Consider the following 144179-nt stretch of genomic DNA (forward strand, 5'->3'; position numbering starts at 1 on the left):
TGGCGGGGTACCTCAGGCTCGTCCACCAGGCGGTCTGACAGCCTCTGAGGTGAGGGCAGCTCACCTGACCGGGAGAGGAGGCCCCTGGGGCCGGGGCTAGCTCCACGGGCTGCAGTCTCTTACTCCCATGTCCTGCTTGGTAAATTCAGAGTGGGGGCAAACAAGGGAACTCCCCGCTCCATTCACACGCCCTTGAACCAGGGCAGCCTCTTCTCCAGTATTTTCCTTATTGGGAGGACACGTAAGATGTCGTTTGGTCCTAGGGCTCCATGACTTTAAAACAATTCAAATTGGACTACATGAAGCCTTCGAGGACGATTCAAGCCTTCCTCCTCCGTTTTCACTTACTTCTTCCACATGTATTTATGGAGTACTTACCATGTGCTGGGACCCTGTTGTAGGTACATCGTAAAACAGACAAACAGCCAAGACTGAGCACATCCAGCCTTCTCAGGGAGCCACCGGGGCTTTGAAACGAAGGGATAGGAGTCTCCCCTGTTAAAATTCAAAACTCTTATCACATGAAATTTTCCTGATTGCCACCATGTTCCCATACAATAAGAAGTCTAGAGAGAATCTCCAAATGGACATGTAAAAGAAGTGGGCAGAAACATGGAGACTTTTCCTTACGTTCCCACAGTGAATCGGGAGAGAAGGGAGAACTTGAGCCAGCTGTTGGTGCTGTTGGTGTGCGTCAGCGTCCCACAAGGACGACCCCAATTTCCTCTCCACCCTCCTCTCAGCTATATTCGCTCAATACGCACTCAGCCTGACAGCCCACTCCCATCTCGTCTCCAGGTCATCTCTCCTTTCCCTTCATGGTACCAAAAAGCACAAACACCGATTGGAAGCAACCAAGTATACATATGGGTTAACTCAAGATCAGACTCGATTCCAGGACATCATTCCTGAGAGTAGGAGAGTCTCACATGATGTGCCACCCAGAGGAGGGACCTGCACCCCACTTTCTTCCTGGTGATACGGTGAAATGATGCCAACTCCGGTAAGGGGTAGTGCTGAGAATATAGAAAAAGGGGGGCTGATCGAATGTGTTAGTGTTTAAGTTCATTCCTAGGAGGTCCAAAGGACCCAGAGCAGCCTCCCTGTGTTCATTGGTTCCTGTTCTGAAAGTGCATCCCTCACTTCTATAGCACAAGGCTTTGGTCTTTGTTAAAACGAAGTTGCTCCTAACATATAATTTAAACTGTTACCACCAGAGTGAGTTTCAGGGGTCATAGAAGAGCATGGGGCTGAGAGGTGGAGGAAGAAGTGACACACAAACAGCCACAGAATTTCTGTAGACCAAAGACCAAACAGTTTTTCTAGGTTGTGAGGACACAAAGGGGTTCCTACTATGGCTTCATTCAAGTGAGAAGCCCACCTTGGATCTCATACCGATATCCTAGGACCCGTGGGCTGCAGGAAAAAGGACAAATGTGCTGCCTCTGTCTTCCCAGAGGTGGTGGGAGCTCCTCCTCAGAGTCTGAGAGTCCTTTCCCTCTGGGTTCTGACAGACAAGCCTGCCCCATCACAGACAGTTGGGGACCAAAGGAGCAGCCTTATGAGCAGGAAAGCACCCACATCCCACCAAATGCACGGCTTCTGGTACCACAGGCTGAAGAGCCCCGAACACTTCCATTGCAGCCTCACTTCACACACAGCTGGCAGAACAGAAACAGTGATGAGCACATCTCCGCATGCAGAGGGAAAGTGGGGGTTTCACTGTGCTCAGCAAAGGGCAAGAAAGGAGAATGAAACCCTCTGTAACCCCAACACTCTCCAGTCCGGGGAGGAAAGGTAAAACCCTCTTGTAAGGAAACGTTCCCATGCCCCACGTGGAGAATGTGAGGCTATGGCTCCAACCCCCCACCTCCACTTAGAGTAGGCTTCCCAGGAAGGGGACCCAGCAGGGAACGTAAAGGAGAAGATGGCAATGGGACCGACCCACGAAGACCCTGCTCTCTCTTTCTAGTGTCGATCTCTCTAGGATTCATCAGAAATGATCGGCTGGAAGATGCTCCGATTAATTGCTTTCCTGCCCTGAGATGGCACCTCCATCGCCAGTCAAAGTTTTAATTAATCTTGCCAGCAGATGGGCTGTCATGGGCCCCAGCAGCTGAAGTAATGAACTCATTTATTATCCGGCTCAGTCAGTGGGATGCCGTCTTGGCTTCTGGGAAGAGAGGCTCCCGAGGCCAGAGTCCAGGAAACGTGCAGTTTGGGGAAAATCTCTGGAAATGCTTTGGTTTCAGACCATCCACAGTCCTGAAGGAGAGCGGGAAGGTGTGCAGTACGGAAGGTGACGGTGACTCACGCCCGAGGAAGAGGCCTGGATAGCACGGTGCTTTAGATGGCGCTAGAGGTTGGCGTGGCTCTCTGCTACGCCCTGCACACACCTGACTCAGGAAGTCAGGGTGACCCGAGGAAGCCACGTATTCTTAAGCAGGGGCATGACAGGAAGCTTTGACACACCTGTTCTCAGAGGTCCGAGGTCATGCCCTCTGGGTGAGTTGCTGGAGTTTATGCCCTGGGTTGTCTCATTCATTCTCCCCAGTGCCAACACCATGTTATAAGTGACAAGAATTTAATGTTGAATTAATGGAAGAATGAATAAATAAATACCTAAGTTCAGAAGGCCCAGCATAGAAGCCACTGCTAAGGAAAAATAAAAAAGCTTTGACTGGGCTAATTTAGGTCTGAGGTTCTAAGCAGCGTCTGATACAGGAGCTGGATCTCATCATAGATGTAGTGCTCGCTTGGGGGATTACAGTGTATCGTGACAGGACTAAGAGCAGGTCACAAGCATGGCCACTCGAGTGTGAAACCAGGGGAGGCTCACAGCGTCACAGCCAGAAGGGACAGAAGAGGACCTGGTTTGTCCCCTCCTTGGCTGAGGAGGCTGAGGACCGGCAGAGTAGAGAGCTTGCCCAAGGTCACTCGGCTTGTTGGGCTGGAACCCAGGCCTCCTGACTCACCCCCTGTGCGTTCAGTGTCTCCAGTGTACCCGAAACCCCTCCCACAGCCTTACCTGAGTCACTCAAAGCGGCCTGCCCTGTGTCTAGTTGACCTGGGTCCCCTACTGTGTTTATCCCGCCCTTTGGGTTGGCAATTGTGTTCTGTCTACAGAGCAGTCTCCCTCCTTTCTATTACAGTTTGTGTGCTGCAGCCTGACCTCTGAGGGTGTGACTGGGGAGCCGGGCCACCCACCCTACGTGTGTTCACACGTGGGAGCAGGCCTGGGCCCCCTCATCTGTGGAAAGGGTCTGTGTGTCTGCTGTACTCGGGTACACGTCTCCCTTTTTGTTGAGCAGAAAACAGTGAACAGGGACTGCTTGGTTGGGCCTGTTTTCTTGGATCACACCACCATGACTATTTACTGGCGTGGAAAGTGATGAAGTGCCCTTAGTTCTTACTATGAAATCAGAAACTCTCAAAAAGTAGTCTTTCCCCGAGTTGGCAGCCCGTGGTGATGGTACGAAAAGAAAACAGTAGCAGTGTTTCTATGCCTGGTATGTGCCCATCAGATTAAATGGTACAGTGGGGTGACCTGCTATAAGCTTAATTTGTATTTTTGTAAGGATGATAGCAATCCCTTACACTAGTTGTGCCAGCTACTGATGCAAGGCAGAGGGACACCAAGTAACGTTTCCAAGTTCCCGTAAGGAGTGAGGGGTGAGAGCCAGATTTAGATTTAGGAAGTCTGGCTTCCGAATCTGTGCCCGTAGCCACTTTGCCACATGGTCTCCTCAGGGAGGCACGGTTGATGTTTCCCCAACTCCTAGTCAAAGAGAAATGGATCACTGGGGTTTTTGAGGCTGGCCCCCTCAGAAGCACGTTCACACACTGACACTGTGTCATTGGAGAACAGAATGAATGCTTAGTGTGTCCAAGGCTCGTCAGAACTGGAAGAGGTTTAGAGGTTGCAGGCTCTGCAGGAATGGGTACCAGAATCTCCTGTGGCGTAGGGCCTTTGGAGAGGAGAATGACTGTGGGGGTGGGGGTGGGGGCTTTGGAGAGGAGAATGACGGGGGGGACTTTGGAGAGGAGAATGACTGTGTGGGGGCTGAAGGACTGGATCCTGAGAGCTGGGCAGGTGTTGCAAGGGCTGGGTAAGGAAAGAGCAGATAAAGCAGTAACGCTGCCGGCCTTAGGAGACACATATCCCTTCTCGGTGTGTGGCCTGTCTCATAGAGACACGAACACCAAGATAGGGCTCCACAATTAAAAGCAACAGTAAACATGGTGACAAATGAAAACTTTGATTTTCAGTGCCAGGGACCAGTAGGGAGTGGTGAGCACATGGCCCCTCTAAAAGGGACAGGGGCTACTTAGTGGTGGCCACGTGGGAATATGGACAGAGTGTTGTCTTCTTTTTTTTTTTTTTTTTTTTTTTGAGACAAACTGTAGATTTTTATGTGAAATACCCTGATTTTTTTAATGTGGGTTCAAAAGTTTGAAATTTTAAGTTAACTTGTTCCTAAACTGTGACTTGAGGAATCCTCCGTGAGGGTGGGGTCCTGTGGTGTTACCTAAGGTCAACTTCATTGCCACCCAACGGCTCTCGGCTCTCACGGGGAGAGGCGCAGCGCTCCATGTGGCCCTGGATGGCACACAGGGACCCCAAAAGGGTGACTGCTGATTAGCTTATGGGTGGCTTTAATCTAAATCAAAGGATTCAAAGGGATGTGACCATTCTTGGTGTCCTAAGTGAGACAGAGGAAGCAATTCATTTCACTTACAATGGTTAGCCCCCTCAACAGCCCTGAGAGCTGAGACTCAACCGCACGTTAACCGATTCAGATGGGCTGACTAGCTTACAGGGACACAGTCCTTGGGACAATAAACGCGTGCCCAGGTACATGGAGTCAGCCCTGGTACATGGCTCCCCACACAGCCGCCCTGTGGTTTGGAGCAACTTCAAGTTTCTGGGCCTCCCTTTCCACAGTTCTGTAAAACAAGTGTGAATGAAGCAATACCTGTTGGCTGTGTTGTAGGATGGAATTGTGTAACGTGTGTGCGATGCCTCTCTCCTAATGAGAACTCAATAAGTGTTAGTCGTCACTACTGTTTCCAAGTTCAGGTTGTCAGATGTCACAGCCCACGTAGCCCTTATTGGACATGTGCCAACACTGTCAAATGTGTACTAGATTTCAAAGTCTTAGGGTGAAAAGAAGAACACAAAGTATCTCATTAGGGCTTTATATATTGATTACATGAGAACACAGAATATCTCAGTGCTTTATATATTGATTACACATCTAAATGGTAATACCTTGGATATATTGGGTTAACTAAAACATCATTAAAATTCATTTTACCTGCTCCGCACCTTTTTGAATGTGGCTACTAGAAAGTTTTAAATTACCTATGGGGCTCCCATTCAATTTCTACTGGGCAGCACTGGCCTGGAACCTAGAATAATGCCTGACACATAGTGGGCCCTCAGGAAACGTATGTTGAATGAATGAATGATTTTCATAGGTTTCTCAGGCCTTTGTCTTCTCCCTTGAGCCATATGCCCTCTCTCTCTGGCTCCCCCACCCCTACAATGAGTGACCACCAGAGACTCTCAGTGATCATTCACCGTTAGACAACCCTTCTGCTCCCACACCCCAAGTCACAGGGGACAGGCCCCCAGAGATGGAGGACCTCGAGAAGGACATCAGTCAGTAAATGACAAAGCCGAATGTGGAACCAGAATGTCTGTGCCAGAGTGTGGACTCTTAAACACTACCTTGTTTTGCCAGTGAAGCCCTAGATTTTTATAAACATGTCCTCATAGAAGCAGGCGGAAATTCTCAGGGTAAGGCAGATAAGTGGTCACATGGCTACTAGCGCAAAATGAGCTCTCAGGAGACTGTCCTATCCCTCCCTCTGAAATTTTAACCCCCAAATTAAGGTCAAGCCTAGGCCCAACCACCCACCTACCCCTCTATGAAGCATTGATGTTGCGGCTCTTGAAAGCAAATCAACAGTCCTCTCATCTGGGGCATTCTGTTATGTTTTTAAGTAAAAGCACCTTGGGATGTCCTTGTAATACTGATAATAGTATTGAAAAAAGCCAAAAGAGTTGGCAATCGCTTTTTGAAAGTCTCTGAAATCATTAATATTATTGATCCAGAGAGGCTGCCCATTGGCACTTGCTCAGTTGTTTCTCTCAGTTCCACTAATACACACACCACCACGACCATCACCACCACCACCAAAGTACAGAGTCCAGGCCCAGGAAACCACGGGCTCATCAGTAAAAGATTTTGGAACAATTCACTTAGAGTCAATTAAATCCAAATGTGATACAGTTACATAATGTCACAAATACTTACAAGGAGGAGGACCGAGAAAAGCAAGTGGCAGAACCAAGTGAGAAGGACCAGGGTACACGAGAGTGGTGAAAATATAAGGGCAATGTAAGATAGGGTTTTTTGTTTTGTGTTTGTTTGTTTGTTTGTTTGTTTGTTTTGGTGTTGACCAAGAGTGGCCATCTAGAAATGGCCAAGAGTCTCTCTGTCCGATTTCTTCACAGGCTGTCAGAGCACTTTACAGGTCACACTCATTGTATCCAAACCCTGATAAGGCATGTGGGTGAGCTGAAGCTGGCCTTTCCACTGAGAGGACAGGAACAAGTGCTGGCCTGAGAACCCACAGCGTGGCTAGAGCAGAAGTAGAAGCCAGGCCTTGCAAGTCCCAGACACCCAACAGGCCGTTCCCTAGATGCTTGGAGGCCGAAAAGGAGGATCGAGGCTTTATTCTCACTTTTGAGAATCTGAGAGTCTATTGAAGAAGACAGAATAGAAATGTCTAATGTTCAGGGGAACTTGGATGCAAACAAGTCAACAACTAGCCACAACTCGACAGGGCTGTAGACGTAACAGAGACTGCCGGAAACATTGGTACTAGCAGCAAATAGACCTGAATTTTAGAAGCGGAAGAGGATGACCGTGGACTAGAAAGGAAGGATGGAGCCTTCGATTCGGTGGTAGACGCTTGAGACCTGGGCACAGTGAGAGCGGGTGGATAAGCCGATTGTCCATCCTTGCTGGGGACCAAATAGACACTTGGATGAGGAAAGTCCTCGCAGTTGCTTTTTAGACTTAGTCTTCATGCAAGATGATAACAGAGAGCCTGGGGAGAAGGAAGTAGTTTGGACCGGAAATCATCCTTTTGGTCATGGCTGTCATTGGTGGCCTTGCCATCTTGCTTAATCAGCAGTTTTTCAATAACACTGAGTTTACTGTTTGTTCTCAAGGCTCCCACTGTGATGTTTTCCCAGAGCTGGGAGGGCTGAGCTGTGGGAACTAGGTTTGTCCGGCTCCCTCAAAACGCCTGCCTGCTGAGAGCTCCAGGTGTCTCCCTGTCATCGTGATGAAGTGACAGAGAGCACAAAAGTGGGGCAAGTGGAAGAACGAATTGAAATAAAGGAAATGAAGCAACCTGTGAAAAACCAGCAAACAAGACTACATCAGCAGTGAAAGTCAATGAGGCAACCACCATCTGGTCCTGAAAATGAATGGAGCAGGAAAGGACAGCCTTGCCTCCGGGGGATTCATGCTGCCACTGGGCACCGAGTCGCTTCATGCCTGCCCGAGACTCCCCCGGGTTGGGGGCAAGTGTTTCTGGAGAGCAGGATGTTGGGAGAGACTTGTTTTCCCCTTGATAATGTCAGGGCACAGTTTCACCTCATGGGAACTCATCAGCAGGAAGGAGTTATAGTAGCTGCTTCATTTCTACCTCCACACACAGCAGAATTCAGGGGTTTGAAAATAGTGGAGCTGTCCCCGAGAGGCACAGCTGGTCTGCATCTGACTGGTGGCATTCACTCATTCAGTCCTGTATTCATCCATCCTTCCATCCATTCATCCCTCTCTCCCTCTCATTTCTACCACCATTGCTCGGGCCTCCTGTAGGGCCGGCCTGCCTCCCTCTGAGCCTCCTCCACGTGGCCACCAGAGCCTCTTTCTAAGCCTAAATCTGCTCTGATCCCCCTGCTGCTCAGATGCATACCCGCCCCCCATGATGGAACCGCTCCTACCAGGTGACCTCGTCTCTTGCTGCATCATCCCCTCCCCACCCCCCAGCCTACGCTCCATGCGTGCCCGACTATTTGTAGGGTAGATGTGGAGGAAAATTTGCCTTTATTGGTTGATGTGAGCTTTTGTCTATTAGCTTTTGTCTGCTCCTGCATGTGAGGTGATTTCTGTGCTGTGATCAAGGGGTGAGTAAATTCCCCCTTTGGTCTCATCCTCCCGAGCAGGGAAGATATGAGATGATGTTTGTTGTTCCGTGTTGTGAGGTGATGGTTAGCTTAGGGTTAAAGAAACTCTTGATCACGGGTTGAGAGAATTCCCTCTTTGTTCTGTCTGTTTCGCCCACATCAGCAAATGAAGTGAAGAAGTAGCTAAGTTATATCAGGACAACGTGACAGGCATGTTGCCAGGCTTTGGAAGAACTTGGGCTGATGGTCCCAGCAAAAACAGTAGATATTGCTTATCCAGATGAATTGGCCCTTTGGCCAGATGGGCAACATTCATAACCATAACTTCCGGACCCTCCTGGAACTGGCCATTCCCAGAGGGGGAGGCAGGAACACAAAACTTGGTTCTGGGGAGCATCTAAAGAGATACATAAGATAGACCTCAGTTGGCAGTGTAATTATTATTATTATTTCATCATTTGGTCATTTGTGATTGGTGATTTCTCATCATTCTGACATTTTGAAGATGTCCAGCAACATGCAGCTTACAACACCAGGGGATGATGCCCTGACCTCCAGCCGCGAACCTGGTGACGGCTGGCTGGTTCCCTGCCTCTCCAGTGTTGTTCCCCACAGTTAGCCTTCTTGAGAACTTGTCAGCATCTAGAAAACTCGTATGTAGCTTGTAGCTTACAACATCAGAAAACGCCTTGACTTCTAACAACAACAACAATAGCAACAACAACAACAAAGGCAACAACAAAAGTATTCTTGGGAACTAGCAAGCAGCGGTGTGGGAGTCGCCTGAGTTTCTCTCAGCTACAGACCTGGCAAGGTTTTGATTTATGACTTTTCCAGTGCTGTTCGCCACCCTGGTTTGGTGAGCTTGTGGCATCTACTGTAATAGTTACTATCCTATAGAGCTTATTACTGCTTTTGGATACTCCTTACTGATGTTATTTGTGTATTTAGCCAAGTGATTTTTGATCGATAGTAAACATAGGTTGGGATCTCTTAAACTTATATGTATGTGTACTCCTTTGACATGACATTGTGATCAATGTATGTAGTTTAGTCTTAACCACCTTTACTTTCTGACATTAACATATTCTATTAATTGCCTTTGTCTTTTGCTACTGCATATTGCTAAGTAAATTAATTAGATAATAAATTAATTAGCCCCATTCTAGCATGTGTTCCCCTCCATTTTCTCTCCCCTCCTTCCCCCCGCCCCCCGCTTGTCATTACACTATTACAAGCCACTAATAAGCCGCCACATTGTTTCTTACTTTCGTGTCTTTGCTTAAGTAGGTCCCTCATCCTGGACCATCTCCTTTTTGTCTTCTCCCACGTTCCCTCGCCTATGCCTGCTGATATTACTTAAATATAAACACCAAGTGTGGCAGCTTTGAAAATAATGCCGCTTGTATCTCGTGCTGTGGGGAGCATAGCTGACAATGTCCCCAGCTGCTATCCGGCCGGATCTGCCACCATGTTCATGTTGAGGCCGTGATTCCTGTGGGCTGCTTCCAGCCAATGACCGTGCACGCTGGGGCACTAACGCAGCCCCGTCCAACACGATGTGAGATGCCTCCAGGGGAAAACTGTGGTCCAAGGACTCCTCATTGGTCTGGCCAAAGCTGTCCTGGAGCTGCCCTGCAGCTGGGACTCTTCTGCCCCCATCCTCCTTTTCCCACAGGGGTCAGGCCTGCAGTGTGGTGTGAGGGCTCTCGCTGCCTTCTCTGCCCCCATCGCCAATACATTTCTTGCATGTCTACCCCTCTCTGCATCTGCTTTTCCATGGACCTGAACTAACGTGCCAAGTTAGCATGACCTCTTTCTTGAGGACTTTCCTAACCTCCCTTTCACACCCTCAGCTCTACCTTATATGTACTTTTCATGATTACACCAATAACTCTTTACTGTAATGACCTGTTTATATGGCTTCCTCCATCTCCCAGACTGTAGACTCCACGAGGCCAATGAGTTCACTGCCTTTCTTGTCTTGTTCACATCACTGCCTAGTTATATTCAGGGGCATCATAAGTGTTTATGAAATGAAAAAATGATTGATCTATTTATCCATTTCTCAGTCCCCATCATCCTAGACCAAGTGTTAGGTGTGGAGGACAGAGAAAGCAATGAACACGACTCCCTGCCCTGAAGGTCCTGTAAGGCTGGTTGGTGGGACTAGCATGCGGGGGACTATTTTATAAACGAGGGTGGAAAAGCTGCTATCAACGTGGTACAAGCAAAACGAAATAAGGTCTCAGAGGAAGGCATGACTGATTCTCAGTGGGTGGTGGGAGATGGAGGTGGCATCAGGAGAGGCTTCCTAGAGAAAGAAGCGTTTGGATTGGGCCATGTGGGCTCTGTAGGATTTATACACAGACAGTATGAGGGGTGGGGCCTTCCCAGCCGGAGAGTTTGCATAAACAAGGGCACAGAACGAAGGGAGACGTGATGAGGGCTATTTTGTTCATTTCATCATGAACATTTTCCAGTATACACAGGAAAGATAGTGCCTCGTTTGTTTTACCTTTTATTGTTGCTGCTGAAGATGCCTTTGTTTGTTTGTTGACTCTGCCTGATTGCCTAGTGTCTCCATCTGCCTCCGAGCCCAGGAAGCAGCCCTCGCCTTGTTTGTTTGGAGTTTCTCCACAGTGTCAGTCTCCTTGACTGACTTTCCAGAGTCACATCTGGCAGCCTCTGAGGCCAGGGCTGCACCTGGGAGGCATTTGGCTGGACAGGCAGGAGCCTTCAGTGACCGTCTCCCGCTGACAAGTCCCAGGGCAGAGCACTGCCTGGCTCCGATGACCAGAGCCCAGTGGCTCCTGAGCCTGGCGTGGGCATTGAGAGGGGACGTGGCATCATACACCCTGTCTGCCATCATCTGCTGTTGGAAGGCATCGACTGGCAGCTGCTTGAGAACCCTGGCCTAGGGAGGACTTAGAAAGTGGGAGAAGAGGAGGCAGAGAGAGAAGGAGGAAGAACCCACGGCCTGCAGCCTGGAGGGTGCGGGCTCTGCTGCCCAGCTTTGCCCGCAGCTTGGTTTAGGCACATGCAGAGCTGAGCTGGCAGGCAGCATTTTCAAAGGCGCCCGGCTGCACATGCTGTCAGCACCTCAGCCTGGCAGGCTCTTATCTCTAGTGTGTGCTGGCAGCAAACACTCAGGATTTCTGGGAGCTCCAGTGGCTGCCCTAGAGAACCTCTGGTCTGGAGGCCACTGCCAAGTGAAGGTGGGGGGAGGCCACGACCTCCCTACAACTCGAGACCTTGCTGCCTGCCCTTGCCCTCCATTAGGTCAGCAAAAAATCTCTCCATTGTGAATTGGCTTGCTCTCAAACTTTTCTTATCACAGAACCATAGGAACACAGAAACTCAGAGGACCCCAGGCATCCTCTACACCCCTGCAGGACAGCCCCTCCTCCAAATCCAAGTTCTCAGGAAAGGTGAACCAGAAAATCCTCCAAGTACAAGGTACCTATTTTCTAAAAAGAGTATCATTGTTTTCAAAGGTTACTCAATATTCCACTCTATCTACGTATCATATTTTTTTAATTACATAAATATTACATGAATTCATTCTTATTATTAAAATGCAAACAACATAAACAGATGTTTCCACTGCACATTCATTGCCCAACCTCACCCTCTCCCAGAAATAAATAGGTCTAATCAGTGTGGTGGTATCCTCCCATATTCCTGTGGAATATGGCATTTTGAAAATGAAATGTGGGCGGGGTTCTGCTTTGGCTCTTCCGCACGTATGTGATCACTGTGCGTATTGTTCTACAGGTTCTATTATTCAGTTAACAGCACGACTTTGGGACCTTCCCTGTCAGTCCTTCCAGGCCTCTGACATTCTCTCTGATGCACGTGGTATCCCATGGTTTCAGAATCTCACACTTCATCACTCCCAGGTTGACAGACATTTTTAGGCTTTTTTCCAGTTTGTTTCAATATTACAATACTGCTCTGATCCTCACTTTGCATCTCTTTGAAAAGGTAGCATCTGCTACTATCTCTCTAGGAGAATGCCAAAGAAACAGACTCCCTGGGTTGAAGGGTAGATGCATTTTTAATCGAATAGAACACTACAAAAATGGCCCTCAAAAACAGCACACTAATCTCCCTGCCTACCCACTGGGTGGGGCAGGCGCCCTTGGCTGGCTTACCCAGCATCCCTTCTCACCTCCTATTCCCTTGCTGTATTCCACAGCAGGAGAGGAAAAAGATAAATAATCACTTCCCCAGCCCCTCCTGCAGCTAAGAGTGGTGAGGTGACACATTTCTGGCTAAAGAAATGATACACTTGGAAGCACCTAGGAGTAGGAACATGGTTCTGAGAAAGCTTTTGCTTTTCCCAATATAAAGGAAGGATGTGATGGGGCCACCCCCTCTCCTTTCTTTCCTGCTTTAAGCTATAGTAGCCCATTTGAGATGATGAGATTACAGCCCCAGGTCACAAATCATGCTAAGGTGCCAGAGCAGAAAGACAGAAAGAGATGGGTTGCTGGTGGCATCACTGAGCCGCTGGACCGATGCCAGCAGCCACCCACTCTAGGCATCTTATTACAGAAGAAAAATAAACCCTCAGTTGTTTAAGCTCCTGCTACTTGGGGAGCTGTGACTTATAGCTGAATGAAAAACTAAATGAGACAGAGTATTGATGCAAGATACCCATTTTTGCTTTGATTTAACATTGCTTTTCATACACTATGGTAATGGTACAACTTTCCTATTACTCTGTGGAACAATAAAATGATAATAGCAATAATTTATTCACTGAGTACTTTATGTGCGTTATCTAATATCACAAAGATCCTGAGAGGCAAATTCATTGTCTTTCTTTTAAAGATGAAGAAACCAGAGACCAGTGAAGCTAAATTACTTGCCCACGTTCACAAAGGATTCTGACTTAGTTCTAGGTGCTTCCGTAGGTCCCCATTCTGAAAGTCAGGAGCCCGGGGTCGTTTACTTAATCCAACGAGAACAACAGTGGTAGCAATAAGGGTGCTACTTGCTGTGTGGGGGGCCCAGGCCATTTACATGGCAATGCCAAGGATAATGGAAGCTCCTGTGGCTTTGGCCTTGGCCCTTGGGTCAAGGTCTTGCTCTCAGCTTTGCCTCCTATCTTCTGCTCTAAATCCTGGTACGCTGGCTCTGTCTTTTGACCTCCTAACGATCTTGCCTATCCCTAAGCCCTTACATCAAAGTTCTGACTATAAGTCTGTCTGCTTTTCACGTTAGGTCCTTTCACTGTCTCTCCTGATGCAACCTAAGAAATGTTTTAAAAGACACTGGTTAAAAGAACGTCTTTACGCGTACATCTGTGCATATTATCTTTCTATGTAATGGTTTGATAACCTTGAACAGATTCATGAAGGTAATTAAGGAAGAATAATAGTTGCAAATTCTGTCACTATGCAAACTTGGGCCCCTGACTATTAGGAAAGGGAGACAACCCATTCCGATTCCTTTGCGCCCCCGCCAACCAACATGCGATGGGTGTAACTCAAAGCTTTGTTATGGTAAATATGGAAATCTTTGTATTCCTATTTTTTTATTTTTTTATTTATTTTTTTGGTTGCAAGTGACACAAATCCAGTTCAGACCAATGTAAACAAAAATGAAATTTATTGGCAAATGTCCTAGGAAAGCTTGTGGAGGAACTGGCTCAGTCATGGATCCAGGAGAGTCAAGATTGTCTCTACCGCTCTTTGCATGTCTCTGATAGATCTTGTTCTGAAGATAAGTGATTTCCTTATGGTAAAAAGTGGGATGTTCCATTTTCCCAGACCTCCACACTCCTAGCAACTGTTGTGGAGGGAAACAGTGTTTCCCACTGGCTCTGATGGGAAAATCCCTCGGAGGACTTAGATTGGCTTCGGTCACATGCCCATTCCCCGTGCACAGAGAAATAAGATAGTTTGGTCATCAGAGCCTGGGTCACAGTCCCACTACTGTGGCTGGAGTGGGTTTAGGGGTTCAGCCCTACCAAAACCACATGCTGTGGGTTTCCTATGGGAAAGAGAGTTTCCGTGTGCTGGCGAGACAAAAGCACCAGGTGTGCACCAAACTGATGTGAGGAGTTGTGGACGGCATGAGATAAGCCTCCGCCTTGAAGCTTTTGAGGGAGGGGCGAGGGCTTCCAATAATGTCACCAGGATTCACTAGACAGGTGTAGGCTCTCAGCACGCCCAGGGTGGAGGCAGCTCCAGAATTTCTACATCACTTCGTTGACAAGATAAGCAGCCTGTATTGGTGGGTGCACAGGGTCCCGCTGTCAACAAGTCACCCTTGGAAAAGCCACTGGCTGGGACAGAAGAGGCGATATCCCAAATGAGACCTCTAGACAAAGAGGCTGCTCAAACCAGGTGACATGACAGAGCTCAGACCTCTGCTGCCTGTCTCCACAGGCTGCCCGGGGGTGGAGCTGCTCCTGGGAAATCCACAGGGCTCTCAGCCAGCAGGCCTTGAGGCAGTGTCACTTTTTAGGGAATGTGTTTGTCCTTCACTCTCTGAGTTTCTGTGTCTGTGTGGCTGATGCCCATACACAGCTGTGACCCCCTGGCTGAAAGAATGTAACACAACCCTCCACGGCTCCGTGATGATTGAAATGAGTTACTGCTCTTGCTTAAGAATTACCTCCTCTTAGAAATGCTAATTCCCCAGGAGAGAGAATATTGTTATGAGATAATAGAAAACATATTTTGGTCTCTGCCCCTGGTTTTTAGCACAGAGCTCCTAAAACCCTTGTAATTTCCCAAGTGATGGGAGTATCTCTTGTCCTAATATTTGGTCTTTGGTCAGGTGTGGTCCCTGACACAGGGCTCCTAAAACCATTGTAAATTCCTAATGATAAACGCACCAGGAGCATCATTTGTTCTAAGGAGGCAGCTCTGGATGGGCTCCTGGGTGGTTCCTGGATGGGGACCTTTCACCAGAAAGACCAAGTCGTGATTAGAAGCGTGGAATTTTCAGCCCCATCCCTCATGAGTGAAGAGAGGGGCTAGAAACGGTGTTCATAATTGATCATGCCTACGTGAGGAAGCCTCCATAAAATCCCAGTAGTACCCAGTTCAGAGAGCTTCCAGGTTGGCAAATACATCCACAGCAAGAGCGTGACATCCCCCAATTCCACAGGGACAGAAGCCCTTGCACTGGGGACCCTCCCAGGCCTTGCTCTATGTATCTCTTCATCTGAATCTTCATTTGTATCCTTTATCATATTCTTTAATAAAGTGGTAACCATAAGTAAGTGTTTCCCTGCATTCTGTGAACCACGCAAGCAAATTAATTGAAACCAGGAAGGAGTGTCATTGGAACCTCCGACCTATAGCCAGTTGATCAGAAGCACAGGTGTCAATCTTACAGGACTGAGCCCTTAGCCTGTGGGATCTAACGCTATCTCCAGGTCGATAGTGTTAGAATTGAGTTAAATCGTAGGACACCCAACTGGTGTCCCAGAGAATTGCTTGTTGTGAGGAAAAACGTCCACACGTTTGGTGACTAGAAGTGTCAGAAGTGACGTGTTTTGTGTGATCAGTAAAGGAGACACACAGGAAAGAGAGACACTGGGGAAGAACTGGGTTTCAGTTGTTGACTTTCTATCTACAGTTAGTAAGAAAGCGTAAGCTTGTCAGACTCTTTCGTGGGAATAGCTTTTGGTGAGAAATGCTGAGCCCGTTACCAGAGCCTAGTAAGCAGACAGTGGGATCCTTGCAGGCAGTTACATCTGATTTATATTTGAGATGCCCGCATGGTGAGAACCTTCCACATAGCAGTTTCTCACTACAGGTTTTTACATGAATAATCTTCAAGTTACCTCCGAATTTCCAGGAAAGCTATATTCTACAGAACTGTCGGTGGTAATATTTTGGGTGGGAGGGAGAATCATGTCCAACCTTTGGGCTTCACCTAGAGTCCAAATAAAGAACTGCTGTAAGTCAAAGTGGAAACCCTGAGTTCAGGAGAGTCTGCAAATTGGAGTGGGAAGCAACTGGAATACATTTGGGGATCTGAAATATTAAAAATCCTGGTGAGGGCATCCACCTTCCTGTAGGATGAGGGATAGAGAGGTTCGAGCCGCCCTTAGCTGACTTTGGGGAGTGGGTGCCCCAAGCTGGGTTACATCCGTTGGTGTAGGGCTCATTCACTTTCCTCCAGTGCCTCTCGAATCAGGATAAAACTTTCACATGCCTTTCCATGTTTCTGAGCAGCAGTGTGATGTGATGGTGAACAGCCTACTATCTGGTGAGGGTGAACACCAGACGACTATGGTGTAAATTCTAGCGCTGCCACGTGTGGCTACGTGACCTCGGGCAAGGTGCTTACCCTCTCTGTGCCTCTGTTTCCTCACCTGGAAAATGGGAATAATAGTGGTTCCCAACTTTGTGGGGTTCTTTGGGGAAATTAAATGAGTTAATATACATAAAACATGAGATGGGGCTTCACATATGGAAAGTACTATATGCTTAGCTATTTCAATGTCCCTAAAGTGGGGTCAGGACAGTGTTATTGGACACAGTCCCTGAGCAACCACTTTCTTATTTAACAGATGCAGAAGCAGCTTCTCCCCTCGGGCAGAGAGGGCTCCCCAGGACCGTGGACGGCCTAGAGGTGTTCCAGCCGTGCTGCCGATGGCTTGAGTGCTGCGCCTTTCCTTGCTGGCTGGGCCTCAGATGGAGAGCAGTGCCCCAGACTCAGACTCCCAAGGGCACTGAGATTGCTCCGTTTTCAGGACTTTCCCTCCAAAATTAAGAGGGCACGAGCACAGGGTGAGTCGGCTTCTCTTTTCTTCCCCAAAGCCTCCTCCGCCGTGGCTCCTCCTCTTCCCTAAACTCCTACTGAGCGTTGGGGTCAGAAGTGAGTGTGATGCTGAGGTGTTTGGTACATGGTCATGGGCCCCCATTTAAAGAGGAGGGACTCGTCCCAGTGCCAGTGGCCGGGGCCAGGGGACAGTGAGGGCTTCAGTTCTCATCAAGTCAGGGCTTGGGCAAGAAGAAAGCTTTCGCCTGGTGGATTCTTGTTCCCATGATGGGCTGGGTGAGGAGTCGAGAGGCTGCGCTGGAACGAGCAAGAGGCGGCATGTGGAGAGACCTTTGGTGGGACAAGTGGCTGGATAGCCAACCAGCTGGCTACCAGCCAATATAGCCCGGACTCCAGACTTGGATCTGGAGTGAAGCCAGTCCTAGGTCCTCACCACTTAGTGTCCCCCAATGGTCCATGGCACCCCAAGGATGTCCCAGTTTCCACACTCCATTCTGCCAATAATGGTAGATGGACCTATGTGGGGACGAGGCTTGCATCACTGCTGTAGGATGAGCCCCTTAGAGGTGAAAAATCGTCCTTGACCGCTTACTACTAATAAGAAAAAGTCATGAGGAATAGCGCGTACTGCATCTTGTCCTCTCCCCCATCTCACCTCCGTAATATGATGAATTCTGCTTATAAAGCACGTCCTTACTCTTAGGAAACGGTTATTGTTGTAACCAGACCATGCCCGCCCCATCCTCTGTTATATGTTTTGTATCTCACGGACAAAACAAAGAAATAGCAGTGAGTTATCTCATGGACCCTAAACAATTCTCTGATTTTGGTGGTTCTGTGCTGTACGATGGTGACAGATTTGATTGCCCTGATAAATAGGAACAAGGCCTCGGAATTATGGGGTCCTCCTAAATTTTGTGGGCTATGACTAGAACCCCTGACCTGTCACTCTGCACCACTCACTTGGAACCAAGGCCAAAAGTCTAGTCCCGAAAAATAATTTTTTGCTTTTTTTTTTTTTCTAGAAGGAGGAGACTCTGTGAACCCTTATGGAACCTCTCCCTTTGTCCAAAAAATGTGGTTGAATTATGTCGTGTCTGTTAAGAATTCCCCAATGTCCAGATATAGCCAACTTTGTATTATGCAGGCTTTCAGTCAGCCTGTATAATACATTCAGGATATTAACTGGACAACAGCAAAAATCAATTGTTAGGTAAACTCAGGGTATTTTTGTTTTGTTTTGTTTTGTTTTTGGTAGAGGACAAATAGTTTTAATTATAGTTTTAATTATTTAACCCCAAATTTTCCACATTTTTTTCTATGGGCCTCTACCATAATGACTTCCCTGCATTGGCCTGACCCAGATTTTCCTTCAGCTGGTGCCAATTGTCCTGCAGGTGTGGAGTGGAGTGGAATGAAGTGATTCCAAGCAAAGCCCTGCAGCCCAGGCTGGATTCCTAGCTGCTGGCTATGGGCTAGTCACTTAACCTCTGACCTCAGTGTCCACGTGTGTAAAATGAAGGTAATAATGGTAGCTTCATCAGCAGTTGGAATACGAAGTGTGCTGATACATGTAGAGTGTTTAATTTGGTGCCTGGCACATAGCAAGCGCTTTAGGTGTTAGCTAGTATCTTGTCTCATGCATGGGCCATACTTGCAGAGGATGTACAAGTGGGTCTCTGGGCTGCCTGGACATTTGCCTGGTGGCATGAAGCGTGACTTGCACAACTGGAAGTGGAAAATGGTCCCTGGACAAGGTGCCCTTCTACCTCACTCCCCAGAGATGCATGTAAAACATAAACACCCAGTTCATTCATGTTGGGGCCCATAAGCTCCATTCTCCAAGGCACAGGGAATCTGCCATCCTGTTGGGTGGAAACGTCACAAGCTGACTTTCCTTTTCTAGTCTATGGTTGATCTTGAGAGCTGGAGTGTAAGTTGAAAGGAGAGGGGGCATGTCTCCTGTTTGCTGAAGGAAGTCCCATCCTCTTCCAAGAGTGCCTTATTCATTCAAAACTCCTTACTGAGCACCTACAGTATGCCAGGCACTGTTGTATGTCCCAGATGTAGCAATAAATAAGACAGACAAGGTCTTTGCTCTCTTAGAGCCTCCATCATCAAGACCCGACAGACTCCAGCAGTCTGTTAGGTTCTTCACTGATTGCCTCTTCTTCGGTAGCATATTCTGAATGATGACCCTCCATGACCACGTGATTCTGAGGTGCCCTTACATCACCGCAGATGACATGGTGACGAGGGTAGAGGTGGTGATCTGCACATTTTGTTGCATCCTACCACTTTTTTTGGAAAATAGTCCATGTAACACATCTGTATTTTCCATAAATATTTCATTAAACTGAATGGCCTGTCTGACGCCACACAGAAAAATACACACCTTTACAGGAAATATTGATATGATTTTGTTGGGTTTCACATGTCTGTGTGTTTTGCTTGTATGCCTCCTTTGGTCTCTTACCACCTATTATGTCTTTTCTTACCTGCTGGGCCATGGGCTTCCTCAGGGGAGGCGCACCTCCCGCCGATGACACTGGCTGACCGATGGCCGGCCCCTAGGAAGGAGGGCACACCAGTCTGAAGGGAGGAGAGGTCCTGTCTGCTTCCTCAGGATACGTCCAAGCTTTCTCTTGGGACGGTGCCCTGGAGGCTGTTGTCTGATATTCAAAGGAAAACTGTCAGGGGAATGAGGTCCTAACACCCCCCTTTCCTGTGGTTCTCTCAGCTTCTGTGAAATGATCTGTGGGGGTGGAAGCTCTCTAGATTTCCTGCCAGAACTCTGGCCTCTGCTTCTAGGTTTCCTGGGCAGAAACGGGAAAGTTTGCGAGATGTTCTCTTTGACTTAAAGGAATTTATCAGCAAGGGAGCCAAAAAGAGGCCAGGAGTCACAGTGCTTCCCGGCAGGTAAAACACACACACACACACACACACACACACACACACACACAGCAGGTATAAAACACACACACACACACACACACACACGGCAGGTATAAACACACACACACGGCAGGTATAACACACACACACACGGCAGGTATAAACACACACACACACACACACACACACGGCAGGTATAAACACACACACACACACACACACACGCACACACACGCACAGACTTGCCCTGCCCCCTATGAACCCTCAAAGGAGAAATGAAAACACTCTTGGTTCTTTGCAATGGAGGAGATGTAGGGAGAAGAAAGTCAAGGTTGTACCAGAGGGAAAACAGGACAGCGGGAGGAAAACTCACATATGGAAAAGGACACTAGTGGTAGGGAAAGAAATTTTATTTTCAAGCTTTTAAGAGAATAATACAAACAACAGAGAGTTTTAAAAAACCCTAAAAACTAGTTTAAAAAAGTACTTGACAGTGTCCCTTGAATACCCATTGATGACGCAGCCATTGTGCCGTGACAACAAGAAATGTTGCAGGTGACCACCCAGTGGCTTTCCCTGCAGGGTCCTGGGAAGCAGCAGACAGGCTCAAGGGACGGCGCTCCCTGCCAGGGTCCCTGGTGCCACCTCATGGCTTGGGAAGGACCAGAGAGCACGACCACTGAGGGGTTAGCCAGACTGCCCTCGGGAAGGGTCCCCAGCAGCCAGGGACACTTAGACTGGTCTCCACTCTGCTCCCTGGGGTGCATCCCGCCAACACCCCCCCTCACTGCAGCAGCTCTCCCTGGAGACCCTGGGCAGTAGATGCCCTGCAGTGAGGTCCCTGGGCTTCATTATGTACCAAAGCAGGAGCAGGCATGGTCCTGAGCGTGTTCTGGCCAGGGCTGGGGGTGGGTAGTTGGGAAAGTCGCTCCTGGATTGACAGCTTTGAAGGCTGAAGCCACAGCAGCAGGGCTGTGCTTGAGATACCCATGGGAAATCTGTATTCGTGTGTGTGTGTGTGTGTGTGTCCTGTAAACATCTTTGAGCCAAATCACCATAAAATAAAGTAACAAGGGCACAAAAAAGACATCCATCTCCAAACCTACACCCTCTGTGAGCCCACCTAAAATTGGGAGTTGCAATTTGGAAGGTCTGGAAGGGAGGAGACCCCCCTCCCCTCTGACTGCTCACGCCAACATTTCCCTCCCTGCACCATCCACCCCAGCGTTGCGAAAGCCATCTGAGTTAGAAATCCTGCCCACCATGGTGAGCCCAGGGTCGGCAAAATCTGTGTGACCCCTGCCAGCTTACACCTGTCCCTGTCCCTCCCGCCCACACTGCCAGTGGATCACAGCCCAGGGAGAGAACAGAACAAACTCAAGGGTAAAACCAGGCAGGCGACGCCACACGTACTTTTCTCCTTCCTGCGCCCTTTGCATTTTGTCTTCCTCCACAGGTGCACACGTGGCCACCACCAACAGACAGCCAGCTTCGCCCACGGAAACCTCCACTTCTCCCAGGTGTTTTTTGCGCACAGGTACATCTGGGCGGTTTTGTCATTGTGTTTTGTTAGGTTCCGTCTGTATTGCACTTGGTTGTTGAGTTTGTATTGGTTTTCAGTGCTCTTGTTGGAGAATGGTATTGACTGATGGGAAATCACGACCTTGCTCATGGCACCAGCCTCACTCTCTCCAGCCTGTTCTGCCCCCTGACCCCTCAAGGCCCCCACCCTCTGCCTGCCCTCTGCTCTGGCCCCTGGGTGCCACCTTGCCTCCCCAGACCAGAGTCCCATCCCACCCTCCCCTCCTGTGTGTGGTCACGGCCTCCCTTCCGTGTCTCTCCTCTCACACGGTCGTGACCCTCATGACCAGCTCCCGGCTGCCGCCCTGGGGGGTCCGCTGCTCGTGAGGTCTGAAGTGACTCAAGATGTGCAGGATGGTGTAAGCACAGTGGTGATCGGACAGAGGGCCTGAGGGGTGGCTGGCTGCCCGGGCAGGGCCTTCCTCAGGGGCAGGGGTGCCCGCAGCCTCTTCTGAGGAGGAGGGGGCCTGGGCTTGGCTGGGTGAGGCGTTCCGGGGGTTTGTCCTGCCTCCTGACTTTTGGTCCTCCAGGTCTTTTGTCTTGTCATAGTTCAGCACCTTCCACTGCTGGTTGACAGCCTGCCACCGTTTAAAGATGCGGTACACAGAGGGTCCCTCGTGGATGATGAGACCTGAGGCAGCAGGGAGACGAGAAGAACAAAAGCCAAGTGAGGGAAAGCAAGGCACAGTCTCCCTTTATTTATAAACGGATATAGACGTTGGGGTAAGCTGGACTTATGTGCTTTTATTGGTTCTTTCCAAACCTACCTTTCAGCTCTGAGCCAGCTGCTTCCCACCCCGACGTTCCCAGGCTCGACAATCCGTAGACGGGGGGTATGAGGCCGCCATACAAATCCGTGAAATAGCTGAGCTCCTGCATGCGGTGCCTTTGCCTACCTCTGCTCTACCTGCCCACTTCTTCACTTGACAAAATCCAAATTTGCCATCCATTGAGGCATACTATAAGTATCTTTTCTCCCTCTCGCACGTATCCATGGCAGCCAGGACTTACAGATGTTAAGGAATCATGTGCTTTCACAGACACCATAAAAGAAACCCTGTGGTCGTTCCATGCCTGCTGAATGATGCCTGCACTCCCGCTGCTTAGCTCTTTGCACAGGTGGCCCAATGCCCCTGAAACACGCACGCCTCTGGGAGACAGAACTTGGACGCAGTTACGTTGGCCAATGGGAAGGTAGATCAGAAACAAGCCAAGTCCGATGATCAGGCAAGTAAGTATTACTTGTGTGCCTACTATGTGCCAAGCACCAGGGACACTGCAGTGAGCACAGCCGCAGCCCTGCCTTCAGAGCGCTGACATTCTAGTGGAGGGACACACAGCAGACATGTAAACAAGCCAGCAGAACTATTTCAGGTGCTGACAAATGCTGCAAGGAAGATAAAATGGGGTTAAATAGCCACCGGCTGCAGATGTTGAGGGTCCTGTTTTAGCGAGAGGGTGGCGGGGAAGGCCTTTTGGGGGACGTGACGTTTGAGTTGAGATTTAAATGATGAAAAGGAGGGATCCATGCAAAGATCCATGCAAAGATCACATTTTAGAGCATTTTAGTGGTAGGAAGTGCAAGTGCAAAGTCCAGGGGGTGGGAATGAGTGCAAAATGTCAGGAAAAAAGGTCGCCGTGGCCAGGGTGCCCTGGATGAGCGAGAAGTGCAGGGAGATGAGGGGTCGGCGTGGCCAGAGGCCAGAGGGCCTTGGAGGCCAGCCGCGGCAAGGAATTTATATTTTGTCCTGAGCATAATGAGAAGCCATTGAAAGGTCTAAGAGGAGTGTGATGTGATTTATTCACCCTTCAGAAATTCATTCTGGCTCCTGTAAAAGAACGAACGGAAGAGGGACCAGAGTAGGAACAAAACCAAGCAGGAAGTGATGTAATGATTCAAGTGGGACATGATGGTAGACCGGACTGAGGTGATGGCAGTGGTACAGTGAGAAATCACTGGAGTCGAGATACAAGTGAGAAGGAGGGCCGACAGGCTTGCTAACAGGTGAGGTGTGAGTCAAAAGGACAATCTGGACCTCTCAGAAGCTTTGGGCTTCAGCAGTTCGTATGGAGCCAGTTACTGAGATGTGGAAAGCACGGGGGAGGGGGTGTGGGCTTGTGTGGGGGTAGCAGTGACTGTGTGATTTTCCTTTGGGGCTGTCACATGTTGCCACACACTTAGTGTCTTAAAACAACACAAAGGTATTCTCTCAAAGGTCGGGAGACGAGAAGTCTAAAACCAGTCTCACTGGGCTGAAGTGAAAGAGCCTTTTTCAGCTTCTAGAAGTGACCTGCCTTCCTTCCCTCTTCCTTGCACTGGTCCACTTCTCTCTCCCAATGTCACATACCCTACTATTAGTCTGCCTGTCATCAAGCCTCCCTTAGAAGAACACTTGTGATTCCAGCGGGCCCACCTGAATCGCCCGGGGTGATCTTTCCATTTCTTAAATCACTCACGTCTGCAAAGCCCCTTTTGCCATACGAGGCAACTCGAACAGGCTCCAGAGATTAGGATCTGGGTGTCTCTGGGGACCACTCGTCAGCCTACCACAGTGGTAGTTACATTTTGGTCACAGTAGATTTCAGATGTCTGATAGGAAACTCACTAGAAGGGCCAGGTAGGCAGTTAGGACGCACGCATCTGATGCTTAGGGAGAGATCTGGCCTGGAGGTAGATGGCATCAGAGCAGAAGTGGGATTTGCAGCCTTAGTAACGGCTCAGATGTCCTGGGGAGAGACGAAGGTAGACAGATGAGAGCAGCGGGCCAATGACAGAGCCCTGGGGCTCCTGATGTATAGATGTTTGGTGGCAATTTGGTGGAGGTAGAACCAGCAAAGGAGGCTCTTAAGGTGCAAAAATGGTGTAGAAGGGAGATTAGCAAGTGGGGACACCCAGAAGTTTAGAGAAGGACATGTTTCAGGAACGAGGCTGTGATAACTCTGAAATGCTGCCGAGAGCTTAGTTCAAGTAAAGAGGAGTGACCACCGGCTTGGTGGGCACAGGGGGAGGTTGGATGATAGAAGTGACAGTGGGAAAATCAGGTAGTTCTCATCCACGTGCATCTTTTTCTTTCATGAAGTCAACAGCAAAGGTGGACAGGATCGGGCGGAAGTGTCAACAATTTGTGGAGAGAAGAGAAAGTGGGGGAGTGAATTTACAAGGGAGAGGTGATAGAATTATCTGACGGTGTCGGGTGCCCATTTGGAATTTGTGGCCATAAATTTGAAGTGAGTCTAGACATTCGTTGTGTAATTTGTTTTTTCTCTACACCTTCAACTGTTCGCTAGGTTCATCTGTGGAGTAAGCAGAGAGTTGTAGTTAATTCGTGTAGACTGTTTCTCCAGGCAAGCAAGACAGGAGAGAGGGTGAGAATTATGGATGTTTGCAAGAAAGCAGTTACTACACTCGCCCATGGAGTCCAGGCTGGGGAGGAGAGAAGTGAGGTCACAAAGAGATAAGGAATAATGAAAAATGGAAAGCTACAGGGTCAAAGACAAGAAGTCTCCATGAAGTCGGAGAACTGCCTTTTTCAGCTTCTAAAAGTCATCTGCATTCCTTGCCTGTTTCTTGCATTCATCAAGGAATCAGTAAACTACAAAGATGTGGGGTGATGATCAGAGAGTGGGGTGTTTAAATCCAGACTTTGGAAGTGGTGTGGTTCTTGGTGATGATAGGTCTAGGGGTGATCACTTGAGTGGGGCTGAGGGGCTGGAGGAAAAGGCCTTCGGAGTAAAGAGGACCAGGACAGATGACCTGCGCCAGCCATCCTCAGTGCTATCGGACCAAATACGCCCTTTTTATAACAAGCATGTTTTAATATCTCCTTTCTTATCCTGAAATGAAATTCATAAGATAATGAGTCCCTGTGGTTTCTTCTTTAGAAAAATGAGTATAATGCCCTAACAGATAAAGTAAAGAAAAACAAATGGAAGTCATTTATAACAAGACAATATAAATTTCAATATAAATGCTGGGGCACAACTACATTTGAAAACAAATTAAAAACCTCATCCATTTCCAAAATGCCCCCTAGGGGATGGTAGCACCTCTGCTGAGAAACACGGATCTACAGAGATGCTTACGTATGAGCCAAGTACATCAAGGAATGTTAGTAAGTAGTCAGCAGCCAACAGCGTCAAGAAGGGGAAAGGAGCGGTAATATATGATGACATGCGCTTCAACGGGGCTGGAGCTCCTGAAGGATAAAAGAAGCAGTTTGGAAGTGGTAACGGGAAGCTAGGAGGACATGGCCCCACCTGCAGGCCGCACAGAACACAGTGTATGGGAGAAAATGCAGCCACTACTCGAGACAACCATGCAAGAAACAGTGTCCTTAGGAGACAGCTATGTTGCAGTTAAAGGACGATGGAAGTACCACTCAGAGAAGAGGTGGCTAGTGATGGGCCGTGAGGTCCAGACGGCACGGTGGCAGGGTGGGTTCAGAGATGAGCAAAACAGGAAAGTGATTGCCCATATCCTGAGGGTGGTGTTGGAGGCTGGGACCTGTGATGGTGAGTGACCTGACTGGGATGAGGCACAATGGGATCTACAGCAATTGGAAACCTGGGGTGGGGGGGCTGCTCTGGCCCCTGGGGGTGAAGAGCTGACTCACAGGATCCAATAGCAATGAGGCACTCCAGCTGCCTCAAGATGTCAAGCAAAGACACTAGATGGGAACACCTCAAAGCCGCTCCAACCCCCAGCACACTGCGGTTCTGGGAGGCAGGACTGCTACCCCTTGCCACTGTTTTCTCCGGTATTCCACCAGCTCCTGAAATTGCACTTTGCGCGACAAGTCTCCAAGAGTTCACTGAGGCAGAGACCAGCTAGTCTCCCTGCAACCCACTAGCTCCTCACCTGTTGAGTGTGTACTCACTCCTGTGAGGATCTGATGAACGCTGAGGACCACCTCTGGGAAACAACCAGACACACCCATTGTCTTGATAATTTTAGGGAGCTCATACATCCCTTCGGACCATCCATGGGCCCCTTGACCTGGTCTACCCAATTCTGGACAAGACTTCCCGTTTGCCCACTCTCTCTGACCCTCTCCTGATGTGCCAACTCTCATCACTTCCTTCAGCCTTTTGAATATGTGCCTCTGCACCCTTGGCACGGCAGCATTCATTGGTTCATTTATTCCACAAGCCTTATTTGAGCACTGCTATGCTCTTTCCCTGAGATCACAAGCCCCAGGGGCCAGGTATGGCTGAGGCTTGGGCAGCAGACACAGTTCGGTCTGATGAAGCCTTGACGATGATGGAGGAGATGATGGAGGAGAAGGGGCCTCGGGGAGGGAGTAGCAGGATCTCTTGAAGCCCCAAACTGACTCTTTCCAGGAGGAACCACTACACTTGATTCTTGATCAGACACTTTGCCCTGATTGAAGAGGGTGGCTTCCATATTTGGTCTCAATGCTGCCTTCTTACTATCCGACTGTTCATTGTCAGGAAGGAGGTTTAATGCATAGGTGGCTGAAGGGGGGAAGGTGCCCCTGTTTGTGCAGAATGCTTGTTTAGCAAAAGTTGGAAAAGCTCGAACTACCTCATTCACATCCACTCCCTCTGCTTCCTGCTCTACAAATCACTGGTTGATTCCTTGGGTGGCAGTTTTTTTTAATGGGAGAACATGGGTGGGGCTCATCTGATAGGGACAGGTGAAGTGGACAAGCTCAAAGAGATGGAAGAGAAAGAGGATGGGTGGGAAATGGCAGTGGAGAGAGAGAGAGAGAGAGAGAGAGAGAGAGAGAGAGAGAGAGAGAGGTTGAAATTAGAATCGAAGGAAAAGCCTATTGGTGAAGGGAGCAGAGAGGTAGTAAAAAAGAAAATGGAAAATAAGAAGACAAGGAGACCCAGTAAGTTTTGATTGAGGCCTTTTCTAGGGTTTTCTATTTAACTTAACGGCCCTGGGCTGTATTTCTGGGAAATCCAGTCCCAGAAGAATTGCTGCCGGTCTTTCTGATGGCTCTCCACCTGTCAGGGCTGCTCTTCCTACATAGCTGTAGGCTCCACAGGTCGTTTGTGGGTCTCATCTCTCTCCCCCTGGCCTCCAGCTGAAAGAGGATGGGAGGGAAGGCGGAGGTTGCAGTGGGTGGTCCTGCCTGCCGGGCTCCCTAACACCACAGCAGAGGCAGGGAGTTCTTCCCGCAGTGACATCCCCGTCCTCCCCTGCACCTTGGCCATTGGCTCTTGCTGTGTGCACAGCAGTGAAAGACAATTGAATTTCACTTGATATTTCCTGAGGACCTACTATGTGCTTCTGTGAGCTCCTGGTTCCCATCACATATGTAGTTACCAGGCCAACGCTATCTAAGATGTCTGTTGAGAAGCCTCTAGTCCCCTCCCGATGCTAGAATCCCCCTGCCCACGCCCCTCTCCTGCTAGTGTCCTGGGATAAGTGGCGTAACAGTTGCAAACAACTTTACAACAGTGCTTCTCCAACTTGATAGCATCAGACTCGGTGGGTGTAGGGCGAGGCTTAAGCATCTGCATTTCTGAGAAGCTCTCAGGCAATGCTGATGCTGCCTGTGGGGTGGGGGGGAGCACGGCTGAGAACACGGCCCTTATCCTGGCCTACTGCCTCACAGAAGTTTCTAAATGTACTAAAAAAAAAAAAAAAAAGGAACTACAAGTAACTTAAAAAAATATCTTCTACTGCCAGATGTGGCAGACATGAAAATGTAGGACAGCTGGAGAAAAGGAAACGTCCTCTCCTAGACCTGAAGACCTTTGGGCCCCACCCTTTAGAGCGAACTCCTCAATACACATCCTGAAGACTCCAAGCACCTGCCACCTTTGCTGCTTTACGTAAGTTACTTCCTCCTTCGGAGCCTCCGTTTTCTCATCAGTGCGTTGGGGCTGCCACCCCTTTCTGACAGGGTTGCTATGAGATCACATGAGGAAATGAGTCCTGCGCGCCGATGCCTGGGGCCGCTCTGGGCACACTTTTCATACTCCACGTGATACCGAGTTGGGGGCCTGGGGGAGATTGCAGGATAGAAAAAGCCCACTCATCCCTCTTCCTCCTTCTCCCTTGCCAACCTCATGCCCAAACCAGCACCTGTTCTCCCATCGTCCTTCCCAATCCTCAGCCTGAGTCATTGTTTATCGATGAGTAACGTGCTAGAACTGAGAGGAGCTCCAGAGACTCATTCTTCAGACGTGGAGACGAGCCTTCGCCCCCGCGCCTCCTCTCCCACCGCCAAGAGCCCTCAGCAGCGCCAGTGAAGGGATGCTCCCCTCCCCTGCAGAACTACCCACCATCCGAGAGCTGTGGGGCAAGATGTACCCCGAAGCCCCACCATTGCCCACCGTTCCCCTTCCAGACGCTCCCCCTCAAGGAGAGCCCTGTCAGAGCTTGCACCAAAGAACTTAGCAGGCAAGTGTGGGAAAGCTGCACAGAAGCCGCCACCTTGGGTGGGTTCTGCAGGTGCTGCTGGGAGAGGCCAGACTGGCAATGCCAGCTGCCCAACATTCCCCAAGGGTACAGCTTTGTGCTGCTCACAAGTGCAGCCAGGCTGTCCCTCTGGGGGCCACCAAGAAGGTGGCGAGATCTGGACCCAGGGGCCCCGTTTGGACAGGCTCACCTTGAATCTTATGCTGTGAGTCACCCAGCTCTTCCAGCAGCAAAGACTCAGAGGACAGAGGACCCTGGAAGCATTCAGTCAGGGCGCAGGCACAGCCCCCGTCCCTTCTCTGTCCACCTCTCCGTGCCTTGTCAGTGCCCAGGGAGAGGCAGTCCCCTTGGAGGTGACTTCTGAAGGAGTTCCCTTCCTAGCGGGGCCCCTGCTGAGTCAGTTGACCTTGGCCTAGACGTACAGTGTGTTTCTCAGTGTATCCAAGGGAGAATGTTGCAGTCATTCTGCTTCCCCAGGGCATCGCAGAGACCTGTGAGAAGACCTCTGCTGCACAACCACAGAGGAATGAGACTTTGAAATGAAGTGAGCTTAGCTCAGTAGGACTGAGCAGGAAAGAGAAATATCCTGGAGCCCCACATAGCCCTGCAGGGGTGTACCTGAGAGCTCCTTTCCTGGAAGTGCGTGTGGAGTTACACCTTAAGATGCTGTGGAGTTTTCTGTGGGGTTTCTTTATGAAACTTAGAGCGCTCACTGTCTGGACAGATACAGACAGAATTGGATTCTCTGGGCAGGGATGATGAAGGTCATGGTGATGGTGATGGTGATGGTGATGGTGATGGTGATGGTGACGGTGACGGTGATGGTGAGGACAGTGAAAATGTACTGAATGCTTCCTACGTTCTGCCACTCTATAAAGGCCTTGCAAATATAGTCTACTTTTCACAGAAACCCTGTGAGGCAGGTGACGTTATCTCTACTTTACAGCAGAGGAAACAGCTCAGAGATGCTAAGTGCCTTGCCTAAAGACACACAGCTGGTATATGAAGTGGGACATAAACTTAGGTTCATCTGAAACAGAGCAATGCCATGTGTCTGGGCTGCTTCCTCCTCTAAGCTCAAGGTCAGGCGCTTCCCCTAGAGAGAGCACAGCTATGGAGAAAATAAATTTTTTTGGACATTATGTATGTGTATGAGTATACAGGTTTTGTTTGAATACATAATGCTTTACTATACATGTTACATTATTATAACAGAGTGGTTAAGGATATGGGCTTTGGAATGAGTTAAAACTGGCTTCTAGTTGTATGATCTTAGGTGATTTGCCTCTTAGCCTCAGTTTTCACATCAGAAAAATGGGCATTATAATAGTAACTACATCAAAGGGTTGTAGGGAATACATAAGATAACGCACATAAAGCACTTTTCACAGTGCTTGGTTCATAATGAATAATATTAGTTATTTTATTATCATTATTAGTAAATAAATATCATATGACTGCAGTTTAGAGGAGTTATTGTAAAGTTATGAAAGTAGTTTATTTATGCAAACATGCCAAACTTCTAAAATCAAAAAGAGTTTAGGATTTTAAAACTCTTAGGATATTTTCTCTTAGGCTATCCTAGCTCAGAGCATTTCTGGAAATTTTTCAATAAGATAGGCTTTCTCTGATAGAGATGACTAACTGTCCACCAAAATGTCATACTCCCCTTCCTAGTACAGAGCTGCCACTGGGAAGGAGCTACATTGTCAGCCCTTTGCACCCAGGTGGAGCCAGGGGACTGGTAGTGAATGTGGGCATGAGACAGGCCAAGGTTTAAGAATGAGTGTTGAGGGGCGAAGTGTGTGTGTGTGTGTGTGTGTGTGTCCCTTATCCATGTTCTCTTTTATTTTCTATTAGCTGGAAATAAAAGATTGAAGGCCCTCTTGGAACCACAGGGGCTTGGGTCCCTGATTTGCTGTGTGGGAGAAATCCTCCCACTGATCAGGAACTTCTATTACATTAAACCACTGAAATTTGGGGTACATATTTTATTATATCATACCATATTATAGCATATGTGATATGAAATATATATATGTGTGTGTGTATATATATATATTTGGCATGTTTCATGTGGTCCCCAAAATGTATTAGCTGGCTTGAGCGTCCCCCTTATCTACCCGATTGGGCTATTTCTAGCCACAAACCCACCATTAACCGACAGACACGCCCCTCCCGAATCTGTTCCAAAGACAGCTGCAAGCAATGAAGACATTTCTCGGGAGGTGCTCCTAAAATATCCTGAGCCCTGTCAGCACAACTGGATTAAGCGAAGCGCCTCCCAAGGGGTCTCCTTCGAGGGAGACAGTGCTCACTTGGTATGTCTGCTTCTCAATCAGTCGTCTTCCTCCTCCAAGCAGCTCAGCTGTGGAGAGGCAGTCGTGCATGGGGAGGCCTGGGCGGTGAGGAAGGGGTGGGTGGGATATGGGCTAACGGTGACCCAGAAAGCTGGACAAGCCACACGCAGATAACAGGGACTGAGCATCACGTGCTCATGTCCAAAGTTGATGCTTATTGGTTGTTTGGCCTGGCCAGGTGTTACTGAGGGTCACAGCCACAGTTGTCAACCTCTGAGAGCTACGATGTCTTCTCACAACGGAAGTAACTTCAGAATCCTAGAATGTCAGACCTAGAAGGAGGCTCAACCCTCTCGTTTTACAGATGCATGAACTGAGTTGTAGAAAGAGGAAGTAACGCGCACAGTCAGAGAGGTAGTTAGTGGCGACGTCTTCTACTCCCTAGTCTCTTCGGCACCAGGCTGCCTCCTCCATATTTTTAAAGTTTCCTAATCAGGGAATTTAAAGGTGTGACAGGCGGGTCATTGCTAGCCTGAAGGAGGGAAGAAAGGAAGGAATCCTCGTGGCATACATGTGCTTGTAGTGAATGTGAATTAAAATTAAACTGGAAAAATAAGGTCTTTATAGCCTTGCTATCCCCACCCCCCGCCCACTTGCTATAAATCAAGATTCAAATCCCTGTACCTCAGATGGCAGGTACCAAGTATCCCTAAATCATCGCACAGAACCTGAAGGGACAGCACCCAGAGAAAGCTTTAACAACAAAAAAATTTCTATCATTTTGTTCGTTACCATATTCCACAGTTTTAAAGATGTGGAGTAATCTCAGAAAGGTTGCTCTCCTTCCCTTCCTTGACCTCATTCCACTCACAAGTGAAAAACAAACATGCTGAGGGCAAAGTCCTCATTTTTGCAGAGTTGACTTGTTGGTGTGGCCAATCTCTTGGGTCTGTGCAGTGGAAAAAAAAAATGTTTTTGGTGCCAAAGACCTTAATTAATTTGCTCTTGTTAAATTCTAATAACTTGACCCACTGGAGCAGAGAATGTCCCATTTGTTTTCTGTGAGGCTCTGTCAGCCTCTCTGCTGGAGCAGACAGCGTCATTAGAGATGACGGAAGAGGAGGCAGGTGGAATGAGGGCATTCAATATAATCAGCTCTCACTGAGGGGACACGGGTGAAGGAAGCCAAAGCCTTCCCGAAGAAGCCTTGCCCCGTATCACAGCAGGATGTGCAGTTTATGAGGACACGGGGTCAGGTCGTCCAGGCTGTGACTGGACTCGGATTCTAACAGCCGCGGCAGACCTTGATTAAGTACGTACTACGAGCGGAACCTACCCTGATCCGGTGCCTCCTCGCCTGTCACTGATATTCAGGAGAAGCTGTTCCCTTACATACACCATCCTGTTCAATCCTCTCGACAACCCTCTGAAGACGGTGTTATTATCCCATTTCACAGACAAGGAGAGGGAAGCAGAGACTTTGCAGGGAGCCCAGAAACTGCGCCACGCTGGACCCTGCACCCACTGCTGTGGAGCTCATCTCCTTCTTCCTGAGCAGTCACTTGGGGACTGAGAGGCTGGCCCTGGGTGGAGATGTGGCATGTGGCAGGGACTCAGCTGCACCGCTAAGCCACACCTGCCTTGTGGGGCCACGGAGTCTGGCCTACAGTCCGCTAAGTGAATCTCATGCCAAGTGTGCTCCCTGGTGGTTTTGTGAATCTGAATGTCTAGATACCCCTGGTAGACGTTGCAGGCTCCACTCGATTCCCCCTTCCAGGGAGCCTCTTGCCACCACTATGCAGTGCGTATTCCCTCACCTGGGCAGAACATTGCAGAGCAGAAGTGGCCGATACTTGGCCTTCCCCCTTAAAGCCACTGTCATCAGCACTGAGCATCATCACCATCATCAAAATCCCTGTCATCGCAACCACCACAAGAACGTCGGCGCATTCCAGCTACCGCCTGTCACCTCCCTCTCCCTTCTGGAGATCACCTAGTGCTGCTCCCGTTCACATTTTGTCTCCCGGCATTTTCTCCTGTGGACAGCCTCTCCTAGAAAAACACTGAACTGAGAGGCCTGCTCTGCTGCCCGAGTCAGCCAAAGACAAATCCTTCGGCCTCAGAGTTTTACCATCTGAAAAATGGGAAGAATAACCCTTATGCTGGGGACATGCTCTGAAACTGAACTAGCTCCAGTTGTAGTCAACAAAATGAGGAAGCAGTCTAAACTCTTTAAACACGAGAAAGCCTAAACGTAAATACATCTGACCACTTTCAGAGGGCACCCAAAACAATTAGCGTCCCTGTACATTCCTCTCCCGTCCGATGGCTGTCTCTGAGCAGTCACAGGCTTGTCAGAGCAGAATGGGTAAGGCATGGTGTGGTTGTGCATCTGGGAAATTGTTTTCCTAAAACCTTAGAAGTGAGGAAACAAGTGAAAACTCTCGATATGTGGCCCACTCTGCCTCTCCCCGAAATTGAGTGACAGCATGCCACACGTATATAAGAAGAGAAAGAAGTCGAGAGGCAGGAGTGAGCCAAGGGGAGGCAGGCAGATAGAGAGGAGCCAAGAAAGGGACAGAGGAGTAGACGGTGCCACGGAGCCCCCTCTCCCCTGCCCCGCAGGAGACACCGGAGCACCAGGCAGACCAGAGCGGGGTGCTGGGTGGCTCAGAGCCCAGGGAACAGGCCTGCTTGTGAGGGCTCCTCCTGGAAGTGGGCCCAGGTGTACCAAAGTCGCAGGTAGCGTCTGCAGGTATCCCGTCAGTGACACTGTGGGACTTCTGCTGTCCTGATGCAACAGTGCTAGTGGAAAAAGCACTGGACGGCCAGCTGGGAGACCTTGCTTCTAATCCCAGTGGAGCAGCATGGAGCAGTTCTCTCTCAACCAGTAGTACTGGCTGCTTGTACGCTTTCTTCTATGTTCCATTCTCTCAGTCTTCCGCTCTATGGAGCCCTGAATGGTAGATGGTATTTGTGCTCCTGTCTCCCCACCATGCTCCTACCAGGGGAGGAGCAGTATACTTTTCTGCCCCACCACCTCTTTGTTGCAGGGCTTGTTGGGGATTGGCACTGGCGAATGCTTGTGGGCAGAAGGAGCAGTGTGCCATCCTGAGGAGAAGCTTTGAGAAGCACTACGAGTTTCAACCAGCCCTCTTGTGTTTCCACACTCGGCCAGGAGAAGAATTCAGCCCTGTAGTTCCTGCTTCTTTAGCATGGGTCCCAGCATGAAAAGACACTCAGAGCAGGCCCGAACCCAACGCACAGTCAGAAGCTAAGCCCAGCCAAGCCAGCAGAGCCACAGCCATCTCACAGACCCATGAATGGGTAAGAAATGCTTGTTGTTATAAGGCCCTGCCATTTTGGATTTGTTTGTTACTGTAGCCAAAGCTGACTAATATACCATGTGACAGGAAAACATGCCTCATAGAAGCTCATATCAGAGAAACATCAAAAACCTGCCTGAAGGAGAATGAAGGGCAGCTGGAGGGGCCCCTACACCCCTACAGGAAGGCCCTCCCCAGTTTCCCCCTCCGTGCCAGAGCCCTCTACCTCCATATGGAGACACACCTGGCTTCTGGCATCAACAGTCCAGGCCTCAGTGGGAGTGGGAAGAGAGCTTTGTGGCAGGGGAACTAAATTAGACTCAAAGTCAAATTCCTCCCATTTACAGTCCTCTGTCTTCCCCATCCTCCAAACCTGGGCAGTCTGTTTCTTTCACTGCCTACGTGCCGTAATTAAAAGTCTCTTGAACTGGGGGTTGGTGTATTGGTTTATCTAGCATGGAGAGGCAGCAAGATGCTTAGACAAGTGTATAAGTTCCAGCATCCCTTGTCTCTGGCTACTGTGATCAGTATGCAAGTCTCTGATTCTAATATTTAAAGGACCCCAGAGAAACTCACATTAATATCCTCCCAGCCAAATTCTAGCTACTAGACGCTTTTGTTTCCAACGGAGCAATGTAGCATATTTGCTATAATATACAAATTAGTGCCCAGAGAAGACAGCTGTAGTATTCTAACGCTGCAGCACTATGGCCTAGGGGTAATCAGAAAGTGCCAGGTTAGGCTGTGTAACCAGCGCTTCGGCAAGCTTTAGGTCACGCAGAGAAAAGCAGGACCGTCCCCCAGCTCCTCAGTTACTCAGACAAAGACTTCAGAGTTGACAGCCACAATCATTCGTTGGGAAAAACAAAAAGACGCAGCCCTCTACCAACCAACCTAATGTGATGGAAGAGAGGGGAACACAGGTTTGGGAATGGGATAAGCCGGAACTCAAGGGGTGGGTTTCCAGCTGTTTCCTAAAACACCAAAGCCTTTTACATAGAATGTTGCCTGGAATGGAAATATATATAAACACATAAAAGTACAGAAGCTCAGGGTGAAGAGTCAGAGGCTGTGGGGGCATCATTTCCCCCTCCTGAAGGTGTCTCCTGAGACTGAGAGTGGAACCTAGGGCTACATGCAGTGTGAAAAACACGGGACTAGAGAAATCCTGAGCATTGGGACTGGTTTATGGAAAGCTGAAAAAAGGGTAGGGGGCAGGTCTCCTCAATGCTGTTTCTGGGCATTTGGTTGTGAAGAGAATGGGCTTAAATGTACAGGCATCCCTTGTTTGGCTTGGCAGCCATGGGGTACCCAACAGAGAAGAAGCTTTCCCCATCCTGCTGGAGGCAGATAGACTGACCAACCAACCTTTCTCAAATCTCCTTAGTGGCAAGCCTCTTTATCCTTATCTTCCCCCAGGCAAGATAGATTTGCTTGGGAAAAAACTGAGATCTTCCTTCTTTTCCCTGCTTTCCCCTCCTCCCCACTCGCCCCTCAAATCTAAGCCACTGGCGCCTCCTGGGCTCACAGGTCTCGAGGCTGCTTCCTTCTCTGCTTTGACCTTCCAGAGGGTGGTCTCCTGAGGGACTTGTCTAACTCACCGGGATGCGGCTCCCCACTTCCCATAGGGACAAGCCCCCAGACCTACCTATACACACCACGTCCATGAAGCCGTACATCCCGTAGCAGATCTGGAAGAGGAGGTCTTGGCGCTGCCATTTTGCTGAGGGACTAAAGGTCGACCAGATGAGCCAAGAGATGCTGGCGATGAGGAAGAGGGAACCCAAGATGGCAGCCGCGATCTGAACCTTCTCAATGACTGTCAGAGAGATGGCCTGCCACTGCGGAGACGAGAATGGTAGGTTAGCTGTTGCTTCGATGCCCTCACTTCATTTCCATTCCATTTCCATCCCTCTTTCTTCTGTTGCCCCGACCTCTCACCTCTGGCTTAGGAGTTAAACCAGCACTTTCCAACCAGTAAGACAACGGATACTTTTGCAAGTTTCTGAGTTTTATATTGCACTTTTGATGTGGAGGAAATCTATATTACACTAAATGATCAAAAGTCATTGTAGGGAGGGGATTCTGAGCAGGCATGGCTGGGAAGGAAGGAAGGAAGGCCTTTATACCTGATTATGTTACAGACGGAGAAAGTGAAAATACAGAGCTGGTGTGGGTGGTGTTCAGGGCCCAGAATATTCTTTTCAGAGCAACACTGTTTACTTTCACACTAATAGGTGCTGAGAGGGCACGGGCCTTTTTGTTGTTATTGTTGTTGTTTTTTACTTGTTTTCTGCAACACCTGACATGCCATTTAGTATACATACCAGAGATGACCAATTCAGCAGAAAAGGAGAGGACACAGGGCGTGGGGGAGAGATCAGAAAAACAGCATAATTTACTGACTATATATGAACACTGAGATTTCTTTTTTTAACAGAAAAAGTATTATACTAATAGCAGTATTGATGGATGGATTGAAGGCTGAAATGTGAGCGAATTTTATCCCTGAAATTCTACTATTCTATGGCTGCTCTCAGTAGCAGAGGCCTAAATGAGCCTGGAGTTGGGTTATAGTTTGGGATTTATTCATGCTGCCACTCAACAAACATGTACTGAGTATTCTCCGTGTGCCAGCCCCTCTACGAGGTGCTGAAGATACAGTGGTAAGCAAAAACATACAAGATTTCTGCTCTTGTGGAGCTTACACAGACAACCAAATAATTATTTACAGCTGCAGTTCATCAGGAGTAAGAAAGGGAGGTTCATGGCGCTGCGAGAACCTATGCTGGGGGATTTGACCTCCCAGAGTCGGAGGTTACTAGGCAAAGAGAGGAGGACAGAGTGCTCCAGGCAGGGAAAGAGGCTGTGCAAAGGCCCTGGGACAGAAGAAAGCATGAGTATGAAACCCTGGAAGAAGACCAGAGTGGGTAGAGCAGAGAGAGCAAACAGGAGTGTGGGGTGAGACAGGAAACGGAAGAAGGGAAGACCGTGTGGCATCTTGAGGAACAGGAAAGAAGTTTGACTTTGTCCTAAGAGTAAACGTGATGATACTGAACAGTTTTAAGCAGGGAAGGGGAGCAGTTTTGCCAGGACCAGATTTAGGAAGGTGGAGGAAAGGACAGTCTCCTGATCGTAGGAATTTGCATAACACCATGCCGAGAACACCTTCAGAGGGCCATCAGCCAGATCTGGACAAAAGGCTGACTGCCTTCCACCTTCCAGCAGTGAGCCCTCACTATGTGTTAAGTGGCCTGGATGGGGGCACTGATTCTGGCTCCAATTGGACTGACCAATGGCCCCCAAGGAATTGCATCATTGGAAAACATTTCGCGTACTAGTCTAGATGTAGGACATCAGCTTAAACATTTAATTATACCAATAGCGTCCCATTACAGGTAATTGGGCCTTTAAATTTTCCATGGCTTCCCCCAGCCTAGGGTTACACATAACAAGAGAATTTTCCAGAAGATGGCCGGATCCTATAGACTTTGCTCATGTACAGCAAATGCTTTTTCCAGAGGCTGCCCCACTGTCTGTGAAAAGGGTTCCCAATTGAGGTTTTTTTGTTTCTACCATTAAGTCATCAAGAACTCTCACCATTTCCTGCTCCAGACTTCAAAAGTCCCAAATAGAGAGAGGCCCAGAAAGGACCCCTTAATCCATAATGCCCCTTCCTACCAGCCCCAAGCCACCTGTGAACCTAACCTGGGTATCTGACTACAGTATGAAGCATGATGAAGAAGGAGCAGGGTGGGGGTGCTATGAACACGGCTCTCCTGCTGTCTGTCCCATGTGAAGCTCGGTAACCAGTGTCAGGAGCAGAACTGCAAGGAGGAAGCAGAGGACAGGTGACTCTGATGCCTCAAAGGGAGGCTGGGAAGGGGGGAAGGGCTCTGCCACCACCAGACACCCAGAGTTTTGTTCTAAGTGAGCCTCTGATTGCAGTGTCGTGAGGTTTCTCCATGCCCTGGCCTGTCCTGCAGCACCAGTGACCCCAGAGGCAAAGTGGGGAGAGCACAAAGGCTGGCTGCTTCCTTATAACAGCGAGGGGCACTGAGCGTGGGGCCAGGTGACCTGGTTCTAGCCGAGGGCTGCTCCAACTGTCAGAGTGAGATCTAGGAGAAGCCAATAAATCATAAGGACTCTCGAGTTTCCCTTTTGCAAAAATGGAAGTACACTTCCTCGAGTGTTGTGGGGGTTAAACGAAATGACTCTTTAATCAGTGCTTTGAAGGGTATGGGTTGCCATCATCTCTATTCTTCATTATGTTGCAGCAGAAATCCAGTTAAGCCTGACAAGGTGGGGTCTTCCTAAACGTCCTCCACAAACTCCGTGCTGTGCACTATGGGCAGAGGTTAAGGGCCAGACTCAGGGATTAGACCCCTTGGAAGCAACCCTGCTCCACCAGGGTGACCTTGGGCTGACCCCTCTGTCCCTCCATCGTCTCATCTGTCAATTGGGAATAAAAACAGTACCCACTGTGTTGGGTTGTTTTCAGTATTAAATGAGATACTATATGTGAATACTTAGACTAATGACTGGCCCCCAGGAAGCACCAGCTAAACATTCATTAATATCACTGCAGTTCAGTGAGGGTAAGAGGCCACCACGGAGCCTTGAGACCACAGGGCCGCCCTGAAACTCCTTTCTCAGAGGCTCTTCTGCTAGAACCAGGGTTTGTAGAGGGTCGCTGAGTTCATGTGCTGCCGTGACTGCTGTTTCTCATAACTTTGTGTGGGGCGTGAACCAAGAGGTGAGAGACCCCGGCAGTGACCTCCCCACAGTGAACAGAGGGAGCCCCAGCACCCCGTCCTGTACCGAGGATGGGCTGGCGGGGCTCTGGGAGCAGAAGTTGCCCAGTGGCTGAGCAGGCAGCTGTCTCACACTTGGCTGGGCCTCAGGAGCCCCAGACACACAACTGGGACAATTTGGGTAACAACCACACAACACGGCTGCTAGTCCAAACTACTTCCTTCTTCTGGTGCTGTCTGGAAAAGTGAGATGGCATTTGCTGAGCACACACCATTGCATTTCCAGGAGCAACAGAATCACGGTAGTATTATAAATTCATAGTTACTGTCATTTGCTTACCGTATTTATGAGATTAGAATAAGCTTTTCTTTTCTTTAGAAAAAGAAAAGGAAAAGTTATCCCTAAATGGTTTTTCATTTAACAAGTCAAAGGCGATGCCTGTTTATGAGCCAAGGGGGCACTCTGGGGTGGGCTTGTGGGTTTGGACTCTGAGTCTTCGCCAAGGCTGCAACCATTGAGAAAGAAGGAGAGAGTTAATGTACCCGGGTGTGGAATCCGCTGTCTCATGACACTGCTATTTTAAGACACTGCAAGATTTGACATGAAAGACGAAAGGGAACCAGCACAGGGAGAGGCATCTGTCATTTTGACCTCTTGGTACAGCATCGGGATGGCCGAGGTGCCTAGGGGTTTTAGTGCCTCCTTCCAGGAAAAACACCCCCCGTGGTCCATATGCATGCACCACAGACACACACACACACCACCCCACCGCACACTTATTCCCTCGTGTAAAACTGCATAGTGTCTAAATTAAAACTCCCTGGACACTGCAGCTCCAGGTTGCCAGCTGCCCCTTCATGCCGAAACCCCACCCCAGCATCACCACCAAACTACTGTCATCCTGGGCTCAGGGATTGACTCCCCCTCAGGGAAGAGGAACGAAACAACTGCACAGGCCGCTGAAGTTCCCATCCTCACTAGCCTGCTGGCTAATTGATTCTGTGGCAACTTAATTGTCTAACCGTGCACACGCAGAGGTGTTTTCAGAAGCCAAGCACCCTACGTGTATTCCTGTTTTTGAGTTGGGAGGAGTTCTGAGGTGGTGCAGGGCCTGCCAGCTCCTCTGGGATGATGGCTGTGTCAGGGCAGAGAGGGGCTGGTCCCCCTGTCCAGCTCTGTCTGAATCTGCTCGGCAGACCCCATCCCCAGCCCTGGCCCTCGCTGCCCCGGCCTGTCACAGTGGCCTCTTCAGAGTCTCTTCCCTTTTATTTTTTATTGCCCACTCCTCTCTTTTCCTCTGCTTCCCTCTTCTCTTTCTTCTCCATTTTTCTCTGGTCCCTTGTCACTAGAAGTGTGGTCCATGGGCCAGTAGCATCCTCATCACCCGACAGCTTGTTAGAAATGAGGCATCTCAGGCCCCTCCCCAGACTCCTGAATCATAGTTTGCATTTCGACAAGATTCCAGGTGAACTGCATGCACATTAAAGTGTGGGGAGTGTCACTGATTCTCCTTTCTCCTTATTTCTGCTTTCCCTGCCCTTAGCTTTTGTGGGGACAGAGCCAGGAGTGCAGTTTCCAGGCTTTTGGCCTCACGTGGAAAGGTGCTGGCTCAGATAGTAAATGGCCATCAACTGTGATTGGATGGCCATCAGCTGTGGCTAGTTGGCCGTCAGCTGTAACCGGTGAGCCATTGGCCACTAATATAACTGCCGTGGCTACGCTAGCAGCAAATGGGGGCTAGCAAGAAGATGGTGGCTGAGCTAGCAAGCGCGGATTGCAGTTAGCAAGTGGGGTTGGTTGGTTGGCAGAGAAGTGGACGGAAGGTTGCAGATCATGTGGATCCTGCTTCCTGTGTCTCCAACCCAACCGCCAGCGAGACTATAGTGGTATGTCTCCCCTATCTATGGCTCTGTGGGTGTCCCTTTCTGGCCTCACCATGTCCTGCGTTCTTGTGTGGGGAGCGGGACCAGAAACCCTGCATAACACCCTGCATGGCAGCCTTATCTCAGTCTTCACCCTCCCACCCTCTGGCTTTTTTCCATCCTGCTCGCTTCTGACCTCTGGTATTTCTTTTCTTTTCCTCCCTCCCACCCCTCTCTTCTTTCTTCCTTTTCCTTGTCTTGTCTTTTCCTTTCTGCTTCCTTCCTTCCATCAATCCATCCACTCCCTTATTCTCTCTTCTGACTCTCCATACTTTTGTCTGTAAGTATTTTCTCTCTCTTCGCCCCCTCCCCTTCCTCTTGTTGCTGAGGCTTAAGAGAAAACAGAAAACTTCTTTCATTTCCTCCTGCCATCTGAGGCCTTGCCCACCTCATTCCTTGTCTCCAAACTGCCCTGACTCCACGGTGAAGTCGCCCTCCCGCAGGAAAGCAGTGGGTGTGGGAAGCGCCGAGCCTCAGCCCGCCCGGGGCCCCAGCCGGCAGGCAGCCTCCCGGTTGTACCTGCAGAGGGTTCTTTGTGCTTATGGCGATGACGTGGTACTTGTAGTAGCACAGCTCACAGCTCCAGCAGCCCCGCTCACTGATCCACTTGATGAGGCAAGGCTGGTGCGTGCACTTAACAGAGCCATCGCAGCGGCACGGGCTCAGCAGCTCCCCCTGCAGGGAGAGAGGCAGAGGGCGGTGAGGCGCAGAGTAGAGCAGGCAGACGGCTGAGTGGGCCAGGCCACGCCACTCAGACTAGGCCACAGGCTTCGTTGGAAAGCACCAGACCCAACGAGGAGACTGGGGCTCCCTCCCCACACCACACCACCCCACCCCAATTGGAGCCAAGCAACTTCAGTGAACTCAACCAGCAGTTCTGAGCTCTGGCTCCCCACTCGGTGCTGCCCAAGTCCTAAGGTTTCTGTGAAAACGAGTTGGTTGATGTATGTGGAAACCTTCTGCCATCCAAAGGAGGAGTCAGCTTCTTACTGGCTTCTCTTTAATGGCTCAGCCAGGGGTCTCAAACTCAAATGCCCTCAGGGCCAGACAGGCAACACAAGTAACAGGAGCCAGCTGGTGGGGAATGGGACAAATCGGGGGACCCAGACTCAAGCGAAAGGGACAGCCACCATCAGCTCCAGCCAGCTGTAGATGTGGGAACCTAGGTGGCAATTTTTATGTAAAACCTCCCAATAGTCAAATGTTAACAGCTAGTGCAGGTTTTAAAATATATTGTGAGTGTCATTTTGCCTGAGTTTAGAGCTCTGGTTTTCAGCCTTTGCACTCAGCTGCAGGCCAACTCAGAGAGACCCAGGGGCCCTCTGTGAAGCCTCTCCATCCGGGGTCCCAGAGTGACAAACTCATGGCAGATCTGAAATCCATGGGACCCAGGAGGTTGGGCCCAGCTCCCTCCCAGCGGCCTCAGGCCTTGCTAGGAGTGGCTGGGAAACCCAGTCTGAGAGAATTGGAAGTAGGGAAGCTGTGGGGACAAAGCCCTGGAGAGCAGTTTCCAGGCTCTCGGCCTCACGTGGAAAGGTGCTGGCTCAGGTAGTAGATGGCCGTCAGCTGTGGCTAGTTGGCCATTAGCTGTAACCAGTGAGCCATTGGCCACTAATATAACTGCTGTGGCTACGCTAGCAGAAAAACGGGGGCTAGCAAGAAGATGGTGACTGAGCCTGCAAGCGGCGCAGTGAGGGTTGAGAATTGTGTGGCTCCTGTTTCCTGTTTTTCCAACCCAGCCGCCAGCGCGAATATAGAGGTATGACTCCCCTATCTATGGCTCCATGGGTGTTCCTTTTTGGCCTCACCATATCCTGCATTCTTATGTGGGGAGCTGGACCCCAGAAGAGACCCCACCTGTCACTGCATGACAGAAGCAAAGGCCCCAGTACTGACAGGCCATCGTCACTATGGCTCTTGGCCCCTCTCATACCCCCGTTAGAGCACTTCCCCAATTTGTCTCTGGGTCACTACGCTGTGGCCCCTCACAGAGGCCCCTCTTGCTCATCTTTGTATCCTCAGCACCTAGTGCAGGGCCTGAAACAGACACTTCATCCAACTTCAGCGGTGGATGCATACGTATCTGTTTGATGAACAAGAGGTTTTGTTCCTCTAGGACCTGGCCAGCCTCCTGTGCTAGGTGGGCAGCTGTGGCAGGATGTGCCCACAGTGCTGGCCACTCACCTCTCCCCTGAGGGCCTAAAGGCCCTTGGTATTGAGGAGCTGCTGCGTGTCTCTGAGAAAAAAATAGGAGGGGAGGGGGTGGGGAGAGGTGCTGGGGGAGAGGCATAAGCCCTCATTATTCACGGCAGCATTTCCTGGGCTCATTAATTCTAACAGGACGAGCTGGGTTTGATTAATCGGGTTGTTAAGCAGCCATGTCAAATTGCCGATCAGGTAAGAGACATTACTCCAGGTCCCTCGTAGTGGTGCCAAGTGACAGGGAAGGCTGCACTCCTTGCTTTCCAAGCAGCAGCCACGAGACAGGGCAGGAAGAGCTGGGGTACAACTGATAATAAGACCTGAGCTCTCCATCGTGGCTCTGGATGTGGGACCAGCGAAGCTCTCTGGAGCCCCCCTTCCAGCCTCAACATACTTATCTGAGAAGGGAGAGCGTGACCTGGCCTGGTCCCAGTGCCTGGCTATGGAGCCAAGACACCAAAGGTGTGCTGCTTCCCCTGGGGCGCCTGGTCCCTCACGCCTTCTCTTAGGCCAGGATAACTCAAAGGCACCACACATTTTAGAAAGCAAGGAAGGACCCCAAAACCGTTAAGAGGTTAACTTTGATGAAGGAAGCAATCCAGAATTTTAGAAAAAAGTAATAACTCTGCAAAGGAGCTATTTTAACTTTGGCATTCATGTACATTTTGTATTTTATGGTTTAGTGTATTCTTACATACATTGGGAGGAGGGCTGTAATCTTTTCCTGTGTTTAGGGTTTCGGAGAGGCCTTCACCTCGACTCTTCACCATCTTCGAGTAGTCAGACCTGTGCTTCTTCAAGAACAAGGGGAAGGAAACGAGCCGGCAGCCAGATGGATTCAGGTCAGACTTAGCAATGTTCTTTAAAGGAAAAACTCTGTTAAAGGCTAAGATGGTGGAACATGGAAACTGAGATGCTAAACGTCTCTCAATATAAGAGAGACCTCGACCAAAGAGAAAGGTTAAATGACCAACTTAAGGTCACTCCGCCAGCCAGTGGCACGGCTGGAATGTAAAGCCACGTCTTTCTGACATCAGACTCGGAGCTTCTCGCCACAACACTCTTCTCATCCTCCGTCTGCTCCCTGCTGGACAGGCCTGTGCAGCCCACACTTGTACCCATGGGTCGCTTCTCTGTCTCTGCTTTCCAGGTCCCACCTGGCCCATCCCTGGCCCAGCACAGGCCCCTCCACCAACATACAGACCTGTCTCCTCTCCAGAATCATGGCACCTAATCATTTTCTAATTGTTTCCTCCGGAATTTGGGCTGCTCCTGTGTACCCCATAGATCTGGCCACACTGTGGGTGCACAGTGAAGGCACGTGTACTGACCGGACCGGCACCAGGATGTGGGGGAGGCCGAGCCCCTCTGGCCCAGCTCTAAGGCTTTATTTAGCCTTTGGGTTGGGAGGTTTATGATGATCTTTTCCGCCGAGCTCAGCAAACTCCACAGGTCAAAGGGGCTTATTAAGTGCAGACACTTCCTCCAGTGATCTGATTAGATGTTTGGGGACCAGAGACTGCCCTGGGAATGACTTCAGTGAGAAAAATAGGATCTTCTCTAATACCCTGGCCCCCTGGGACACGGGGTAGCGGAGGTGGAAAGAACACGGTTTTTGTAAACAGACCCCTTAGGTTTGAACGCCTCTTCACCGCTTACCGGCTGTGCACACTTGGGCAAGTCTCTTTACCTCTCTGAGGCTCCGTTTCTTCATCTTTCTGTTGTGGGCAACTCTTAACCTCTTCAAGGGTGGTTGGAAGGATTGAGTGAACTCATGGCCACAAAATGCTAGACACAGTGCCTGGTACAAGTAAGCCCTCTTGTGAAAATGTTACAATTCTAACTCGCATTTCCACAAGGACTTTAATTTCATAGTTTTTTTCTACTATATCTCTACTTGCTTCTCCTACGATCAAATAGGTAAGGAAGGGAGCCATGGCCTGAGGAAGCCCCAGAGAGAGGCTGAGATTAGAGAAGGGCCTAGGAGTATGTCTGAGGTGGACCAGAGGTCCAAACACTCATCTCCTGACTTCTGGCCCAGGACTGTCTCCTGTATTACTCTGAGGTCACTGAGAGCATTTGAGGGCCCCCTTCCCTGGGGCCTGGGCCTCCTGGATGGGTTTAGTGGGGTCATGTTAGAGGCAGGAGGCAGGACACGGAGAACCGCCACCCTTAGCTGTGCTGAGCTGGTGGGTAGGAAGAGAACAGGATGGGATCTCCCTGTGCCGATGACACAGCAAGCTGCCGGAGCAGGACTCTGGTTTCTCCCTTCACAGATTTCTTTCTGTTTCTGTTGGGCTTGTTTCATTTTTCTCCACTCTCAATCTCAAAGGACACCCTTCTGGAGTCCTTAGGTTACCTGATTGCCATGGCGGTGCAGGGAAGCCGTAGACTTCCCCTTTCACCCACATAGGCAGAAGCATCCCCACAGCTGAGCAGAAGGAAACAAATAGTGTCCAGTGAAGCAAATCAGCCTCGCCCCACTGCAGTGTGGAGCTCTGGGAGATCAAAACAAAGGCGACCATAGAAACGCCAGCCTTGGTGTGCAATTCAGGGGGCTCTTCCTTTACTGAGACTAGTGTGGTGGGTAAGAGTTGGGCTTTAATCCCAGACAGACTCGGGTGTATCCAGGCCCTTAATCTGTGTGACCCTGGACTAGTTGCTTAACCTCTCTGGGCCTCATTCCATCATTCCTTCATTCAGTAAATATTCATCTCGTATGTTCCAAGTTCTGTTCTAGGTGACGGGGACACAGCAGTGAATGGAACTAACCAAAATTCTCTAGTAAGGAGAGACAAGCAATAAAAATGTTCAAATAGTAAACCGTAAGTGCCTAAGATACTGCCATGTGCTATGAAGGAAAATCAGCAGGGAAAGGGGAACTAGAATGCCAGGGAGGGGCAGGTTGAAATTCTAAAGAGGGTGACTATGGAAGGCTTCGCCAGATGGGGACATCTGAGTGAGGACCCGAGGAAGGTAAGGACGCAAGCCATGCAGATGTGTGGGGACTGAGCCTTCCAGGCTGAGGGAACAGCAGTGCAGCGGCCCTGAGGCAGAAGGACGCCTGGCGTGGCCGACGGACAGCAAACAGGCTGGCGTTTCTGGGGTAGGAGAAGTCAGATGTGATGGGGATCAGGAATGGGGAGAACAATCAAGCAGGGCTCGGGGGCCGTTTTAAAGACTTGACATTTGTTGTGAATGAGAAGGACACTGGTTGGGAAACCAAGAGAGTGTTTTCAGCAGAGGAAGTGACATGAGCTGACCCTGTTGGACTTGATCAGTCTGGCTGCTACAGGAAGTGGAGCAGAAGGAAGGAAGGGCTGAGAGGGGGACAGGCAGCTGCTGCCATCTCGGTGAGCATCGGTGGTGTTTGGGGGCAGCATGGCAGCAGGGGAAGTTCCGAGAAAGGGTCAGTTTCTGAATGTATTCCTGACACACAGACGTTAGGATGTGCTGATGGATTGGATGTGATGGATGAAAGGAGAAAAGCCAGGAGTGCTGCTGAGTTTGACCTGCGCCCTGGGAAAGATAGAGAGTTGCCTTTCATTGAGAAGGGAAAGACTGAGGGAAGGGCAGGTTTTGGAGGGGAGATCGGGCCCTCAGCTGCGCACTTGTCAACTTTGAGATGCTTGTTAAACATCTAAGTGGCGATATCAAATAGGGGCTTCGATATATATTAGCCTGGAGTTTAGGGGAGACGTCCAGGCTAAGATACGAATTGGAGAGTCATCAGCATACACGTGGTGTTTCAAGGCACGAGCTTGGGTGAAATCACCAAAGTAGTGAGTGTAGTCGGGAAAGCAGAGAGGTCCCAGGGCTACTCCCTGGAGGATGCCAGAACGTCAGAGCTTGGGAGATGAGAAAAGAGCCAGTAGAAAAGACGAAGAGGGAAGGTGAGTGAGACGAAAAGAGAACATAATGTTCCAAAAGCCAAAGAAGACAGTGTTTCCAAAACGAGGGAGCGATCTGCCTTGTCCAGTGGTGCTAATGGGCCAAGTTGGATGAGAACTGAGAATTCACCACGGATTTGGCAAGTTTTCATTTCTTCCACTTCCCAAGGCAAATACAAGGCAAAGGCATGGGCTGAAAGTGAACGTGGGGGAGGAGCTATTGGAAGTCTGAGAATTGGTATAAAATCGTCCGAGAAAGGTTGAATGATTATAGAAATAAAGTATGATTGCTGGCAGCACTGAGGGTCCTTTCTGTTAAAATAAAATGGCTCATCTGTGAAATTGGGGGAGGAGGGTAGTAAGTGAATATATTTATGCCTGGAGCACAGTAAGCCCGCAGGAAATGCTGGTTAACATGTAACAAGCAGATCTCCGTGTCTCTAAGCCCACCTGCTCATCTACTTCAAACGTTGATCGATATCCTTTTTTCCTCCTTTGTATAACATTCTCTTATTAATAGTCCTAATGTTATAAACATTTCTCAGTTCTAACAAAATACTGTCATAGACACTCTACCGTCTACTACCTCAATGCTTCAGTGAGGCTAATAATGATTTCTCCTGGTTTACATATATGATACCCACTCAGACAGGTTGTTACTTGCTCAAGAGAAAGGCGGAAGGCTCTGAAAGCAGAGCCTTGTGTCCATCAGGCTGCCTAACCCACAGCATCTCTGCCCACTCCAGTGTCACCTGCCTGTCCTCTCTTCCATCCCCAGCAGACTTGTCCATCAAGTCCTTACCTCTCCAGCTCTGATAAGAGAGATGGCCTTGCTAGCTCCCCGACCGACACACACAAACACAAAGGCAGAAACCCTTTTCCCCTTTGCCCCTCTCTTGTGAACCCAATTCTAGGCAGCGTTCATTGGGTATTAATTGATGTGGGGGGGGACAATACGGAGTTTAACTTCCCCCTCACTCTCTCCTCCTTTGGTGGGGAGAAGACATTTGTTAAGTCAAAATCAAGAGAGATTTCTGGAAGCACAGTAATTAACATTTTCTCTGAGCTGCAGTCTGGATTAATAAGGAAGGTTATTGTTGCCTTGTGGATGTTCCACTGTGAAGACTCAGAGGACCTAAAACCTTAAAATCAGAGTATCCCATCCGGGGGGACCCAGCACCTGTGTGCATTGGGGTGGGGAGAAACGGACATAGGAGTAGAGAAGAGTAAGGGGGGAGCCAAAGAAAGGAGGGACTCCCCAGTGTCCATCCTAGGTAGTCTCTATGACCATGGATAGTCGACTTGATAGAGAAAGTAAAGAACTGTTTTGTATCACTCCCTGGACTCCACATATTTGGGGGACCAGCTAAGTGAGGATTATCGAGAACACTTTCTCCCAACTTTATGGGCACAACCAAACTGGTCCATGATATTGACCAATTACTTGTGTAGCTATAATCTGGTTTGGTGGAGGAGGGCGGGGGAGGGAGGAGGCAAAGGGGGAGCATAGATGCACCAGTGCAGTGAAGGAAACCTAGAAGGTTCCAAGTGTCTTCTTCCTGAAGAAGACCAGGCAATGATTTCTTGATTCCACCGACCTGTAAGAGGTCACTGTATACTGGTATGAGGCCCAAGGAAAATGACCTGTCTTACCAGCAAAGTGTGATACAGAGACGAATAGGAGAGGGCGAAACTCCTGCCTCCCTGAAGGACGATAACGCAAGTTTCCACTTATCCAGGGGAGGCAGGCTGATTCGCAAGATGACCTTCAAAGATCTCTGTGGCCCTAATCTACTATTATACCGAGAGATGCCATTCTCAATTCTCCACATGTTGTGTCAGGCCGTGTATGGGCAGCTCTGTGTTTTCTATACCTGGAGCCCTTCCAGGCCAGTCTTTTAGCTCTGTCACCCACCCTTAGCATTTCACATGCTCCCTTCCCAGCCAGGCCAAGCCCAAGCTTCTTACTTCCCCTCTCAGTGGTGCCAAGGCCAAACCTTGGCTTCTGGGGACTAGCAGTGTGTCAATGCAGGCAGAAGGAAATAAGGAATTGTTGCAAGATAATTTAATTAAAAAAAGAAGGAACTCTATTACTAAGGAGAGAAAAAAGATTTAAGGCCTTAATGAGCTATAGTTATCTATACTAAATCCAATTAACCACATAATTATTTCTAGATTTACTCTCATACTAGCAGCTTACTTCACACACACAGACATGCACATACGTACACACATATACACACGCACACACCTATAATCTCCCTCCCTTTTCATGGAAAAATTTCCAGCCTTCCTGTTCATCAGATAAAAAAAAAAAAGGAATACATAAAAAGACAAGGAAAACACATACACAGACCCAAACCAAACCCTCCAAACCATGTTTTTTTCTTCAGTTTCATGATAACTATTTTATTCCTGCTGTGCTTTTCTCCCAATCATTTAACTGGCATGAGACAAATGTACCTATTCCCTCTAACTGCCTCTAAATTTACGCAACTGGTACTAGAAAGAAGAACTTAACCTCACAATAATTGAATTTAAATAACATTCAATTCCATAAAGTCAAACATGATCTGCATAATGAACAAAACAAGCCATCAGGGGCTGGTGGAAAGAAAGGTCATATTTTATGTGTATATTCATAACCATATCTGTATTCCTAATGACCTAAATGGACAATATGCTGTCCATTTGTCTTTCTGAATAACTCATCATGACCATCACCATCATTACCAAAGAGCTAAAATTAAAGGCTGATCTGCCCTCAGACCTCTGCCTGACTCAATAGAAAAACATAATTTCGATGAACTTTGACTGGCTAGAATGGAGCTATTTGCATAGAGCAGCCAGCTGGACCTGCTTCCAAGGTTCCAGGCCACCAGGCTGACATTTCAGAGATTGCAGGTCACTGTGTCCTCTTTCTTTCCCACAAGTCAGGTCAAGCCAAGGGCACAAGTCAGTGGCAAGTTAAGGCGGAAACCCTCATTTGTCCCTGGGGTCGGTCCCTGTGCACTGGCAGGGCAATGCCCAGCCTCAGTTGTGCAAAACCTTTATGTTACTTAAAGGGGCTGTGGCGAAATTCTACAGAAATGAGTTTTCAACCACTGTAATTAATATGTCATTCAGTGTGTTTTGGGGATACAGCAGATGTAAACAAGCTATGATGACATGTTACGCTTCACGAATGTTCCGAATCTGGGCCCTAGACACTTAGAACCTTATGTATGGCTGACTCTTACAAAGCAAAAAAGCAGGGTCTTTCCTGGGTGCCAATCCCAGCTCTGCCACCCTCTGGCTAGTGACCTTGGGTTTAGGCGATCGAAGGCTTTATTCCTTGGTTCTCAGAATGTCGCGTACATGAGAATCACCTGGGAAGTTTGTTAAGAATTCAGACTCCCAGGCTTTACTCCAGACATTCTGATTCCATGCAGACCCACTCTTCCTCTCCTGCAGCAAGGTTGGCTAAGACTCATTTTGTGAGGCTCTGGGCTAGAGACTCGTTAGCAAACCTTTTGTCTCCTACATCACTTTAAGACTCTTGTGTATACAAAGATAAAAATAAATGCCAGTAGCTAAAACTTACTGAGCACTTACTATGTGCCAAACCCTGTGTACAGGCTTTGACTGCTGGGTTCAAATCCTAGTTCTTCTACTTACTTGGTGAGGAACATTGCGCAAGTTACTTGCCCATTCCAAGGCCCAGTCCCATCGTCTACATCTCTACCATTTTACAAGTGTCGTTGCTGCTGTGGCTGCCTCTCTCACTAGCTCCCACTTATTGAGCATGTGCTAGGGGCCAGATGTTGTTCTAAGCACCTGACATGCACAAGGCCACATAGCCTGGTTACTGGGGCCAATGGACCCACACTGGCTGGTTTGAATCCTTGCTCGGCCATTTATTACCTGTGTGAGCTTGGCAAGTTTGCCCAGAGGTCAAGTGGGACTAAAGATACTTCCTGCTTCCCCAGGTCTCATGAGGATTAAATGAGATAAGATACAATGAGAAGTTCTTAGAACCCTGCCTGACACAGAGTGAGTGCTCGTTTTAGGACATTATTTATTGCCTCTCATGTGCCCACCTATCCCGACCGAGTCTCCTCACATCCTAACAAAGAGGTGGCAGCAGATACTGCTCTCTCACAGTGAATGAGGGCTCTCTGCAGTTTGCTGCCTCACCAAGCACCTCCCTTTACCACCTTGTAAATGAAGTCCATCCGTCCGAAGCCTGTGGGTACTTAAGCGGCCTGGATAATGAGTACAGGTAATAAAAGTGTGATAAACGCCAGGAGCCTGCAAGCGCTGCTCGCTGCCCTGTTATTTCAGAGGGAGAAGAGAATACACAAAATCGATACCCCCGGCTCCCATCCACCTGGCTACCTTGCTGTCTCTCAGGAACCACCCTCCACAAGCCTTCTTCTCTCACATGCGTATGTTTCTTATCTCCTGTGATGGGGTAAATGAAAAGATATTAAACTGTGAGTGTTTACAGCCATCGCTCCTCTTTCCCCCTCCCCTCAGGTACAGCTGTGAACTTGTGTGTTCATGGGGCCAGCTGAGGGCTTGTGATGCCCTTGGGAGTACAGGAAAGGAGGGGAGGGGAGAGGAGGGCAGAAAGGCCGAAACGATGTTCCATGTTCGTAATGAATAGCTTAGTAAGGAAAGGGAAGTAAGGGAGGGAAAAAGAGCTCTTTGCCCTATGCTTTCCTCTGCCTGCTTTATAAAGAGATTGCAGTAAACATCGAAATGTTTTTCAATTCTTTCTTTATTGGGAGCTTCATTCAGATTAGACTCCATTTAGACTGAAAAAACCTGAAGTCCAAAGAGGGCAATGGCCTTTCCTGGGGTGGTGCAGTGGGGCAACACTGAAATAGGAAAAAATGACAGGTCCCACCCCCTCTGGGTTCAGAGCTTCAAAGAGTCCATCCTATATCCCTGCAGGATTGATTTATTTCGCCAGGTAGTACCCATTCCAGAACCTGCAGAAAACTCAGCCCAGTTCTTTTCTCAGCTCTCAAGGAAGGGACTATTCCTGAAGTCTTGGCTCATTCCCAGTCAGGAATAAGCCTGTTAAGTGGAATTTGAATTACTATGGTGTGTGAATAGACTCTGGTCTGTTGACTCCAAGCTTCTGCTAAGCTACTCCAAATGGTTGTAACTTCTGTCATCTTGGCAATTCTACTTTTTGTTTGAAAGAATTCTATATTCCTTACTTCTGGGGCTGAGAAGGAGCGTGTTCTTCAAAGGCCCTCCTCTCCATCCCCCAGCCTCTGGCCCAATGGGGTGCTCCTGTACAGAGATAATGCCGGGAAAGGGGACCCCAGAGCCTCCCATGCTTACCAGTGCCTTCCAGTTTTCCCTTTCATATCCATATATGGAAACCGATGCAGGGCAAGGCCAAAGCTCATAGAATAGCCCAAGCCTCTACACTCAAGGATCAGGGGGGATATTTAGGGACCAGCAGTGTTTCCTTCCCAAAAAACCAGACTATAGCCCACAGTGTCCTTTCAGGAGCCATTGAGTGGCCTTGGGTGAGCCCGGCTCTCAGCCCCGCTGTTGAGAACTCAAGATGGTGCCTGCCCAGGAGACACTCACACACTAGGACACGCGTTCTTAGACATATCCAGATTCTCAGCCTTTGCCAGGGGTTTAGGTCTGCATTTCATTTAGTGGCTGGTATGTAAAATATTACTTCCTTTTATTTGCCTTTAACCTCTTTCCCATGATCAGGTAGTGAAGCAAGCAATCAAGATGCTATTTTCAATCATTTTTCTGGGGTTTGGCAACCCACGACCGTGTTGCCTCTCCACTTATATTTCATGATTATTTAAAATTTTATTCATCTTCCCCTCAGCAGTCATCTATCCACTCTGAAAAGTCCTAATTTTAGATTTTATTCTCATGTCATGCATCATTTCAATCACTTATTTCTAGACCTTCACCATTCTCTTAGGTTTTTAAGGTAAGTTTTCCTGCTATGTCTGAGACAGCCAAGGACCTACATGTCCGGAGGCTGGGGGAGCAAAGGCCATATCTTAAAAATACATAAGGTTTATTATAAATCAAAATTTTCCTCATAACTATAGTCCTTCCACCCACATACTCGCACATAATTTCCCCCAAATCAGAAATGTAATATACAGCTTGTTTTTAACTTGTATTTTTCCATTCACATGATGTCATGAAAAATTTCTCCCGTCGACCCATGATTTCATGGATCATATTCATGATTATTTACTTAGAAGACAATCCAAGAATGAAATTACTAATTCAAATGGGCATGGACATTTTTAAGGCTGTTGATACATGTTGCCAAATTGGTTTTCAGAAAGGTAACACCAGTTTCCATCCACATCATTACAGTATGTCAGTATCTGCTACCATTGCCCCATGTTCAAGGTCTTGTCCTGTCTTCACATTCTCATGGGAAACTGTTAATATCACCACCGCTGTGACCCTGAGAAGGAAGGCTCAGAAAATGCAGGCCGTCTGTTCCTTTCTATCTTTCTTTCCTGTAGCGAAGGAGCAGGAGGTGGGTGTGGAATTGGGGCAGAGCTAAGCCGGAAATTTGCAGCAATGCAACCCAGGCAATCCTGAGAGAGAGTCTCAGCCATGAAAGGGAACCTAGCCAGCGGGAGGCTGCAGAGTCTTAGTCTGGTGCAGTGGGGACTTTTTCCTCTCAAGGGGCCTGATGAACAGCTGGGATGGTTCAGAATATTCTTGTTAAGAGTCTCAGCATAGCCCAGTCTCTGAGATGGCAATCTACACGGCTAAGACACTTGGGACCAAAGGGTCCCACATTAAAAATCCTGCATTTGGATGACTGCCCACCACTGCCCTTTAAGATACCTACATATGGGAACACCACACTCCTCCCAGGAATATCCTCGTGTGACTGGGCCACTTTGTTGTGAAAAACATCATAACCTAACCTGTGTTTTCCTGCTGCAGTTTCAACCTTTTTCTGTCTTTGTGTGACAAATAGACAATGCACAGGCTTTAAGATCAAACAACTTCTGTCTCTGCCATTTGCGAGCTGTTTACGTTCTAGCTGTTAACTATGCTCCTGCATACGTACCCCAAAATTAGTGGCTTAAAATAACAAGCATTTATTACTTCTATAAATTGGCTGGATGGTGCTGCTGATCTGGTTTAGCTGGGTTTGCTCGTGCATCTGGGAGTTGGGTGGAGGCTGGCTGGTGTAGGATGATGTGGCCCCCCTCTGCTCACACCTCTCTTATCATCCAGTAGGGTTGCCCAGGCTTGTTCACATTATGGTGGAAGAGTTCCCACCAACCAAGAGAGGGCAAACCCTGATCGCAAGCACTTTTCAAGCCTCTGTTCACAGTTTGCTAATATGCCACTGGTCAAAGCATGTCACAGAGCCTACTTCAAAGTCGGTGTGAGCAGGCTTTATCAAAAGGAAATGACTCTAGGAGAGTATAAAGATTTAGCGCCATTAGTACAATCAGTCTGTCACATTAGCTCTGTGACCTTGGACACTTTCCTTCACCTCTCTGAGCCTCAGTTCCATCCTCGGTAAAAATGCAGGGTCTTTGTGGGATTCCTTGCTATAATATATGGAAAATGCCTGGCACATAGTAAACATTCCATATGTATTAATTTCCTTCTCTCCTCCTTTTCCATCATTTGGGAATTTTCTCTTTTTTCTTAAATGTATTATTCCTGTGCATTATCTTCTACATTTAAGGCTCCAAGATAACAACACGAACATTACGCCTGTGGCTGCTGTTGAACCCCCAGGTCCTAGCCTGTGCCCAATACAGTAAGCCCTCACTTCAATCTAATAATCTGAAATTTGAATACTAAGGGAATCAAGGGGTGTCTCCTCCTTTCTTCCTGGGACTGTCCAGTTGAGAGATTCTCTCTTGGCTCTGTGACCTAGCTCCACTACCAAGAGTGACATGGAAAGGGTTAACACGTTTGCATTAACTGATGAGTGAATAGAGGCGACAGGATGGGGAACCTCCATTTCCTCATTTAAAGGTGGCACTGGGGGTAGAATAAGTATCCTGGCCTCTCCTTAGCTAATCAGGCTCCAGAAGAGACATTAATTGCAGCCAGTTCATCCTGCTGGGGAGACCCAAGGCTGCCAGCTCTCTTGCTGGGAATGGAATAGAATTTTAATTGGCTGTGAAAGCATCATGGCAGGAGGTTCATGAAAGAGTTGGTCCTCTCTCCTCAAGCAGGTGAGAGAAGCTTCAAGGGAAAGGCCAGTAAAGTCCAGCCACATTCAGGGGCCATCCCAGCTGCAACCCCACAGTTCCAGTTCCAGGTCTAGACTCCAGCCAAGGTCAAGGACGCTTTCGCACGGTGCACTTGGAGTAGTCAGCACCAGAGCTCTGAGCCTGCGAACCTTCTGATCTCTGTGCTTCCTCTGACTTTCATGAGAAAAGCACTGTATAGTTATTGTCACTTGTATTACCCAGAAGACCAGTATGCCCTATCTCAGAGAGCTCTCCAAATACAAGTTCAACCCCGTGTGTGTGTGTCCATTTGTCCATTTATGTGGCTTAAAGCAATCTCACAGCATTCCTGTGCTGTTAACATGTTTTCATTCAAATAAATTAATGTGATAGTGTTTGGGGAAAATACGTTCTCGTGGCAATGTGTGCGCTCTTTCTGCCACGGTAATTCCTGGAACACGCGTATAACATGGGATGGCATGTACAGGTCAATGGATTTGACTATGAAAAAAAAGACAATGTGAGCTTATTGGCATAACCACACAACGATGAATGTTGTGGTTTTCAAAGTCTGTTGGACACGTTCTCTAACCTTGTATCTTAGTTTCCTCATCAACAAAATTAGGGCAACAGCAGTAAGAGGGCTGTTGAAAAGAACAATGATATGTAAAAAGCTTAGACTAATGCAGAGATGCAGTAAATGTGTTTTCACGATTACGTCTGATGAGGAGGTGGTGGAGCTGGTCATTGACCCGCTGTGCGCTGTCGACCTAGTGGTATAAAGAAGCTGTTGTTAAAAAGCAAAGCAGAAAAACAAAAAATATACAAGCCAAGACAATGCTTTCAGAACACTACTTTGTGAGATTATAGCTTGCTAAAAATTCAGAGTTTCCAAGGAAACGCTACTCCATTAATATTTTAAAACTTAAAGCAATAAACCATCACTTATAACTACTACACAGTTTTGGTTTATTATATATTTTGATGTTTATTATCAAAATTTTGAAAATTTATCAAAATTTAGTTAGGGAAAGGGAAATGCATTGAAGGAGACTGTTGAAAATGAAATTTTATAATTTATAAAGATATGAAGACAAGCTTCTAAAACAAAAACAAGTCAATTCCACGTCCACTCTCACCGCCCCTCCCCCATTCGTACCTCCTGTCTCCTTATTGGGGAATAAGACGTCTTTCTGATGTAAGCTCAGAACATGGGAATGAAAGCAGTTAGAGTAAAAGAAGTGACCAATACATAACACCTGCTCTGAAATGGTGAGAACGTCATCCCTTTAAAAAAAGCGGACGGAAGTCTTTGACCTTTGGGAAAAAGAGTTCACGGAAGAAGGCATTGATTCATGTGCTCAGAACACAGCAAGGTCTCTCGCTATTGGAAACAGTCCTTTCCCCCTCAAATCTGATCCCCAGGTGACACTTGATGCTCAGGCTTCTGTGCTTAATCTCCCCCAGCTGGAACCACCAATGTTTGGGAAATTAACAGGACCGCCATTTAAAGAAGTAATTGGTTGCACAAATCAGCTTACCATTCAAAGAATGGTTTTTGTTTTCCTATGTCTGTAATTTATTGGCAGGTTAGTGGAGACAGATCCTGTTTTCTCAGCTGTCCAAGGTACTGAAAAGCAAGGCTGGGCCACTGGAGGTGAGGCTACAGGTAACAGTAGTGCCCCAAAGAGTATGATGCCCAAAGTGGGTGCATCCCTGGTGGTGTAAGTGATTCAGAAAAAGCTCTGGGACCAGGTTGGCTGAGACCCTGACTTTGAATGCTGGTCCCTCCACTTGCCACTTTGGGAAGTCTGTTTCTCTTTCTAGACCTCTGTTTTCTCATTTCTTAAACGGGGGTGTTGGATGAAATAGTCTCTGAAAGTTTCAGACTCTTTAAGATTCTACAAATTGTACAAAGGATCTGTAGATGCAAAACTACTCAGCATGAGATTCCAGGAATTGTTGGAAGGTGAACTAGGCCAGAGACAGAAGCAGGAGCCCTTTGTGACTGAAGTGACCACACTCCATGGGCAGATGAATAGGTCTACTGGAAGTGGCACCACCAACCACTGGACACCCCATCTATCCAAGAACCCTGAAGCAAGTGACCCACAGAGCGCAATTGAGGTTTGTGCTTCTGCAACACAGCAGAGGGAGAGCTAAGCAGCCATGGGAGTCTTCAGGGCTCTGGATAGATTTGCTCCCTAGAGTGGAGAAGCATAGACTTCCAACACTTGCCCCAAATTACTTTTAAACTGCATCTGATTCACTTCCTTATGCTCCCCTGTCACTAAGCAAACTTCCTATCTTTTGTTTGGCTTCTCAGCTATATAAGATCCCAGAATGAGTTCCCTTGATATGGGAACATAAGCACTGTAGGTATTGAAAAGTAGTACCTTCCACTGTAAACAGAAATCAGTTTTCTAATCCCTGCGTTAGTTTCTCACAAGTTTTCTTGGCCTGAATTATGTCTTTTCAGAATATAATCACTCAGAGTAAAAGGTCATGAAATCAAGGTTCCAGACGTGCAAAACTGGTACCTGCATCCAATAGTGGAGGAAAGAGACGTTCTAATGATCAAGGGCAAATTCCATGGCCTTCTTCAGCCCAACTTTGCAGGGAGGCGGGGGGCGAGTTCCTCGTCGAGTTAGTTGCCGCTTCCCTCCCCCTCCTCCTTCCCCCTAGGCCCTCATCCGACAAGGAAATGAATTACTCCCGACGTGTATATAACGTAAGGTCAATCCAATTTATTTTTGTTTTTTTTTGTTTGTTTGTTTTTTAATTAAAGTTTATTGGGGTGACAATTGTTAGTAAAGTGGCATAGATTTCAGGTGTACAATTCTGTATTACATCATCTATAAATCCCATTGTGTGTTCATCACCCAGAGTCAGTTCTCCTTCCATCACCATATATTTGATCCCCCTTACCCTCATCTCCCACCCCCCACCCCCTTACCCGCTGGTAAACACTGAACTATTGTCTGTGTCTATGAGTTTTTGTTTCTCATTTGTTTGTCATGTTCTTTTGTTGTTTTTGGTTTATACACCACATATCAGTGAAATCACATGGTTCTCTGCTTTTTCTGTCTGACTCATTTCGCTTAGCATAATAATCTCAAGATCCATCCATGTTGTCACAAATGGTCTTATTTCATCTTTTCTTACTGCCGAATAGTATTCCATTGTGTATATATACCACAACTTCTTTATCCATTCATCTATTGAAGGACATTTTGGTTATTTCCATGTCTTGGCCACCGTAAGCAAAGCTGCAATGAACATTGGAGCACACGTGTCTTTATGTATAAATGTTTTCAGATGTTTTGGGTAGATACCTAGGAGAGGGATTGCTGGGTCATATGGTAATTCTATTCGTAATTTTTTGAGAAACCTCCACACGACCTTCCATAGTGGCTTCACCAGTCTGCATTCCCACCAACAGTGTATGAGGGTTCCTTTTTCTCCACAGCCTCTCCAACACTTGTTACTATTTGTCTTGTTGATAGCCATTCTAACTGGGGTGAGGTGGTATCTCATTGTGGGTTTTTGTGGTTTTTTTTGCATTTCTCTGATGATTAGTGATGTTGAGCATTTTTTCATATGTCTATTTGCCATTTGTATGGCCTCTTTGGAGAAATGTCTCTTCAGGTCTTTCATTGGGTTGTTTGTTTTCTTGTTGTTGAGTTGCATGAGTTCCTTGTATATTTTGGACATTAGCCCCTTATCGGAGGCACTGCAAAAATCTTCTCCCATTCAGTTGGTTGCCTCAGCAGAAACTCTACAAGCCAGGAGGGAGTGGAACCAAATATTCAAACTATTGAAAGAGAGAAATTATGAGCCAAGAATAATATATCCAGCAAAGATATCCTTTAGACATGAAAGAGGAATAAAGACCTTTCCAGACATACAGAAGATGAGGGAATTTTCTAATACACGACCTGCACTACAAGAAATACTAACAGAGGCTATTCGACCACCATCAACAGGGACAATTTATGGCAACCAAAACATAAAAAGGGGGAGAGTAAAGGCCTGAACCGGAACATGGGAATGGAGAAAGTAGGCATGCTGAAGAAAATGGAACACTCTAAATATCAAACTTCCTTTTACATAAACTTAAGGGTAACCACTCAAAAAAAATCCAAAACTGAAATATGTACTGTAATAAAAGAAGAAACAGAGGGAAACATCATAGAATACCACCACACAGAAATAGACAACAACAAAAAGGCAAAGAAACAATGGAGACACAGTCTTAACAGAAAACTAAAGATAGAATGATAGGAAATCCTCACATATCAATAATCACCCTAAATGTAAATATACTGAACTCACCAATAAAAAGGCACAGAGAAGCAGATTGGATATTTTTGTTTTTATTCTGTTGTCTTTGTCTTTGTTCTTTAAATCCCCACCAGCCAAGTCTATCTTAGACTCTAGAAGAGTGTGGGAAACATTCAAAGACTCCATAGGAACCATTCAACTCAGCAAGCAAGCGTCCCATGTGTGCCGTTCCTAATCACTCACCAGCCTCTCAGTGACAGGGAGCTCACTACCTCACAAGGCTACCCATTGCACTTTGTAATAGTTTCAATCAGCAAACACTTGCTGAAGAAATGATAAATGTAGGAGGGCAGGGCTATGTGCAAGCCATGGTGAAGTAGCACTATAAAAAACAGGATGATGGTTAGGAGATATGGTGATATGCACCTGGATTTGTAAGAATGGTATGCATGTGGAGTCAGAAAACGAGATGGGCAGATGTAAGGTCAAGGTTGTGCATTACAGGTTTGTCTGAATGTTCATATGGTCACGGTACATGATCTGAGTGCCCTTTCCCATGACCTCTGGGACAGTTTCCCCATCACTTGCCCCACCTCCCTCTTCTTGGATAAATTCCTATCCCTATTCACCATGAACACCACCATTCTTGCCTTGACTCTAACCCTCATGGAGGAGAGGCAGGGAAGAGGAAAGGAACATGGGATAATAGAGCCCACCTAGGGTGTTTAAGAGCTGCTAAAAGACTCACTGAGAAAAGTGGTGGAATGGACAGGCAGGCCCCTCGTTGCCCCAGCCAAGCCAACAGACATCCACACATAGACTCAGGCTCTATGGCGAGGAGCTCCGATTCCATGACGCTTTAGCCTATCACCTCTTAACCCGTCAGCGAAGCGTTATCATAGGCCTATGTGGAAACTGAGCAACTTGCGCTGGGGGCTGTCATAGGTGGACCAGTCACATGGAAGGTCATTGCCAACCAGCTCCCTGTACTCATCCCTTTCCCTTTAGCCTGAACCCCACAGAGTAAAACCCTAAAGAAAAGAGAGGCAGAGGAGCCGCACACACCCTGGTGCCCTCTATATTGAAACACTCTTTTTTACCAGGATATCCCAACACGTCTACCTGACTGCACCCCACCCTCCTTTCACCTGCACGTTTTCCATCAGAGGCATTGTCCTCGTCACCATGAACCCAGTAGAGATTGTTTGGTTTTTCACATGTGGGCTGCAAGGGCACTTTGATTCTGGGTTTACAAGTGCAGCGTTTTAATGGGAATTATATATTTAATAGGAATTGATAAACTCTCCTTGAGAATGCATTTTCCAAAGAGAATTCCATTAAGCCAATGTAATTTTTGATCAATCTTTTTTAATGCAGAGCCGTTAAACTGTTTCCATTTTTTTCTATTCCTCATCTAATGCTATTGACACTTCTCGTTGGGCTAAATCATTTTATAAGTAAAATATGTGGATAAGTAAAATATATATTAAAATTCACTAATTACAGCTTTGGCCATTGAAAATTTATTTTGTGGCCTTTCGAATCCTTCCAAAATTTAATTTTTTCTTGATCAAAGTTTACAGGTCTGAATATTGTCAAGAAGCTATGAGTCTTCTGCCAGATTTTGACAAATTATAAATTTTCCCAAGAGCAGTTTCTAACCACTATCAGTTTCTTGTATTGAATGTTTCTAAATATCATCAGAGCAAAGATGTCCTGGCTCATAAGAGCAAGGGTATTTTATTAACTGCCTAGTACATGTAGACACCAAAGAAACATCATCCCATTTAAGCCTGCAACAGTGCTGAGGGGTGAGTATTAGCCCCATTTTATGGATAAGTAAATTGAGGCTCAGAGAAATGCCATGATTTGCCCAATGTCATTCAGTGACTGTATGATGGACCTAAGAATTGAGAACTAAGCATTTGAGAGTTCAAAGCTTTAATGTTTTTCTACTGTACCACAATCTCTCTTTTCATCCATAATTATACTGTGTCCACTGGCTACACACACAACTCATAACACCTTTCACCTTGCTCTTGCCAATTTCCTGTTCTCTCTCTCTCTCACACACACACACACACACACACACACACACACACACTCACACACAGCCCTTGTGCTTCTGACAAAGCATACCAAACTGCCATCTGACTCGAGTCCTCAGCCCCGAGGACAGCTCACTTTCTCCTCTCTGGTACATGCGTCCCACAGCCGTCATGAGGCCCACTTGGGAGGAGCTCCTGTTAGCAGCACCTTAGGTGGGGTCTCACTGGTGCATCACAGTAAGTGCCTCCAAGTTCCAGCGGGAACCTGAGTGAAGTGGCCAGGGGTGTGTGTGTGTGTTTGCACGTGTGTGTGTGTGAGGGAATGGGTCCCAGGAGGCCAGGCCTCTCACCCGGCCACGCGCGCCTCACAGGGACTCAGTCCCCGGGCCAGCAGAATACATCGGCATGTTGTTTTCATCAGTCAGGAAGAAAAGTCTTTTCAGTGGAGCACATCCAGTTTCCTTTTTTTACAACAAATTACAGGGGGATGGGAAGGAAGGGGAATGGAGGGAGAGAGGCAGGGAGAGGGGTTTCTATTTTTAAACGCTTGCCACGCATTAGTTGTGTGGAAGTTTCTGTTTGGAAGTAAGAAGGGAGGAACAGATTGGAGGAAGCAAGGGTAGCTGATGGGAGGGCAGGTCTAGGATAGTAGTTTTCAAATATACTTTTTTTTTTTAACTAGCTGGAAGCTTTTCTTCAAAGGTCTCCTATGAAGAATGCCAATATTTAAAACAAGTAAAAGGGGAGCTGTGCTCATCGGCATGAGGTGGGAGATTCCAGATCCACACCCACTTGGCCTGTGCACATGGCAGCCCTGTGATAGCTCCACTGAAATCAGGCTCAAACCATGCGTCGAGCAGGGTGTAGGAAGAGGATCACGGTTCCATGCATTCGTTCCTTTCTTCATCCATTCAGTCATGAAATACACGTGCTTGTTGGTCCATAGTATGTGCCAAGGGCCACGCAAGTGCGAGGGGATATTGCGGCAGATAAAACAGACCATGGTCCCTGCTTATGGTCAAGGAGGGCAAGCATTTATGAAATAACCATGCAAACAAATGTAAAACGGCGGCTTTGACAAGTGCTGTGAAAAAGAGAAGACAGTGACCCGACAGGAGGCTGTCCTGAGGGAGCCACAGGGGGGCTGAGAGACGGGCACTAACTATATGGAGAGGGTGGGTAAGGCCGCTCTGGAATGAAGGGACGGCAAACTCCGGGGTCCTGTGGCGAGAGAGGGCACCACAAGTGTTCTCGTTATTGATTCCTGTCTAGCAACCCACCCCTACACTCAATGTCTTGAGTTAAAACCATCATTTTTACTAATCTCACCATTTTGTGGGTCAGAGATGTGGAAAGTGCTTGGCTGGGAACTTCTGCTCCATGTGGCACCGATGGAGGCTGCTTGTCACTGTTTGATTGGCAGATGGACTGGTCTGTAGGGTCCAAAATGGCTTCCCTCATGTCTGGGGTCTTGGTGAGGATGACGGAGCTGGACTCAGCTGAGACTGTTGTCTTACACACAGGATGTTTGCGTGCCCCCCAAATTCATTGTTGAAACCCTAACCCCCAATGTGATGGTATTTGGAAGTGAGGCCTTTGGGAGCTGATGAGGTTCTGAGGGTGGAGCCCTCATGAATGGGATTAGTGCCCTAATAAAAGAGGCCCCCGAGAGCTCGCTTGCTCCTTCCACCAGGTGGGGACACAACAAGTAGACAGCCATCTATGACTATCTACAGGTTCTCTCCTGACACTGTATCTGTCAGCTTCTTGGACTCCCCAGCACTTATAACTGTAATAAATGTTTGTTGTTTATAAGCCTCCCAGCCTATGATATTCTGTTAGGGCAGCCCGAACAGACTAAGACAGAAGCTAGGTGTACCATCAGAGGTCACAAGAGCTCCATTTAAAACCAGGCATGCCCCTGCCCACCCACGCTCACCCTGGACACTCTGGGCAAAGGGCTCTCCTTGCCTGAACCTCCCCGCCCGGCCGGTGGCAGAGGCATCCGGCCCTGCCTGCTCTGCTGTGCCCCTCAATGGCCAAGCCCTTCCTGCTCTGGCCCCGTTCGTCTACTGGATGGGCCCTTCTCGCAGCCTCCTGATTCTACCCTGACTCTCTGGCCCTGACCAGATCCTGCCTGCAGTCTTCCCTTCAGGCCTCGTGCTGGTGCTAATCCTTCCTGATGGACTTGGTTCTCACCTGGGTCTGGCCTCGCTCAGCTTCGACCTGGTGCCTCCCTGACCAAGCCGCAGTGGCTTACGCACACCCCACCCCAGGCCTAGATGGGGACTTAGCCAAATGCAGTTACTGTGGGTTCAGGCTATTAGAGACAGCAGTCATTCGAACATTCTCATTGCTGGAGAAGATTTCTCCACTCTACTGTTGATGGAAATTTGGATTGATTCTAGCGTAGGCTCCTATGAACATACTTGCACATGTCTCAGTAAGAAGGACGGCCACGTGAGGAAGAAGGACCAGAGGAAGCAAGGTCTCCCTCACCGGCCTGATGCCAATCCCAGCCCCCAGCAGCCATCCTCTCAGTCCAGCTGACCCTCCTCCTGCAGAAGCCCCCCCAGTGTTCCACATGTAGTTCGTCCCGTGTAGCTACAGGTTTGATCAGAGTCTGCAGATTGCTGCCAAATGTGGCCCCAACTTGTAATGATTAACTGCAATTCTGGACGTTGCAAGTCTTAAGAGTAGAGACTGACCAAAAGATGGGATTACGGCCCCTCCACAGAGCTCCCACTGGGTTTTCCCCCCTTTCCTCTGCCTCAGGAGTTTGCCTGGAATAAACATCTGGCCCTGGTTACCATGCTTTGTCTTCTTGTAAATCAGTCCTCATCTCAACCTCAAATCTGCCCCTGGAATTTAACCCTTGGACATGTCTGCTCTATTTTGGCAGCTCCTGTTGTGCTGGTCTAGCCCTGACTCCAACCAGCGGGAAAGAATTCACTTTTATTTCATAGACCAAGTTGGGCCTTTTGTCCATATGGACCTGCAACCCCCAGCACGTGGTCCTTAGTGAACGCCACGTGATCCTGGACAGACCAGCCAAGCCCTGGGAACCTCTCAGGTGCCCTGTCTGCACACGAGCTAATAATTAACCCCTGTCCAACTTCAGCAAGTCGCTAAGAGTCTACCCCTCCGAGCGCGACTCCCTGGGTTCAAATCCCAGCTCTGCCACTTACTAGCTGTCCTAGTCCATTCAGGCTATCGAAACAGAATACCATAAACCAGGGGGCTTATAAACAACAAACATTTATTTCTCACAGTATAGGAGGCTGGGAAGTCCAAGATGAACGTGCTGGCAGATTCCTCGTCTGGTGATGGCCCGCTCCCTCATTCCCAAATGGCCATCTTCTCACCATGTCCTCACATGGTGGAAGGGACAAGGGAGCCCCCTGGGGTCTCGTTCACAACGGCACTCACCCCATTCATGAGCGCTCCATCCTCATGACCTAGTCATCTCCCGAAAGGCCTGCCTCTTAATATATCACATTGCAGTTAGGATGTCAACATGTGAATTTGGGTGGAGGGACACAGGCATTCAGTCTGTCGCACCAGCTGTGTGACATTCTTCTACAAGTCACTGAACCTCTCAGTTGCCTGGCGTTGCTACATGCAAAATGAATAGCACCTACCTCATTGAGTCCTGGGGAAGATCACAGGACACGCTTGGCACATAGCAGGTCACCAATAAGCATTAACTAATATTATTAATACTTTGGCTCATGCGATTTGAGAAGGATGACAGGAGACGACAGTGGCAGTGATTCATTAGTACCATGTGGCACGGACAGTGTTTCTAGAAGGCCTAGGAATACAGGTCAGTCCACGACCCTCAGGAGGGGAGGGCAGAGTCTTTGAAGTCCAAAGGACCTAGTTTGAATTCCACTCTTTCACAGCAGAGTGACCTTGAACAACTTACCCCAGTGAGGGTTTTGTTGTCTGCCTAGTAGGGTGACCTGGCTGGCACACAGTAGGAGCTGGGTGCATGTCAGTTTTCTGTCCTGCCACATGGCCCTGCTCCGATGTAAGCCACGCCTGAGCGTGTTGTCACAGAGTCCTACCCCTTGGGAGGAAGGTTTGGTGGTTTGCAGACAAGGTGAGGCTACAGGCATGTTCAGCCTCCAGCTCAGGATGTGAAATATGCAGGAACAAGTGACATGCTGGGAGGCTCCTGGCGGGGCAGCTCTGTCAGAGACATCGTGGGTGCTGCATTATGCGACGTGTCATGTCTGTCTCTGAGGGCTAGGTACTTAGTGTGGTTTCCAGGAAAGGATGTCTACAAGCAATTGATAATGATAAATAATGAACTGAGTAAGTCATCACTAGGGTCTACAGATATTACCACTCCTTGCAGAAATGGGCCAAGAATGAGAAGAAGATAAATGATGTCATGGCTTTGTGAGCAGATGCCAATGGGGAAACTGAGGCAACCCTGAGAAGGCCCTACCGTCATGGCACCCAGGACCTGTCTTCAGTGTTCCAACCTGGCTCTTCAGAGCCTGGGGGTTCTGCAGGGAGGATTCAAGGCCCCTATGCACTCCGTTTCCACCCAAACTTTATTCAGAGTAGCTCTAGTTTAATCTGCTTTATATATTGGGGTTCCACGAATTACATTTGAAAATTAAGTTCTGCTGACTAAAAAAAAAAAAAAAGTTTAAAAACTACTGTATTAGTTAAACACAGGAATTAGGCTTTTGTTAGATGCTAATTTCCTTTTAACCCCCACGTTGGGATTTTCTGTTACACCAGAGGGTAATTTAGAAGCATGCAAACACAGAAAATAATGATGATGCTTCCCTCTATTTCCCTGTTCCATTCCGGTTTGCACTGTGCCACTGATGACACTTCTTGTTTGAGTCTCACAGAGCTGGGGAAGCCATTCAGAGCAGGGCTTACTCCTCATTTGTAGATGAGGAGAATGGGGTTAAGGGCTCTGGAAGTTTCCAAGGGAGATGAAATCCTGCTGGGGAAGAGGCTCTGTCAGGCTCAGGTGGTGATGTCAATGGTGCTGACCACAGAGCAAACAATTTTCAGGTGCTTTTTTTTTTTTTAAGTTCCTTTAGATAGTATCTCTCTTGGTTCTCACAACGACCCTACAAGGCAGGTAATCTTATCAGTAAATTGAGGTTCTTTTGAATTTATTGAACTTGAATCTAATCATGAGGAAGTGATCGAACAAATCCAAATTGAGGGACAGTCTACAAAACAACTGGGCTGGACTCTTCACCCTTCAAAAGTGTCAATGTCCTGAACGACAGCGCTAGATTGGGGAAAAAGTCAGCTTAAAGGACAGTGTGCGTCCAATAGGGGATATTCGCATATGAATTGTATATTAGCTTTTGTCATTGTATAAATTCTAATTTCTTGGAGGTGATAATTGTACTGTGCTTATATAGGAGAACATATGTCCTTAGGTGGGTCATAAAGAAGTATTTAGGGGTAAAATATCATGAAGTCTGCAACTTACTCTCAAATGGTTTAGGGGAAATTTTTTGATAGCTAGCTAGCTGGCCATATGTATGTGAATATATATACACAAATACACACATACACATGCTATATATGTATACATGCATACAAATATGTATGTTTATTACAGAGATGATAGATAGATAGATAGATAGATAGATAGATAGATAGATAGATAGATAACACACAGTGTGTCAAAATGATGAATGTGGGTGAAGACTATATGGGTATTCATTGTACTGTTCTTTTAACTTTTCTATATGTTTGAATGTTTTTAAAATTAAAAGTTGAGAAAAATACTTTTTTAAGGAAAACAAGTCAGGCCCATGAGCTCCTGCCTGGCCTCCAGCCTTGCTGTCTAGAACATCCCTGGAAACCAGTGTCCTGAGGGCTGATGTTGGGCCCACAGGACCTGCGCAAGCAGACTGGACAGGAAGGAGCCCTGCAAGGCGCCTGGTCCTGCTAAGGTGTGGCTTGCAAGCCAGGCCCACACTTTGCTTCCTGAAACCTGTGTTCAGCCCTCCCATGAAGCACTGTGCTTCCCAGCATTTGTCCTTGACGGTACCCAGAAAGAGAGTTTGCAGGTTGACAAAGAAGCCCAGACTATGACGTTTGCACTCTGCCCAGACAGTTACATGTCATTCTTAGCTCACTAACCAGAGCTGAAATGAAAGCCACTCCACACAGCCAGCTGCGAATCGCCAGGGCACGGATCCTCATTTGGTTCAGATTATACAGCCTGCTCAGCCGCCCTTGGCCCCCGTTCCCAACTTCTCCTACTCCTTTTGAAGAAGGGTGTGGACATTCAAACCTGTCAGGTTGTTCTTCATGTTTGCTCTTTGTGAATGGCAGAGGCAAAGTATTTGGAGAAGGAAGAGCATAATCATGGCCAAAATGAAGCCGCAAGGCTATCTGTAGACTTCCATTTCCTTGCCTTTTGATCCATCCTCACACCCATCCCCCATAAGCATAAAAAAATGAAGGGTTGATTCTAACGGCCACATAGCTTTACAAAGCATCTGGTTCTAAAGATCCCGTGGCACTTTACAGATGGTTTCTAGAAAACCTAATTAACCCCACAGTGTGTCTATGAGGGAAGAGGTTTGGATCTAAATCTACCCTGAAGATGGAACAGAACAAGATGGGTGGAAATTATAGCAGAAAGAATGCAAGCTAGAAGAGAAGCAGAATTACCAGATGGTATGGACATGAAATAGATTTCTATGGCAGCTGGTACATCTCTTTTTCCAAAATATTTTTTAAACAGGAGAGAACTCCTGATCGTGGACATAGGGCACTTGCTTTCCATACCCTGCCCAACCAAGAAGGTCCGTGTAAGGCTAACTCACCTCCACCACAGCCAGGTTCCAGGTGTGTTCATATAACCCAGCCCAGCCAATCAGTGTTTACCCTCGGACAAAATGATTGGTTTAAGGATGGGTCATGTGACCCATCTGAGGAGGTCTTCCTAAGGATTTTAAGTTTCGGAGGAAGACACAGACTTAGTCTGAGTTCATGAGCTGTAAGTACAACATAAACTCAAGGCTGTCCGAGTCCATCTTGCTTCTGTATGAAGAGGCTTGTGTCATGCAGCTAGACTCAGCTACATGGGTCAAGGGATGGAATTTAAAATGTAATTGCCTTCCATTTAAATGATTTGAATTAGCCCTTGAATACCAATTGGAACTGGAAACTAGTCTTAAATTTTAAAGATTAATTGAAATTAAAATTGCTAGAGATAAGCCCCATGGGCTCCCGCCACGTTGCACCCAGTGCCATTCACTTGGGCTTCCCTGTTTTTTCGCGAATGCACTTTCTATTTTGCTTGATACAGTTTCATTTGGTTTTCTGTCACTTACACCAAGAGTGTAAACTAATATAGCTCCATTTCCCTGATCTCCAAGCCCCATTCTATCCTATCCCATCCACAAACACACACCATTTGTCTCAAATGGCTTTGGTGCCTTCCCACTTGGAACTGAGTAACGAGCAGGAAGAGGGGAGAAAGATGAAGTGAGATTTCCAAAACTCCCCTTCCTATTTTATGGTGTGGAGAGCATAGAATCACAGGTCTACAGAAGACCCTGGAGGGCACCTGACCAGTACAACCACTCAAGTGATACCAGACCCCTCTCAATTTTGTCACCAGGTCATCACCCAGCCATGACCCCAGTAATGAGCATCCCTCCTCGCTGAGGCTGCCCTTTTACTCGGGGGCAGTTCCAATCATTAGACAGGTCTTTCTTATAGTAAGCCCAAATCTAGTTTTCTGTTATTTCCAGCCATTGGTCTTGCTTTCTGGGGCAACACAGAATGTTTTGCTCTCTTTGCTTCATAATAACTTCAGGCCTTATGGTCAGCCAGTCTGGCTTCCCAATCCTACCTACGTAGTCTAGCCATTTTTCTTGCCCCATGGTTTTAAGTCCCTTCATCGTGTCATCCTTTTACTAACCCACTTCTGCAGATATATGCTCTTGAGGGTTTTATCCTGCCCATAAAAGGTGTTGGGCTGGTAAGAGAGACGTACAGGAGGGCTCTTACTTCCCTTTTCTGGATTGCATACTTCAATGAATGTAGCCCAAACCACACTAATACACAGAGGGATGGGAAGGGAGAAGTGGGGGGAGATTCTTTTTAAACTAAAAAGTAATATACAGATTATAAAGAATTTGGAAAATATTAAGAAGGAAACAAAATATTATCTATAATCCTACCAGCTAGAGATAAGCACTGTAAACACGTCATTATCTCTTTTCTAATCTTTTTCCTATACAAATATAAATAAAATTTGAAATCCAAGTCTGTATACTTAGATTCGGGAGCATATCCCCATCAGTAATTAATCCATGGAAACATTATTGGTAATGATTTCCTAACAGTCCATCCTGCTGGTGGACCCCACATTTTTTCAAGTCCTTATTGTCAGAAACAGGTTTCTCACATTTTTAGTTTAATGACCCACTGATGAGCATTGTTAGTAGAGATTTCCAGAAGTAAGATTAGGAGCCAGAAGAGAGGATGGACATTTGTCAGTTTCTTGCTTCTTCCTGGCAAATTCCATTCCAGAAATATCGTATCCGTTTATTCTCCCATCCGTAGTACATGAAACACTTGTCTCACCGCATTCTGCTCAGGATTATGTATTGTAATTTCTTACAGTGCAATGAATTTATTAGGAGCAAATGGTATCTAATTGTGGTTTTACGTTGGTAAAGATGAAATTCTTTTAAGTTTAGTAAAACAATTTTTAAATGGAGTAACATTAGTTCTTTTGTGACTGCTTCCATGTTTTTTTCTTTTAGAGTAAATGGTATCTAATTGCTCTTTAAGTTGCCTCCCCTTGATCATTAATAAAGTTGAACATTTTTAGATTCGTTACAACAGTTTTTAAATAGAGTAAAATCAATTCTTTTGTGACTTCTTCCACTCTTTTATGCCTAATGTATCACTTTCATAAATGGCAAAAAAATTACTGCTATCAAATCTTACAGACTAAAAGTTATGGCCTCCATGAGCCTAATTGCAAAGCTGCCGAGCTACCCCCGCGGTCAGAAGGAGCAAATGGCGTGTGGCATAGGCAGCACTTGAAACCATGAAAAGCACACGTAAGCGATTGTCATCGTCTTCCTCTTCCTCTTTGTGATTGACTCTGACTAACTCTCCATCTCCCCAGTCTTCTTTCCCAACTGTTAGACGTGATCCCTAGATATGGAAAGGGTGGAGAGCAGTCCGGTTTCTGAGGGTTATGGAGGGAGCGTAGATTTTTCAAGGCTTCTAAAGGCTGATGTGAATATTGTATGCAACACATCAAACATATCTGATTCCCATGCCATTTAAATGATTTGAATCAGCCAGTAAATACCATTAATTAAGGAGCCACTCTAGGCGAAGCCCTGAAAGAAGCATTATGGAAAGCACTTAGCGCTAAAGCAATAATGGAGAAAGGGAAGTCATGGTGGAGAGAGGAGCCGCTGAGGCTGGAGAACCGCTGTGTGTATCCCCCTCCCACAGCCCCGGTTTCATTTATTAGTTCCACGTGAAATGGAAGGATTATAAGAGAACTAGTGTGCATTACAGTGATGAGTCACAATCACAAGATACTATTTGGAAAAACTTAAGTTAGATCTCTGCTTCACAACTTATGCCAAAACAGATTCTAAATGAATTTAACATTCAACAACTTTTAACAAGTATCTTTTGTATTTCTACGTGTCAGACACCAAGTTAGGGGCTGGGAATGCAAAACAGGTATGATTTCTGCCCTTCATAGCGCTTACAGCCTAGTTGCAAATATTGAATAAGTAACCAAATAAAATTTGCAACTATGATTCTTGATAAAACTTATGAAGGAAAACAATAGGGTGCTAAGAAAGAAAAACGGGGGTTGGGAGAACCTCCTTTAGGTTATATAACCAGGAAAGGCTTCCCTGAGGAGATGGTAGTTAAGCTGAGACTTGAGTGAGAAAGAGTCACTCAGTTGCAGATGGAGTGAGAGAATTCCAGGCAGAGGGCATAGTCGTCAAAAGACCACAAGAGCTAAGAGAGCTAGAACACTCAGGAAGAAAATACAGACAATATTTTTTCAACCGTGGAAGAGAGAAGACTTTTCTAAGTGTGGTTCCAAAAAAACTGGAAGCACAGAAATGAGAGCACATCAGGATTAACTACTTCGTGGCAGAAACCACATAAAGTTAAAGACACATGGTAAACTAGGCAAATCATCACAATGTGTATGCCAAATACGTTATTATCTTTAATGTATAGAAAGCACTTGTAACTAAATAGCAGAAAGGTTAACTCCCAACCTGGGGACTGGAGGAAGTTCAAGGGAATTCACAAAACAAGAAACACAAATGGCCAATAAAGGTAGGAAAAACTGTCAAATTCCTTTCATCAGTAGAGAAATGCACATAAAAACAACTGTAAGGTACCGTTTTTCACTCATGAAAGTGGCAAAAATTGAAAAGGCTGGGATCCCCAGCACTGAAGAAGATAAAGAGAAACAGGTACCGCATACCCTGCGAGGGAGTCTACACGGCTATAACTTTTCTAAAGGGCAGAGAGAAAAGTCTTAAAAATATGCGTCCTCTTCCACTGTGCAATTCCACGTCTACGAATTTATCATCGGGAAACATTCAGTTCTGCAGAAGGATCTAACTATGAGATTGTTCATTATAATATGTCTATTCCATCATGATTTAAAAAACCAGGGGCAACCTCAAGAGGGCCATTCATACAATGGCATACAGTGAAATCATGCAGAATGATTCTGTTGGATTTATATTTTATTGACATGGAAATGTGTGCCAGATGTTAAGTGAAAGATGCCGGTTACACAACAGCACATATGATAGCATCATATTTTGTTTTACAATATCATACATGTGCATAGACATCTCCTTAAAATGTAAATAATAGTTATCTCTGAGTTGTGGGATGACATGTAATTTGTACTTTCTTCTTTATACTTTTATATGTTGTATGACCTTTTCCCAAAAGAGCACGTGTTGTTTTTCTATAATAAGGAAAAAAGGAAGCTGTTTTCATACCGAGGTGGGTCACAAGTGACTCATCCTACTCCCCTTGGGCCTGAAGGGCCTGGAAGGTGATCCTGTCTGCATCCCTTCCTCAGAGCAGGCGTTTCATCAGCATCCCCTGAGCCCTCAGGAGCAGGGCTAATTCCTCCAGGAAGCAAAGCCCCACCAGTCTCTTTCTATCCCCGGTTTAGACACGGTCACCCCACCCACATAAGCCCCCTGCTCAATGTCTTCTCTATTCCTGAGAAACAAAGCCCTTTGCTGCTCTGATTCATCACCCGGTTGGAGGCCAAGTCACTGGAGCCGCAGACGCAGGTGTCAGGGTGACACAGCGTGACACAACGCCTCCGGAATAAGGGCAGCCCTTCCGCCTTGGAGGCTGTGAAATGTCAGGTGTGATTAGAAAGGTCACTTGTCCTGACAGCTCTCTGTGCTTCCCGAAGAGCAGAGCAGCCTACCTGCTGGGAACGTTCTTAATTGTGCTTCCTGTTGTGGGGTCCTGCCTGCTCACTCCCTTATAATAAAGGAGGCCTTTTCCATCCCCCAGTCCTTCTCAAACATGGGGGGTGGGGGGAATGCCAAAGATTGCAAAACCTTGCCCAAAAGAGCTGCTCTCTGATTCAAGGAAAAGATGAAAGGTGAATTTCTAGGAAAGGGTGTTGCATGGTGTAAGAAGGAAACGTCATCCTTGGAGAAAAGAAATACGCAGCCCTGGGAGGTGTGTGGAGGCTAGGCAGGAGAGGGCTCAGAGGAACAGAGGAGAATGAAACAGACACACCCCCAAGTCATAGCCTCAGAGCAAGGAACGAATAGAGAAGTGCATGAAGCTACAAAGCATGAACTCTGAAGACCAAGGCAGAAGTTCTCAAACAGCTGTGTGTTTCTGGCCCCAACCCCAGAAATTCTGATTCTGCATGTGAGGGGTGCTGTCCAGAAATCTGCATTCTAGAAGCAGCCAGTGTTATTTGGAGCAGGTTGTCTGTGCACCCTCCTTTGAGAGAATAAGGATGGGTGTAATTGGGGGACTGGTTGCTGGCACGTCAGAGGAATCCAAGGGGGTAGCAAGTGAAGGATGTGGTTGTATTGGAGAGGAAGATTGCCTGAAAAAGGGGGAGAGGTGTGGCTAATATATAACCCTCTTGCTTCTTGAGCCCAAGCTAGCCCAGAAGTGGCATCAGACCCTGTCAAGCAGTTGCAATATTATTCACGATAGCCAAGATATGGAAACAACCTAATGTATAAAGAAAGTGTCATATGTACATACAATGGATATTATCCAACCTTAAAAGAGAAGGAAATCTTGCCATATGTGACAACCTGGATGAGCCTGGAGGATATTATGCTAAGTGAAATAAGCCAACCACCGAAGTAGAAATACTGCATGATCCCAGTTATATGCAGTTATTTAAAATAGTCAAAACCATAGAAACAGAGAGTAGAATGGTGGTTGTCGTGGGTAAGGGAGGAGGAAATAGGGAGCTGCTCTGTAGTGAGTATAGCTTCAGTTATGCAAGACTGGTAAGTCCTAGAGAGCTGCCATACAGCATAGCACCTACAGTTACCCATAGTGTGTTGTGCATTTAAAAATTTAGGAAGGCAGATCTCAAGTCAAGTGTTCTTACTACAATTAAAATAAAGAAAGATTACCAAGAAAAAGAAGAGTTCTTGCCCGATAAACACAAGCAGCCCTTCCCAGCTGACTTGCGAGCCAAGCTGCGGAAATGATAGGGTGTTGCTCATTGGAGCATCTTCCCTTCCTGCAGCAGGCAGCTCATTACAAGTCACCCGCAGAAAGCAGAGTGCTCTCCATGTTTCTAATCCCTAGGCTCTGCAAGCTTCCATGTGAGGTTTCTCACCTGTGCATCCCTAAAAGAATGTTATACCAAGGGAGGCAGGCCACCTCCTCACCCCCTGCACTGAGCAAAATGTAAGGGGAAGGGAGCCAAAGCAGAAGCATCAGTCAAGGGTCAGATGAGTGTCTCTCGGGCCAGCCACTGCTCTAGGCGCTGGGAAGGCAGCAGTGACCAGACCAGTCAGTACCTCTGCTTTCATGGGATTCGGTTCAATGGGAGGAGCTAGAGGACAAAAAAAGATGTGGTAGGTATTAATAGGTGCTATGAAAATAATTGAATCTAAATAAAGGAGTAGAGAGCGATAGAAGCTACTAGAGGGCGATCGAGGAAGGCCCCTCTCAGGAGGTGAAATTTGCGCAGCCATGGGAATGAAGTGAGGGAGTGAGCTGTGTGAGTATCAGGGAGAAACACTGCCCCAGACAGAGGAGTGCGAGTCCACAGGCCCTGAGATAGGAGCAGTCCCGTGTGAGCACAGACCCACAGGAAGGGCCACCACGAACGAGGAGGACGGCAGGAGGTGAGATCAGAGAGGCAGCCAGCGGCTCAGTCACTCGGGGTCTTGTTGATCATGGGTGGGACCCTGGAGCAGCTAATGGGAAGCATCTACAGCTTAAGAGATTTTTCTCCCCCAAATGTAATATGTCTAAGGAAAATCATCAAAACTACTTCCTTAGAAATTGTTGGACACAGAGATGTTAGAAAAGGAACACATACGTGTACAAATAAAAGTAGTCTATGTTAGGGATATGGGATTATGGCATTTATTTTCTTATTTTCAAAAAATCAATGTGTGATTGCTGCAATGCTTCTAGAACATGTTTTCCTTAAAGCCACCCCCTCAGGGGCGGGGTGGTGCTGCTGTATCCTTAGTACTTAGAGTTGCACCCAGAGCATGTCAGACACTCATAGATGCTTGTAGACTCAATGAGCTGAACCTCTTGATATGGGTTACATGTTCTTCCTGTAGGAACTCTCCAGGCCCTACCTGAATCACATCAATCTAATCCTAGCTTCCGTACTTTATCCTTGGAGTTTTGCAGTTTTCTAATTAACTTGCCTGTGGAAAGTGTAATGGCTAGAGAAGCACTGTGATTTTGAGCAAAAAGGCTACTACAAACCTTCCATTGGCCTTTGGGAAACACAGAAAGCTAGTTGCCCCCTGACAAGCTCAACCAACCTGGAAGCCCGTATAAGCACATAAGCTGATAATGCCTTGGTTACGTTCTTCTGCATCTCCCCGGTGGTTCTGGGAGGTGGGAAATCTGCTTAGAACCCAGAACCATTGTACAGTAAGACACAAGGGTAGGTTCAGGGAGTACAAAGAACTCATTGGTAAACAAATCCTTAGATTTTATCCGCTGCTACAGTATTATTCCTTTCATATTTCCTGGGAAACCAATAGGAAAGACAGATGTCAGATACTCTTTTTGGCTCAGTTCCTATGGGTGCTTAATTCTCCACCTCTCTCATGAGCATCCAGTTTAGTTAATAATAAAATGTCTACTGATTGAGCACCTACCATGGGTCAGGTTCTCCGATAAACATTTCACATAGCGTAATTCATTTAATACTATGAGGAAGATATTATTACTCCCTAGTTTACAAGTTGAAGTAACTGAGGCCAAGAGACATTAACCCACTTGCTCAAAATCACACAGCAAGTGGGAAATCTAGGTTTAAAACCTAGTTTACCTGATTCCAAAGCCCATGGTTTTAGCCACCATACTACATGGCCTCTCAGGGTAGGAAAGGATGTATAGTGTAGTCTTATCCTTTATATAAGATTTTGAAAAATGTCTCAGAAGTTAGGTAAGACTCGAGAGAAATGATGATGTTGGAATACCAGAGCTGTGACATACGATTCAAACATAGAAGGTTGGGGTGAGATATGAGGGTCACTTAGCCTAGGAAATAGTCTTCCTACTGTGCATAGAAGGACTTTAACTCCTCATTCAAAACTCTAAGTCTTCCCACAATCTGGACTAACTACCTCCTGTTCATTCATTCGAATAAATATTTAATTAAACACCTACCGTGTTCCAGGCAATAGGAACACAATGATAAATACTAGCGGAATGGTTCCCACTCCCATGAAGCTTATGGTGTTCTGGAAGATGTATATATTCATCATACATATGTATATATTCAATTATATATATTATAATATTCAATAGTATCCAAAATAAATATTAAATTGCAATGGTGTTAAGTCCAATGAAAGAGAGCTACGTGGAACTATACCAGCAAGTAAGAGGGGATTGGTCTGTGCTTGAAGTGATGCTTGAGCCAAGCTATGAAGGATGGCTAGGAATTAAGTGGTCAAAGAGAGGAAGGCAAACGCTGATAGAATTATCCAGCCACTCCCATCTTCTCTCCCTCTCAACTTGCCAGAGCAGAAACCTGAATCCCGTGAAATGGAGACGGGGCCGTACAGGAAATAGATCCTTCAGGTCTCATTCTTCTAAGAGAATGTAGCCCTGGAAACACTGAAAGTTTTATTCATTGAGGAGAAAGGAGAGATGAGGTGACTGGTGATACAAAACCAGGATAGGGACATTGGCATTTTCTCCTCTGATATATGTCTTCTGGACTCCTTGGTGACACTGCTAATCAGGCAGGACTCCCACTGTTCCATAAACTGCATTTCTTTGAGCCAGAAAATGATGCCCATTCATCCAGGAGGGTCCAGCCTTGGGCCAGGACACTTGGTTTGAGGAGTAAAGCATGGGCTAGATTTCCGCCCCCAGTGACCAGCTCCCCAAACCCAAACCAGCTATTCTTATCCAGTGACAACCGTCACATCTACACCTGATGGGCCTAGGAATGGACCTGTGTTGTGTGGTCTCTGTAACTGAGACAGCTGTGCAAGGAGGAGAAGACTGATCGAAAGTGTTGTCCACAAGGACGCACACTCAGGGGAGTGTGTGCGTGGGGGGGAGTGGGGGGGGTGCCCCTGGCAAATAAATGTAAATTACCAAAGATGGCTAGAGAAGTCCAAGGGGAGTAACAGAAATGAGAACCAGCCCTTCTTGCAAGGTGTTTCCCAAGACTAACTTATCAGGAAACAAGGAGAAAGCAAAAGATGGACATGAAGCCATTAGGAGAGAAGACAACTAGAACTGGGTGATTGGTAACTGACGATAAGGTGCCTAGAATAATCAGAGAAGTAAGGCTGGCCCTGGAATCTGACCCCATCCAGTTTAGAGCAAAAGTTTTTAACTTGGAGTCCATGAATGAGCTTCAGGGAAATCTCGAACCTCCTGAATTATAGTATTATTTTACATATGTACACGAACACTTTTTCTGTGGGGAGAGTTCTTAGCATTTAGATTTGAGCATCAGATGTTCAAATTAAGAACCTCTGGTTTCAAGATATACAGATGACTTGTCTGGGTGGGTCAGAGTGTATTCTGTAAAGATAGAAACATCTTGACATGAGCTGTCTTTTCAGAAAACAAAGCTATTTACAATTAAGGCCAAGGAAGTTGTAATTTTCCATGAGAAGGACCTACTGAGGCTTCGCCGTACCCTTTCATTCTTGTATGGAATCTACCACCCTGCCCGTAAGAACCATTCAATGGTAACTCTGAGTGGCTTACATTTTCTGACCGAGGGTACCGAACATTGAATAAGCAAAGTGTGTTCATCAACAGGTGTTTAAATTGGTACTCCAGTAAATTACATATGTATCATTTCTGCCTCCTCAAGCTTATAATAATTTTCTCCTTTGCAATCATCCAGATAATGAGAACCTATCATATAGTGGATGAGAATCTAGGCACTAAAGTCCTTCCATCTGGAGTTCAAGATTGGGCTCTTCCAGGTACCAGCTGGAGAAACTGGCAGATTTTGTCATCACCCTGAACTCCAGTTTCAACACCTGACAAAGTGGAAATAACAATATCACCTGCTTTAGAGGTATTGTGAGTCTAAGATCTTCTGATTAATCCGTGTAAGGTACTTAGTACAATGTAAGTGCCTGACACAGTTTAGAATCATAATTTACCTTGTGCCTCCCTTCTTAAACTTTTTTTTTACTTTGTGCTTTTTAAAATTGATGTATAACTTACATACAGTGGAATTCACAGACTTGAAGTGGACAGTTGAATAAGTTTTGACAAATGTATGCATCTTTTTTATAAACAAAAGTGACGTGCGTTTTCTGTCGTCTGTATTGGGCAATGCTTTTTTTTCCCAAATGTTGAATTATGTTACAGTATATAACTTATCTATGAAAACTCTCCACCCTTTCCCCGTCCAACACAGAGATTCTAAAATAGATCCCCCCCGCCCCCCCCGCCCCCCCACCCGCTCAATCTACAACCTGGAAGGAACGTGGTGCAGTCATTTTGCCCTTCCCCTGCCTCCAGGAGAAGCTGTGCCTAAGTCTGTTTTATTTTTAAGATTCCAGGGAAAGTGTTTCTACAACCGCCCTCATCACCTGTGTCAGCACTTAGCAATACTTAACACTAGAAATCTATCCTGTGTGTCTGTGACTTTCAAGTGACAATAACAACTAATATTGATAAAATGCTTTAGCGAGGGCCACAGACCAAGAAGAGGTGGCAGAGATGTGTAAACTTGGCAACGTGAGTGCACATGTGACCGTGATGAGAATAGGAGATCGTTACAGCACAGCCTGAGCAGTGCTCAGCTCCAGCCCATGGGTCATATGTGTGAAGCCAGGTCTACTGTAGCCAGATCTTTAAATTTCTTTTCCCAGAGGGAAAGACAGAAATCTGTATTTTTATGTGAAATATGATTTTTTTCTTAAACACTGGCTTTATTAAAAAATGGGAAGCACTCTGTAGGCCAAAAAAAAAAAAAGTCCACTGCCTGCATGCAGCCCATGGGTTACTTTACAATCTCTGCTTTAGAATTTACAGTGTTTTCACATTTACTCTCTCATTTAACCGTGAGTATACCTGTAAGACAGGTAAGGCAAGCAGGTTTGCAAACTGGTTTTTAACAGATGAAGAAACTGTAGCTCAGAAATGTTAATTCAGTTGTTCAAGCTACACAGCTGGCAGCACGCAGGTCTTACGGTTCTGTCTCACTGTTTCTCCTGCTATGTCCCAGCTTTGGTTCCATGGGTGATTACAGCACTTGTTCACATCTCAGTGGATAGGGCCGTCACCCACAGTTTATCAGTTGTTTATGGAAAATGCAGGAAAAATGAGGAACAACTCAAAGAGTAAATATGTTGATAAATGAAACTGAATGTTGACTGCACAGAACAATACCAATGATATTCTATAGGGTTCTAAATACTTATAGAATAAAAATCCATACTAAAAATAACTGAAACAGCCAGAAGTGGTTGCAATGGGATGAATGACTGTATCTCTTCCAAACTCATACATTGAAATCTTACCCCCAACCCCAATGTGATGGTATCAGGAGATAGAACTTTAGGAGTAACCAGGTCATAAGGGGGAGTCCTCATGGATGAAATTGGTGCCCTTACAAAAGGGACCCCAAGGGGTTCGCTTGTCCTCTTTCTACCATGTGAAAATACAACGACAAGAAGGCAGTCTGCCCCCTGGAAGAAGGTGCTCACCGGTATCCAGCCATGCTGGCACCCTATCTCAGCCTCCAGAACTAGGAGAAATAAATTTCTAGTGTGTATAAGCAACCAGGTCTGTAGTACTTTGTTAGAGCAGCCTGCACTGACTAAAGCCATCGGTTCAGAGATTTAAATGTTCTAAGGTCTAACAATTCTTAGCTTTGTCTCATAAATGGGGAAAGTACCAATTTATATTGGACTACAAAACATAAAAGCATAAAAATATGACCACTAAAAGCATAAAAAAATATATAACTAAAAAGCTAATAGAGGGGGGAAATGCTGGATTAATACGAATGAAGGCGAGAAAGGAAAAGGGGGGACATAAATCTGATAGGACAAACAGAAAATAATGGAAAGATGGTAGCTATGAACCCAACTATATAAGTAATTATACTAAATATAAATAGACTAAATACTCCAATTAAAATATAAACATTGTCAGACCAGATAAAAAATCAAAACCCAATTATTTGTTCCTTAAATATAAGGGCATAAAAGATTGAAAGCAAAGATGAAAAGAAGACAGACCTTGTAAACGATAACCAAAAGAAAACCGTATAGCTATGCTGATATCAGACAAAATCAACTTTACAGCATGAAGCACTACCAGAGACAAAAAGAGACATTTTAGAATGGTAACATGGTCAGTCTATCAGAAATATATAACAATTCTTAATTTGTATATAACTTGCATATAACTCAAAATATATAAAGCAAAAATGGATAGAACTAAAAAGGGAAAAAAAGCCACAATCACAGAGGAAAACTTTAATGTACTTCCCTTGATAACTGATAAAATAAGCAGACAAAAAAATCAGTAAGGATATGAAAGATCTAGACAACAAAACTGACAAACCAATTTGACCTACAGATATATGTAAAACAGTGCTTATACTGATGACAAAACGTACATTCTTTTAAAGTTTACATGAGAAATTTCCCAAATTTGAATATATATGTATCTATATATGTATTTTTTATATATACACATTTTAAGAAAGGAAAACTGTATTAAAATTGTAATACTCAATATATACCAATAACAAAAGATGAATACAAGTCATGTTTGACTTCTGCAATTACAAGAGGTGCTCAAAGTGGTTACTGTCAGCATCCAGACACTTCTGATTATGACGAAGTACTGCTTGAGCAACTCCCACCAAAGTGTCCACTCGTATACATTTGTTTGGCACCCCTGGTATGTAAGAATTACTATCAATATTACCTAACAACAACAACAAAAAGAATACTGCGTTCTATAAAGCCAATGTAACTTTGGCACCAAAACCTGACATGGACTCTTAAAAGAAAAGAAAACTTCTGGCCAATCTCTTCCATGAACATGACACAAACATCCTGTAATCACAAGGAATTGACTTCTGCCAACAACCTGAACAAGCAGAAACTACATCTCGCCTAAGGCCTCCAGAAGGGAGCAGAGTGGGCCAATATCCTGGTTTCGCACTTACAGAACAGGAAGACAATTAAATTGTGCTATTTATAGCTACTATGTTTGTAGCAACTTGTTACAGCAGCAATAGAAAACTAATATAGTAGCAAGGATGCAAGAAGATGGGATTTTGACAAGGAAGCAAACTGTTTTTAACAGAAAAGGATCTGCTAAAACATGGATTTTCCAAATAACCAGTTAGTTCAGTAAGTCAGCAAACTGACCAAATTCACCCTGAAAATAACCTGTGGATTCTGAACACGGTGAGGATGGGTATGGAGATGGAACCTTCAGAACTGCCCCCACTGTTCAGATGGCCGTGTGCTATTCCCAGTAATGTGTATGATTTATATGTTGGAAAAAATAAGTAGTCATATCAACTTGGTAGCAAGTTATAGAAAAATATAGTTTATCATTCAGGGCAAAATTGATCAAAGCATAAAAAAGCAGATATCAATGACACAAGAGAATGACAAACTCTGCTATACACTAGCCATAAATATGAAATAACTGATGAAGGGGCCAAATGTTCATTGCCCCACCCCCAAATCTAATAAAGTCCAGAAGATGCGCTAAGCAAGAAAAAGGCAGAAACAATCATGTCAGTTAATTCCAGAAATTAAAAATTAAAGCTGATACGCCGTTTGAGGAGATGATAAAAGAATGCCCCAGATGACTGAAGATTGGATAAACAGAAAATGATATGCAAAAGTGTCCAAAACAATCCTATCACAGGAGAAATGCTGAAATTTTAAAAATGTAACTGCTAGAAATGCATTAAGGCTGATATGCCATTTGGTGACTTAGCAAATGAATGCTAAAAATGCATATAATCGAAAAAAAGGCAAAAGATATTCACCAGCATACTAAAGAAATCAGAGGAAACAGTCCCATCTAATATGAAATCTTGACACTTGTGTTTCTAACAAGGAGTAATTGGGATATGATGACTTGGTAGAAGCTTGTAGGAGACTTGACATGAAATGGAAAGCAGCAGAAAAAGAATACAGGAACCCAGAAGAGATGATTATAATGAACAGCCTCCAATTTGATGGACATTAACCATCTATACAAAGTTACTGAGGCAGGATAAACAGTAAATTGGTTACTAATCCTAAAAACGCTCGACGATTTTAAGCTAAGAGGGGAGTTTACAAGTGATAGTAGTACCCCTACCACATATTAAATTTTGTTTACTAATTGCTAGAAATAAATCAAAGGGACTGTTGAGAAATTAGATGAAACGTCATAAGATGTTAAAAGTGCAGCAACAGAAAATGAAGTGGAAAAGAATTCAAACGAAATCAGTCAAAACTAAGAGATTCCCATGTAAAAGGCCAACATTCTGGTTTCTAATGAGAAAATATACTTTTTTTTGTTATTAAAGATACTCTCATACACAATACGCCATCGTATCAACCAATTGAGTAATTTATAAACTGCTGCTATAAGGACAAAATGAAAGACCAGTCCACTCAAACTTGAAGGTGATCTCCAAAAGCCACGTGAAAACCTCCCCATGCAATAGAAATTGGTTTACAACAATGCTAATCAGTACCTTTGTTAAATTACTTATTCTGTTAATTGGCCATTTAATGAATTGGCTTTGGCTTGCTGGCTATCTATCTATGTATCTATCTACCATCTATTTTCCTAGCTGGCCATTATGTGAATTAGTCATTTGATGAATTGATTTTTGGGACAATAGCATTAGATCAATTCTGTGGTGGTAAGTTTACCCAGAACCATTTCCTCTATAGCAAATGGGAACTGCAAATAATTTTCTTGAAAAAAGCTTTCTAGAAAGCAGTTTGGCGGTCATTGTTAAAAGCCATAAAATGTGCATGTTCTTTGACCAGTAATTCCACTTCTAGGAAATTATCCTAAAGAAATAATGACAATGTGCAAAAAGATTAGTCTACACAGATTTCCTAATAGAATTTTCTAGTGTAATAAAATATTAAAGACAAGCTAAAAATTTAAATAATAGGGGATTAATTAAATAAATCAAGTGAAAGTATACAGTGGACGTTATAAAACTTTATAATTTGTGCTGTAAAAGAGTATTTAATGTCTTAGAAAGTTGTTCAAGCATTATTGTTAAGTTTAAAAAAATAGGTTATGAAACAGACTGATACTACCCTCGTAAGAAAAAAAAATGCCATATGAGTGAATGGATAAACTCCAAAATATTTACTGTGGTTATTTTGGGGGTTGGCATGATGGATAATTTTTATTTTCTTCTTTTTGCTTAACCGAATTTTCTAAATTTTCCACATTGAATATGTGTTCTTTTTATAAAGAGAAAAGAATGAAAGTATTTATTCAAACACACACACACACACACACACATCCAGCTTAGAACCAGGAGATCTGACGACCCTCACTATGTGTGTGACCTTGAATAAGCCCCTATGCTTCTCTCCAAACCTTCATACTTCTCATTTTCCTTGAACTTCATGCCTCTCTCCTGGTCTTTCCTTTGTCTCCGCTAAAATTCTTAGTGACTTCTAGGAATACATATCTCATGAACTCTGGCATTGTTCGGAGACTGTTTTGAAAAGCTACCTGTTGTATGTTGACCTCCAGGGCTTTCACCCAATAACTGTTGAGTGACAGGCACTCAGGAGCAAGGCACACAGAGGAGGAAGAGCTCCTAGGAGCTCATACTCCACTGGGAAAGAAGACAGTTGGTCCCAAATGGCACAACAGTGTGATCAACGCTCTACTAAAAGTACAAGCAAGAAGGTGTACGTTCCCAGAGGTCAGTGGTGACTTCCAGAAGAGGTGAGACAGGAGTTGGATCCTGAGAGGAGGAATGGTCTGAGCCCACAGGTATGGAATGCTTGCTGCAGCCAGGTACCTTATCTCGATCAACCTCACAACAAACGCGCCGGGTCAATCATCAGGCATCTGCCCCCTCGCCCCACTTTTGCTTACGCTGTTGAGAACACTGAAGTTTAAGAGCCTAAGGAATGTGCCGAAGGTCCGAAGGTCCGTGTGCCTCGTCCTGTTCTGCTCACGGTCGCAGGGCACTGACCCTGGGAAACTACGCTTCCCAGGCTCCTTTGCCAACTGGTTCAGCCAAGGGGAAGGCTGGGAATTAGGGAGAAGCCACGGTAGTTCCTCATTCCTTCCCAGCTTCAGGTAGCAACTCCAACAGTAGCTGTGTAGCCCTAGTTCCAGCCCCACTCCCTCCTCCTCAGTGGTCCCAGATCCCAAGCAGCCTGGATTCCCAGGCTGCACTAAGCCACCTGCTCCCTCTGCCCCTCCAGCGTGCGGACGGTACCGCCTTACAGCACTGTTTCTCTGTGCTGCCTCAACATCCCTGGCTTGGACTTCCCGCTCCACCAGCACCTCCATCATTAGTTTCCCTGCAGACTACCTACCAGGTGTGGGCTCTGCTTTCCTGCACACACCCTCATGCAGGCTGTCGTACAGCTAGTCATGGCTGAGCTAGGACAGTGAGGGCTCTTGGACTCCAAATCCTGCAGAGTCCACACCCACCTAAGTGCCTTCAAATAGATCGATGTAATCCTCCCGATGGGCCTATGAAGGGTGTGCTACTGTTATCTCCTATTTACAAGAGAAGCAGCTGAGGCAGCACAGAAAATAAAGGAACTTTCCCAAAGACACAGCAAGCCAGTGGGGGCAGGAAGAGGTGGACTCGGGTCATCTGTGTCCCTAACCACTCTGTTCCCAGGTGGGACAGCAGGGAACAGGGAGGTGGGGAGAACCGCTAGAGAGGTGAGACTTAAGCACAGAGAACACACGGGTGACCTTGGACCAGTCTATGACCTTGAGTATTGCAGTTCCTGAGCTGTACAGTTTGAAAGGACAGAACTAATCATGAAGACCCCTCCCTGACACCCCCTCACGCTGGCATCTGTGAGAGAACAAAGTGCTTGGCCTCTGACAGAAGAAAAGATGCCGAGAAATCTACGGTGCAGTGTTGCATGACCCTGCCCATCTCGGCACCTCCCTCAGTTCCTATGTGCACACTCCCCTTTCTCCCATCCTCCACCCTCACTTGGAAGAAGCCCATGATCAGCTGCAGAACCTGTCCCCCCACCCCTGCCCCATCCTGCGGCCCCTGCTCCCTTGGCATCTGCACATCCTGGCAGGGACTTCCAGTTGTTCTGACTCTACTTAGCAGGTGCTAAGCAGCTTCCACCTTCTTAGTAAATATGGCAAAACATAAAACCCATTCATTCTTTCATCTCCTCCTTCCCCTTTTTCTTTAAGACACTTTTTCTCTTAGCTGCTCAGTTGAAAAGTGTTTTTCTTCAGTAAGAGCCAAGTGGCATTAACATGGGGAATCAGGCAGTTTTACAATCCTTTTCAAATCCTCATCTGCCCTCCTGGTCATTCATCCATCTGCTCATTTGTTCATTCATTTGCCCACTACGGGGCAAGCATCGATTGGAGTGTTGGGTTTTATTGGGGTCTCTCAAGTACAAAGCTGGCATCACCAGGGATCCATAGAGACCCTGCATTATCACCCAGGACTCTGCAGAGGCGACAGGAGCCCAGGGCAAGATGTGCATTTAATTTCCACCCTCTCTCTGGGCCCCTGCTGGGGTGATTCGCAAGCAACTCCTTAAATCCAGCAGCAGCTGGCTCACCGCCGCAGGCTCCGTCCCCAGCATCCGCTGGCTTTCCCTCGGAGTCACCTGGATGGAGAAGCTGAATTTTCAGCCGGAGCTGCCTCCCTCCTTCCCATTCCTCTCCAGCGCCTTCCCTCAGACCCCGTGCCCCTAACAAAGGAAACAGGAAGTCGAGAGGGTGGGGCCGGCTGTTCAGCTCTCTCTCTCTCCCTGGAGCATCACACAGGCTGCTTCCAGATTGGTTTTACTGACCGGATTCTGGGAACCATGCTTCGTTTTTCAGGGCCAAAGTGAGGGGCCGCTGGGTGGGCTGGGGGAAAGCTTTCCCATCTGCGTTGTTTAATCTAGGGTGACACAAGAATGTAAAACCCCAAATTATTTTGAAGGGCTGGTAGTTCAGTTTCAACCAGGAACTCACAGGTGATGCCCTCCCTGGCCTTCACCCGACAGTGTCTTTTGGGGGGTGGGGGGAGGGGAAGAGGCAGAGGGGTCTTCCTGGCCTGAGTCTTCACATGAACGTAATGAACCCACTTGCATCCAGTCAAAACCAGAGATTTCAACTGGTGTCCCCCACCCTTCCTTTGTAAGTAGCCCCTGTGGCTGCTGCCTGCACCAGTCTTAGCCATCCCCAAGGCAGTCTCTCTCTCCCTCCCGCATTCCACCATTCCAGCACAGAGTCAGCACTTTCCATGCTCTGAGGACCTCGTGGCCAAAAAGGGACAGAAAATGACCCTTGGCCTTGAGGAGGAGCTCCTGGCTGTAGGAGAGAGATATAAAATTCAAATAATTTCAACAGAGGAAACAGGGGCAGGATGTGCATGAAGGAGTATGTGGGACCACCAGATATTGGCGCTGGCAGGAAGTCGGAGGCTACCTTAGCCCAGGCTACCCAGTCATGAAAAGTGAGGCCCAGAGAGGTGAGGCAACTTGCCCAAGGTCACCCAGCCAGGGGCAGCCCAGGCCTCACATCAAGACCTCCTGATTTCTCAAAATGGACGTTGGCACGTTTCTTTCCAGGCTGTGGACAACTCCATCAATTTCCTCTTCCTCCCCCTCCTTCTCCTCTGAATCATTCAGTTTCTCAAAGAATGAATGACACTCCTTTCTGCTGTCAAATCCCCAAGTTTTTGCCCTCCCCTGTGTTAGGCCCCCCAGCGCCTGGGGCTCAGGAAAGCAGTTGCTAGAACCATTCCAAGGAGGCAGGCAGGCAGTGAGGAGTGCCAACAGAATCATTTTCATTAATTTATACCATTTTGCAGCTTCTCCAATCTGCCTGCTCCCTGCTGGTCCTTCTAGGTCCTGACTGAGATTGCTGTTCTGTTTGTTTCTATTGTCTGAGAAATAAAATGGTTTTGATTACACCCACAGTCTCTCGTGCATGACTACATTCTGGCTGCCCACAAGGCAGAAGGCACCATCTGTATTCCTCTGCCACTGGCTTCTGAAGAGGCCTCCTTTCTGCAGAGGGGCTTGGGCCCAAGGACACTACCAGACCCCTCCCCACCCCAGTGACTGGGTGTGGGTTGAGGAGTTGGGGGAGAACTGAATAAAAGGGCAGGACCCAGGGTGGGCCAGCTTCCTGTGAGCTTCAAAGAAAGGGAAGGGTAATGGGGAAGAGAGGAAATTACCATTTTTGAAGGTATAAGGCAGAGTCAGTCAGTCAACAAACAACACCTACTGTGCGCCAAGCTCTGTTCCCCATGCTAGGGACACAGAGGTGGACACCGGCACAGATGCCAGTACAACTGGGCAATGATGTTGTTCAAAACATTTGACACCTGGACCTGCACAGACACCAGCCAATCAGCTGCCCTGTAGCCCTCAGAAGGATCCCAGAGGCTCCCTAATGTTGCTGGAGCCTGGTGAGTCCCAAGGGAGTAGCCGGGGCAGTCAGGATGGCAGAATCCCAGAGAGCAGCTGCTGGCCAGCTGGCACAGAAGAACCTCAATATTACAGCAATACTGAATATCAGCCACGTACACAGAGGGTCAAGATTAAGGTATTGAGGAGGGGCTGTGCAAACTGCCCATAGTTAGCAGTTACCACTAATTAGCCACGGCCCATAATTGTTTCATGGGAGGAAAGGGCCCAAAGATTCTGGATCATCCAATTTCTCTTTTTTTCTTTTTTGATGTGTAGTTTTATTTCATTTTTAAATTTTTTGTTAAAAATACAGCTAACATACAATATTATATTAGTTTCAGGTATACACCATAGTTATTCAACATTTATATACCTAAAGGAGTGATCACCATGATAAGTCCAGCCACCATGTGACACTATACCATGCAGTCACAATATTATTGACTATATTCCCCATGCTGTATGTTACATCCTCATGACTTATTTGTTTTATACCTGGAAATTTAGACTTATTCCCCCTCACCTTTTCCCCGCTTTTTAAAATTTTCAATTACAGTTGACATTCAATATTATTTTATATTAATTTCAGGTGTACAGCATAGTGGTTAGACATTTGTACAATTTAAGAAACAATCCCCGACTAGTCTAGTACTCACTTGGCACTATACATAGTTATTACCGTATTATTGACTATATTCCCTATGCTTTACTTTACATCCCATGACTATTTTATAACTACAAGTTTGTAATTCTTAATCCCTTTACCTTTTTCACCCTGCCCCCCAACCCCCTCCCATCTATCACCCCAACAAATCTAGTACCAATATGACACCATACACAGTTATTACAGTGTTATTAACTATGTCCCTTATGCTGTACCCTACATCCCCATGATTCCTGTGTAACAACCAATTTGTACTTCTTCGTCCCTTCCCCTTTTCCATCTACCCCCAATCCCTACCCCATCTGGCAACCATCAATACAATATGTTCTCTGTATCTACGAGTTTGTTTCTGCTTTGTTTATTTTGTTCTTTAGATTCTACATTTAAGTGAAATCACATTGCATCTGTCTTTCTCTGCCTGACACTCCACTCAGCACAACACCCTCCAGGTCCATCCATGCCCCCACAGATGGCAAGAACCCATGCCCTTCCATGGCCGAGCAATATTCTATTGTATAGATGTACCACCTCCTCTTTATCCATTCTTCTACAATGGACACCCAGGCTGCCTCTACATCTTGGCCATTGTAAAAAAGGCTGCAATGAATATATGGATGCACATGTCCCCTTGAAGTAGCATTTGTGTTTCTTCAGATAAATACCCTGAGTGGGATTACTGGGTCCTTCTTTGTCTCTTGTTTTTAGCCTTTGTTTTAAAGTCTATTTTGTCTGGTATAAGTATTGCTACCCCAGCTTTTGTTTGTTTGTTTCCATTTTCATGAAATATCTTTTTCCATTCCTTTACTTTCTGTCTGTCTTTCAATCTGAAGTGAGTCTCTTGTAGGCAGCATAAGTAAGGGTCTTGTTTTCTTATTCATTCAGACCTCCTATGTCTTTTGAGTAGAGCATTTAATTGATTTACACTGAAAGTAATTGTTGATAGATATAACTATTGCCATTTGATTATTCATAATTTTAATCTTTTTTTTTTTGCATCCTAAAGAAGTCCCCGTAACATTCGTTGTAATGCTGGTGTGGTGGTGAGGAACTCCTTTAGCTTTTTCTTGTCTGAGAAGCTCTTTATCTGTCCTTCAGTTCTAAATGATAGCTTTGCTGGGCAGAGTTATCTTGGTTGATCCTTTTTATCATGTTGAATATTTTATGCCAATTCTGGCCTGCAAAGTTTCTGTCGAGAAATCAGCTGACAATCTTACGGGAGCTCCCTTATAAGTTACTAGTTGCCTATCTTTTATTGCCTTTAGGATTCTCACTTTGTCTTTAACATTTGCCATTCTAATTATAGTTTGTCTTGGTGTGGGCCTGTTTGGGTTCATCTTGTTTGGGACTGTCTGAGCTTTTTGGACTTGTATTATGTCTATTTCCTTTGCCAGGTTAGGAAAGTTTTCAGTCATTATTTCTTCACATAGGTTCTCAATCCCTTGCTTTCTCTCTTCTCCTTCTGGTACCCCTATGGTGCAAATGTTATTACACTTGATGTAGTCCCAGAGGTCTCTGAAACTATCCACATCATTTTGGATTCTTTTTAATATTTGCTGTTCTTATTGGGTGTTTTCTGCTACCTTGTCTTCCAAATTGCTGATTCGATCCTCTGCTTCATATAGTCTGCTGGTGATTCCTTCTAGTGCATTCTTCATTTCAGTTGTACTCTTCACTTATGACTGGTTTCTATGTCTGTTTTTTTTGTTTGTTTATTTGTTTGTTTTTTGTTTTTTTTATGCTTGCTATCTCTTTGTTGAAGTTCTCACTAAGTTCCTTGAGCATTGTTATAACCATTGTTTTGAACTCTGTTTCTGGTAGGTTGCTTGTCTCCATTTTGTTTAGTTCTTTTTCGGGAGTTTTCTCCTGTTTTTTAATTTAGGATGTGTTTCTTTGTTTCCTCATTTTGGCTGCCTCCTATGTATGAGGTAGATCTGCTATGTCTCTCAGTCTTGGTCAGGTGGCTTTCTGTAGCAGGTGCCCTGTGGGGCCCTGGCACAGTCTCTCTGGTCACTTGCTCCAGGTGCTCCAGGAGTGTCCCTTGTCTAGATTGTGTGTGCCCTTCTATTATAGTTGAGCCTTGATTGCCATTGGCACATCAGTGGGTGGGAATGACCCTCAGGCTAATTGGCTGTGGGGTTTGGCCATGTCTGCAGCTTACAGGCTGCTCTGCAGGGGCCTTACCACACTAATTTGCCCCAGCAAGCTCTGGTGCCTGCTGAGACCGCCCTTTGGGTGTGCCGCATATGGGGCTAATTGGGCGGTGCTCTGCTGTGGTCTGAAGCCAACCTCCAGGTATTTTGGCCCTGGGGCCTCTTGGGAGGGGCTCCAGTACAGGCCCAAGTCACCCACAGCCTGTGACCAGCCAGGGAATACCTGGTAGGAGCTAAAAAGCGATCCCCAGTTGTTCACTGCCTGTGCTAACCCTGAAGGCGTGTGGGAGAAGGCACGCTGACAACTGAGGATGTCTGCCACCAGTACCAGGCCTGGGGTAGTTCTGCAAAATGCTGCCACCTGCCACCTCCTTCAAGGTTCCACGACTGATAAAGCCTTGTGTGGTATGCGAATTGGGTGAGGCAAGATCTCAGGGAGTCACTAGAGTGGGAAGAGTTTTGGTCAACAGGTTAATGTAGACTCTGGTTTGGTGCCAGTGCTGAGCCTGGAGCTACTCATCAAAAGTCTCAGAGCTCACTGAGGCCAGTCACTGCTGCCTGGGGCCCATGGGCTCCAATAGTTTTTCAGGAAAGAGTGCAATGTGGTCTGGGCTGGCTGCTCGCAGAGAAAGTGCCTCTGGTGTTGGGCAAGTTGGGTGGGGAGGGGGTCTCAGGGAGTTGGCAGGGTGGAGCAGCAAAACTCACTGGGCCAATCAGATTCAGATTTTGCCATGTTGGGGGCTGGCTCAACACAGAAAAGATGGCACCCACCTGCCAGCTGCAGAGGAAAATCCACAAGGGGAAAATGGCGTCTGTCCTCCAGCCCTAGCTCCAGAGTCACACACCTCAGTCCACCCCCCTGCACATCTCGGACACCTCTAGAGTCACTGTTCCTTCACTAGAGCCCAAGGTGAGTGCCTGTGAGAGAGTCTGTGCGCAGGCCATTTAAGAGGACCTCCCTCTGGGTTTCCGGCAGCCTTCCATCCCCCCCAGATGGTTGGAATTCCCACTGTTTTTCACAGCCAGATGTTGTGGGGGCGGTCCTCTTCCTGGCACCAGTATTCTGGGCTGGAGAGATCAGTGTGGGTCTGGGATCCCTATCTCCTCTGGTGGGAACCTCCACAGCTGTGATATCTATCCCAGTTCTCAACTGCCATACAGAGGTTTGGGGCAAGCCCATTCTGTGTCTCTGCCCCTCCTACCAGTCTCAATGTGACTTCTTCTTTATATCCTTATAAAACTTATGTTCTGCCAGACTTCAGGTGGCTGTCTAGGTTGACTGTTCTACAATTTAGTTGTAATTTTGATGTGTTCATGGAAGGAGGCAAGCAGAGCATTTATGTACTTTGCGATCTTGGATGCTCTCTGGATCTTCCAATTTTTCAAGAGTCAGTCCGAGAGTGTGTGTGAAGACTTTTCATTAAAAATAAATAAATTATACACCCAGTCCAAGTCAAAGAAGATGTATCCTTGCCCACACATCTCGAGAGCCCCCATTTGAGCCCTCCGGTCTTAGGATACCAGGAAGCACACTGCATGTTACAGGTTAAACTGCAGTTAATAATCCTCACAACCCCCCGTAAGGTTCACGCTATTCCCTCCAGTTGACAGATGAGAAAAACTAAGGATGAGTTTTCTGTGGGGTGACAGGAGCTCACAAGGGCACCTATCTGATACAAGAGAAGGTGGCCGGTTGAATGCAGAATCGCCTGTTTCCAAAAGAAGAAAGGACTCCCTTGGGCGCAAAAATATCCTGGTCCTCCAGTTGGCACCTGTCCTGTTGATAGATGGTCTGCGACTAAGGGCAGACCTGCAAAGGAACCAGCAAGGGAGCTGGGGGTGCCTGTGACTGGCCTAGGATGGCTATGGGTGTCATGAGGAAGGGGTGTAAGTCTATATGTCGAAGTGGAAACGGGGTAGGTGTTCTAGAGAGACCTCTCCCATTTATTCCAGCCACCAGCTGGTAGTTAGGCTCTTGTGTTCCCCTTTTGCAAGACTATACTGTAATGACAAAGATAGGAGAGAGGGGGAGTGGAAGGCAAGGACCAGGGAGGCAGAAGAAACTGCCTTGGGCAAAGAGAACCAAGACAAGAACATGCATATCTGGGGGAGAAACAGCAAGATACCCCACTGTGCAGAAGGACAGGGACAAGTGGAAGTGAAGGCTTAAACGGAAGGCTGTGACTAAGTTGAAGGACCCTTACAGCACTAGGACCAGAGTTGAAATATTTTATTCAGTAGGCAATAGGGAGCCATAGAAAGTTTGGTAGCAGAGTGTCTGATGAATCAGGAGGCTAGAAGTTAATACCTGAGTTCCCAGCTTGTATCAGCCTCTTTATATATCCTTTATCCAGCTTTATATATAGTCTTTATATATCTTTCAACTAATCCTGAAAACAGACCTGTGAGAAAAGTATTAACTATTTCTGCTTTGCAGGTAATGATATTGAAGCTCAGAAATGTCAAATAACATTCCTGAGGTCATATCGCTTAGTTAGGAGGCTATTGTAATATTTGGGGTATGAATAGTAATATCTGTAACTGCAAATGAAGCAAGGGGAAATGTAAGGGAAGACGAATGCTAGAATCCTCAGAGTGGGACCTAGTGACCAACCCAGTATGAGTGGAATGAGAGCGAAAAGTCACAGAGGATCTGGGAGGGGGATGGGAACCCTGGAGAAATCGTTATCAATACAGGGATTTGGGAGGAGGGCTCAGGTTTTAGAAGATAGTCTTACTGTGATTTCAGAACTGTTGCAGAGATGTGGGAAATGTCGTTTTTACTTCCCAGCTTGGCAGTACAGAAACGCAAACTAGAACAGAAGCTTCTTTCACTAATCCACTGCAAAATATACACTTAACAATACTTACCCTTCCGACATGTAATGTACTCAAAATTTTTCCAATCCCATTGTGGGGACAGAGTCCCAGAGAGCACTTTCCAGGCTCTCAGCCTCACATAGAAAAGGTGCTGGCTCGGGTAGTAGACAGCCATCAGCTGTGTCTAGTTGGCCATCAGCTGTTGCCGGTTAGCCATTAGCCACTGATATAACTGCCGCGGCTAGGCTAGGAAGTGTGGATTGCAGTTAGCAAGTAAGGTTGGCAGGCAGAGAAGCAGACGGCAGATTGCGGATCGTGTGGATCCTCTTTCTGTGTCTCCAACCCAGCCGCCAGTGAGAATATAGAGGTATGACTCCCCTATCTATGGCTCTGTTGTTTTTCCTTTTTGGCCTCATCATATTCTGCATACTGGTGCGGGGAGCGGGAGTTGAGACCCTGCGTGCCACCCGGCATGACACCCATTCTAGCATATTTCATGGTGAGGCAGGGGGTGGAGAAAGAGAATGCTGGTTGCAATCCAACCATGCAACTGATCTCATGACCCCTAAGTGGGGAATGGCCCAAAGTTTGGACAAGACTCACCAGAAGTAGATGGAAAGGCAGTTGAGCAGCCAGTCCTTGCATTCACCACACATGGGCATTCACAAAGACGGAACCAAGAGAGGAAAGCATATAAGCAAGCAGGGGGACATCGAGAGTGTCTCACATGCAGAGGAATCATGGAGGGAGGGGCTTCTAAAAGCCACTTATTTTTAGAATGAGGTCATCAGGGACCTCCCAAAGAATATTTTCAGTCAGTGGTGGAGGTGAAAACCAGACTGCACAACAGGAGCCGTCCCAGGGAAATGAAAGACAGAGCGCTACCCCTTCAAGATTGTGTTGAAGACCTGACCCTGTCTCCTTGCAGAGGGAGAGGAGAGGGAGCCAGTAAAGAGAAAATGATAAAGTGTCTGACCGTGATGTGTGCGGGTGCAGGTGGGGTGGCAATGGAGGAAGAGAAGCCCCATGGAGCTGGAAGATGCTAGGGTGAGCCGGGACAAAGCACTGGTGTAGTCACTTGGGGAAAGAGGCAAATAGGAGGGAAGGGGAGACACCAGGTGAAGACAGACGTTTGCAGAAGTGAAGAGGGAGTGATGACAGGTGGAAGCGGGGAGATGATGGAATTCAAGTGACTGGCCCCAATTTTTTCAGACAAGTAGGACGCAAGGTCATCTGCTGAGGATGAGGTTGGCGGTTGATGAGAATGGGAAATGTTTTGAACAGCTGCTAGGAAGTATCAATAAGCAAGGAAATAAGAGAAATTCTGAATAGTTGGAGAACCGGTCAAGATGGTTCGGCCTGTGAAACCTGTGACTTGCTGGTTTCAGAAGACCCTTGCTCTCTCCTAGCAGATACTTCCACAGCAGTGGGTCCCTTTTCTCCCTGGTTGCACACTGGGCTCCATCACCCTGGGAGCTTAAGGGAAGTTGTTTATTCCCTACCAAATGGCCAAAGGACACAAACCATTATGCCTTGATTTTTTAAAAACAGCATCTTGCCTCTAGGCTTTCCAAAATAAGCTCCTTCTTTTAGATTTCTGATTCCACTTCCAATACATCTCTTGACAGCACAGCCTAGCCCATCTGGACCAATCAATTAGCCCTTATCATCAAGCGGTATTTTTCTCTCCTTCTCCTCTCTGGGATTCACAACTCTGTCAGCACATTGGAATTGCCTGGGGAGAGGCAATTCCATCAGTAAAAATACTGATGCCTGGTCCCACTCCTAGAGACTAAGTTAATTGGTCTGGGTTTGTGGCTGGGCATCTGTAGAATGCCCCCAGATAATTCTAATATGCCAGCTAAGGATAAGAACCACTGAGCCCCTTCCTACTCAGCGTGGTCTGTGGAGCAGAAGCATTAGCACGGACCTGGGTACCTGTAGAAATGCAGAGCCTCAGGCTGTATTCCAGAGGCTGCAGTTCAGCAGGGCTCCAGGTGGTTTGTATGCACATTAAAGTCTGAGAAGTTCCATGCTTGAGATCTACCTTCTTAAGCCCTCTCTCCTCTTTGATTCTAAGCAGCCAGGCAAACAGCTGATGGCTGCTTTCTCCTCAAGTGTGAAAACAGGCACCTATTAGCCAATCAATCAACAAGCGCTTCCCAATTTACAGCAAGCTGGCCCTGAGTGTGGGGGTGTTATCCTGTGTTTAGCAGCCCACAGTGTAGCCGGTTGGAGTATTGTTTAGGTTGACCAACTGTCCAGGTTTGTCTGGGACTGTCCCAGGTTTAGCACTGGAAGTCCCACGTCTTAGAAAATTCCTCAATCCTCTGTGAAACTGGCATGGTTATCCGCCCTATGTTAAATAACATTCAGAATTCATTTTACCCTCCCACCCCCCACGTCCCCACCCATTCACGCACACACACCCCATCAAACATAAGATCTTCTGCTTCTTTAGCACTCAACACCCCCAATAAACACATATAGCTAGGAGCTACAGTGCTTTCATGCATATAGTTAGTGCTTAGAAATGTTGGTTCATTCGTTCAACAAAAATCCATTGACTGTCCTCAGTGTGTTGGCCTCTGTGTGATGCTGGGAACCAACAGCAACAAAGCAGACATGACATCTGCCTTCTTGGGGATTAGAGTCTAGACAGGAGCACAGGAGGGATGACAGTGCAGTGGGGTGAGTGCTGGGATCCCCAGAAACTTACAGGAGCAGTACCCAACCCATAAACGGGGCCAGGGACTTCTGAAGGATGAGAGAAGTTAATCAGGTGAGACCCAAAGGGTACATGTGAGAGGGCAGAGAGCTTCCTAGCAGAGGAAGTGGGGGGCCACAGGCTGAGATGAAAGAGCACATGGCTCCTTAGAACCTGAAAGAAGGTTGATATCTTTAGGGAAAACACAGGGGAGGAAGGGAAGTGAGGGAAGGAACTGAGTCTGGAGAGGTAAACAGAGGCTGCCCATGAATGGCCTTGTATGAGCTGGGCATGGTCCTGAAAGACACAGATCCGCAGAAGAATTCTAAGCCAATTTTACAAGCCTGATTTGGGTGGAGAATCACTCTACAATTCTGTAGAGAACAGAATGGAGAAAATACGAGTGAAAGCAGGGAGTCAAAATAGAGGTCTAGTAAGCCAGGGGCGAAGTGAGTGGAGCTTGGGCTGAGATGGTGGCAGTTTAGATCCAGAGAAATGTCTGGATTGGAGAGATATTTTGGAAGTAAAAGCAATAGAACATGTTGATTGAAAATGCCCATGATGGAGAAAGGGTAAAGGGAGAGAAAAAGAGGAATGAAGGATTTTGCCCAGGTTTCTTCTTCTCCCCCCCTCGCCCCCTCTGGTTCAAGCCCTTGTTTCTTAGTCTAGTTGTGTAGGACACAGCTCCCTGGCCCATGCTGGTATGATGAGCCTTGCACCTGTCTCTTGCACTAGACTCAGAATTCCCCATCCTATCTCCACATTCCAGGGCCTGGCACTCAGTTGTCTTCACTCAATGTCTGCTGAGTGAATGGTCACACTTCTCCTTTTGCTACCATCAGACCAGGTGGGCTAGGAAAGAAATGGACAACAGGATATTTTCATCTTTAAATCGTGACCTTTGGAGACAGACGATCCCTTAAGAGGTCATCAAATTAATTCTACTCATTGAGCAAGACGGATGAAGGGCCCAGTGGGACACGCTTGGGTCCTGTCTGTCTTTGACTTGGTATCACTCTGCCCAAAGCTATCTTGTCCACCCTCAGCTAGCTTCACCTTCCCTTTCGTAAAACCTGTTTAATAATTGTATTTTTGTAACATTTTTCTTAACCGAACAATATGCCATACCTTTTTGTTATGGAAAACTTCATACGTATACAAAAGTAGAGAAAGTGGTAGAATAAACCATGTGCCTATCAGCCAATTTCAGCATTTTTGAACCCCTGACCAGTCCTGTATCATCTATAATAACTGGACTATTTGGAAGCAAATTCCAGCCATCGTGTCACACAAACACTTGTTCACTTGAATTGCATTTACAGGAAGAATGAAAATTAATTTAAATCATGACGAACCCCTATGTGTTTTTGGTGAGGAAGGGAAGAACTTTGAAATCATAGCATATATTCCTCCAGAGCCCAAACCATTTTTGTTTATTTGGTTTTGGGTTTTGGTTTATGGAGTATTTTAGATTTTGCTGGCAAAAGCTTAATGGATGTCAGAGGCAAGAAACAAGGCAGCGAATATTGCAAAAATGTCAGCATTGACTTTGCAAAGATTCCCTCCTCTGGGCTCTCTCTGGAACAAAGATTTGCAAACGGTAGGATCAGCCAAATGGACCAACGCCCTCGAGTGCCCTTTCCTTCGGTATTAAATAGTTGTATCCCCTGTGCAGACACATGCCACTCCCTCCCCGTCAGGCTTCCTGCTCACTCCCAGCCACACACACACAACAGGAGCAGACACCTCTGCCCTCCCACGCACACCTGCCGTCATTCACCTCCGCTGTCTGGATGGGGCAGCTGTTTTTAACATATTGGAGAACTCAGCACCCCAGCACTAGGAAGCTTTTCTTTCACAAGTAGCACATTGCTCCACAGAGCTGTAAATCTGTGGGTCCTGGAGGGATCGCCACAGGAAGAATCAAAATATACAACCCACACTCACTCAGTGTGCCAAGTGCTGCTTTTGGGGTGTGAGTTTATAAGGTATTAAAGAACACGGCACAATGGCCAGCACTGTTTCTGCTGCTGCCGAATAACTCTGTTTATATGCTTTAGATCCCATGCTGGGGAAACTTTCCTGTAACTCGACACTTTTCACTGCTCAGGGGTCACTCTCAAAGCACTTAGCCCACAGTACTTAGACCTAGAGAAATGTACGAGGCTTGTTGTCTCGTCCTCCTTGGATAGACAGAGAAGGAGAGGCTAGAAAGAGGGCTACTGCGTATCAGGAGTCCCATTCATGCTCTGAATGGAGTAAGTGCTGTTTACTTCAATTTGCACAACAATTCTATGAAGCAGTTCTTTTTATTCGCTCCATGTTACAAATAGAAGACACTGTAGTTCAGAGACTTTAATTGATTTTGCCCAATGCCACACAGCTAGGAGGTGCCAGAGCCTGGATTCTAACCCAAATTTTTCTAACCCCCAAACCCATGCTCTCTGGCCTATACTTGGAATTCCCAATTTTTCCAAGGATGAGAACACCCCTCCCATTTAAATTATTTTTATTTTCAACTTTTCATTTTGCAATAATTTCAGATCCATTAAAAACATTTTAGAAATAGCACAGAGTTCCCATAAACCCTTTACGTATCTTCCCCAAAGGATAATGTCTATGGAACTGTAGTACAGTGACCAAAACCAGGAACTTAACATCGATATGATACTAGTAACTAACTTACACACCTTATTCCAATGTCCCCAATGGTCTCACTGATGTCCTTTATCTGGTCCAGAATCCAGTCCAGATCACACATTGTTATTTAATTGTCACATCTCTTTAGATTCCTCCAATCTGGGATATTTCTCCCACTGTTCTTCCTCTTTCATGGCCTTGACACTTTGGGAAAGAACTGGCCAGTTGTTTTGTAGGATGTCCCTCAATTTCGATCCCTTTTAGTGTTCCTAGTTTCACAAACCCTCAAGTGACGATAGTTGTACTTTATTGATTTTATTGATTGAGAAAACCACACTGACAAGACGCTGCACTAAAGGAGGCTCTTGACTTTGTTCATCGCAATGGCTTCCACATATATTTGAAAAATAGTGTGTAGATCTGTGACATCATGTGTATTTAGTTTCACCTACCCCTGTGATACCTCAGCAGCTTCTCCTAAGGTCAGCAGCCCATGGTCATACACACATCAATGCAGAAATTCTCAAAGAAAGTTTGAAGACAGTAGAGAGCTGGTGAGGTCAGATAACAAGCTCAAGAGTTAACGTTGGATGCGTGTTTGCGAATGGATTGTATGTTTGCATTCCACACTCTGCCAAGAGCTTTGCATGCATTACATCATTTGAGCCTCACAACGTCTGAGACAGATACTATTACTGTCATTCCCATTGTCCAGTGGGAGAAATGAGGAGTCTGAGTCTGTAAGTGACTTGCCCAGTGTCACACATCTAATGCACAGCAACACTGGGATTTGAAAGCAGTTCCACTTGGCAATGAAGGCCCCATATTCTTATTTACTTTGCTAATTTTCTTCAAAAACATCTCTGAGTCTCTGCTTCCATTGTTCCTCTGCCTGGAACAGTCTTCATTTCCCATTTTCCAAATTCTTTCCCTGATTTCCATCTTTAAGGCCAGTTCAAAGTCCATTCTCCTTGGGAGACTTATTCTATCAATAGATAGAGGAGTGGGGTCTACACCAGCCCCAAGTAATGCTCCATGATATGGCATACAAGAGGACAACAGAACAAGGAGATCCTTGGATATTCCTGAGTACAAGCCCTTCCTTTTACAGATGAGGAAACAGTAACAAAACTACTATCTATTGAGGGCTTCCTCTGGGTACGGCAGTGTTCTAAATGCTTGGTGTGTGTAATCTCATTTAACCCTCATAACAAGGCTAAGAGAGAGGTACTAATATTGTTGAGACAGACGCTTGTAGAGCTCACCCATACCTGGATTTCCTCTCTTTCCAGGCACCCAGGAGGATGGCACTCCCCACACCCATTGCTATTAGGCAGAGCCACTTTTGTAGATCCAGCCAGTGAGGTGTAGGCCAAAGTGATGTCATTCCTGAGCTGAAACAGCACTTCATTGTTTGTATTCAGTGAGCTGTGAGGGAGTGAGCTGTGTACCATCTGCTGTCCTGCTCTGGAACGCTGGCGCTTCCCCAGGGAGCACCCTGATTCGACTTCGCTCAAGAATAGCCTCTAAACGTAATTCAGGAGTGGGAATTAATGATTATATTAGCCAGGGAAATTAACATTAGCAGAGCAACAGTGAAACTCCCAAATTTCAGTGTCCTCACACAAGTCAAGTTTGCATCTCCCTCATGTTACAGTCCCACGTGGGTTAGACTTTTCCATCTTGTGGCTATCCCATCTGAAACGTACAGGCCTCAGATCACTGAGGCAGGGTCGGAGAGAGGAAACAGGCATCCCTTCCTGCCCCTACCCAGAGGGACATATGTCACTTCCATGTCACATGGTCCTATGCCCTCCCAGCCAAGTCTTCCCGCCTCCTCTAGCACCCACACCCCTATTCCGTGTTGTCTGGGAAGCTCCGGGCTGGTGGAGGCCTTTCTTCTCCCCATGTAGCTGCCTCCACACACTGCTGTCTCATACAGTGTTCCTGAAGTGATCACCTACCTCGGAATTGCCAAACTGAACTGAAAATGCAGACTCCGGGGCACCATCCTGGGAACATGGCCTGCAACTCTGCATTTTCCCTCTTCCTGGGCATTTCTTGAGGCCCACAAATGTTTCCGAACTACTCTAGTGTGCAGCCCAGTTCAGAGTTACCCAAACTTCAGTCACTTACACTTTTCAATATATTCATGTACCATCTATACTATTATTTCCTTTATACTTAACAAATTTCTCTAAATGCCTCCCAGTTTTACTTTAATAGATTTATTTATAAAGGAGATTTTTTATTTATGGTCACCACCATAAATAAAAAATTGGTAATATTTACCAAAGAAATAGACACGCTGTGGTACATTCATACCACAGAATATTATTATTCAGTGCTAACAAGAAATATGCTATTGAGCCACGGAAAGACATGGAGGAACTGTAAATGCATATTACTAAGGGAAAAGCCAATCTGAAAAGGTTACATACTGCATGATTCCAACTATATGACAGTCTGCAAAAGGCCAGGAGTTCCAGGTGGGAGCAGAAGGAGGAATGGGTAGATTTTTAAGGCAGTGAAGCTACTCTGCATGACACTATAATGGTAGGTCCACAGCATCATCCTGTGTCAAACCCCTTAGAATATACAACACCAAGAGCGAACCCCAATGGAAACTACTGTGTTTCCCCCAAAATCAGACTTAACCGGAAAAGAAGCCCTAGCATGATTTTTCAGGATGATATCCCCTGAACATAAGCCCTAATGCATCTTTTGGAGCAAAAATGAATATAAGACCCAGTCTTATTTTCAGGAAACACAGTATGGACTCTGGATGATAACGTGTCAATTTTGGTTCATCCATTGTAGCAAACACGCCATCCTGTTGCAGAGTGTTGATGTTTGGGGAGAGAGAGGGTGGGGGGAGGAGCACAGGTGAGTACATGGGAACTCTGTAGTTTCACCTCAGTTTTGCTTCAAATTTAAAATTGCTTTAAAAAATAAAGTCTATTCATTAAAAACAAAGAATAGACACACACAAACAAAACAAGATGAACAAATTCTAGTTAGATATTATTGTGTATCCAAAGGCTCTGAGCCGGAGGCCTCTTCTCTTTGTTTACAAAGGAGATTGGCAAGCGTTAGAAAGGTGTTAAAGGCAGCTCATCACTTCAGTGATTTTTTTTTTTTTTATCCTGGACATAATCATAAAGCATGAGGGGAAACTAGAAAGAGAACAATGGAAAGAGAACACTTGCAGATTAACGTGATTTCATATTGTGTCTATCTGGGGTACCTTTCCCACCCCAGGCTTTCAGAAACAAGAGTCTAGGGACTGCCCTGGATGCAAACAGCTTGCTGTCATCACATGTGGAGCAGTGTTTTCTGCCACTTCCTCTACATGCTCCTCGGGATGCTGGTCTGCTCTTGCTCTCTAGGGACCCAGAGCCCAGGAAAGTGTCTTTCTGCATAGCTCCTGCCAGGCAGAGAACGCTGCTTAATCAAGGTCTGTCAGGAACACGGTGGGGATGGAGATGGAGCAAGACAACTATATTGGGAATGGGGGACCCAGGCAGGAGAAGACAGAGTCATGCAGTACTGAGGCAAAAGTTTGCCCAACAGAGACTCTGGATCTCAACCTGCATCCCTGGTGTCAGGCACAAAAACAGTGGGGGGCTTACTGCCGTCAAAGCGGGGCACTTACAGCCTTTGTGCGAGTGTCTGATTTTTAAGGCTCTGGTAAGAGAGGGTAGTAGGAAAGGCAGCCGTGTTACCTGGGGGCCCCACTCCAGGTCTCTGAGAAACACTGACAGAATAGGGTAAATATTGCTCCCACTGAATAAACAGCTGCTGTGTGCCTAGAACTTTAATAGAGCATGCCCACGCCCTTACAACAAGTGTTCAAGCTCAGTATTTTATTCCTGTTTTATAAACAATGAAATTTAGGTCCAGGCTGGTTAAATACGTTGCCCAAGATCACCTAGCTGGGAAGGGTCCGAATTGGGATTTAAATCCATGTCTTTCTGACTTCAAAGCCTCTGTTCTTCCCACTGTTCTGCAATAGAATGGGAGAAGTTCTCCTGGCCAAGTGGTCTCCAGCCAGAGTAGCGGTCACTGCAATTACTAGGACAAGAGCCATCAGTACTTGTCATCACAGAATAAGAAAATGAGGCTTCACGGGGTGGAAGGGGTCTCAAGGGACCCTCCATATCCCTTTTGCTTGGCATTTTACTTTATACACACACGTGTACGTGTACACACACACACACACACACACACACAAATACACCTTCCACCATATCTACACCAGGGACCTAAAACACAGTGCTCTTAATCTGGAATGAACACGTGCCAGGAGGGAGGGGGAAAGATCAACATTAGTAGTTCAGAAACACTGAGTAGTTCGGAAACACTGAGCCCCTACCGTATCCAGAGCCCTCTGCTAGCCACTGGGTGGCTTCAAGAAACTTCTTTTGGAGAAACTGATGTTGATTCTCTTCAACCACATCCAGAGTAAGCTTTCCATAAAGAAGGAAACTAATTTGATTTATCCTCCTCAACACCTCTGAGCATGGGCCCTGGAGAAATCTTCATGAGAGCAATGAGCTGGGTCAAAGACTGGGGTCTCCCTCCTGTGCTTGGACAGAGCCCATATTTGCAGATCCTTTTTTTTAATGGTTTGCATCTACCTGGAACTCAAATTGTAACTTACTCAATTTTGCCTGTTTTGTTATTAGGCAGGCAGTCCCATGTGCACCCCATTTTTTACTTTTAACATATGCAGAAGGAAGTATTGCATGTGTACTAAATGTAAAATGCACACGTAGATTCTAACTTCCCTATGATACATCTCGGAGGGGGATGGTATACAGCTCAGGCCACACACCATTCACTTGCCAGCTCCCTTACATCCGGGCTCAATTCCAACTTGGCTTCCTTCCCAGCAAACAAGAAGCAGCTCGCTCATTCCCACACTCCTTGGAGTATACCCTCCCCCTGGAAACTACTCTCCCTCCCCCAACTCACAGGCCACAGCTGGGCTTCTCCAACATACCAGCTGGGAAAGAGAGAGAGAAGGGGAGGGAGGGACAGAGAAAGAGGTGGGGCGTAGGGGAGAGAGAGATTGAGAGAGTTCCAATATCTCTCCTTTCTTCTCCCAGGCGCTTTAGCAATGCATATTTCACTCCTGCCCTATCACCTTTATTAAGTAACTCTCTGTATGGGGTACTCAGCTGGAAGCCACACCCAATCAATTAGACAACCCACCACAAGCAGATTCAAACTGGCAAGTGAAGAAGCACTGCTCCAAAGTGCACACTGTGTAGTGGGTGTACAGACAACTGAAGTGAGACTCACTCCACAACTGCCCAGACACCAGGTGTCTCCCCTCCTCCAATCCCTAATTCTGTCTGTGGAAGTGAGATAGATATATTCGGTGTTTTATTTGTGTGTTTGCATGTGCATGTGTGTACCCGTAAATAATAGCTAAATCTGGGAAATAGCCAGGGACCTGATGGTGGCGTTGGAACATCCTTACGTCATCTCCCGATAAAGAATCAGAGAACCCTGAGAGAGGAAAGGGTCCTTGGGATTTCTAGGTTAAATAAGACCAGGACTGGCTGAAGTAGGAACTGAAAAACTATGGTGGAAAAACCCGGATGGGAAAGTAAAAATAGCCCAGTCATGACTCTGGGGGTGGGGTAACTGGGCTTCCCCTTTTCTGAGAGAATTTGGCATCCTTAGATCCATGATGGTATCTGTTGCCTATCGTTCATGAAGTGTTTGCTCTCCTACTGTGGTATGTGCATGATGTAAATTCATTATTGCAGCAATCACGTGATTGCCAACAACTTGGGTTTTCTACGAACACAGGACAGAGGCTATTCTTTGTGACTTGCTGAAGACACATTTGCCCGTGCCACGTGCTATATACATTGAGACCAGATCCTGGGATGAGATGACCCTTTCAATTAGAAAGGGGTGCAGGCTCATTCTCTTTCTGATTATAGTAAAATCTCTCTGGACCCCCAAGCAATCTCATTGTAATAATTTTCTAGAGAAAGTTGTTTCTAGAATATTCCAAGTGGAGGGAACAGCAGGTTCAAAGGTCTAAGTGTGAACAAGCTTTGCACGTCTGACAAAGAGAAGAAAGACCAGGAAGAGGGAAAGGGACGGGTTGTGAATAAGTGCTTCCAGAGCCAACCTGGCTCTGTGCTGGAAAGCTGATACACACTCTCCTCCTTTCAGCCGTTCATTCAGGTTGGACAGGGGTCAAGGATCCATGAGAGTGTGGGGCGAAAGCCCCGTCAGCAACACTCCACTCTCCATTTCTAGCTGCACTAGTTCCCTCCGAGGGACAGCGGGCCATGGTGGGTAAGCAGAGGCATCTGAAGCTCAGAAGGCGTCTTGAGGTTCACTAGTCCCAATCAGCCACTTGTGCCCCGTTCTAAAGCAGATTATACTATCGTGGGATGGGTTGGAGAGAAAGTGCTATCTAATATCAAAACCCAAGCTGGCTTCTCTGGAGAGTCTATCACTGGCCAAGGCATTGCCCTTTTTGCCCACAGAGCACATGGGCGCCTGCTGCTACACGGCACACCTTCAGCACTGGATACCAGCAAGTATGTTGTTCCCTTGTAGCCTGTTCTCCCCAGTTCCCCTACCTGTGGAGCTGCGCATTAGATGAACTCTAGAGGCTCATTCATTCCACAAATACTTATAGAGCATGAAGCAGGTGCCAGGCACTGGATTGGGAGCGGTGACCCAATGATGAGCAAATACACACGTGGCTGCTTCCAGGGATCTCATAGGCCCTTTGTAGGGCCTCCCTTAGAACCAGACAAGAGGGTCCCCTACTGTAGGGGGCCCCACTCTGGCCCTTCCTCAGCGGCACCCTTCCCATAGGGTGAAGAGTATACAGGGTCAAGGAGTCACGCCCCTTTTCTAGAACATGCTCCAATGACCTAAAACCCTGGAATTCTGCCTATTCAGTCATGAGCCTGCTCCCAGAACCTTCAAGGTTCTTTTCTTCAGGTTCAAAGGGAGAGGGGCAAGAGACAGCATTTTGGGGGTGGTATGAACAGAGCTTGGACAAGCCAGCTGGAGTCTCCACACACATGTGGCCAAGACTCATCATCGTGAGGGATGGAGCCAGCAGTGGAAAGAGAATCACAGCAGCCTGTAGACTAAGGGCCAGATATCCCCATCTGGCTGGCCCAGAACTCAGAGGACTCTGCAGTTCCAAATTCAAACCTGTCTTCCAGGATGTTTTGAAGGTGTAGTTGTCAGGATAGAAGGATAAAATGTGTTTTGTTTAATAGTTTGTTAGCTGGATTTATTATGTTTAAATATCTTAGCCTATGGTATGTGAGCCTCCATGTATATTCCTGCCCAAGGGTCCATGAATGTTGGGGATGGGTCTAGTCTTTGTGGACACAGATATTAATTAAATGATCATACAAAGAAATGGAAAACTGAACCACAGTGCTAAGGAAAATAATATACCATTTGGGTCTCTTCTAAAAGGCTCTACTTGATCTCCATTCCTAGGGTTCTCACTGCATATTGGGGTCTCCAGGTCCCCTTGAGCCCTCCACAGCCCTTCTCTTCCTCTCCAGGAATCCAAAACACCAACTAAAATATTCTATACTATTCTTGCCCCTTCTGAACCCAGAGCTCCAGGGAAACGAACCCCAGGAAGAATAAGACAGAGACCAAGCCTGTTCATCTCTTCCAGACTCATTTCCTGCTTTCCATTAGGTCCAAAACAGGTGCCCCCACCACCACCACCACAGCCGTGGTGGGTTGCACCTTTGTGCTCACCTCCAGGCGCTCCACAGCTGACCCAACCTGGGAGGTGGTTTCACCTCTTTGTCAAGGTGTCCACGCGTCTCACATCTCTTCTCCTTCCAGCTGTCTAAACTCAGCCTGTCTCTTTCGTCTCACTTGCTCTTCAGCAGCAACAGAGAAGCTTTCTCTGACTAATTGGAGAAAAGGTAGCAAATTTTCCCGCTTGTCTCTCTGAATCGGCACCCCACACGCTAGTCACTTTTACACATGCATCCCTTTCTTGTACCCGATATTACGGCGATTCACTGGCGACTCCCTGTCTGTGTTCTTGATCTCTACCAGCCTCTGTGATGTCTGGGTTAGATTGTGAAACTCCCAGGGGGCAGGGCCACACCGGCCCTGCGTGTCCAGACCCTGCTCAGCAGAGCTGCAGGCACTGGTAGGCACTGAATGAAGACTTCTTATGATGGAGACAGAGGCACAGCAGTCTGCATCTAGAGTATCGTGAGTGCATAGGGAACAACCTACCACCACCGCCAGACCACAATCACAGCAATCCTCCTGCCAGCCCGGCAGCCAGGCACATTTTTCCTCCTAAGTGAGGCAGGGGGAACATTCTCTTGTTTCTGAGACGACGACAACTACAACTATGACACCACACTGTGACAGGGCTGCTTTCACTGTGTTGACTGATCTGATGCTCAGAATGACCTTTTGAAGTGGGGACCGTCATTGTCATCCCAGTTTTACAAAGGAGGAACCCAAGGCACAGAGATGCTGTGCAACTTGTTCAGGCCTCAATCTCGGGCTATCTGGCTTCAGAGGCCTCCGCTTACCCACCATGGCCTGCTGTCCCTCAGAGTAAACTAGTGCAGCTAGAAATGGAGAGTGGAGTGTTGCTGACTGGGCTTTCGCCCCACACGCTCGTGGATCCTTGACCCCTGTCCAACCTGAATGACTATCTGAGAGGAGGAGACTGTGCTCGGTGAGCTTTCCAGCACAGAGCCAGGTTGGCTCTCCAAGCATTTGCTCACACCCCGTCCCTCTCCCTCTTCCTGTCCTCTCTTTTCTTTCTCAAATGTGCTAAGATTGTTCACACTTAGGCCTTTGAACCTGCTGTTCCCTCCACCTGGAATGCTCTTCCCCCAGACCTGTGCATGGCTGGGTCCTTCTCATCATTTAGGTGTCAGCTTTACTCTTAAGCAAATGAGTTAGCCAAGAGCGAAAGGGTGGTCTTGGGAAAGATGCAGCTACATTAGATACAGTGCTCATGGACAGCCGTCCTCTTTCACTTTCCTCACAGCACTCAACACCACTGATATCATGTTATCTGCTAGTTTATTTGTCTATTTCGGCATCTCCTCTAGACTGTCAGATTCAGGGGAGCCGGGATCCTACCTGCCTTGTTCACTACTGGATACTCAGTGCCTGGAACAGCTTCTGGCACACTGTAGATGCCCAATACATATTTGCTAAATGCATGCATGAATGAATGGGTGCAAAGTCTTTTATAGATATGTGGCGCTAACTGGATGCTTCAGTTTCCCGTCAGCACATACATTATAAGCCCCTGGCAGGAAGAGACCATATCTTTGTTGTTGGCAGTCTTTTAGCCCCTGGACCAGTTGCAAATGACTGGGGAGCTGTTCGGTTCCTTTGTTTGGGCAGGGAAAAATCCAAGACACTCACCCCTTGAGATTAGACTGTCTACAGTCCTTTCAGGGCCACGTGTGGACAACTGCTGGACACCTTTCTCCCTGAACAGAAACTAAGATACTGAAACCTCAGATTCTCTCCCCCACACCTCTGCCCCTCTTTCCCTCTCTAGAAAGTTTTCCCTATCTCCTCCCCTTTTGTCTCCTTTCCTCCTTTCCTGAAATGCCGTGGAGAAAAATGAGCAAAAGTGAGAAAATGTGTTCCCCACATCTAACCCACATTACTCTTGTTACTTCTATAACCCAGTCTCATTAGAATTTCCTGGCTCCTGCACAGATAAAGCAAACCCCCAAATATAATCATCATATGCAGAAAGTGTTTGATTTGATCCAGTCCTAGCACCGACATGATGTGCTATTTCTCCCACATAATAATAGAGCCCATTTCTTTATTGGTGTTAGCTTTTTTTTTTTATTCAGGGCTTTATTATGACACTTCACAAAATTAAGGAACAAGAAAGGAAAGCTCCTAACCTCCGACCAAACGCTGTATCACAGGAGGGTGTTTCACACCCTTCCTAAGGATCTCATTCTTTTTCTTTTTTTCCAACAAAATACTGCTTTTCCATGATCAAAATATGTACCATTGTATATTAATCCCTTTCAAGGCATTTTCATGTTCGTCATCTCCCGGATCCTGCCAACACATATAAGGAAAGGAAAGGGGACAAAAAAGATGTCTCAAATGCACAGTAGTTGGAACAGGGGCCCAGAGGCATGATGCGATTTGAAGTTCACACAGCAGGTGAAATACCATCCAGAATGAACAGGCTCCTGTTCTCTACAGACAAGGGTGCTCTTGCCAGAAGCCACACTCCCAGCAGGCCCTGTGACATGCAGGCCTGAGCCAGCCCGTAGGGGAGAAGGAAAACAGTTTCAGAAGTTCAGAAGCTAAATAATTCCTCCTTTTGGAACAGAGGAGGCTCCTGATGGGGCAAGATACTGACCAGGCACACCTCAAAGTGAGGCATCACTCTTGCTCTCGGCCAAGCCACTCCACCTTGTGTCTCTGTTGCAGGCCCAGCACCAGAAGTAAAGAGAAGGGCTGACAGAAGGGCACTGAGCAAGAATCCTGGACCTTCTCGCCTAACAGGAGTCCTCAACTCTGGGCAGTACTTCATCTGTGACTTCAGGCAATCCTCATCACAAGAGGGAGGAATCCAGTCTTCAGCCTCTCAGAGACATTTATTCACACTGAGATCTCCATCATCCCCCCCTATAATGCCCAGGCGGTGGCCCCAGTCATCATCTGTCCCTGAAGTGCTTTCCCCGTGCAGAGCAGAGATAAAATGAATGATAATGTCAGCTAAGCCTGCCTCTCACAGAGCAAGCCCTCAACAAGAACCAGGGCCACCCAGGCACACTGCTGAACTGCCACTTGTTAAAGGGGCACCCGGAAGCCTTCCCTCCACTGCTGGGAAACCAGTAAAGAAGTGGCTGATGTGACCACATAACCCTGGCCAGGGTGCAATGGAAGGTTCTTTCTCCGGCATCACTAACTGGATCAGATTTTCGGGTGAACCTTTCCTACCTGGAAGTCTGTGGAAAGTGCTTCCATAATGTATGACTCCAGAGGAATGTGCACATGCTGTCCATCATTGCAGACACTAGATTGGAAGTGGAGCTGGAAGGGGTTGGGTGAGTATGTCTGTGAAAGTCTGAATGAATGGGGTAGGGGGAACCCTCAGACTTGGGAAGATTGTGGTCCTCCCAAGGATGAAGTACTTGCCATCCCCTATTCTGGATGGGGACAGTTAAAGAGACATTCTAACTTGATGTGCTGCAGGCCTAAGAAGGGGAATAGATATCACAAGATTCCCTACTAGCTTCTCTGTATCCCATTAAACTCACTCTCATCCCATCTACCTACCTGATTTCAACCTAGGAAAAACTTGAGTCTGCCAAGAAATGTCTTAGCAAACTGTGCAGTCTTCTTGGACCTAGAATCCCTTTCTACTTCCTCTGCAGTGACTAAAACACACTGTGAGGATGCAATATAATAAGGGAGGGGGTAGACTCAAAGTGAAAGACCAGGCACAGGCTTGTTGGGTTTCAGTCTGTGAGAACAGGGTAAGTGGACGAGATCTCTGCACACTTTCAGAGAGGGAAGAAGTCTGAATCCAGGACTAAAGATGGGCTGGGGAAAATGTCACTAACAGCAAGTCAGATGAAAGTATATCTCGGCAACAAGCATGGGAATACCACCAAGTTTCTTCATTTCATTACTTCTGAGTTCTGGATCCTCTATTCTGAGGACACTTATGGAATTGTTGCGTGGAAGTGAAGATACTAGCACTGGAAGGAAAATGCAAAAACTGAGATACACCTGAGCCACCCACCAGAAACCAGACACCTCTTGGCTTAAGCACAAGAAACACCATTGTGGAGCCCTTAAAACTTATAGTCCTCACATTAGAGACAACATATCGGTTCCCCAGGGCAAGTAAGCAAGTAGCAACCTGCAAGATCTGGAAATACCACAAGGAAGCAGGAAAAGGGGAAAATGGTCTCACCTGTTCTGGCCCCTGGAAGCAGATGCGGCAGAGTGGGGTCCTCATGCCACTGTCCAGGCTGCTGCCCAGTGAGTAGCGATCCTCAGCCTTCCCCTTACAGAAGTCATCTGAGGAGGCACTGCTGAGCAGCGAGGCAGGTTGCTCTGTGGCTGGGCCACCCCAGTCATCGTCCACAGAAGAAGGCGGCAAAGGTGGTGGAGGTGGCAGAGGAGGGGTCTCCCTGCCAACGCCCTCTCCAGGGCCCCTCCAGCCTGCCCACCCCCCGGCACCCAGAGCCGGAAGGGTGTTGTTGTTGGCTGTCAAACCAAGGGGCTGGGGGTCACCGTGCATGGGCTGGGGCGCTGGAGGGGGGCGCCGCAGTAGGAAAAGCTTCAGGTCATTGAAGAGCATGCGGCAGCGGCACTTGAGGAGACCCTGGTGGTGCAACATCTGGGGAGCTGGGGTGCACAGTCCACAGCCGTACCAGGCACAGCAGTAGCAGCAGCACCACCACCAAAGCAGCCAGCTCAGGGACATCAGCATGTGCCCAGTGGAAGCAGAGAGCCCAGGAGGGACAGCCGTAGTCTTTGCAGAAGAAGATAGGATGGTTTTGGGGGGTTCCAGAGCGTATCTGTGTTACGGGGGGAGGCTGCCTTCTCGCTGGCTCCTCTTAGATTCCCTCCAAGCAGCAAATGAATTGCCCCAGGACTGAGAACCACCAGTCACTGATTCTGAACTTCACCTGGAAAGCCCAACAAAAGAAAAGGTTTTCTTGCCCTCCACCCCCACTCCTAGCCCAACCCTAGGCTGTGCTCAGGATGCCTCCTTTCTGCCTTTGACCTGGGGGCACCAGTAGGGGCAGGACAATTTTTTAAATGTTGAGGATGGACTGTTAGGGCCTTGAAATGAAGGTCTAATTGTTAGAAAGTTCTCCTGAAGAGGATTATTGGGTTGCTCTCAAATTAGTAGGCAGTGGGAAATCTCTTTTTCTTTTATATGAAAGGGTGAGGAAGATTATAAATCAAATTTGGAGTGGGCTTGGGCTTAGAGCAAACTAGCTCAGTGAAGAATTGAGGACTGCATGTTCAAAAGAGAAAAGATTGTTTTCCTCAAGTAGCAAGATATTGGTTGGGGTGGGGGGCAGGTAAGGTGGTGTGTAGAAGAGGCTGTGAGAAGTTTTAATTCTCCTGGGCAGAAAACCGGGGCAATTAGCCCCCAGAAGCACCAGAGTTGCTTTTAAGAGAGCAGTAGGATGGAAGGGATTGCAGGTGAAATTGGGCAAGGGGCTTGTGCTTTGCCTCTGCAGCCAAAGGGCTACACAGAAGAGGGGAAAGCCAATAAGGTGAATAGGGTGGGGAAATAAGGGACTAGGGAGGAGGAAAGAAAGGGGAATAAAGAAGATATGTTAACCCTTGCAGAGCCGCCTCCTTCCTGAGCATTAAGATCCTGGCTAGAGGAAGGGTGTGTGTGTGTGGGTAAGGGGTGGGGGGAGGAGGCAGTGGAGCACAGAGAAGGAGTAGAGAAGGGGGAGTGTAGGAAGGGACCGGGGAAAGAGAAGTTACATAGTATCAGCCCCCAGCCCAGCCCTGCGGCAGTCTGTATGTCCGCGGCCCCCTCCCCTTGGCTCCATCAAAGGTCTCTTCGGGCGAGGGGCCAGGGCCGGGAGAAGGGCAGTTCCGGGCGGGTGAGTGACCTCGCGTTCTCCTCCTCTTGCACCGCTGGGATGTTGTTGCCCTCCGCTTCAGGCTCCGGGTCTGCCCGCGGCCGCCGGTGCTGCTGTGGAGGCGGTGGCGACTGCTGGTCTGCGTCCGGGTGTCTCCGGGGCGGGGGCTGCTCCGGCTCGTCCTCTGGCTGCTGCTCGCCGTCCAGCGCGGCCGTGACTCCAGCCTTCATGATCCTCCCCCTCCTTCTCCTCCTTCCCGGGGGGCTGGCCCTGAGCCCCCGCGCAGGGGCACCGCTGCCATGCAACCAGAGGCGAGGCAGGCGTAAGGGTGGGGGCGGCTGGGGAGTCTGAAGGGGGGGTAATAAAAAAAGAAATGATACTAGTGGAAGAAGAATAATTCGCTTCTCCAATAATCAGGACAGAGTGCTTCTGGATGGGTGGGGGCGGAAAAGGGCGGCTGCCGGGTCTTCACGGCAGCTCTGCCCCCGCTATCCCCACCAAGGGCGGCCTCGGAGGGCTCTCTGCGCCCCCACCCCTGCCACTCCCTCCTCTCCGCTGCCTCTGGCTGGCTGGGCTCGCTGTTGCTACCTCTCCTCGCAGATTCAACGAGGTAAGACTTGTTCGCGGTGCCAGTTGAAGGTGGGGAGGAGGAAACGCAACTGTGGCCGAGGTGGGATGCAGCCAGCACTTGGTTCCGGCTCGGTCCTCGCGACTCCCCAAAACCGTATATAAATATATCTCTTATAAAAGGCGAAAGGAAGCAAATCAGATTCTAGTCTGCTGCCAGGTGTTGTCTCGTCTTCTGCCGTTGCTGAGCACCCGGCGCCGCGACTGCTGCCCCTCTGGCTCAGTTCCCAAAGGGGTGGTGCTGGAAGGGAGGTGGTGTGGCTGTGAGTTGACCGTCCGAGGACTAGAAACAAGGTTCCTGGAGCGGAGAAAGCTCTCATCTATCTCCGCCGCCGCCGCTGCCGCCGCCGCATTCAGCACCCCGGGCTAGTGGACAGCTCCCACCCAGACCCCGCGCATCACGCAAGTGGGGGCCTGACGCAGACGCCGCGGAGGGATGGAGGAGGGAAAGGGGATGAGAGGAAAAGAAGCTAGAGGAAGAGGGAGCCAAAGGAGGGGAGAAGAACTGGGCGAGGGTAGGGGTTGGGGAGGGACCAAGGGAAAGGGAAGGGAGGGATTTAGGAAGGAAGGGAGGAGGTGGTAAAGTGGAGGAAGAGGAAGGAAGGCATGATGGGCACAATTCAGGTACAGACTCGTGCATTCCCCCCCTCCCCCGGCTGGAAAGTATCAATGGATAGTGCGGTTGTAGAATTTCTTCCCAGGCTACGCTATCACCACCCGCCTCAACGCACATACACAGACTTCTGCATCTGAACCAGAGTCCATTTCCCTGCCCATACAAACATTTTAAGCAGATATCAATCTGCAAGCTTTGGAAGAGAGAAAGTTTTGTGAGTCTCACACTGATGTTGGGGCTTGATGGAGACGAAATCCTTGATGACTAGGAACGCATGAGAAAGAAATGTTTCACACAAGGAGGGGAATGCTAGCACCATTTTTGCCAAGTTCTTTTAGAATTGAAGTTCCATGGGGCAGAGATTTTTGGTCCATTTTGACCCCAAGGGCCTAGCTCAGTAATGGCATGAAGTAGATGCTCAGTCCACATTTGTTGAATGGATTATGACCGTCACCACAGTTATCATTCCTCCAAGTCATAGACCTCTTTCAATTGTGGACCATGAGAATCTAGGGCAATATTGCAGTCTCCTCTTAACCAATATCCCCAGTCTTTCAATGAGCCACTGACAAGAGATAATTTGAAATGGATTTTAATTTCCTCTCTTGTTTCTGCTTCTGATTCATGCCATCCTACCCCATTCTTCTCAAGGAGATTTAAGCGAGCAGAAAAGTAGGAAATCAGTAGAAAATTAGTTGCCAAATGTGAAGAACAAGGAAAAGAAGAAAACTTAAAGTGGTCTGTACAAATACTCAGTGTTTGTAGCATTGCTTTCTAGCCTTTCCGCATAAACGCCTGTCTCTCTCTCTGTCTCTCTCTCTGTCTCTCTCTCTGTCTCTCTCTCTCTCTCTCTCTCTCTCTGTCTCTCTCTCTCTCTCTGTCTCTCTCTCTCTCTCTCTCTCTCTCTCTCTCTGTCTCTCTCTCACACACACACACACTCACTCACACTCACTCACCTCTAGGGTCATAGACTTGGACGAGCTATCCCAATGCATCATCCGCACAGTTGTGACCATGTCTTTAGAAATGGTGGAACCATAGACAGAATAGCGTGCAAAATCCCTGCGCCAAAGTATCACTGGCATTAACTTCAACACTACGAGTCATACGAAAACTACCCCTCTGTAGCCCTCTTCTTGAATGAGTCATTCCTGCAGCTCTAAGAAGCAAGGACCTAAGTCTAGGTCTTGGTTAACGCAGTGTGGCTGTTTGTTTGAATCACGCCTCAGCACCCAACAAGGCTGCTGAGACCTGGCCCAAGTGAGTGATGTGAAGGTGACGCTGATGCTATTAATAACTACAAAATAATATGTGCATTACCAGTATCAGCATGACCACGATGCTACAAAAGGAATTTCTTTGTTTAAAAAAAAATCCATTTGCTCTCAAAGAAAATGTTTTGTGCTCCACGCCCTGGGCCTGCCTCTGCCATTGTGCAAATCGCACTCTATGATAATGATCTCGTCGTGTATTCATCTCCCTTTATAAGACTCAGGGCTCCTTGAAAGCGGGGACCAGTATTTATATTTGTATCATCCGGTGAGTGATCAAGAAAATGAACACTGAAGGAGTGAGTGGATGAGTGAATGGCCTTTTTGTTTCAATGAAGCCACCATAGTTCTCCCCTACAAGCTACACACAGACGTGTGAGAGCTCTCCTGCGTGACTGAATATCCACTTTACCTAAAATTGAGTGTCACTGTTTTGTGCTCATAAAACACTACTTCCAAGTTTGTCATGCAAGTAAATTGGGACGGGAGATAGAAAAACCATATAAACACCATATGAAGCCTATATTCAGCGTCACAGAAAAGGGGGATATCCATAAGAGGACTGTCTTTCCCAACCTTTCCCCTGAAAGCAAACAGATTTCTACAAACAGAAAGCTGCTAAGGATGGGCAGCAACAACAGGACTGTCTTCAGGAAGACTGAAAGCCTTGAGAGTTCTGTTTTGAATATAATGTAAATCCTGAAAAGCACCTCACTGAGTTAGAGTGTCCTTATTGCTGATGATGAAACAGCAGTTGTGAGCCCCAAGAGTAAATGCCACAATAAAGAAAATGTTAAATCAATGGGTCGCCATTTAAGCATTCAAAAAATATTTACTGTACTCTAATCATAGGCAAGGCATTGTGTTGGAAGATGTGGGGAACACAAAAATGAATTGGTTGGAATTTCATCCTCAAGGGTCTAGTATTATAAATATACATATAATTATAATAGAAGATATAAAATAATAAATACTGCAAAGGTATACAAAGTTTGGGGAGTGTTTAGAATAAGATGGTAATTAATACCTTTGGCTTGGCGGCAATTAGGAGAGATGGGGAAGGTAAAAATGCCAAAACTCCAGGAAAGCCTTTTCCAAGAAGTGACATTTGAACTGAATTAAAATACATAGAATTCAGATGAGGGAAGCATATTTCTGGCAGTGGGAATGCTGAATACTTTAGTTCTTCCATTTGACTGGAGTGGAAGGTACTTGAAGGTAAGTAGCTGGAAGTGAAGTCAGAAAGGTAGGCTGGAGCCAGATCGTAGAAGACCCTGAACACCACTCTGGGAGAAGATTTATTCATTGACCAGGTACTTGTTTTAATGACTTTAAAGATTTGGAGCTGAAGGTGAAGGGCAGAAATAAACTTTATCTCTGAGCAGGTTAATTAACTGGATGGGATTTCACTGCTAACAGGTGAGAAGCAATCAATATTTTTCATTTCACGCCAGAAAGTTCTCAGCTCCTTAATAGATTTATTCTTTTAAACAAGGTTGTTTTCAGGTATATTTCATTACATACAGAGATGCCGGGGTCATGTAAATTAGAAGAGTAGAGGGATGAGAGGCTCCAAGGAATAGTTCTCGGGAAGAAATATTAAGAGATGCAGAGTTTGAGAAAAGACATTATGGAGACTATTGCACTTGTTTATCCAACCAGGGGGGAAAAAAAGATCCCGTGTTAGTTATTAGCTATTGTTTCTTCTTTACCTAGACAGAGAGTATTCAAGCTAGAAGGCATTTTACAGAGGCAAAAAAAGAAAAGAAAAGAAAAATGAGATCCAGAAAAATTAGGTGGCGCTGTGCCTGAGATCCTCCAGCAAAGTTTTAGACAAGGGCTGGATCTTACACATCTTCTAATTTTCAGTATAGTTTGCTTTCCATTCTATTACAGTTGATTCTCTTCAAATATGTAGTTCCTCAATAGTAATTGCAGAATTACTGTTCTCCTTCAAGTTATTGACAGCTACCATGTATTGAGCCACACATCTTTTTCACTTGTAGTTAGAAACAATTGGTCACTTATTAAAAATAGAAACTTGAGTGGGCCACCCCAAGTTTAATGAATAATAATTTCTTGGGAAGCAACCTGGAAATCTGCAATTTAACATGTGCCTTGCCCAAGTGATTTTTGTGTGTGTTTGTTTTTGTTTTTTGATGCTTGAAACTCCTTCGTTGGTAGGTATTTTCCACGTGTTTTTTGGATTGAAAAAAAAAAAGGTAGCCTCAGAGAAACGAATGTCATATAGTTGGTGAACACCAAAGTTGAGATGCTAATTGAAGCCTTTCTCAAGCTGAAGTCTCTGCTGTTCTTATGATGCAACATGGCCTTTTAAATTAGATTTCCAGGTGTCATATAGAATCCCCACATAATTATCTGTTTGCCATACTATGTGCTATGTCAAAAGATAGTTCAAAATTCAGGGTAAAGTGTGGTGGCAGCTTCTAAAAGGGCTCCCAGTGATCCCTACCTCCTGAGATTCATGCCCTTGTATTATTATCCTGTCCTTTTGAGTATGGGCTGGACCTCGTGACTTGTTTCTAATAAATAGAATACAACAAAAGTGATGGGATGTCCCTGCAGAGATCAGGTTACAAAAGACAATGACTTTCCTGTCGTTCTTACTCTCTCTCTGACTCTGTTCACTTGCTCACTCTGATGGAAACCAGACGCCATGTGAACTGCACAATGGAGAAGCCCAGGGAGCAAGGAACTGAGGGCAGTCTCCAGCCAACAGCCAGCAAGGACCCAAGGCCCGAAGTCCATAGCCCATGAGGAACTAACTCTTGCCAACAACCACGTGAGTCAGCTTCGAAACAAATTCCTTCCCCAGTTAAGCCTTGAGGTGACTGCAGCTCTGGCTGACATCTTGATTGCAGCCTCATGAAAGAACCTGAGCCAGAGGACCCATCTAAACTGTGTCTGCATTTCTGACCTACAGAAACTATGAGATAAATGTAATTATTTTAAGGTCTGTACACTATCACAGCCCCCACCCCAACACATACATAGAGATAGACCTGCCACTCAGTCAAAGTCCATTTCTCAGCGTGTAAGCAGTTTGAGTAGATATCCATCCGCAAGTCTTGGAAGAGGTAGTTTTGGGAATCTCTCATTGAAACTGCAGACCTGGTAAAGTCTTAGTCCCTCATGACTAAGAGCTCATGAGAAGAAAACACTTCAAAGAGGCTCCAAGGAATAGTGTTCAGGAAGAAATATTAGGAGAAATATTATTTCCTTCCATTTCCTCTTCTAGAATTGAAGTTCCATAGGCAGGGATTTTTCAATTTTTTTTTTGGGTCCATTTTGACCCCAAGGGCCTAGCTCAGTAATGACATGAAGTAGATGCTCAGTCCACATTTGTTGAATGGATTATGACCATCACCACAGTTATCATTCCTCCAAGCCATAGACCTCTTTCAATTATGGACCATACGAATCTAGAGCAATATTACAGCCCCATCTTAACCAGTATCCCAGCCTCCTCCTTATCTAAGCCTTTCACTGAGCCACTAATAAGGGGTAATTGGAAATGGACTTTAATTTCCTCTCTTATTTCTGCTCCTGACTCATGTCACTCTACCCCATCCTTCTCAAAGAGTTTCTAGTGAGCAGAAAAGTGTCCTCAAATGTGAGAAGTGCACTCTGTTTGGGGGCAATCTGTGACACAGCCATTGGTGATTCATTCACTAGGGCACTGAGAACATCAGTCATTGTGCCCATGTTTTCTTTGCCCCAAGGTAGTCTCCTCTGACCTCAGACAGAGTTTGATCATTCACAAGACAGTGCAAGGGTCACTGTGAGTGCTCGCCAAGGAAAAGAAGTATTTTGGTTTGCTAAATTGGTGGGCTGAACTTAAGACGTAGGAGAGCTCCTTTCAAGTCTGTGTGTCTTAAAGATCACCTTGGGTGCTTTTATTATTATTATTGTTAGTTTCAGGTGTACAAAACAATGTAATAGACATTTATCATTTATATCCCTCACACAGTGATAACCCCCCTCCATCCATCTACTACCCCTCTGACATCGCATACAGCCATTACATTTCCACTATCTCTAATCCTAATGCTGTGCTCCACTTATTGTAAATATATATATGTATACATATATATATTTATATATATATATATATATATATATATATATATATATATATATATATATATATTATATATATATTTATAGTTGACATTCATTATTGTTCAGCTTCAGCTTCAGGTGTACAGTGCAGTGATCAGGCATCTACCCCATCCCTGAGGTGGTCTCCCTAATGAGACAAGTGTCCGTCGGACACCCTACAAAGTCTTTATGACATTATTGATTACATGCCCCAAATTTTGGGTGCTTTTTAAAAGCACAGATTCCAGGGTAGATTCTTACCTCCAGAGAGTCTATCATGGGATTTGGTATATATTTTTTCGTCTAGTTCCTTGGGTGATTCTGAAACAGGTGACACTTGAACTCCACAGTGGAGAACACTGGCTTAGAAGATAAAGTTCAAAGCCAGGACCCCACCCTTTAGTTATCAGCCACCACAGGAGCAGGGCTGGCCATTCCCCTGCTATGAATTGATATTGTTCTCCAGAAACAAGTGAGTAAAGAGCAAGTTCCAAATCAATATCAAAAAGAGGCAACATAGTGACATGGAAAAGGCACAGAGAAGAGATTTGTGCCTTCACCACTGGAGTCTGGACCATTCCTGGTTATAGGGATTCAGTAGAGAGCAAGACAGATGAAGTCTTTGCTCTCACAAAGTTCAGATCCTAGTGTGGAAAACTGTTTGCCTAAGTGGGCAAATAAATGAGTTAATTTCATATGGTGATAAGTGCTATAAAGAAACCGAACAGAGTAACGAGATAGGGAATGATCCACTGTAATGACAAGTGGGGGAGGGGGGAACAGGGGGAACACACGCTAAAGTGGGGTTAATTATTTATCAATATCTAATCAATTTATTTAGCAATATGCAGTAGCAAAAGACAAAGGCAATTAATAGAATGTGTTAATGACAGAAAGTAAAGGTGTTTAAGACTATATGCATTGATAACCATGTCGTGTCAAAGGAGTACACATACTTATAAAGTTTAAGAGATCCTAACACGTTTACTATTGATCAAAAATCACTTGGCTAAATACACAAATAACATCAGTAAGGAGTATCTGAAAGCAGTAATAAGCTCTATAGGATAGTAACTATTACAGTAGATGCCACAAGCTCACCAAACCGGGGTGGGGAACAGTACTGGAAAAGTCATAAATCAAAACCTTGCCAGGTCTGCAGCTGAGAGAAACTGAGGCGTCTCCCACACCACTGTTTGCTAGTTCCCAAGAATGCTGCTGCTATTGGTATTGTTGTAGTTGTTGGAAGTTAGGAAGTCTTCTGATACTGTAAGCTGCAAGTTACATACAAGTTCCAAAAGATGCTAGAATTATGACAATTCACCAACAAAGGAAGTCTCTACTGTCCATTGAGGCAAGTTCCGATATCTTACTCTGAAACAATCCAATCCTGAAAAGCAATTCTGAAACAGCAAATCTTCTGAATAGCAATTTCTTGAAACAGCAATCAATCAATATCAATCCACCTTATATATCTGTCTTATATATCTCTTTAGATGCACCCCAGAGCCAAGTTATATGTTCCTGCCTCCCCTCTCAAGGAACGGCCAGTTCTGGGAGGGTCCGGCACTTACTGATAGGAATATTGCCCATCCGCTGAAGGGCCAGTTCATCCTAATAAGCAATGTCTACTGTTCTTGCTTGGGACCATCAGCCCAAGGTCTTCCAAAGCCTGGCAACGTGCCTGTCACGTCATCCTGATATAACTTAGCTACTTCTTCACTTCATCTACCGATGTGGGTGAAACAGACAGAACAAAGAGGGAATTCTGTCAACCCCGATCAAGAATTCCTTTAACCCTAAGCTAACCATCACCTCACAGCAGACAGAACAGCAACCTCATCTCATATCTCCCCTGCTCGGGAGAATGAGACCAAAGGGGGAATTTACTCAACCCCTGATCACAGTGCAGAAATCACCTCACATACAGGAACAGACAAAAGCTAATAGACAAAAGCTCACATCAACCAATGAAGGAAAATTTTCCTCAACATCTACCCTACAATTCGGCCTCAAAATTTGTATTCATTGGTAATCACATATAGTCTCTTATGTGAGAGAACAAAGAGTCAACAGACAGAAGTTAACCATCACCTCACATACAGTCTCTCATGTGAGGGAACAAAAAACAAACCAAGGAAACAAAAAGTAAACCAAAAAGCTAACCATCACCTCACATAGAGTCTCTCATGTGAGGGAACAAAAAACAAACAGAGAAAAGCTCACATTAACCAATAAAGACAAATTTTCCTTAACATCTACCCTACACCCACTTAGCACATGTGTGGACTGGAAGGAAATATGTGGTGAGGAAAGGCAAAATAAACTTTTATTGTGTTTTAGTGTGTGAAGAAATGGGAAATGTGGCACTATTTATTACTGCAGCATAAGTTAACCATTCCAAGAATGGAAACAGAGTCTTGGGTTATATAAACAGCTCGGCCAATAATTAGTTGTATGACTTCAGGGATTGGTTATAATCAGAGCCTCGGTTTCCCAGTCTGTAAAATGTTTGGGATTAGAAAAGCAATGTGGTCCATGCTAGCTTCACCATTCTATGAAATATACTACAGTTGCCTGAATTCGAGCCAAATTCTTACATGTGAGTGGAAAATAAGCCTCTGGTTTCCCTTGCACTGTAAGCCCTGGTCACTTGATACTCAGCACTTCCTCTTCCTCTGTAAGGCTCCTGACTGGTGCCTGAAACCACCTGTGTGGCCTCCTCTCTCTGCCACATCCTCAGCCCAGAGATATCTGTTGGGGTTTTCAGTTTAGGGATGCTCCTAGAGGGGAATGATGGTCAGCCTGCTGCCCTGTGTCAGCGACAGCCCTGCTGCCCACCTCCTGTACCCATGACTGTGCAGGCTTCTCTGAGCTCTTTTTTCTGGGAAGGCAAATGGTATTATTAAATATTTAAAAAGCTTGCAATGAGACAGCGGACATGAAAGACAGAATCGGCTTCTCAATTGTGCTGAGAGGGCAATTGCCTGCTCAGAGTCAGGCAAAGGGGGAGATGGTGTCAGCTGAAGAGTCCCCAGGCTCTTCACATCTGGTCCCAGACCATGAGGCCTTTTGTCTCTCATGGGGACACAGCTCTCTGCTGACCAACCCTCTTTGGTAACATGTCATCTCAATCCAGAGACCTGTGACTAATCACAGAAGTACAGGTGTCTATGATGCATATGTGCACATACATGCATAGTCCTCCATAGAAATGTAATTTGTATTTATATCACAAACTCCCTCAGTTCATGTGTGTATATTGATACCCACACCCTACAATCTTCAACCGTGTGCATGTAAGCCATTTTCACAGAAAGCCCACTTAATGCAACATGGCTTTAAAAAGAGCCTGTTTTAAATGGCTACCCAATGTGCACATGTAGATCGATAGCCAGACAGATAGAAATATTGATTTTTAGATACATACCTAGCAATAATAAAGCCTTGAATTTACATACCCTCCTTCTCCTGGGAAATTCACAGGATATGTCAAGTCTTCCCTATGTGGAAAGCACAGAAGTTTATCTGTGTATGCCATGTGACGGGAAATTAATATAAACACAAAGAAAGGCACATAGCATTTTGGTTTATGCCACCTTGTACCTCATACACTCTGAGCATCTGAATTCACACACCCTCCAAAACAGGAGAGACTTGGGTTCTATGAATGACAACAAGATGTCTATAGTACTATCCACAGGCATGCTGTATCACTATGTTCTAAATAATATTACCGAGAGATTATTTTTTAAATTGTACCTACATTTCCTGCAATGTTTATCATGTCTACCTTTTCAGATTCATATACTTATGGATATAGAGAGCTGGTACCTGAGTATATAATTATGTGAAAATCCATTAAGCTATCCACTTAAGATCTGTTGCACTTTACTGGGTATAAGTAAACACCTCAATATAAAAACATAGGAAAACAGGATGTTGCCTCTTGAAATTCAAGATACATTCCTATAAACTAGAGCCCAGATTTTTAAAAAGGGTGGGGTAGTTAGTATGTGGGTGTGTCTCAGAATTTTTTTAGTACAACTAAGGTGGGACACTGAGTCCTAATTCTGACAGTTCGTGGTTATGGGACCTTAGCCACTTTCCATAACCTTTCTGTGCCTGTTTCCTCATCTGCAAATAAAATAGAACCAATCTCATTGAGTGACAGAAAGGTTAAATGAGAAAATTAGTGTAAAGCCCTTCACATGGTGGCTGGCACCTACTTAACCCTCAGTAACAGATGGCTATTCCCATGGTGATTGTGGGGACCCCAACTCCTTGCTGGGGGTCGTTTATGTGCCACAGAATCATTTATGTGCCACAAATTCTGCCCCCAAATCATCTGCAAAAGCAAAAAATATTTAAATATAATCAGAGACCTATCTAATGATTTTGAATGTCCCGCTTGTCCAACCTCATCCACAACAATCAGACAAATAAATGTTGGTGTTCCAAATCGCCAGCTAAGCACCGTGTTTTCTAACTGCCTCAGCAAATAACACAACTTCTTTCCATCACCGGAGCCCCCACCTAACATGCTGTCCTACTTCTGCTTTCCTCTCCTAATCCTGAGACTCCTCTTCCTGGTCCTGGTCCTGAATCCCAGCACTTCCCCTTTATGTACACCCCTGCAGGTATGTACCCCAGAAAAACGAGCCCAGCCAGCATTCTCTTCCAATTCACTGATGTGGGGAATGTGTGTGTGAGAGGCTGTGTGAGTGTGTGTCTGCAGAATGAACAAAGCAGGGGGTTTCTAGTAAGAAAGACCTGGATATGGATCCTAGGCATGTCCCTTAGAGCAAGTAACTAAAACGGGACCCTTAGAGGGTTGTGGTGGAATGGAATGAGAACACAGATACAAAAGAAGTGCCCAGCACAATGCCAAGAATTAAACTACTGAAGAGAAACATGGACGAGTGGTAAGTAAGGAGTTGGCTGCAGATTCCTCTCTTGGGAGAATGTTTGCAGTTTTATTGGGCAGGATAACGCCTTATTAACTGAAATAAGATCCCATGCCTTCTTGGGAATTATCTCCTCTGAACATTTTCATTGAGAGTTGGTCCTAGGTAGGGCTGGCAATATTTGTGCAATTCACACATACTCGTGAAATTCAAGAACATTGTCTCTTACTGACAGACCATAATGACTATAATACACAGGGAAGCCTCTGTTCTAATAAACAAGTAATTATAGTTGACAATAAATGTGTAAACATAATGCTAATTAGCAAATCTTCTCGTAGCTGTTCCCAGTTTGGGGACCCATGTACAGATGCATGTGAATATGGGTAAGACCAGGCGCTGTGTTCTCATCCATAGGTATATGAATACGTGGGCAATAAGTGCCACCTTCTTTGTCATCTGTTTTTTCTTTTTCAATAGAAAGTATTATCTTCTTCAGTAAAGAAAATGAGGTCATTTTAGCACCTTGGTTTCCAATGGAATCCCTTTAAAGTCAGGTTTCTTAGTAACCTTGGGGGACTGTGATTTATTACACAAAGTGCCTTTAGATATGGGGACACTGGCCTCATTACCTGGGTTCTTTCCAAACTTAGATACAAAAACATGGCCTGTCGGTCCTTGGGATTTGGAAGTGATGGGTGATAGAAGGCTGAAAGGAGAAGGTGGTTAAGATTAATAAACAATGTTAAACAAACAAATTGTTTTTATTGAACCATGAAAGAGATAAGCCACACAGGGAGCAGTGACCCAAATGAAGATTCTGTCCTGCTTACAGGCAGAAGGACTGTAGCTTGGAACTTCTCTTCCAAAGCAGAGAGCATTCTCATTTATGCTTCCCTAGAGACGGGCTGCAAAATTATTTTCCTTGAAAACAGCCACAATTAATTTCCTGGCCATGAGGAAAAATCCTGGAGGCCCCAACTATAATGTAAAGTTTTCTAAAGCATCCTCTTTTTTCTAATTTATTGATATGATGAGCAAAGGAAAGATAGGTATTATTTTCTACCAATCTCTTTCCTAGCTCTTTTATTTCTCTAGTAAGAGTCCTCATGTGTATCATTTTTCTTTCTTAGGTCCCCTTTCAAAGCCTTGGGTCATTTCCAAGCCACAGCTTTATCCAAGGAGTCTTCTTGGTAATGAGCCAGGGAGAAGCAGTACTGTCCAGTGTTTAAGGGTACTGTTTCGTTCAAACATATTTGTTTTTCATCCCAGCTCCTTCACTGTTTCAGTCAGGATAGGTTAGGTTATGCTACAGTAACAAATAGTACCACTTATTTCCATTGTTATATAACAGTACTATTATTTCCCATTTCTTGACACAATAAAAGTTTCTTTTGCCTTTCCACCAAGTCGGTACAGGTCGGAGTGACTCTGCAAGGCAACTGCTTTCATGTAGGGGCTTAGCAGTCAAAGCTGCTTGAATCTTATGGCACTAACCTCCTATCTCAACACATGCTTATGTGACTACGGAGACAGAGAAATCAAACATTGAAGATCACATGCCAGCTCTGAAAAGGAGTACCTTGTCACTTGAAGTAACAATCCATTGGCAACACTAGTCATAAGACTCTCTCCAATTACAAAGAGAGACAGGAAATATAGTTTTCCATGTACCCAGGAAGGAGAAGAGAAGGAGAAATACTGGTGACCACTGGTATTAATCACCATAGCTACATACCAGCTGTTTGATGTTGGGCAAGTTACTTTATTCTCTGAGCCTCAGTTCCCTCTTCTATAAAATAGGGAAAGCAGTAGCATCTAACTCATAAGTTTTGTGCAGGTTAAATGAGATAAAGCATATAAAGTTTGTGGCACAGTTTATGCATTTTACAAGTGTTCAAAAGTCGGTAGTCACCATTGTCAAATATAGCCTGGTAGGCACACTTTCTACTTGCTTAGACAATAGAGAAAATAGGTTAGCAGGGATTGGAAAGAGAGAGGGAGAATAACCCTTAATCCATCATTTTAACTTTTAGCTTCCCAAGAAGGCTAGGTCTTATGGAATGAGTGTGAGTGGTTATTCTTTAGGCTCATTTTAGGAACATTGGGTGGGATCAAGGCTCGTGACCCCCTGGCACAACAATCTGGCATGAGTGGATCTAGTACTTGTCACCTGCCTGTTGTATCAGTCAGGATCCTTGGGGGGATCAGACAACATACTCAGAGATTTTCTAATGAAGGTGCCATATACAAATGTGTAGGGAAAAGTGAGGGAACAAATGGGAAGTGTTGAATCACGCAAGAAGGTGACATTGTGCAGTTAATGCCACCCTTAGGCCTGAAGAAGCAAAGAGAGGAGGCAGTGATGTGAAGCTTAAATGAAAGCAGCGCTATGGAAGGGGAACCACCTAACAGAAGTGCTAGTCATAGTGGGATATAGACAGGATCAGAACCAGGGCAAATCAGGGAAGAATCAGGAGGAATACATATCTGCATCTCTCTTCCCTCTCTCCCTTTTATCTCCTGATGATGCCAACCATTAACCATAGCCAACCGGAAGCCAGAGGACAAAGGGGCCTGAGTGATGCAGTCCCAAGAGCTCAGGACAGAAGTCATATGGGGTTGGGGACACACAACACACCTGTACTCCAGCTCTCTCTCTCTCTCTCTCTCTCTCTCTCTCTCTCTCTCTCTCTCTCTCTCCCTCCCCCTTTCTCAGCTGTCACCTCCTCCTCTCCCTCCCCCTCCTCTGCTCCTCCTGATTTCACTTTGCCAGGTTGACTCAGCCTCTCCTTAGGTGAAAAGTGCTGCCTGGATAGAGGTAATTAAAGCCACAGGACTTCTGCCCACCATGTGGAATGAGCAATTCACAGGCACCAGCCCAGAGTGTTCCTAGACAATCCCATTGACCTCCCGCTGCTACTGCTGCTATTTTGAGCCCAAGTACAAACACAGTTGTTACCCCTGTAGTCTCTTGGTGAGAGCTATGGAGTGGGGGGCACCTGCTGTTTTTGCTGCCCAGCGTCTATTCACCTCATCTTCATGACCATCCCCAGTTCTTTCTGGGATATCACCCTCTCCTCCCCCACTCTCAGCTCCTGTCTTCAGGTGGAGTTGACTCATCCCGGGCTCAGAGGTGCAACATGTGACCTAGACTTAAACCAATCATTGCAGCTCATTCTCCTGTACACAGTAATTGGTTCAGGGATCGACATGTGATGTAGTCAGACCAATAGAATATCATGAGATTTTGCTGGAAATACTGGGACAGCGATGGTTGTTATTTTCCAGATAGAACATTGTAGAAGACATTGTGGTTGATTCTCAACTAGCCATTCTACCCTACTGTATTGTCTACGCAAGGGGTTCTCAACCTCAGCACTACTGACATTTTGGACCATAGTTTTTTATTGTCAGGGGCTGTCCCATCCATTCTGGGATGTTTAGCTGTACCCACTAGATGTCAGTAGCACTCCCCAGTACATTTGTGCCAACAAAAAAATGTCTTTAGATATCGTGAAATGGCCCCTGTGGGACAACATCTTCCCTGGTTGAAAACCACTGGTCTAAGCTAATCATGGTAATTTTATTCCACTTGTCAGTGGTTGGTTGAGGAATGGGCAGGTAGGGCAATTCTATTCCACAAGACATTAGAAGTCTTTGAGGAGATTCTGGGGGAACATTTCCTTTTTCTGAAGAAAGAGCTGGAGGAATAGGCAGTTTTAGTTGTTTCCTGCATTGTGTAGATATGATGCTTTGAATTTCAACAGCCATTATGTCACCAAAAGGGAAGCCATTCTGAGAGAATTGATACTGAAAACAAAGGAGTAGAAAAAGTTGGCTTCTTGATGACATTGTTGAGGCACTTAATTAACCAATCTGGATCTCACTATGTCTTTGGACTTCTTGTGTGAGGTGAAAGATTTCCTTATTGTTTAAGCTAACTTGTGTCAGATTTTCTGTTGACTGCAGCTCGAATTATCCCAACTGACATAGACTTCAACATGATGTATGTAACGCTGGGAGTTTCTGGATGTTCTCGTGATCACAAAAGGAAATCATAACACTTGAGTAAATACAGAGAATGAAGAGCTGAGTGGAGAAGAAATGTGTTTTAGTGACAGTGGTTCAGACCTGTGAGACAACACATTTTCTTTGCTTGGCTTTCATCCATTACAGTTGGGTTTCTGTCCCTTGCAATAAAAAGTGACCTAACTGATACAGGTGAAATAGGAATCGAGCCTCTAGCAGAAGAAGGTCACCTCAGAGCAGACAAAAGACTTAAGTACTTTGGATGTAAGTACTTTGGCTGTATTCAATTTAATCTGAACCCTTTTGGCTGTGTCTATACCAGCAAATGAAGTAGAATGAGGCACCACCCACTCTCCCCCAGCTCATCTTTCCCAAATATAACAAAATACTTCAGCCTAAAATATTAATGAAATTAAGGAAAGTATGGGCCTCAAATATAAACACTTGTCACAATTTCAAATTCCACTGACTCATTGTAGATTTTGTCTACATGCTCCATGCATATATTTGATCATATTGGAAGTTATTGGATCTTTACAAGGAAAGAATTAAAAGGAAACTTAGATATATCCTATCCCACTTTCTCATTTAACAGAGGAGGAAACTGAAGACCAGAGAAGAGATGATTACCGAGGTCACACAGTTAGAAAGCGACAGAACCAGGACCAGAAGCCACGTGTCTTGACTATTCTACCCCTGTTCCTTCTCCCTCACCTCACCTACCTGACACTGGGTCCCATTTTCTGAAACAGCAAATGCAGAGATTGGGCACTTGGCCTGGCTTTCTTGAGGTGCTAGAAGCTACTCTCCCAGTATCTGAATCTCATTAGTGGCACCCATCAGAACATACACTTTAAAATCTTTTTTCTGGAGCAGCTGTGTCAGCAGCTCTAGAAAGCACTGGGACAGGCGGGACCCTCACCCTCGGGTGGGACAGATGGCCAGTCTGGCGAGGCTGGTCCGGTTGCCTGCTCTCCTTCAGGCTGAGTGGGAGCCAGCTGGATGCTGCAGGGCAGAATGACTGGAGACAGCAGTGTGGGAGAATGGGCCCTCCCAGTGGCAGGAGGCACAGAATCTTTTGTGCCACCAAAAACTGAATCCAAATTTAAAGCTGACACACAGGTGGAGTGGGCGGGCCTCTGTGATTTGATGGGTTCTCTAAGGTTCTGGTTGCCTAAAAATATCTCCTCTACCCACCTGCCTAGGACACCCTCCCTTCTTATCAGGCCTGCAATTCTTACCATTGGAGTCATGAAGGTTTTAGATGACAAAGGATGGAGCATGTTTGCCAGCAGGTCACTGTTAAAGCAGGTTTCCTGGGAGTAGAAGGGAGGCCCTTGTGTCTGCTTCTTGTAGCACAAAGAGATAATACTGCCAGGTGCTCAGAGAAGACAAGAATGGCCTACTTTACAACTTTGCCCCCTACTGAGACACCAGTCACACAATCCATTCATGCCCATATGGCCAGGGCCTTGAAGAAATTAGGCAGCAGGCTTTAATACAAATAAGGCAAAGAGGCCTACAAGCAAAGTATCACATTCTGCCTTCTTTGCACTCCTGTTTAGGTTTTCTCTTTGTGGGACTCTGGGTCCAAGTCGGAGAACGCTTTTCCTTGTGCTTGCTGCAGCCAGACATCAGAGCATTTCCAAGCCCTGCAGGGCTCTCCAATTATTGTTGCTGTCCCCTAAATTCTTTTCCATTTCTTCTTGCCACCACTTCCCCTTGGCCAATCCCAGAAGGAAATTAAAAATCCTAGCATGCACTTGAGAAGTAGAGGGATGAAATTGTGGGGTGCAGGGAAGGGCAGTGGGAGAGATTCATGACCTTGTTGATTGATTCTGTCCACCCCAGTCCGACAGGTGTGAGCCTTTATCCTGCTCTGTCAGAGGCTGGGGTGAGGGAGAGAGACCACAGGGAGGGTCAGAGGGAACAGTTGCTGACAGGAAGAGCCTGGCAGGCAGCAGAGTGATTAATGATCTCGGGTTCAGGGAACACAAAACAGTCAAAGGAGGGGAGGGAGTTGAGCTAAGAATTTATAGGCTCTAGCATGAAGGGGAAGCTCTCTGAATACTGAAGACATTTGGTGTAGGCCTTCTTAGGTGGATCAGGGTGAGTACCTCAATTGGGTCAGATCGTTTACTCATTCATTAACAAAGTACACGTGGATAAGACTGGAGAACCGGATTGAAAGAATTAATGTCCCACCATTCTGTGATTGTCTTATCTGGGCCAGACACACCTGGTGGGAGATTGGGGAGGGGTTGTCCTTGAAGCAAATGGATAGTCCCACTGTCAGTCATCCTGGCATGAATTTAATTGGATGCTAGTCATACGGATATAAGGAGGAGGGATTTGCGTTGGGAAGAATTTATTCTGGGGGCGGGGGAGTAGAATATATCTTCTGTTGGTGCCTCAGAGCCAAGAACAGTGTCCCCAGATATTTCTGGTGGGAATACTTGCCCAGGCAGGGGAGCATTGCCCTTTGTCAATGGAAGCAAGCCAGGAGCCAAACAAGGCAACAGACCTGAAGGATGAGCCTGATACAAAGCAAGAGTGTTGGATAATTCTCAGTTTCCATGATTTCTTCCATTAATCCCAGACTGAGAGAAAAGTCTCCTTAAGATTTACAGGCTTACCTCAGGGATGCTGTATTGGCTCAGGGAAGCGGCTGATACTTGCTTGAGACCCAGCAGCAGAGCAGTGAGCAGCGTCCCCTCCTTGAAGCCAGAGAAGTAGATGAGTGGCTGTCCCAGAGCAGCTGCACCCAGTAGGAACAGCATGAGGGTGGATGGCTGGAGCAATAGCTCAGGAGAAGGCAAAGTGAAATAACCTCACGGGCTTGTTCCTTGACGTGGGTAAGGCTCTGGGAAGCTCTCTGAAATGGTTTCAGGGTCTCAGGGGGTGGACAGGTCTCAGCTCAGGCCACTCTGATTTGAGGTGCTTTCTTTCATAAGGTCCTCCTTCCCCTCAGGACTTTCCTGCCTAAGTGACTTTACCGCAACCCTCCCAGTGTCTGGACCAAAAGATGCTGGGAAGGAAAAGCCATGTGAATCCTGGGTTGTTTTCTTTTCCATTGTCCATGTTGCCAGGCGCACAGCTCAATTTTAGGAACCACAGGCTTATAAGGTCTGGAAGAGAGGTTAGAGAGTGTCTGGCTCAACCTTCTGATTTTATAGACTTAGAGGCATCTAAATGGTAATATCTGGGTGAAGAGGGCATCCAGATTTGTCCCTTGGCCAAAGGGCACTTTCTGCAAGTACCATCAGAACATCACCCTGAAAAGTAGGTGAGTCCTGTGGCCAAGTGTACAGGCTCAGACACAGGAATTCAAATCCTAGTTCTGGCTCTGCAACCCTGGGCATGTTACTGAATCTTTCAAAGCCTTCATTGTCTTGTCTATAAATGGGGACAATAATGGCAGCTATTCACAGGGAATCTGTTGAGAATTAAATGAGGAACACCTGTATCAATGGCTTAGTGCTCTGTATGGTACATCAAAAATGCTCCATGGATTTCAATTATTTAAAAAAAGCTTTTTCTCAAAATGTGCTAGAGTTGGGATTGATTTGCCTTTTTTCTGCTTCAAAGTACATGTCAGCTGTAAACCTTGCTATTTTTAATATCAGTCATTACCAATTGATGAGAATATTCTTGTTGAAGCTCTTGACTTTCCCATTTCCCTGCAACTCCAGTGCTTTTTCCTGTGTCTCACAGCTTCCGTTATAATACTCTAGGCAAAAGGTAATATTCCAGTTATCTATTGTTGCATAACAAACTACCCTACCATTTAGTGGCTTAAAACAACAACTGTATATGTTATATATAATGAGTTTATGGATGAAGAACGTGGGCAGGGCTCCATTCATCTTCTGCTCCATTTAGTGTTGACAGGTTACTCGGTGATACTCGGTTTGCATGGGTGCAAACAGCTACAATTCTGGACTCAACTGGGATGGTCAAATGTTAACGCATAACCTCTCCAGCATGGTGGTTAAGGTAGTCAGACTTCTTACATGGAGACTCAGGACTCAATTAGCCTGTGCAAAAAGAGTATGACCTCACTTCAGAATTCCCAGGCTATCAGTTCTTCCACATTCTATTGGTCAAGCAAGTTACTAAAGCCAGATTCAACATGAGGAGAATTAGACTCCTCCTCTCAAAGGTAAGAGGAGGAATTTGCAGCCATATTTAATCTACCAGAAGTAATGAGAGTATACAAAGCAACATTTTTAATGGAAACATACACATCATTGAGGAAAACAAAATAAAAAGAAATACACATGGCTTCCTCTACGCTGCCCACAGAGGTGGCATTCATCTTCTACTTGGCATCATGGCTGCCCTCAGACCACTCATGGAGCCCAAGATCACCAAAAAGAGGACCAAGAAGTTTATCCGGCACCAGTCAGACCAATATGTCAAAATTAAGCGTAAGTGGCAGAAACCCAGAGGCAATGACAACAGGGTGCACAGAGGATTCAAGGGCCAGATCTTGATGCCCAGCACTGGTGATGGGAGTAACAAGAAAACAAAGCACATGCTGCCCAGTGGCTTTCGGAAGGTCCTGGTCCACGATGTCAAGGAGATTGAGCAGCTGCTGATGTGGAACAAACCTTACTGTGCTGAGATTGTCACAATGTCTCCTCTAAGAACCGCAAAGCCATTGTGCAAAGAGCAGCCCAGATGGCCATCAGAGTCACCAATCCCAACGCCCGGCTGCACAGGGAAGAAAATGAAATAGACAGCTTGTGTGCACGTTGTGTTTTAATAAAACCATAAAATTCTTTCCAAAAAAGAAAAGAAATATACATGATTGTTTATCCCCTCTATGGATGGAGAAACTCTCTAAGCATAAGAGGATTGAGGGAAACCACAAAGGAAAATTTTGATAGAGTTCAAACTTCTGTATTTCAAAAGCATTGTACAAAATAAATAATAAAACTGAAGCCACACAAAATAGCTATAACATATAACAGGTTAATATCGCTAAGGTAGAAAATTGATACAAATCAATAAGAAAAAGTTAAGTCCAATAGAAAACTAGGCAAAGTAAATGAATGGGCAATTTCCCCCAAACACGAAATATATGTGACTAATAAATATGTGGAAAAAATCAACTTCAGTCCAAAAATAGAAATTAAAAACACTATAAAAAATTTTGTAACCTCTTTGACTTGGGCTGACCAAAAATATTCTACTGGATACTGGAAAGAATATTGGGAGACAGGCAGGTGTTCTCAACAAACTTCCTGGAAATCAGCTTGATAATATATATCAAAAGCTTTTAAAATGTCATAGTCTTTGAACAACTAATGCTGCTGCTAGGAATTTATCCTAAAGAAATAATTATTAGAGTGCACAAAGATTTAAATACAAAGATATTCATTGCATATTGCACAAAAGAACAAAATTTTGAAAGAAATCTAACAATAAGGATTGCTTAAATAAGTTATGATGATATTTGCACCGTGTAATACGATACAGCCATTAAAACAAGGTAAAATATGCCATTCGCATGGAATATTTTCACAATATATTGGTAAGGGGAAAATATGCAGTATGATCCTATTTTTGCAAGACAAAATATATTTATTTACATAGAAAACAATGTTGGTACCAGACAAATATCATTGCTTGTGCTACTCAAAGCCACTTAAAGGTGCAAATCTACTGACTGTATCAATGTGACTGTCATGGGTTGAGTTGTGTCACCCCAAAAGATGTTGAAGTTCTAACCCCCATACCTGTGAATGTGACCTAATCTAGAAACAGGGTCTTTGCGGATGATCAGTTGAGGTCATTAAGGTGGGCCCTAATCCAATAAAAAGAGGAAACTTGGACACAAACACATGTACACAGAGAGAATGCACCATGTGAAAATGAAGGCAGAGGTTAAGGTGGTGCAGCAAAAGCCAAAGAAAACCAAAGATTCCAGCAAACCAGCATGAGCTAAGGGAGAGGCACAACCCTCAGAAGGAACCAACCCTACTGACACATTGATCTTGGATGTCCAGCCTCCAGAACTGAGAGTCACTGAATTTCTGTTGTTTAAACCACCCAGGTTATGGCACTTTGTTATGACAGCCCTAGCAAACTAATACAGAGTTTTGACCCTGTCTACCAGAGGAGGCTGCCTGGCCCCAGCTGGCACAGTCAGGCTTTTTGGAACTTGGATCTGGGACAGTGAAAGACTGAGCCACTAAGACTGAAAAATCATGGAAGCTCCAGAGCAAACAAGATAAACAAGAGGACCACCTGTGAACTAATGAATGAGCAAAGGAAAGTGGTCTTTGGAGAGAGATGATTGGAGCAGGTAGAGAGACGGAGGCCCAAGGACGGAGGCCCAAGGCCTCACAGAGCCAGAGAGCACAGTCTTGGTGTCCGTTGGAGTTTAGTTCCCTTGAGGCCCAGGGATACTCTGTACCCTGCAGGTTTCCCTGGAGCTCACTGCAGCCTTTAATAATATTGTTGTGTCTGGATCAGCCAGAGTAGATTTCCATTCCTTACAACTCAAAAGGCATTGATGAGAGCAGTCAAGAAGGATGTATAGCAAATGTCAGCGCTGGCTATTTCCAGATGATGGTTCTTATTTCATTCCTAAGGCTTACCATAGTTTCTAACTTTTCTACAAGAAACCCATATGATATGTTTCTTTTTTTTTTCAAAGCTAACTAGGTTTATTTATTCAATCATATAGCAAACAGTTATTAAAAGTGTCCTTTGTACTAAGCACTGTTTAGACCCCAAGGATGCAATAAACAAATCCACAAAAATCCTTGCCCTGTGGAGCTAAAGATAAACAAATTGATTAATAAAATATATAGTATGATATATAGTGATAAGGTTATGGAGAAAATAAAATGGAAGAAGGAGATGAAATTGTCCAGTGAGGTGAAGAGTTTTAATTTTAAATACAGTGATCAGGGAAGGTTTCCTTGAAAAGGTAAGTTTGCACCAAGACTTGAAGGGGGTGAGGGAGCAAGTGATTGAATGTCTGGAGAAGAGTGATTCAGGCAGAGCAACCGACAAATGCAAAGTATCTGAGGCAAGAGGATGCGTGGAATGTTCCCAAAAAATCAGGATGGCCAGTGTACCTGTGACAGAATGAAAGAGAGGGCAAAGGCTAGGAGATGAGCTCAAAGATGGAACGGGGTGGGGGGGGGGAGAGGAAGGCAGACCATCTAGGGTCTTGTAGATCATTGTGACGACTTTGCTTTTTTGGACTATATATCAATTGGGGTGTAGCAAATTATCTCAAGACGTAGTGGCTTAAAACAACAGCAAACATTATTACCTCACCATTTCAGTGGTTCAGGCTTGAGATTGCCATCAAGATACCGGCCAGGGCTCTGTTGTTCATCTGTGGGCTTGAGCAGAGCTGGGAAATTAATTTCCAAGGTGGCCCACTCACATGGCAGGCAAGCTGGGGCTGGCTGGTGGCAGGAGGCTTCAGCCACTCACCATACGAGCCCTCCATAGGGTTGTTTGAGCATCCTCATGACATATGGACTAGCCCCCTTTGTGACCCAAGACAGAACAAGGTGAAAACCTCAATATCGTTTATGACCTGGCCTTAGAAGTCATATTCCACATACAATACTTTGAAATATTTTATTGGTTATACACGTCAGCCCTATTTAATGTGAGAGGGGACTAAACAAAAATGTGACTATCAAGCAGCAAGCATCATTGAGGGCCCTTTTGGAAGCTGGCTACCACAGTTATTCTATTTAAATGATCATTTCCAACATGTGCAAAGACAGACAATTTGCCAAATTCAACTGCATCCCACTTTGACGGGTTTATCTAAATATAACCACATTGAGGAACCAAATAATTCTGCAATTCTGGCTTCCAAGGGACCTGATCTATGGTAGTCAGTCTTTAATCTGTAAATCCTGACATGTTGTTTGTCTCCAGAATGAAAACATCTTACTAAGATTCTTCTGTTGTAAATAACAGCCGTCAACTTCAGCTGGCGTGAGCACAAAGAAATGGAACTTTGGGGCGGATTCTGTGGTGTCTCGTAGAAACCACAGAAGGACTGAATTGCTGAACCCCAAGAAGGGTAGGAAACAGGTTCTGGAGACCTCTGTACCTGCAGTACAGGGTTCTTCTCTAGGAGTTGCTGTAATGTGACTCAGCTCTCACAGCACAAGCTCTTATCTCAGTTCAAAATGCCAAGTCCCTGTGAAGGAGCATCTGAAGGGCTCGAATTGGGTCAGGTGTGCCCTACACCACCTAGACCAACCCCCCATTGTGGGGGAGGGGTATGTGATACAAACTGCACAACTGAGGGCTCACCTTGAGTATTGTATGGAGGAAGTTCTCAGAGAAGAGTGAGTCTCTGTGAGCTGAGAAGCCACCCTAGGAAATATCTGCTATAACACTGGTAGAGGTATTGTATTCCGATGGCCGCTGTTGAGATTGACTTTTTTGCATTATTGTATGCACGTTTGTCTGTATTTTTACGTAAAATTATTTCATTATCATACCAAGCAAAAGTAACAGAAATGCTTGCATATCATCTAATATCCAGTCTGAAAGTGCTTGATTATCTCAGGGAGTTTTTTGTTCTTGTAGTTTTACATTTAAAATTTCTTGGTTGTCATTTAATTTTGTTACATTTAGTTTAATTTGATACACATGTTAATTGTTACTGTAGCTGAGGATCATCCCCCTCTCCCCCCACCCCAGGGGGCATTTTGGAAAAGAGTGGAGTGTTTTGGGTCGATCCAGTGATGGACAGAGGTCCCATTCCCGTTCCTGGCAAGTGGAGGCTGGGACCCGAGCAGCTCCATCTTTTGCAGTCTGTGGCATAATCCTGTACATCCCTCCCCCATGCTGCGCACAACTTTCAAATGTCCCACTAGATAGCGGTAGGGCTGGCAACTTACTTAGAATCATCGGAGCTTCAGAATGTAACTTTGTCTTATATGTAAACAAAAGGACTTTTTAAAGGCTTTTAATACACACTGAGTATACACTAAGAATGGAACTACTATGTATGTAAATTACAGGAAGATTATACTTTATTTTGCTCAACGCTTTACCAGGAGTTGTTCCCTATTGTAGGAGATCACATCCCTTGCAGCAGTGCTGATGGTGGTAACTGAGTCTCCAATGTCCCTGTACTAGTCTTCATTCATAGCTGTCACAGGAGTGGTAATTGCACTTTTAGGAACTAGCATCTGTTTCATTATGTCTTCTGGTGTAGTCCGCCTTTAGCTGTTACCTATTGAAATACACCCTCAGTTCCATTTCCTAGCCTCTTTCAACTCTAAGCCTCTCTCAGCAGCTCTTCTTATCATGCCCAAAGCAGATGTGGAAGTCTCCAGCGGCATTTCCCTTAGGATAATGCCTGACATCCAGATTTGGAGTGGGGAGGGTCAAGAATTGAACCTGGATTTTCTTAGCAACCCTGATATTTTGGGGGAGAGGATGAGGAAATGATCCTTTGGGTCACAACAGAAAGAGAGCCAGCTGGAGCTTACCAGGAGGAAATGTGTGCTGCCTCACTCCTGCCACCACTGCCACCGCGATTGCCACCATCCTCACCACCCACCTTCATAACAAAGCTCCTAATTTACAGGCTTAGGATTCAACTTACATTTCCCCAGTGGCTTCACTATGCCAGCCATTTTACCAGGCATCGTACAAGCATTGAATTAAGCAAGGAAACTGAGACTCAGTTTCTACAGTATGGAAAAGATGCCAAGAAATCTTCCTAGAGCCCTCACCCTGCTTCCAGGAAGGGCCAAGTGTCCTTTCCAAGTTCAGGCAGAGAGAGGTCTCCTTTCTTTCCATTCTCTTTGTCTCTTTTTCTGCGTGTGCAGCCTCAGAGGAGAAGGGGATTGGGAAGAGTTCTGGCCAGATGGCAGGGTAATAAATGAATCTGATTTAATAATGTGTTGCTCTCCTCTTAATTAAAAGGCTTTTCCCTAAATGACTTGCTGATAACACAAGCAGCACATACCGGTTGGGCAAGCATTGGGGGCACCAAGGGAAATCTAGACTGAGAGGAAGAGTTGGATACAGAGGCCCCAGATGGGCAGATGCAGCCCCCCCCACATAGGCCAGGTGGGCCAGCTTCAGGGCCATTCTCTCGCTTCGGGTCTGAAATGTGCTTAATCCCATGACAGAGCCTTGGGGAGCTGGCTCCTCTCTGGGCGCTGTGTTTGTCTGGAAGCTGACTTCACCATAAGGCTTTTGAATTTCTGGGATCAAGATATAAGCTCCATTTTATCTGACACGTGGCTTGGCACTCAGTTTCCCCAAAGTCCCATCTGGCCTGGGAAATGGTTAGATGGCCTCTGGACCATTTTGCATACATAATGTTACTTATACACTTGATATATCGGGGCCGCGGCAGGAGCGGGTTGGGGGGGGCACCCATTGTTCCCAGCATTGTTGGATCTGTAGTTGTAATTAAATGATACTCTTTAATAAGCTCTCTATGTCTTCTGTACAATATAGTCCCTGTGACTAAAATCTGTTTTATAGCAATTATCATACAGAGGCATATTTTCAAAGCCTCAGATGTAGTTAGAATGTGTTATTGATAAAGTGTTAGCTAAAAATTTAGATTTTGAGTTTGTTCATGAGGGATTACTTTTGTTGATATTGATATGCCACTGCCCCCCACACACACTTTAATTGCCGTTGACAGTTAGAGATGCCAAATTCAATCTAAGCCCACATAACACCCCCCCACCACCACCTAGGGATTCCTGGCCCTCCCTTATTCATTCAGACTTGTTGAAAGGACGCCAGATTCAGGGCAATATCCTGTCCATCTATAAGTTTCTGTCTTAAACGTGATTTCATTTAATTAACCAGATTTTCCTCAGTGTTTGTAATTCCATCCAATTGAATCACCCTTTAATCACCATCTTCTGAATGTCAAATTCCTACCTATCTTTCCAAGGCCAGTTCAGACCCCACTTCATCGGCTTAGCCTTCCTGGTTCTGTACTCTGTATGCCCACCCCCCAGCACTCCAGCCGCAAGAAGCTCACCAATCCCCATAGCAATTATTCTTTTTGTATTCCGTTTTTGACACATGTCTTCTCTCTTCCCCTAGACTTAAAGTTCCTTGAGACAAACTTTTTCTTTCTAGTGTTTGTATTCCACTCCTGGACAACAGCGTCTTGCACACAACTGATAAAGACGGAGTTGCAGAGGCTTCATATTTTATTTCATTCATCGGCTATTATTTATCAGTACCACACTGTTTTCATTATTATAGCTTTGTAGCATGTTTTTAATAATAACAATGGAATAATAACTTACTATATTCCAGGCAATAAGGTAAGAACTTTCCATTATCTCATTTAATCCTAACAGGAAGTCTCTGGGATGGGCACAATTATTTCCATTTTATAGACGAGGAAGCCAAAATATAAAGAAAGTAACTTACTTCAAGACAAATGCAAAGGGCAGAACAGTGTGCACGGTATGTTACCACACATAAAAAGGATGGAAGGACAAAAATGTTTTTACCTAAATGTGCATAAAAAATATCCATAAAAATACACAAGAAAGTGATGGTATGGGCTGCCTGGTGGGGAGGGAATGAGGTGGCTAAGAGTCAGGGATAGGGGCCGCGGTAGATTCAAGTCTTGCAGGCACTGAAGCTCATCCAATTCAGGGGGGGGAGCTTTTAAATAAAAAAATAATACAAAATGATGAATACGGAATTAGGTACAGAACCTTGAACGGCCTTACGCAAATAAAGATCCCTGAAGGCGAAGCTTATATAACTTCACATTAAATCTGCTCCGGATGGAAGAAAACAGTTCACTGTTTTGCTCTTGCATGTGTATGGAGTTTGAATCACGTGAATGCATTGCCTATTCAACAAATTTATAGTTTTTAAAATTAATACTTTTAAATGCCATCTCTCCAATGGACAGCATGAAACAGAACTTGTACATTTTTCAAAAGCACATAACTTTTGATTTGTTTACAGCAGAGAAGGATGTGCCTACAGCAAGCTGGAGGGGGCGATGAGAAGGAATTCTGGAGTTGTCTGTTTAAGGGAGGTGGGCAGTGGGAGGTGAGGATTTCCTTCCACCCTGCGGAAGTAGAGACTCATGGCGGAAGTCTACAAGGCTCGAGTATGTAATACTTACTGGACTACTCATCACTTGCTGTACAAGTAGGGTTAAGTAGAGAGGCCCTGCTCTTTCAGAAGTTTACAAGAGAAAAAGAAAAGAAAACCTGAAAGAATATTGAATTGCTAAGAGGGAGCTGATTTCCTGGAAACAAGTGCTGGAGGACCAAAGAGGTGAGTGGACTGGATGCTAATGCTGTTTCCCAAATGGATCTGATGGCCCGTGGTTTTCTATTATTGCATCCAGGAGTAGGAGGTCCCTTCCTGTAAACTACCTAGAAAGCATTCATTCTCTTAACCGCTCAATTAGGATAATTTATCTCTCGGACTTAGTCTGAGTGTGCCCCTATCTAATGCAGATGTAAATAACTGTTTGTAGCAGGTGGTCAACCTCGTGTCCTCACCACCCTAACTCCTGAGCCTGCAGCTTGCAGCGTGTCTCCATGGAAGGAATTGATCACAAGCCCCTCAAATCAACAGAAACATAAACTAGCTAGCAGCTCCCGCCATATATCTTTCTCCTGTGGACAGGACAGATTTGACCTTGGAGAGAATTTGGAGTGGACCCTAAGGAGAATCTTCTGACAGTAAGAAATGTGAAATACTGGAGTCAGGGAAGGAACAAATGGCCTTTTCCTGTATCCGTAAGAACCCCACACTTTGGATGGTTAGTTAGATGCTGTCGTAGTTACAGTGAAGACAGGATGCAGCCCTCTTAAATTTTCCCCTTCTCTTGAAATTCCTTAACAATTGAATGACCTTTTGTTTGTTTGTGTCATGTTACGTTTTATTAGGGTCAGAAGTAGATTCCCTTTCTTTTTCTTTTCCTGTTGAAGTGGGGAAGACAATTGATGGCCACATAAGTGAAAAATCAGACATATGAGAGTGGGGAAAGGGTAGGGACAGGAAATATAAAGCGTTTCACTTGTACTCTTTGAGAACTGAAAACCAGGAGCAATTCAATCTACAACAAACTACTAAAAATAGCTTTAGTTCCAAGATGTGGGCAGGCTGGATATGGGGTTCGAGGAACAAAGAGGAAAATAAAGAATTTAAAAAGTAATAAATGTAGCATAAAATTAGAAAGAAAGGCATAAAAAGAGACAAAGCATAAATATAGAGAACCTAGAGGTAAAGGGGCCCAGACAGGGACAGGTAACACTAACACTGACTGGCTTTCATGGACTGTTACTTTCCCCCTGGTGGCCTTCAGGGATATTGCACCAAGCCAACCACAATCCAGCGTTAACTTTTCCCATCTGTAGACACAAGTGGGGTGTCACCACTGGGGCAATTTCCCCTGGGATGGATAAAACTGTGTCAAGAGGGGGCCGGCGCTGTGGCTCAGGTGGTTGGAGCTCCATGCTCCTAACTCCGAACGCTGCCGGTTCGATTCCCACATGGGCCAGTTCAACTCCTCCAGTCCCACAAGGGATGGTGGGCTGCGCCCCCTGCAACTAGAAAACGGCAACTGGACCTGGAGCTGAGCTGCGCCCTCCACAACTAAGATTGAAAGGACAACAACTTGACTTGGAAAAAAGGCCTGGAAGTACACACTGTTCCCCAATAAAGTCCTGTTCTCCTTCCCCAATAAAATCTTTAAAAAAAAAAAAAAAAAAACTGTATCAAGAGTAGAATCCTGAGCACAGTCTGGTGGCTCTCCCCTTGCTGTAGGAACTTCTGGATGAGGAGCAGGAAATAGGACATCTGAGATGGAGTTTGGGCTCCAGTATTATCTATATCCTTGAACAAGCTACTTAGCTCTTCTTTGACTCGGATTTCCATCAATAATTATGAAAGAACGTAATTGTTCTGATTCATACTTCTGTGAAGAAGCTGCCTAGTATATTTAAAAAAAAAAAGAAAAAAGCAGTTCATAGGAAAGTTCAGTTCACTCTCCCAACTTTCTCATCCACCTTCCTGTCCGTTACCACCAGTGGGAGGCGAGCCATGAGGCTCTGAGTGTGTGTGTGTGTGTGTGTGTGTGTGTGTGTGTGTGTGCCGGACTCATACATTCAGGCTCCCTGAGAAGAAGATGTGGTTCTGAAGTCTCTCTCCAAGCATCTTTCCAAAGTGACAATCCAGCCAGGCCACCGTCATCTCTTCTTCAGACTCCTGCCATGGCTTCCTAAAAGTCCTTCCCATGGGCCCACTTGCCTTCCTCTAGGGCATGCTCCACTCAGCAGCAAGAGCAGCCTTCTTAGGACACACATCAGATCACACCATTGCAGCCTGAATGCATTCCATGGCTTCCCACAGCTCTCAGAACGAAATCCAAACTTCCTTTCAGAGCTTGCAGGACCCTGAAAGTATCTGTCCTACTTGCCTCTCCAGCTGCTTCGTCTTGTGCCCCTCTCGTCCTCTCACACCACCCTGCAGCCACACTAGCCTTCTTTCCATTCCTCAAACACACCCAGCCAGCTCTTTCTTGCGTGAGTGCAGTGTGCTGCCTTTGCCTCCGGTTCAGAACCCTCCGCCCTCTGATATTTGCATGACTGCCTCCTCTCTCCCATCCGATCTCAGCTCCACTGTTTCCCCTTAAGGAGGCCATTTCTCACCACTCTGAAATAGTTCTTCTTGGGCCGTCTGTTTAGGTCCTTCAAGCCTTTATCATTTAGTTTATTTGTTTCCTTTTTTTGGTCTGCCTCCCCAGCTAGACTATAAACTTTATAAAGAAAGGGTGAAATCTTGGGGTTCTTATTCAGTTACAACAATATGTGGCCCATAATAGATCCTTGAATTGTTGTTAAATAAATATATGAATGAATGGATGAATACAGTGCAACTTGACATATTGGAGGAACAAAAAAAAATGAAAATTTTACAGGTTTAAGAAAACTGGAGCCGGGTGTCAAGGGGGTGCTTTTGGCAAAGGATGTGCCAGCTGTCTCAGTAGAAAATGTGCCAGATTTGAGAGAGAGGCTTGTGAAGTAATCACAGTCACCAAGACCAAACAGAGAAATTAAGACGCTTGGAGAACCCTCCCACTGAACTATGGAATGAACCATGCAGAACTAATACTGGAGTTTCTGTCTTTATAACGCATTTAGAGTTGGGAGGCGGGGCTAGGGGAGGCAGATTACAGGAGGGAGAAAAACGGAAGTGTCAGACTGAACGCTATTAAATTCATCAGAAAGGAACAACCACTCAGGAAGGTGAATTTCTTGGCTTATAAACTTTCTCATTGCTCCTCTGTGCTTTGGATATGCAAATGCCTGGCCACTGATGGCACTGAGGAGAGCAGAGTCACCTATTCCATCCAAAGTCTTGCATTTGCTCCAGAATCTTACCACAGTGCTCTAGATGTAATCAACCTGAGTGATGGCATGCCCTTGAGGTGGCTGTCCAATCTCCCTCCCCAAAGGGCTGTCAAGCCCTGTCTAGGGAATCAGAAATGGAAAGCGGGAAGGCCCGCACATACATTACTAACACATAAGCTCCAGGGAGAGGGACTTACATCTGGTGTAGGTGCCCAGACATGCTATCAGGCAAGGGCAAGCGTGCAACAACTAGTGGTATGTTTAATTAGTGTCCAGAAAGAGCCCTACACTGCGACTGAGTTTCCCCATTCCAGCAGGCCTCTGCCTGAGGTGTGACATTGGGCACAGCTGATTTCTCTGGGTGTGTGTTTATAGTACACAAAAGTGCTCTCTATAGACTAGCTAGCAGCTGATCTGGCCTCTATGGTCTCACCTATAAAACCAGATAGTCTCTGAAGTCTCTTCCAGCTGTAAAATTTGATGTATTAATATATCTGTGAATCATCTATCTAT

At 46.2% G+C, this 144179-nt stretch overlaps 1 protein-coding gene and 1 pseudogene across 1 annotated transcript; one reads left to right on the forward strand and one right to left on the reverse strand.

The window, feature by feature from the left end:
• Window positions 1–20255: 20255 nt before the first annotated feature.
• Window positions 20256–111597, reverse strand: MARCHF4 (membrane associated ring-CH-type finger 4). The gene is made up of 4 exons (XM_019727053.2): window positions 111076–111597; window positions 41661–41816; window positions 36113–36305; window positions 20256–22073 (listed from the first exon to the last, which is right to left on the reverse strand). Exons 1-4 carry the CDS (start codon window positions 111595–111597, stop codon window positions 21706–21708), a joined length of 1239 nt encoding a protein of 412 aa, XP_019582612.2. The 3' UTR covers window positions 20256–21705.
• Window positions 111598–131868: 20271 nt separating this feature from the next.
• On the forward strand, window positions 131869–133071 carry LOC109445072 (large ribosomal subunit protein eL32; annotated as a pseudogene).
• The last annotated feature ends 11108 nt before the right edge of the window (window positions 133072–144179 follow it).

Source organism: Rhinolophus sinicus, linkage group LG01 (assembly GCF_036562045.2).
Source record: "Rhinolophus sinicus isolate RSC01 linkage group LG01, ASM3656204v1, whole genome shotgun sequence".
Taxonomy (NCBI): domain Eukaryota; kingdom Metazoa; phylum Chordata; class Mammalia; order Chiroptera; family Rhinolophidae; genus Rhinolophus; species Rhinolophus sinicus.

What these genes read in the sequence shown, in the direction of transcription:
- MARCHF4 (XM_019727053.2), bottom strand. Translation starts at nt 111,597, where the DNA reads ATGCTGATGTCCCTGAGCTGGCTGCTTTGGTGGTGGTGCTGCTGCTAC. An exon ending in GCTTCCAGGGGCCAGAACAG is followed by an intron (nt 41,817 to 111,075) that starts GTGAGACCATTT and finishes CTCTCCCTGCAG; the next exon opens with GGGGAGCTGCTGAGCCCGTG. An exon ending in CATGGACGTGGTGTGTATAG is followed by an intron (nt 22,074 to 36,112) that starts GTAGGTCTGGGG and finishes CTGCTGCCTCAG; the next exon opens with GTCTCATCATCCACGAGGGA.